Consider the following 121,896-nt stretch of genomic DNA (forward strand, 5'->3'; position numbering starts at 1 on the left):
AACCTAAACCTACACCTAATCCTAATCTTAACTCCCTAACCTAAACCTAAACCTAAACTTGAAAACTCAAATCTAAACCCGATCCCGAACCCGAACCCGATTTCCTCAACCTAAACCTTAACCTATTCTCAATTCCCTAAACCCATTGCTTATAACCTAAACCAAAACCTAAACCTATACCTTAGCCTAAACCTATAACCTATAACCTAAACATAAACCTATAACCTAAATGTATTCTCAAATCCCTAAACCTTAACCTACACCTAATCCTAATCTCAACTCCCCAACCTAAACTTGAAAACTCAAACCTAAATCCGATCCCGAACCCGAACCCGATTTCCTAAACCTAAACCTTAATGTATTCTCAAATCCCTAAACCTAAACCTACACCTAATCCTAATCTCAACTCCCTAACCTAAACCTAAACCTAAACTTGAAAACCAAAACCTAAACCCGATCCCGAACCCGAACCCGATTTCCTAAACCTAAACCTTAACCTATTCTCAATTTCCTAAACCTAAACCTTAACCTAAACCTAAAACCTAAATGTATTCTCGAATCCCTAAACCTTAAACCTACACCTAATCCTAATCTCAACTCCCTAACCTAAACCTAAACCTAAACTTGAAACCAAACCTAAACCCGATCTTGAACCCGAACCCGATTTTCTAAACCTAAACCTTAACCTATTCTCAATTCCCTAAACTTTTATCTTGTAACCTAAACCAAGCCTAAAGCTATACCTAAACCTGTAACCTATAACTTAAACCTAAACCTAAAACCTATTGCTTATAAGCTAAACCTAAACCTAAACCTAAACCTTAACCTAAACCTAAATGTATTCTCAAATCCCTAAACCTAAACCTACACCTAATCCTAATCTCAACTCCCTGATTCAAACCTAAACCCGATCCCGAACCTGAACTCGATTTCCTAAACCTAAACGTTAACCTATAACCTAACATAAACCTAAACCTATTACCTGCACTTATAACCTAAACATAAGCCTAAAACCTAAACCTAAACCTAAAATCGAAATGTATTTTCAAATCCTTGAATCTAAACCTACACCTAATCCTAATCTCAACTCCCTAACCTAAACTTAAACTTAAACTTGATAACCCAAACCTAAACCCGATCCCGAACTCGGACCCAATTTCCTAAACCTAAACCTTAACCTTAACCTATTCTTAATTCCCTAAAGCTATAACCTATATACTATAACCTATAACTAAAACCTAAACCTTAACCTAAACCTATAACCTAAGCCTAAACCTTAACCTAAACCTATAACCTATAACCTAAACCTATAACCTATAACCTAAAACCTAATCCTGAACCTAAACCTAAAACCTAACACCTAAAACCTAAAACCTAAACCTGAACCTATTTTAATGATCGGTTTTATTTTTAAAAAGTGCTCACTTTTTTGGAAGAAGTTTATGCAATTCTTCATGATTCTGAATTATAATGTTTTGTTGGTTTAATATATTTTTTTCAGGTGAAAGACACAAAAAGAAAATTGTTGCTGATTTTTTTTTCTTTTTTTAGTTATGATGTTAAACTTATATGTATTTATGTGTGGATGAATGTAATGTGGATAAGATTGCTTGTGTTTGGATGAATGTAATTTATGTTGGATTTACGTAGTTTGGGTTTAGATGGATGTAGTTTATGTTTGGATGAATGTAGTTTATGTTGGATTTACGTAGTTTAGGTTTAGATGAATATGAATGTGAATATGATGAAATATATTATATAACAGGTGTATATCAGGAAGAATATGATGATGTAACAGGTGTATATTGACCCTCTTATAAGGGACGGTCCATGACAGTCCTTTTAAAGGACGGTCTATGACCGTCCTTTTAAAGGACGGTCTGTGGCCGTCCTTTGAAGGCCCATAAGAGACGGACCATGACAGTCCTTTTTAAGGACGGTCCATGACCGTCCTTAAAAAGGACAGTCAATGGCCGTCCTTTTAAGGCTCATCAGAGACGGTCTACAACAGTCTTTTTTAAGGACGGTCCATGCCGTCCTTTAAAGGCTCATAAGAGACTGTCCGAGACCGTCCTTTTTAAGGACGGTTCACGACTGTCCTTTTTTAGGACGGTCCTTGACCGTCCTTTTTTCGTCAATAAAAATGACGGTTTTCGGTAATACGACACGTCAAAATTTGACGGCCCTTACGACGGTCCATGACCGTCCTTTTTGGTCATTTGAGACGGTTTTGGACCGTCCTTTTTTTACAGTTTTGGCGTAGTGCTCCTTGATAGGAAAACATTTAGAGAGTAGGATTCCAAACCCTGACCCAACCCGTCGCCATGTATTGGTACATCATTTGAGTTGCAAATCAAGGGAGCAGAAGACTCAATAAGGAGGAGATCTTTGTCAACATGATGAATGGGACTCATCCACTTATTTGTAAGTATCTAGAGTCCAGAGGACCCTTTAATCATTCCTTTGTATGATTGGGTCTAAAGTGTTTCTCACCCTTTGCAAGTCCTCAAGGAGGCCTCCGGCGAGAGTGTACATAGTGGGTGCGTTGTGTGGACCCTTACTCTGTGGAGAGTATAAACATCTGGTTAGAGGTGAACCAGTTAAAACCTTGGGTTTGAGGTAAACTGTGTAAAATCTCTGATAGGGTCTTATGGAAGATCCTTGGCCAGTGGGCCTAAAAGTGGGTGCGTTGTGCTGACCCTTGCTCGTGAGAGCATAAATAGTTAGCCTTAGTGTAGGTTGTAAAGGTTGAAGGTGAACTTGATTTAAAACCTTAGGTTTGAGGTGAATTGCTGTGAAACCTCCTTAGTGAAATCCGGTACACTCAAGGGTTGAGTGTGGTTACCGAGAGTGGAGTAGACAGGTAGTCGAACCACTATAAAAATGACTGTGTTTGTGATTGTTTTTCTTTTATGTGTGTGATTTTCTTCAATACTTTCATATCTATATATCTGAGATCACACCTCACACACATACACAGTCATATCCATCATAAACTAGGTTACATATTGTTCATTTCTTGAATAGTTTGTGATTGGATCCTCTACCGGGCTTGGAAGCTAGTTGAGTTACTTTTGAGTAATCCTGATAAATGCATATTGATAGGATTAGTAAAATAGGATTTTTAAATAAACTATAAAAACTTTAAAAAGTCCTATTCACCCCCCCTCTATGACATATTGACATATTCCTACTTCAACAAAAGTGGTCTTCATCGCTATTTCAAACAACTCTACTACCAATTGAATCATAATCATTAACATCACAAGGCAACCCGGTCCTCCAAAGTAACAGGCGAGGAAGCTTCAACCAATAATTCAACAGCTAAAAATAGAACGATGCTCCGATCCAAGAAGCACTTAAGGCCCACTGCCTGAGTTATGATATCACGCCCAATTGATGCACCATTTAGCTACATGTCAAGGAACAACTAGCTAGAAAGGACTGTAGCCTGGCCCAGGCTGGTTAATGTTAACATACCTACCATGATATAGTTGTGAAAGTCGAACCGGTCCTAAAATCAGCCAAATCCAAAACTCAAGTGGTTCAGTACAAGAACAATGCCAAATCATGCCTTATTTTCGAGTCACCCTGATTTTTCCTGTTCATTAATGGAAGAGGGATGAACTTAATGAATGGGTTCACTACAAGAAATCTCACCTTTACTAATGAAAATTTTCGTTGCCAAAAGCTAAATTTTCGTAGTTAAAATGTTTTAGCGATGAAAATTTTCGTCGCTAAATTCGTCGCCAAAAGACCGACGCAACAGGTTTTTATCGATGAAAAATTTGAATTGTCGACAAAGACAAGCTTTTTAGCGACAAATTTTATCGTCGCTAAAAAAACTTTTACCGACGAATTGTTTCATCACTAAAAACTTGTACCGATGAAAATTTATTCGTTGGTAAAAATATTTACACAACTTTTAACGACAAATATTTTTGTCGCTAAAAAATAAATGTTAAACTTTTAGCGATGATAGTTATTGTCGCTAAAAATAATTACAAAACTTTTAGCGACGAATATTTTCATCGCTAAAAAATAAATGTTAAACTTTTAGCGATGATAATTGTTGTCGCTAAAAATAATTACAAAACTTTTGGCGACGAATATTTTTCTCGGTAAAAAATAAATTTTGAACTTTTAGCTATGAAAGTTTTCGTCACTAAAAATTATTACAAAACTTTTAGCAACGAATATTTTCGTCGCTAAAAAATAAATATTAAACTTTTAGCAATAATAGTTGTCGTCACTAAAAATAGTTACAAAAATTTTCGCGACGAACATTTTCGTCGCTAAAAAATATGTAACGAACTTTTACTAACAAAAATTTTCGTAGGTGAAAATATTTACAAAAGTTTTACCTACAAAAATTTTCATAGGTAAAAGTCTCTCTCTTTTTTTAAAAAAATATGTATTTCATCATAGTCATCATGATATACACTTGTTATATAATATATTTTATCATATTCACATTCACATCCATCTAAACCCAATCTACGTAAATCCATCCAAACATAAACTATATTCATCCAAACACTAAAAATCTTATCCACATCACATTCATTCAAGCATAAATACATATAAGCTTAACATTATAAATAAAAATACAAAAAATCACAAAGATGAAGGTGGAGGTGGTGGGGCGTTGGTGGGTAAGCGTGCAGCGAGAGCCTGAAACATCTCCGTCATCCATCGCTCATGCTCCACTCGCATATCCTCCATCCTCCTCTCCTGCTCCTCCCTCTGCCTCACTAGCTGCTCCCTTTGCCTCTCCAGCTGCTCTCTGATGTCATGGATGACGACCCGTAACGATTGAACCTCTCTATCTGCGATATCAGCTCGGCGTACGGTGCTCTCGCCAACAATGATGGATCGAGTTGTAGGTTTAGGTTAGGTTATAAGTTTATAGGTTAAGTTTATAAGTTCATATAACCTTAACTTATAAGTGTAGGTTATAGGTTTAGGTTACAGGTTAAGGTTTAGGTTTAGATTTAGGTTATAGGTTTTGGGATTTGAGAATAGGTTTAGGTTAAGGTTATAAGTTTAGGTTTAGGAAATCGGGTTCGGGTTCGGGATCGGGTAAGGGTTTGGGTTTTCAAGTTTAGGTTTAGGTTTAGGTTTTATGTTTAGGTTATATGTTATAGGTTTAGGTTATAAGTTTAGGTTTAGGTTATAGGTTTTGGGATTTGAGAATAGGTTTAGGTTATAAGTATAGGTTTAGGTTTAGGTTTTATGTTTAGGTTAAGGTTATAGGTTTAGGTTTAGGTTATAGGTGTAGGTTATAGGTTTAGGTTTAGGTTAGGTTATAGGTTAAGGTTTAGGGAATTGAGTTTAGGTTATAGGTTTAGGTTATAAGCTAAGGTTATAGGTTAAGGTTATAGGTTTAGGTTTAGGTTTAGGTTTAGGTTATAGGTTTTGGGATTTGAGAATAAGTTTAGGTTAAGGTTATAAGTTTAGGTTTAGGAAATCAGGTTCAGGTTCGGGATCGGGTTTAGGTTTGGGTTTTCAATTTTAGGTTTAGGTTTAGGTTAGGGAGTTGAGATTAGGATTAGGTGTAGGTTTAGGTTTAGGGATTTGAGGATACGTTAAGGTTTAGGTTTAGAAATCGGGTTCGGGTTCAAGATCGGGTTTACGTTTGGGTTTTAGGTTTAGGTTTAGGATATAGGTTATAAGTGTAGGTTTAGGTTTAGGTTTTAGGTTTAGGTTATAGGTTATAGGTTTAGGTTTATGTTAAGGTTTAGGTTTAAGTTATAGGTTTTGGGATTTGAGAATAGGTTTAGGTTATAAGTATAGGTTTAGGTTTAGGTTAATGTTATAAGTTTAGGTTTAGGTTATAAGTGCAGGTTATAAGTTTAGGTTTAAGTTAGGTTATAAGTTAAGGTTTAGCGAATTGAGTTTAGGTTATATGTTTAGGTTATAGGGTAAGGTTTAGGTTTTGAGATTTGAGAATAGGTTTAGGTTAAGGTTATAAGTTTAGGTTTAGGAAATCGGGTTCGGGTTCGGGATCGGGTTTAGGTTTGGGTTTTCAAGTTTAAGTTTAGGTTTAGGTTAGGGAGTTGAGATTAGGATTAGGTGTAGGTTTAGGTTTAGGGATTTGAGAATACATTTAGGTTTTAGGTTTAAGTTAGGGAGTTGAGATTAGGATTAGGTGTAGGTTTAGATTTAGGGATTTGAGAATATGTTAAGGTTTAGGTTTAGAAATCGGGTTCGGGTTTGAGATCGGGTTTCCGTTTGGGTTTTAGGTTTAGGTTTAGGCCATGGGTTTAGGTTATAAGTTATAAGTGTAGGTTTAGGTTTAGGTTTTAGGTTTAGGTTATAGGTTATAGGTTTAGGTTTAGGCTATAGGTTTTGGGATTTGAGAAAAGGTTTAGGTTATAAGTTTAGGTTTAGGTTTAGGTTTTATGTTTAGGTTAAGGTTATAGGTTTAGGTTATAAATGTAGGTTATAGGTTTAGGTTTAGGTTAGGTTATAGGTTAAGGTTTAGGGAATTGAGTTTAGGTTATAGGTTAAGGTTTAGGTTATAGGTTAGGTTTAGGTTTAGTTTTAGGATAAGGTTTAAGTTTAGGTTTTGGGATTTGAGAATACGTTTAGGTTAAGGTTATAAGTTTAGGTTTAGAAAATCGGGTTCGGGTTTGGGATCGGGTTTAAGTTTGGGTTAGGGAGTTGAGATTAGGATTAGGTATAGGTTTAGGTTTAGGAATTTGAGAATACATTTAGGTTTTAGGTTTACGTTAGGGAGTTGAGATTACGATTAGGTGTAGGTTTAGGTTTAGGGATTTGAGAATACATTTAGGCTTTAGGTTTAGGTTTAGGTTTTAGGTTTATGTTTAGGTTTTAGGTAGGTTAACATTTAGGGAATTGAGTTTAGGTTATAGGTTATAAGTTTAGGTTATAGGTTATACGTTATTGGTTAAGGTTTAGGTTTAGGTTATAGGTTTTGGGATTTGAGAATAGGTTTAGGTTATAAGTATAGGTTTAGGTTAATGTTGTATATTATAGGTTTAGGTTATAAGTTTATGTTAATGTTGTAGGTTATAAGTTTATGTTTAGGTTATAGGTTTAGGTTTAGGTTAGGTTATAGGTTAAGGTTTAGGGAATTGAGTTTAGGTTATAGGTTTAGATTATAAGTTAAGGTTATAGGTTAAGGTTTAGGTTTAGGTTTAGGTTATGTTTAGGTTTAGGTTATAGGTTTTGGGATTTGAGAATAGGTTTAGGTTAAGGTTATAAGTTTAGGTTTAAGAATCAGGTTCGTGTTCGGGATCGGGTTTAGGTTTGAGTTTTCAAGTTTAGGTTTAGGTTTAGGTTAGGAAGTTGAGATTAGGATTATGTGTAGGTTTAGGTTTAAGGATTTGAGAATACGTTAAGGTTTAAGAAATCGGGTTCGGGTTCGAGATCAGGTTTACATTTGGGTTTTAGGTTTAGGTTTAGGTTATTGGTTATAAGTGAAGGTTTAGGTTTAGGTTTTAGGTTGTAGGTTTAGATTATAGGTTTAGGTTTAGGTTAAGGTTTAGGTTTAGGTTATAGGTTTTGGGGTTATAAGAATAGGTTTAGGTTATAAGTATAGGTTTAGGTTTAGGTTTTATGTTTAGGTTAAGGTTATAGGTTTAGGTTATAAGTGTAGGTTATAGGTTTAGGTTTAGGTTTAGGTTAGGTTATAGGTTGAGGTTCAGGGAATTGAGTTTAGGTTATAGGTTTAGGTTTAGGTTTAGGTTTTGAGATTTGAGAATAGGTTTAGGTTAAGGTTATAAGTTTAGGTTTAGGAAATTGGGTTCGGGTTCGGGATCGGGTTTAGGTTTCAGTTTTCAAGTTTAGGTTTAGGTTTAGGTTTAGGTTTAGGTTAGGGAGTTGAGATTAGGATTAGGTGTAGGTTTAGGTTTAGGGATTTAAGAATACATTTAGGTTTTAGGTTTAGGTTAGGGAGTTGAGATTAGGATTAGGTATAAGTTTAGGTTTAGGGATTTGAGAATGCATTAAGGTTTAGGTTTAAGAAATCGGGTTCGGGTTCGAGATCAGGTTTATGTTTGGGTTTTAGGTTATGGTTTAGATTATAGGTTTAGGTTATAGGTTATAAGTGTAGGTTTAGGTTTTAGGTTATAGGTTTAGGTTTAGGTTAAGGTTTAGGTTTAGGTAGTAGGTTTTGGGATTTGAGAATAGGTTTAGGTTATAAGTATAGGTTTAGGTTTAGGTTTTATGTTTAGGTTAATGTTATAGGTTTAGGTTTAGGTTATAAGTGTAGGTTATAGGTTTAGGTTTAAGTTAGGTTATGAGTTAAGGTTTAGGGAATTGAGTTTAGGTTATAGGTTTAGGTTATAGGTTATACGTTATAGGTTAAGGTTTAAGTTATAGGTTAAGGTTTAGGTTATATATTTAGGTTTATGTTAAGGTTTAGGTTTAGGTTATAGGTTTTGGGATTTGAGAATAGGTTTAGGTTATAAGTATAGGTTTAAGTTAATATTGTAGGTTGTAAGTTTACGTTAATGTTGTAGGTTATAGGTTTAGGTTTAGGTTTAGGGATTTGAGAATACATTTATGTTTTAGGTTTAGGTTTAGGTTTTACGTTTAGGTTAAGGCTACAGGTTTAGGTTTAGGTTTAGGTTATAAGTGTAAGTTATAGGTTTAGGTTTAGGTTAGGTTATAGGTTAAGGTTTAGGGAATTGAGTTTAGGTTATAGGTTATAGGTTATGGGTTATAGGTTAAGGTTTAAGTTTAGGTTATAGGTTTAGGTTAAGGTTAAGGTTTAGGTTTAGATTATAGGTTTTGGGATTTGAGAATACGTTTAGGTTATAAGTATAGGTTTAGGTTAATGTTTTAAGTTATAGGTTTAGGTTATAAGTTTATATTAATGTTGTAGGTTATAGGTTTAGGTTATAGGTTTAGGTTTAGGTTTAGGTTTAGGGATTTGAGAATACATTTAGGTTTTAGGTTTAGGTTTAGGTTTTACGTTTAGGTTAAGGTTACAGGTTTAGGTTATAGGTTTAGGTTTAGGTTATAAGTGTAGGTTATAGGTTTAGGTTTAGGTTAGGTTATAGGTTAAGGTTTAGGGAATTGAGAATAGGTTAAGGTTTAGGTTTAGGAAATCGGGTTCGGGTTTAGGTTTGGGTTTTCAAGTTTAAGTTTAGGTTAAGGAGTTGAGATTAGGATTAGGTATAGGTTTAGGTTTAGGGATTTAAGAATACATTTAGGTTTTAGGTTTAGGTTTAGGTTTTAGGTTTTAGGTTTAGGTTATAGGTTATAGCTGTAGGGAATTGAGAATAGGTTAAGGTTTAGGTTTAGAAAATCGGGTTCAGGTTCGGGATCGGGTTTAGGTTTGGGTTTTCAAGTTTAGGTTAAGGAGTTGAGATTAGGATTAGGTGTAGGTTTAGGTTTAAGGATTTGTGAGTACATTTAGGTTTTAGGTTTAGGTTAAGGTTATATGTTTAGGTTAAGGTTTAGGTTATAGGTTATAGGTTATAAGTTATAGCTTTAGGGAATTGAGAATAGGTTAAGGTTTAGGTTTAGGAAATCAGGTTCGGGTTCGGGATTGGGTTTAGGTTTGGGTTTTCAAGTTTAGGTTTAGGTTTAGGTTAAGGAGTTGAGATTAGGATTAGGTGTAGGTTTAGGTTCAGGGATTTGAGAATACATTTAGGTTTTAGGTTTAAGTTTAGGTTTTAGGTTTTAGGTTTATGTTATAGGTTTAGGTTTAGGTTATAAGTGTAGGTTATAGGTTTAGTTTATAAGTGTAGGTTATACAAAGGAATTTACTTGCAGGAAGTGGGACAGAATCTGCGTAGAGTAGTTGAGATAAAAATTTTAGCCACATACAAAAAATATTGAACCTAGTATTATCTACTACATACTAGTAACATACAACTAATATTGGGGTACCATACCATAAGCTACAAGAAATTCATGTCCCCCTAATCAAGGTATCCTCCATTGATAACACACACACACACATATATATTATAAGTTGTTTATTTTCATTCACATTTGCAAATACAATACACTGAGAATGCTTGTGCAAATTGATGAACTCTCGAAACTTTACCTACAAAGGATTGACAATATGAGTGCCAGAATAGTCAAAACCATTGCATTCGATTTCGCCTGCAAATTGATGTATTAGTCATAACAAGAAATAGAAAGTGTACTAGTAATGCAATTGAAACATTATAACATGGATTAATTGATGACAAATTTGTCAAACTATACAATGACATCAAGAAGCTCATTTCACAAAGTCATCTACAAACATTGAGAGAAAGCAATCACTTGGCTTGGTCAGGTTTGTCAAACTGCATATAAACAGAAGAAATTTGGTGAAAAATGGAAATGATAGATGAATTTGTAGGATTCAAGTTTTAAAGCTCCTTTGTCAAAGACAAACTTCCACTAATGTTGCAATAAAGTGCACCATCACCATCCATTTTTGTTCTTTTTTTTTTTCCCTAATTCATGCAAAACAAGTCTATGATTAACAAAATGGTCATATTATAGTGGCCAGTTTCATTTCATGATGAATCATAACCCATGCCCCTTTCTGTGATGCAATTTTACATATTGTAAATAGAAACACAAAGTAATGTAAAAAAATAAAATAATGACTAACAACAATGCTCAACAAGAGAGGGACCTGATTTCATAAAATATCATTTAGTAATTTTCCATTACTTTCAACAAATTCTGCTGTTATTAAATGGAAACTAATGATTTTGTAACAATGGCATAACAAAGTAAAGACCCAAAGTAAGAACATGGAAGATGAGAAATACTTGGAGACTCTGGCAGTGTTATGGGTGAAACACAAGAACTTATAAATTACTTAGATATTGCACATGTGGCATATGTAAGGCCCGTATCATAGACTGTACTGTTCTGTAGGCTTCCGCGGTCCTCTCGGTTAAATTCCGGCGACCCTCGACCTGTATCTGATGTTTGCGCGTGAGTCTAAGTCGAGTTCTACATACCAGAGTCGGCTCGACTCGAAACTTGTATCATTGCGACCGCGCCGTCGCCGCGGTTCCAATGCCGCATCTTGCGCGCCGAGGTGAGACCCAAGCCAGGAGATATGGGCCCGCGTTCAGTTCGAGGAAAATGCCGTGCATTACGAATTTTGAGAGAATCTCTACGACATGTCACATCAATCAATCAATGTACAAATCAAGTACATTCCATCATAAGCCATCACTCACCCATACCCCTTTCTTCACCAAGTCAACAATACCCATGCCTAACCATCCCCTTTTACCAAAAGTCAAAAGAAACCATACCCTCCATCCCATCTCCCTTACAACAACCCATTTTTTCTCTCTCTTTTTTTCTCACTCATTCCCAAGCACCAAGGGAGCATCCAACGTCCAAGCAAGAGAGCTCCATGAGAGAAGCTTTGTGTAGCCCACTCCCTACCACTCAATCCGACCCTTCAAAGCCGATCTCAACCGTTAAAATCCACCCCTTGGAGCTCTAGATTGCATCGGTGGAAGGAGGAGTCTAAGAAGATCAAAGGTGGGTGATTTTATTCATTTAATTTATGATTTGAGGGCCCACATATGTGGGACCCATCTTGATGTATGTGTCGTATCAAAGAGGGGCCCATAGTGGCGAGGTCCCTCCATCTCACTGATCTCTCTCTCTCTCTCTCTGGATGTGTGGCCTACCTAATGATACACGCAGGATGATCCGGACCGTAAGATTCACCTTGCTGCCCGTTTCTGGGCTGATCTAGACAAAAGGGAAATCACTAACATCAGCTTGAATTTTTATTTTTATTTATGAGAGTGGGGTGGCCCACTGACGTGTGGACCCTACCTTGATGCATGATTGAATCCACACCATCTAGCCAGGGGAGGACATCCCTGGACTGAGCCTAGCAAGTCTGGACAGCCCAAATGCTAGTACTGTCCAGCAGCATGAATGAAGGAAAATACTGACAATAGCCTTATCCTGGTGGGTCCTACACGTGTGGACCCACATTGATGATGTGTTGGATCCACAACGTCTAAGCAGAGGATGGTGGGTCCCAAGCAGCATGCTGTTGTTGCGGTAGTGACGTCATTAAGTCCTGGGACCACCATGGTATGTGTTTAATCCATGCCATCCATCTGATGTGGGGCCCTGACGTAAGTGTCTTGACCACCCGTATGGGACTTGGGCCCCCACTCAAGACATACGTGTGGTGCATCCACACCGTTCATTGATGGTGGGACCCACCTCTCTGTATCATGCATCCAGGCCGCTCGTCCAGGGCCTGGACGCTGTATGCATTAAATAACAACAATAATTATTATTAATATAATAATATTATATTATATCGTGTGGGGCCGTCACTTAGGACCCACCCCTTTTAAAATTCAAGGGTTGCCATGCGCTGAATAGTAGGCATGCCCAACCATGCATTTGATGCCGTCCATCCATTTTCTTTTAAGCTGGGCCGTCCATGGGTTGGACGGCCAGTAGCAGGGCACTCCCCCTCTTGGCGTTAACACATCCAAGCCGTTCACTTGGTGGGACCCACTGCCAGTCCAACGTCAGCAAGTTCTAGGTCCCATGTGTGGATAAGCCCCATCCCAACCGTCCATCCATTTGATCTAAGGGGGGGCCGCCTGCTACAGCGGACTGGTTGGGTACCAGCATCAGCTTTTGGCTGGTGTAGTGACACCACCAAGCCATGTGGGCCCCACTGCTATGGATGCCAGCAGATCGTCCGAACCCACCATAATGTATGTTTTGTATTCCACCGTCCATTGCTTAGACGGTGGGCCACACGAAATATGTAGTTTATCCAGCGTCCATCCATTTGGATGCTGGTGTTTCTTTTCAAAAAAAAATAAAATAAAATAATAATAATAATAAAGTATATCATATACATGTATACGTAGGTGGTGGGTCTCATGTGGGACCCTGTATGAGATATGTGTTAGATTCGCTAGACGGTGAGGACCATCGTGATGTATTTTTTTTGTAGCCACATCGTCCAGGTGTTGATGTATGTAGTAAATCCAAGCCGTCCATAACGTGGGGCCCACCATGCTGATTGACGTTAACGAGTTCTGTGGGTCCCACGCGATGTATGTGATTCATCTGTATCGTTCAAATGGTAGGACCCATCTGTTGCGATGATGTCAGCAAGTTCTATGGGTCCTACAGGATGTAGGTGTTACATCCCAACCATCCATCCAAGGGTGAGCTCGCCTTAAGGCTTGAGACAAAATTGAGACAGATTCGTATATCAGGTGGACCCCACCGCAGGAATAGTGGAGGTTTGAACGTCTACAATTGACACCCTTTTTGGGTCACAAAAGTTTTGGATCTATATGAAATTTGTTTACTCTCTTAATCCAGGTCTTTGTGACCTTATGACCAGATTGGATGGAGAATATGGTGGGCCCACCCGGATGCATTTATAGCCCTTCTATGGGGCCCACCTGGATGTATTTGTGGCCCATGTGATGCGACCCTTAGTGATGTGTATTAGGCTCATGTGATGTGGCCCATTGTGATGTATTCGAGGCCCATTGTGATGTACTCAAGGCCCATGGGCGAGGCCCATGGTGATGTATTCGAAGCCCATGGGTGTGGCCCGTTGTGATGTATTTATGGCCCAGATAGCGAGGCCCGATATATTATATATGAGGCACATTGATGGGGCCTACTCGATGTGTTTAAGGCCGGCCCATGTGATGTGGTCCACTTGAGGTAATGCGGCCCGTTACGATGTAGCTCATGTGATGTGACCCCATGGAGATGCGTTTTCAGCCCTGAGATGTGGCCTATTGTGATGTATATGCGACCCATGAGTGTAGCCCATGGTGATGTGTATTGAGCCATTGTGTGAGGCCATGGGCCCACGATACGTTAGGCTTTATGTGGGTAACTCCTTAGAAGCAACGATGGTTAAATGTCCATATTGATGGGCAATGATGGTTGGATGTCCACATTGTGACCTTCCCTTAGGCCTTGTTAGGCCCATTCTCATAATTCTCTTGTGGGTTAACCCAAATAAGTGGGCCCCATTCGTCATAAACGGATGGTTTCGTGCTATCGGATTTGATATAACTACGGCTGAGGACCGATCTTTATATTATGGTTGATCGGCTATTTATCTATGGATCCCGCCTTGTTTATATATTGATTGTCGTGACCGATTACTGACTCCGATTGCCGTGACCGATTTACCGATTCTAATTATCGATCGATCCGATTATCGTGACCGATTTGCCGACTCTGATTATTGATCGATCCCGATTGTCGTGACTGATTATCGACTCCGATTGCCTTGACCGATTTGCCGATTCTGATTATCATCGATCCGATTGTCGTGACCAATTTGCCGATTCTGATTATCGATCGATCCGATTGTCGTGACCAATTTGCCGACTCTGATTATCGATCGATCCTGATTGTCGTGACCGATTGCCGATCCCGATTGTCGATCCCGATTGACGTGACTAATTTGCTGATTTTGATTATCAATCGATCCGATTGTCGTGACCAATTTGTCAACTCTGATTATTGATCGATCCCGATTGTCGTGACCGATTGTCGATTCCGATTGAGCGAGGCCAATTCCGATTGTCAAGGCCGATTGTCGAGATCTATACGGTGTATATGCGACTCGTAGTTGAGGCCCATTGTGATGTATATTCGGCACGTGTTTTAAGCCTAATGTGATGAATATGAGTTCTATGTGATGAGGCCCATTGTGATGCATTTAAGGGTTAGACGATGGAGCCCATTGTGATGTATGTTAGGCCCACGTGAAAGGCCCATCGTGATGTGTATTAAGCTCTTGAGTGAGGCCCATGATGTTGTATATTAGGTCCTTGTGTGAGGTCATGAGTCCATTATATGATATGCTAGGCTCTATATGGGTCATTCCTTGGGGGTAATGTTGGTTAAATGTCCACATTGTCGAGGTTAATTGTCGATGCCAGTTATTGATACTGATTATGAGTATATGACAGCATAACATCATGATACATGCCCATACGCATCATCTGCATGTTTGTTATGGGATGTAATTGACCATTGCATATGTCGTTGGGCAGATTATTATGAGACTCCCTGATAGGCGGAGGTTATCTCACATGATTGCATGGTATGCGTAGGATTGATGCATGACTGTATTGTATGACTCATGCATCTTGCATTTGTGCCCTAGCGACATCAGGGCCGTAACCTCCACAGGCATATCGTGGATGGCCAGATGGGACACCGAAAATGTTTGGTTCTAGAATACGGGCGCCATAGATGTCCCTGGGTGAAAATCTTTAAATCTCCGAGGCCAGGAGACGCCCTAACATCGAGACCGAGTGGAAACATGAGCGCCCGAGTGCCGAATACCAGGAGGCCGCGTCTCTCACTGTATCGTGGTCGGTTGGGAGGGGGTGTGGCCTTACCCGCCTGAGGTTAGGGGGCATTACTAGGCTGAGTTTGACCAGCTCATGAATGGGTCTGCTATCGATGTGCCGGATAGGTATTGGCAGACTATTGGCCAGGCGGATAGTGAGGTTTCTTACGCTCACTTGGACTGTGTTGCTGGGAGAGAGACAGTGCCATTTGGAGTGTACTAAACCCCGGTGATGATCCCAGAGATGAACTATACTGATATGTGGATTTAGTGAGCAGGAGTTGCATACTCATTCATGCATTCATTCATTCACTGTCCACTCGGGTTGGTGGTGCGCAACTAGTTGTTACGTGTGCCTTCGCAATGGCCAGGATTTCGGTTGGGGCGCGCGACTAACCTGAGATCAGGAGTTTACCACATTGAGTCTGACTATTCAAATTTTGGTATGGGACTGGTTTGGATAGAAGTCCCTTATGATGGAACCCATAGCCTGCGATACTACGTACTATCATCCCAACTTCACACTCCAGTATGGTCATTCCCTTCGCACCGCATGTTGCATGACATTCGCGGCATATGACATCTTGGTTATTGTGTCTCTGCATTTATATGGTCTAGGTACAGCTGACACTATTTATGTTACTCATCAGGAATGTATATTCCATTGCACCCTTTGCATTTGATATTTGGCTCTCTTGAACTCCTCATTTGCATAGTTGATTTGTATTGCGTATTCTAATGTTGAATGACTCATGGACTTGTCAGTATTTCCGCTTACTCTGTTATCTGTTAATTCCTAATCTTGTCAGTATTTCTATTTATTCTGTTAATTCCTAATCTTGTCAGTATTTCTGCTTACTCTGATAATTCATGATCTTGTTAGTATTTCTACTTATTCCGACATTATACGATTTACGGATTACCAATATTTCCAGTTTTTATGATAATGACATTGTATCGAATACTTGGCACTTACCTTGTGCACACACTTACACCACCCTCTAAGCTTTCTATAAGCTTATGCACAATATATGCGTGCAGGTGATGTTAGGTTGCAGCAGAGTTGAGCTTGGAGCATGTAGCGATCCTCTGGAGCTTGATTTTCAATTTATGTATTTCCTTTTTCAGCATTGTACTCAAATCGTTATATTAGTGGATATGTAATGATGATGTTGCCTTGTGAATTGGGTAATCTTATGGTTATGCTTATTGCGAGTTAAATGTAACAAAAAATAAAAATAAAAAATTTCCTCCTTATAGAATCCTAGAATCGAAATCTGGCGTATGGACACTAGGAGCCGAGAATGGGGTACTATGGAGGCTGTCAGCACCGGATTCGGCGATCGGGATTCCTGTGAATCCGATTTTTGGGTTTGGGGCGTGACAACATAGGCACAACTTATGGTATCTAGTGTAGATGTGTCATGAACCAAAAATTAAGCTTGACTGATCATCTGGTGAAAGAAAAAAATGAAGAAAGAAGCATGTAGAATTCCAACTCACCTGAAGCTTTGAAGCATTATACATTGATATGGTGAAAGTCATGCTTACATGTCCAACTTCCTTTGTACATTGATATGGATACTCGTCCTCCTTCTAGATGATGGTGAGGAGATGAGTCGTTGGTTTTAGCCTTTCTTTTCTCCTGATGAAGTTGGTGATAAAGGCTTTGTTGAGCTGCATGAACTAACTGATGGATTGTAGTTTCAGCTGCTAAAATCACTTCTGAGCTACTCCTGTCAGGGTCAAGGAGAATGCTCGACACATTAACGTTGTTGATGCACCATGAAGCACCATCTATGCCCTGACGGATTCCAGATGCTCATTCGAGTCAGTGGCCCTGGAATAAGGTGTGATGTGGCATTTAGAATATGGGTGGGAGCTGAGTGTGCATGATGTTGGGAGTGAATGGCTGTAAGGCCCATATCCTAGTTTGTACCGTTCCTTAGACTCCCGCGATCCTCTCCGTCGAATCTCGGTGACCTGCGACCTATAGTCGGCATTTGCACGTGACCCTAGGTCGTATTATGCAGTTATCAAAAGGAAACTAATGATTTTGTAACAATGGCATAACAAAGTAAAGACCCAAAGTAAGAACATGGAAGATAAGAAAAACTTGGATACTCTAGCAGTGTTATGGGTGTTGAGGGTCAAATATTGCATATTAAACCCCATTTATTACATAGATTTACAAACATGGTACAGTTTAGTGGCTCAATTTAATCGTGTTTGTGATGCAAGGTGTATTTACGAGCTTGGACTGAAAAAGGGTGCTAAATGCATGGATTTAACCCTCCAGAATCACTAAGGCAAGGGATGGACCCTAGCGGAGCAAGATCAACGGATTTACATGCCAGAGATCCGAGAAAGTCGAGAAATTGAAGCTGAATAGGCCCGAGATTGGTCCAGAATGCAAGAATAATTCATCATTATTCCCTCAAATTCATTTGATTTAGATTTTATCTTAATCTAGTTCTAGTTCTAGTGAGTATCAGATTACGCACAGGTTTCAGTCCCTTGGGATTCAACCTTGGTCTTACCGAGTTTATTACTACATCACAACCCTATACTTGGGGAGTGAACAATGGGTGAAACACAAGAACTTATAAATTACTTAGATATTGCACATGTGGCATAGGCACAACTTATGGTATCTAGTGTAGATGTGTCATGAACCAAAAATTAGGCTTGACTGATTATCTGGTGAAAGAAAAAAATGAAGAAAGAAGCATGTAGAATTCTCCTTTATAGTCAAAAGACCAACTCACCTGAAGCTTTGAAGCATTGTACATTGATATGGTGAAAGTCATGCTTACACGTCCAACTTCCTTTGTGATGTTTCTTGATAAAGGAAAGGAAAAAAAAAAAAGGGTGCAACAAAAGCATTAATACAAATGCATAGCATGTGCATGTGCAAGTGTATGAGCCCGTGCAAGCAAACAAAAAAGAAAACATGTAGGATTCTAGATGTCTATTCTCGGCAACCAACTATTCTTGTTGTGGCAATTCTAATGTGCTACTACTGATGCAATGAACATGCTACCATAGAAGGCAATATTGTGTGGCAGTGCATTTGGTCCACTTTTATCCCTTTAAGGATGTCTTTTGTGCATGTTTGTATGCCGGGGCTTTAGTCTTTGAAACTAGGTTATCCCCCAGTGATCCTAACCATCTAGACAATGAGTCTTGTTTTGTATCATGGATAGAAAATAATAAAAATCTTTTAGTTGGATTATCTCGACATTCTATCAACTATTTTGGACTGCTTAGGTTCAACTGTGTATTAGACCCAACTCCTTAAATCCCCAAATCCCTAAATCCCTAAATCCCAAATCCCTAAATCCCCAAATCTTTTCAATCGGTATTGAGATTGAGAGAAATTGAGAGAGAGAGAGAGAGAGAGAGAGAGAGAGAGAGATACCTCACGGTCAACCGAGCTTTAGAGGAAGAGAACAACTTCCTGTTTGAGTTGGAGCCCCGATCACGAGTCCACGCCGAAAATAGGGTTCCCAAGCTCTGACGAGAGAGAGAGAGAGAGGGTGCGTGAGAGAGAGGACCGAGAGAGAGAGAGGGGGGGTGCGGTTGAGAGAGAGAGGGCGCGGTTGAGAGAGGACCGAGAGAGAGAGAGAGAGAGAGAGAGAGAGAGAGAGAGAGGGTGCGCGAGAGTGAGAGAGTGAGAGAGAGACAGAGAAAGAGAGACTTGAAGTCTCTCTCAGGAAACAGATTGGTTACTCGGCTGACACCAGCGCCAAGGGCTAGTGGTCGGTGCTCTGTGGGCCCCACCATGATGTATGTGTTTCATCCCTGCTGTCCATCTATTTTTCCATATCATTTTATGGTATGAGATAAAAAATGAGGTATATCCCAATCTCAACTGGACCACATTATAGGAAACAGTGTTGAATGAGCGTCGACCATTAAAAACCTTTTGGGGGGCATATAAAGTTTTGGATCAATCTGATATTTTTTTTCCCTTCATCTGGGCCTGTATGACCTAATCAACAGATTGGTTGTCAAATAAAAAGTACAATGGGCCTTAGGAGGGTCTTAATGGTGGATATCCAATCACTATTGTTTTCATGTGGTGTGGTCAACTTGAGATTTATATCCCTCTCATTTTTGGTATCAAGCCCTAATATGATATGTAAAAATGGATGGACGACATGGATGAAACACATATGGGACCCATAGAGCACCGACCACCAGCCACGGGTCTGGTGTAAGGGGAGTAGCCAATCCGTTTCCCTCTTGGATGTCATGACTCATACGGTGAGGACACCAGTATTGTGGGCCCCACTATGATGTATTTGTTATATCCACACTGTCCATCCGTTTTGAGATATCATTTTAAGTCATGAGCCAAAGAATGAGGCAGATAATATGATCGGATGAACTAATCTATCTTTGATTAGGCCTTAATTTCGCAGCTATACATTTTCAAAGTCATAAATGTGATGGTTATGATTGTCCAAAAATAAAAATGATTATAAATTCATAACTCAAAAAATGGCAAACCCAGATAAATGGAAGGATCAAATTGTTAATTGGACATGCTTTTGTGTAACTTGGCTGGACCGCTCATATTAAAGACCATTGATTAAATGATTGTTATTTGTTGGATTGATGTGATGTTTGCATGATAGCCCATTAAATGTAGGCTGAATCCCATGAACAACTTTGATCAATGGTTGGACTGTCTAAGTATCCAATGCAAGTAGGATTATAACTTATAACACCTGGAGAGCACCAGAGCATCTCTCTTACTTTAATATATGACATGTCAGCCTAATATGGGATGACATGTGTACTGGTCGGAGAAGATTTCATATGCAAACAATGATCGGCCCTTTCAAAAATTATGGGTTGACATTGGAGATTAGCATTAAGTCGGGTCAGACTAAGTTAGGACTGATTCGAACATGCCTGACCCGACCTGAGTCTGGGTCTGGCCTAGACTAATCCGATCACAGGTACTGAGTTAAGGCGAGTTGGCATCAAGTCAAGTTAGGTGTAGCGGGTATCCACGGGTTGAAATCACAACTCAAAACCTACGTGCGCCTGCTGGAATTGCAGCCTTTCCATCAACTATATGGCATCTCATGTTTGAAACATTAAATCTGAGTTTTTTTTAAAAAATCTTATATATATATATATATATATATATATATATATATATATATATATATATATATATATATATATATTGTAACAGATTAAAAGCTCAATTCGGGGTCTACATTCAAATCTGTAAGCCCTAAAATCCCTAATTTGTAAAATCATAAAAATGGATGGACGGCATGGATAAACCATATATATTCACGGTGGACCCAATTGATTTTACTCAGTATGATAAGAGCGTACTGAGTAACTCGGTACGTAATCCGATTTCTTCATGGATATACAATACATATATCAAGGTGGGCCCCACAGTCAGGCCATAGCTAATCCTCTCCCTCACCAACAACCTTCAATGGAAAAATGTGGGATAAAAAAGAAAGCTGATATGACATTTTCTTATATCCAAAATATGCGTGGCGGGGATCCACCGAGGTGAGTGGATCCCTGTGGGCCCATTTTGATATATATTTTTTAAAATTAAATCCACTCCATACATACGTTTTGAAATCTCATTTTAGGACACAATCTAAAAAATTTCAGTGAAATTTGATTTAAATATTTGAAGTTCTTCTAAATCATTTTAGTGAATTATCCAAAAAATGAATAATATCTAAAGATTAAATGGACCACACCACAAAACTCAAGTGTACCATGCCACGCGAAACAGTGTGGAATAATGATTTCCACCGTTGATACCTTCGTTGGGCCCATAGTAATGTTTATTTGTCATCCAACATGTTCATAATATCAAAAAGATATGAATGAAGGGAAAACACAAACATCAGCTTGATCCAAAACTTCTGTGAATGTTATTTTTAATGGTGGATGTTCAATCCCCACTTTATAGTCCATTAAGCCTTGGACCTGCTCCATTTTTTAGTTAATATCTTAAAATGATCCAAGAAAAGCGTTGAATGGTATAAAGAATGTCAATCCGTGACTTGGGTGGGCCGCATCACATAATATAGTGGAGAGGGGTTTCCTTAAAACTTTCATAATCATATATTGCTGCCTAAATGTGATTCACATATCTAACCCACTCATTATGTGTGTCCCACTTGGATGAGGGGTCAGACCCAGTTTCAACCGCATTCAAAACTCATGTGGGCCCCACCAAGTGCTTTTATATTTTTTTAGATGTCTTCACATAGTTTTAGATGGTATGGCCCACCTGAGTTTCGTATATGGATGATTTTTGAGATATCTCATAAGCTAAAGGGGACAATTCAAATGCACGGTGTTGATGTTTGACACACATCATGATGGGCCCCACAAAACTTACTAACATTAATTCTTAGGTTCTTAGGGTGTCAATAAGTTGGGTCACAATTTTGACCAGAATATTTGACCCATTTTACATGTCTGGTCCTTTCACTCTATTTTACTGATCATTACCCTCAATTTGACTAGTCACTCACCCCGATCATGCTACATATGAGAAAGATGTCACGCCCCAAACTTGGAAACCGGGTTCACAAAATTTCCGATCGCCGAATCCAGCGCCAACAGCCTCCGTAGAACCCCCTTCTCGGCTCTTAGCACCCATTCACCAGGTTTCGATCCTAGGATACTACAAGGAGGATTTATAATCATCAATCTGATTCAAAATGAGCATAACCAAAAGCATAACCCGTGAACAATAACCACAAGAACACCACCACAAAATCCACTATGATCAAAAACTTTTGAGTACAATGCGTCTGAAAGGGAAAATACAAGATAGAGCGAATAACAAAACTCCAAAGGCTCGACCGCACACTCCTGCTGCTGCTATGCTACGGCTGCGACCTGGCGTCACCTACACGCATCAATCATGCATAAGCTTATAGAAAGCTTAGGGGTGGTGTAAGTGTGTACACAATATAAGCGTGCTCAGGATGTAAGGTCAGAGAAATGCGGGCATGCTGATGAACATATGTATGCAATCAGCCATACCAAGGCCATGCGTTGCAAAACATGATGCGATCGGCCACATCAAGGCCATGCGATGCAGAATGCAAGTCAAGCATGTCAATTCTTATCCACATATCAATGCAGCTCCTCACTAAAGCATCAAATCAGTGCGGTTCTCAGTACGGATAATCACCGGGGTCAAGTACACTCCACACCAGCTTGCCGCCCCTATCCGGAAGCACAACTGGGAGGGTGGAAGAGACCTCACTATTCGCTTGCCAATATCGGGCCCGGCTCGTCGATAGCGGACCGATTCCTCAAGCTAGTCAAACTCAACCTAGAAATTGCCCCCTCACTTAGGCGGGTAAGGTCACACTCCTTTCCAACCGACCACGACACAGTGGGAGATGCGGTCTATTAGTATACGGCCCTCGCGCGCTCGTGTATCCACTCGGTCTCGACGTTGGAGTCATCTTCTGGTACCATCGGGTTTAGGAATTTTCACCCAGGGACATCTATGACACCCGTATACTAGAACCAAATATTTTCGGTATCCAATCCTGCCATCTACGATGTGTTTGTGGAGGCTATGGCCCTGATGTCGCTAGGGCATACAGTAACTACAATCACACAAATGCAAGTGCATGAGTCACACTATCAGTCATGTAACAGTCCTGCATGTACCATGCACTTATATGGGACAACTCTGCCTATCAGGGAGCCCATAAACAGTCCGCCCAAAGGCATATGCTATGATCGGTCACTCCTCACATCAGGCATACGTATGATGCGAATGATCATGAATCATGGATCTATACTAAATATGTATAAAGAGGTGGGCTCTGTGTATAACGGAGATGGGCCTAGACGGCCTACTTACCGCAAATATGGACGTGTCAGTGGGCCTTAGGGAGAGTTATAATGCGGACATTTAACCAACATTATCCATTCAATGTGGACATCAAACCATCATTGCTCCCAAGGTATAGCCCACTATAAAACCAACCCATATACCATGGTGGAATTACACTACAATGGGCCTTATGTTTGTCCTATTGGGCCTTGACCCATGGGCCTCTGGTACATCAAATGGGCCTCATACATGGGTCTCGTATGTACATATCAAGGTGGGCCTCAATGATGGGCCATAAATGCATCAACATGGGCCTAGTCACATGGGCCTTGCATATATCACAGTGGGCCTCATAATATGGGCCCTATACAAATCAAGGTGGGCCTCAACAAGGACCACCAATACATCAAGATGGGCCTCAACAATGGGCCTTAAATTATCTTCAAAATGGTTGGACAGTTGGATAAAACACATGCATCATGACGGAGCCCACTCTAATGGAGGGTATGGTTTACAATACATACATAAGTGGGTCCCATGTGGGGTCTACCATAATGTTTATTTCCCATCCAACCCATTGATAAGGTCATTCAGATTGGGGCCCACAGTAATGTTTATTTTCCAAGCAACCTAGGGCCCAACATAATGTTTATTTTCCAACCAACTGTTCATAAGGTCAAGTGGACCAGGATAGGACCAATTGTAATATTTATTTTCCACCCACCTGGGCCAACTTGTAATATTTATTTACATCCAACCTGTACATAAGGTCATGTGGGCTAGGGCCCACCATAACGTTTATTTACATCCAACCTGTACTTAAGGTCATGTGGACCTGGGTGGGACTGGGGCCCACTGGAGTATATATTTGCCATCCAACGGTTCATAAGGTCACGTGGACCAGGGGGTAGGACCCACTGAAATGTTTATTTGCCACCAAACTATTGGCTGGTCATGTGGGCAGGAGCCCTCCGTGATATTCATATGCCATCCAACCTGTTTATAAGGTCACTTGGACCTGACGGTGGATGTGGGGCCCACCGAAACGTGGTTCACAAATCCAGCCCACCCATTATGTGGGTCCCAGCTGGCTGACAGTCCAGACCAAGTTTCAGCAACATCCAAAACTCAGGTAGGCCCCACCAAATGTTTTTATATGTTTAGTCATGTCTTCACATGGTTTTAAATGGTGTGGCCTGGAGCAGCCCCTTGGCCAGAGGAGACCCATCAAATGCATGGTGTTGATGGCCAAAATGCATCAAGGTGGGGCCCACAGTTGGGCTGTGAGGGCCCTGCTCGGTCCGTCTGTCAGGCAGCCACCGCAGGCGCTGCCTGCGCCTTCTGTCAGTGGCAGCAGTTGCTGCTGCTGCTTTGTTTTTTTTTTTTTTTTGAAAATGTTGTTTTTCTACAATTTTTCCTAGGCGGAGCCCGCTTCAGCAAGATCCACACCAACCATTGGTCCCTGTGGCTCGATACAAACCTATCGAGACCAATATTGAATGGTTTTGTGATGTACAGCAACATCAGAGTATATTTCAATGGTAGAAAACTTGTTTGCTATGCTATGGCCCACCGTAAATTCGGATTGAGATCATTTCTCAGTTCAACGCCTAAAACGATCTGGGAAATAAGATGGTCGGCTTGGATTGCATAAAAACATCAAGGTGGGGCCTACATGAGTGGCCCACCTCTCCCTTCTCTTTGGCTAGCTTGGTAGTACACTCCCATAATATATATCTTATATTATATATATATAATACAAATTATATTATATATATTATATAAAATATAACATATAAAAGGAAGGATGTATTGGGCCCATCCAAACAGTGGATGGTGTGGATCATCACCTGCAATAGGGTGGGCCACACCATCTGATGTAGATGGATGGGTAGATATAACACATATTGGTGGGATCCACACCATCACAAAGAAAGAGAGAGAGAGAGAGAGAGAGAGAGAGAGAGAGAAATATACGGTGAGATAGAGGGACCCCACCACTATGGGCCCCTCTTGATTAAATCACATACATCCAAATGGGTCCCACCTACATGTGGGCCCTAAAATTGAAAGTAACGGTAAATCACCCACCTTATCTTCTTTCCTCTTGGTCCCTTAGGCTCCAATGCTCCTTACCTTTGCCTTGGACGGTGGATAATGGGAGATTATTGGTGTGGATGAAAGATGAGAGGGTGTAGATGGAAGATGAGAAGGTGGACCACACTTATGGTTTGGGAGAGAGGGGTTGGACGTGTGAATTTTTTTGCTTGGAAGAAATGAGGGAGAGGGAGAAGTGATGGGTGATATGAGGTGATGGAGTGATGGGTGATGTAAGGAGAGGTGATGGAAGGTATGGTTTGGGTTGAAATTTTGGGACAAGAGGAATGGGTAAAGAGAGAGAGAGTTGACTTTGTGGAGAAAGAGGGATGGGTTGTTGTACTTGGGTAAGGTGAGACTTGACTTGTACTTGACATTGATTGATTGATTAATTGATTGGACATATCGTAGAGATTCCCTCGATATTTGCAACGTGCGGCATTTCTTTGAAATAAACGCAGATCGACATCTTCTAGTCTGGGTATCGATTCGGTGCGCAAATCACGGTGTTGGAACCGCGGCGACGACGCGGTCGCTATGATACAAGTTTCGGATCGAGCCGACGTCAGTGTGTGGGACCTGGCTTAGGATCACGTGCAAACATTGGATACGGTGCGAAGGTTGCCGAAATTTAACCGGAAGGACCGTGGAAGCCAACGGAACAGTACGGACTAGGACACGGGTCTTACAAAAGATATTAGGCAAACAAGATTGATCAACAATTTGAGTGAATTTTAATTTAAACATCTGAAGTTATTTACTCTTCAATCTAGACTGATCAAATTATCTAAAAGCAGTTAAAGGTTGTTCATAATATCAAAAATATATGAATGAATAGAAAACACAAACATCAGCTTGATCCAAAACTTCTATGGGCTCCAAGAAATTTTAAATGGTAGAGGTTCAATCACACTATTTCCTGTGGTGTGGTCCACTTGAGCTTTGGGATATGCTTCATTTTTGTTCTTTAGACCTCAAATTATCTGTTAACATGGATGAATGGAGTGGATAAAATAAATAAATAACAGTGGACCCCACAGAGTTTACTCTGGTAAGGGTATAACTCACTTAAATGTAGTGGAGAAGGGTTTCCTTAAAACATTGATAATCATATATTGGGCTTGCCGAAATGTGATTCACATATCCAACCCACTCATTATGTGTGTCCCACTTGGATGAGGGGTCAGACCAAGTTTCAACCGCATCCAAAACTCATGTGGGCCCCACCAAGTGCTTTTATATTTTTTAGGATGTCTTCACATAGTTTTGGATGGTATGGCCCACTTGAGTTTCGTATACAGATGATTTTTAAGATATCTCATAACCTAAAGGGGACACATCAAATCCACAGTGTTGATGTTTGATCCACATCATGATGGGGCCCACAAAACTTACTAACATCAATTCTTAGGTTCTCACGAGATCAGTAAGTTGGGTCATGATTTTGACCAGAATATTTGGCCCATTTTACATGTCTGGTCCATTCACTCTATTTTACTGATCAATACTCTCAATTTAACAAGTTACTCGTCTCAATCAAGCTACATATGAGAAAGATATTAGGCATACAAGATTGATCAACAATTTCAGTGAAATTTGATTTAAACATTTGAAGTTATTTACTCTTCAATATGAACTGGTTAGATTGTCCAAAAACGATTAAAGGTTCAATTAGTGGATGTGCCTAGTAATTTCAAAAAAAAATTTAAAAACAAATTCTAAATTTTTATTTTTAAATTCTCAAAAAATTTCTCATATTTTAATTTTTTCTCAAAAATTTCAAATTGCCATTTTTTTTCTTCAAAAGCATCATTTTGTTCTAAATTTTTTTCTCAAACATTGTTAAAATTTCTAAACTTCTCAATATTCTTTTTCATGTGATATTACAAATCATTTAAATATTACCTTTTAATTATATATATAAAAAATTTCCACTCATATGAAATAAAAACTATATATATATATATATATATATATATATATATATATATACATTTTTACCGACAAAAATTTTTTAAAATTAAAACATTTTTACATTATTATCGACTGTTTTCAGCCGTCGAGAAAAAGATTTAGGAGAAACACTTTTACCGACAAACATTTTAATCGATAAAAGTCTTATCGCAAACGTTTCCAAGATAGAGCGAAAATTTTTTATGTTAAAAATTAAAATATTTTTTACTGACAAAATATTTTGTCGGTAAAAGTCAAACCACCAAATTTTTTAACACAGTGCGAAAATCTTCTATCTTAAAAATTCAAAACACCCTTTAGCGACGCAAATTTTCGTCGTTAAAGGTGGCTTTTAGCGACAAAATTATTTTCATCGGTAAAAGGAAACTTGTTGATTTTTTTTTTGTTTTTTACAAAAATTCAAAACAGACTTTAGTGACGAACATTTTCGTCGCTAAAGGTGGCTTTTAGCTACGAAATTACTTTCGTCGGTAAAAGGAAACTTCTTGACTTTTTTGTCTTTTCAAAAGTTTAAAATACCCTTTAGCGATGAAAATTTTCGTTGGTAAAGGTGACTTTTAGCTACGAAGGTAATTTCGTCGGTAAAAGGAAAATTTTCGAGTTTTTATCTTTTTAAAAATTCAAAACACCCTTTAGCGACGAAAATTATCGTCGCTAAAGGCGGCTTTTAACTGCGAAATTAATTTCGTCGGTAACAGAAAACTTTTCGATTTTTTTATCTTTTAAAAATTAAAAAAAAATTTAAAACCCCCTTTAGCGACGAAAATTTTTGTCGCTAAAGGTGGCTTTTAGCTACGAAATTAATTTCATCGGTAAAAGGAAACTTTTCGATTTTTTTGTCTTTTCAAAAATTCAAAACACCCTTTAGCGATGAAAATTATCGTCGCTAAAGGTGGCTTTTAACTTCGAAATTAATTTCATCGGTAAAAGGAAACTTTTTGATTTTTTTGTCTTTTCAAAAATTCAAAACACCCTTTAGTGACGAAAATTTTTATTGCTAAAGGTGGCTTTTAGCTATGAAATTAATTTCGTCGGTAAAAGAAAACTTTTTGATTTTTTTTGTCTTGTCAAAAATTCAAAACACCCTTTAGTGGCAAAAATTTTCATCGCTAAAGGTGACTTTTAGCTACGAAATTAATTTCATTGGTAAAAGGAAACTTTTCAATTTTTTTGTCTTTTCAAAAATTCAAAACATCCTTTAGCGACGAAAATTTTCGTTGCTAAAGGTGGCTTTTGATTACTTGCCTCCAAGTACAGAGGTTCGTAAGTAATATCTTGTGAATACAGGGTCGATCCCACAGGGAGATGAATTGCGAGAAGAAAAAAAATAAATGCAAAACAAACTAAGTAATAAAAATTAATCTGATGATTTGATTTTGAAATTTTTGAATGGATGTAATTCAACTGAATAAAATAACACCCAACCTTCAAAGTTCCACACATAAGTTAATATTCCAAAATCATGATGACTTGGATAACACAACTAGGATCTGAGCACTATGGTCAGCCTAATCGGAAAATAAAATAGTTTAAATATTTTAATAAGTGATATAAAATATTAAAAAATCATGGATTTGCACCATTGACCTATATTCTCAAGCACCCATGATTTTAATTATTCAATATCTATAGGATAATGAATATCAAAGAAATATAATAGGTTGAGAACATCTCCTATCTAGAAAATCTTATTGATCTAGGGTAAGCCTATCCATCAATGTGGATCTCATATGGTGGAGACATATGGATCTCATAAGAGGATAAAAAACAAAATCTAAATAATAAATGACATGCATATACCATTCTTCTCATCATTAATTAAAACAATCAATCATCATAATCTTAAAAAATTATTAAACCCATGTGCTTCCCTTCTAGCTTGGGCTAGAAGGAACTTAGAAAAACATAACTAGAATAGAGAAAGAAAGAAATAAGAAAGAATAAATGCAAATAGAAAAAATTTAAAAGAAAAAAAAATAATTTATAAAACTTAAATAAAATTAAAAACCTTTTAAAAACCCTAAATCTTGCTCTTGAATGCTTTGAATGATGCTTAGGAATACCCTAGGAAGCCCTATTTATAAGTAGGGAATTCTAATTTTTGTACAAAGTTGAAAAACCCTAGAAATCGCCTCAAATATACATATTTTTCTAAAATAGACTTCTCGCTGCATAGTTCGTTTAAAACAGACTTTCTGCTGCGCAGTTTACCAAAATAAACTTCACAGCTTTAGAGTACACTTTTTCAAGACGATTTCAAGATTCTTCACTTCAAATTTTCGATTCTCGTCATTCCTCACTTAGTTTTCTTGGATCTTTGGCATGTGAATTCTTCAATCTTGGTCTCCTAAGATCCATCCCTTGCCTTGGTGATTTTTGAGCATCAAATTCTTACTTTGTAGCACCATTTTTCAATCCAAGCTCTTAAATTCACCTTGCAACACATACATGAGTAAAATAAAATATTAAGATGATTTATGTTCATAAAATCAAGATATAAATGGGAAAAATTATGCAATATTTGAGTCTCAACACACACCCCAACCAGCATTTTGCTAGTCCCGAGCAAAATAAGCGAAGAAAAATAAAAATAAGAATAAAAAATAATTCTAGAAACAAAATTAAAATGAAAATAAATTTCTAACTACACCACTTTCGCAGGTAATCTCGATTGCATTTAACATATGCAACAAGCTTTTAAACCCCTAGGTTTCGCCTAGTGGGCGAGTTATAGTCTCGTGAGGGTTTCCAGAAATGTTACCCACAAACATTGAAAACATGAAAAATAGTTTAACACTCAGAAATTTATACAATTATGCCTTCATTCATCATATGAATTCCAAAGCAAAATAATACTTACCCCAAGTCTGAAGTTAGTTAGAATCTCAATTTCCTAATCTATTACATCCTTGAGTTCAGAGACCTAATCCAAAATTTAGAATAGTTATGATCTAATATCCTTAGGTGCTCCGTGACACTAGTTTAACTTTGAGAAATATGAATGTTCTTTATCCTAACTCCTTTCAATCATTCTAAGAATATGAAATCTCTAGTTATCTCATTTTCTTCATGTCATTTCTTCTTTTATCATCATATCCTCATTATTATAGACCACTCTTAGATGACGATTCTCATCGGATTTGCTTCATAACTTAAGGTATCGTACTTGTAATGGTAATAGTAATGGATACTTAGGTATCCTTACTCCGGATTACTGACATGATTGTTATGGTCATTACATTCATGCTAATAAAATTTTCTTTTTCCATCATTTTTTTTTTCAATGTTCTCTCTTTTAAGCATATATCAATGGTACTAGTTCATTCAACCTTGTTTGAATCAAAATTTATTATTCTAATTCACATATTATATTCCTCACTTAGTTAGCTAGGGTGTATTGTGAATTCAATACATCAAATTACAACTCACTTTAAATTAGTGATTAGATAATTGAACTCAAGTTTATAATTTTCAGTTATCAGAATTCTGACTACTATCAACCTAGACTAAGTATTAACTTTGCTTTTGGAATTCGCAAAATATCATGTTCACATTCTTGTATATAAAAATATTATTTTGAACAAAAAAAACCTTCCTATGGATGACTATCCACACCCCCAACCTAAAATCTACATTGTCCCCAATGTAATGATAATGTAATGCAGAGAACAATAAAAATAAAAGAAAGGGTGGATAGTACCTGCCATGAAAAACTCACCTGCTATGTGACACTAAAAAAATTGAATATGATACAAATCCTACACAAATGCTCCGTTAGACTAGGAGCATCAATCTGAATATTCTGGCTCATGAAGAGGGACAGATTGCTCTCTCAAATGAAAGTTTTCCACATAGGGCTTCAATCTCTGACCATTAACCTTGTACACATTGCCATTACGTGGATTCTCAATTTCAACAGCCCCATGAGTATAAACATTCTTCACAATGAAGGGGTCTGTCCATCTTAATCTTAACTTTCTCAGAAAGAACTGGAAACAGGAATTGTATAATAGGACATTTTGCTGAGGTTCAAAATTCTTCCTCAGGATATTTTTGTCATGAAAAGCTTTGGTCTTCTCTTTGTATATTTTAAAATTTTTATAGGAATCTCTCCTCAGCTCCTCTAATTCATTCAACTTTAATTTCCTTTGTCCACTTGTTTGATCTATATCAAAGTTTAATTTCTTTATTGCCCAGTAGGCTCTATGTTCTAATTCCACAGGCAAGTGGCAAGCCTTCCCATATACCAATCTGTATGGAGACATTCCAATCGGGGTCTTATAAGCAATCCTATAAGCCCATAAAGTGTCGGATAGTCTGAGGGACCAATCCTTCCTATCTAGCCTTATAGTTTTCTCTAAAATGTGTTTGATTCCCGATTAGAAATCTCAGCTTGTCCACTCGTTTGTGGGTGTTATGGGGTGCTCACTTTATGCTTGATGCCATATTTCTTCATCAAAGCCTCAAATGTCCTATTGCAAAAGTGAGACCCGCCATCACTAATGATGGCCTTTGGAGTTCCAAATCTAGAAAAAATATTTTCCTTGAAGAATTGTATGGCCACTTTATTGTCGTTGGTCCTACTTGGAACTACTTCAATCCACTTTAAAACATAGTCTACACCAACTAATATATAAAGAAATCCAAAAGAAGATGGAAATGGGCCCATAAAATCAATACCCCAATAATAAAAAATCTCCAATGGTAAAATTGGGGATAAAGGCATCATGTTACGCCGGGAAACTCTTCCCAACCTTTGACATCTATCACAAGTAACACAGAAAGCATGGGTGTCTTTAAACATGATGGGCTAGTAAAAATCACACTGCATGAATTTTGCAGTGGTTTTTTTAGTAGAAAAATGGCCACCACATGCTTCCATGTGACAAAAGGAAATAACACTTTGAACTTCATCCTATGGGACACAATGTCTAAAAATCTGATCAGTCCCATATTTATATAAATACGGGTCATCCCAGAAGAAGTTCCTAACCTCAGTTTCAAAACGCTTCCTATCTTGTGACTTCCAATGATATGACATTTTTTCCGTTACAAGATAGTTCACTATATCCACATACCAAGGCAATTTGGAGATTGCAAATAATTGTTTATTAGGGAAAGTATCCTGGATATGCATTTTCTCAGTGAAATCATCTAACACCAATCTAGAAAGGTGATTGGCCACTACGTTTTCTACTCATTTCTTATCTTTTATCTCTAAGTCAAATTCTTGGAGTAGGAGGATCCATCTCAAAAGTCTCGGCTTTGTATCCTTCTTAGATAGCAAATATTTCAAAGCTGAGTGGTCCGTGAAAATGACCACTTTGGATCCAGCAAGTAGGACCTAAACTTATCCAAAGTAAAAACTACTGCAAGTAACTCTTTTTCAGTTGTTGAGTAGTTCACTTGGGCCGAGTTTAGAGTTCTACTTGCATAGTGAATAACGTAGGGCCGTTTATCTTTCCTTTGGCCCAAAACAGCCCCTATGGCATAATCACTTGCATCGCACATTAGTTCAAAAGGATGTGTCCAATCTGGTGGACGCATGATAGGTGTAGTGGTAAGGGATGATTTAATTTTATTAAAGGTACTTGCACACTAATCTTCTTTAAAAGGATGTTCCATTTAAGTGGATAGATGAGTGTGGAAGTGCCTTTAATAAAATTAAATCATCCCTTACCACTGCACTTATCATGCGTCCACCAGATTGGACACTTCCTTTTGAACTAATGTGCGATGTAAGTGATTATGCCATAGGGGATGTTTTGGGCCAAAAGAAAGATAAACGGCTTTACGTTATTCACTATGCTAGTAGAACTCTAAACTCGGCCCAAGTGAACTACTCAACAACTGAAAAAGAGTTACTTGCAGTAGTTTTTGCTTTGGATAAGTTTAGGTCCTACTTACTGGGATCCAAAGTGGTCATTTTCATGGACCACTCAGCTTTGAAATATTTGCTATTTAAGAAGGATGTAAAGCCGACACTTTTGAGATGGATCCTCCTACTCCAAGAATTTGATTAGAGATAAAAGATAAGAAAGAAGTAGAAAACGTAGTAGCCAATCACCTTTCTAGATTGGTGTTAGATGATTACATTGAGAAGATGCATATCCAGGACACTTTCCCTGATAAACAATTATTTGCGATCTCCAAATTGCCTTGGTATGTGGATATAGTGAACTATCTTGTAACGGAAAAAATGTCATATCATTGGAAGTCACAAGATAGGAAGTGTTTTGAAACCAAGGTTAGGAACTTCTTTTGGGATGACCCGTATTTATATAAATTTAGGACTGATCAGATTTTTAGACGTTGTGTCCTAGAGGATGAAGTTTAGAGTGTTATTTCCTTTTGTCACATGGAAGCATGTGGTGACCATTTTTCTGTTAAGAAAACCACTGCAAAAATCCTGCAGTGTGATTTTTACTGGCCCACCATGTTTAAAGACACCCATACTTTTTATGTTGCTTGTGATAAATGTTAAAGGTTGGGAAGAGTGTCTCGGTGTAATATGATGCTTTTATCCTCAATTTTACCATTGGAGATTTTTAATTGCTGGGGTATTGATTTTATGGACCTATTTCTATCTTCTTTTGGATTTCTTTATATATTGGTTGGTGTGGACTATATTTCAAAGTGGATTAAGGTAGTTCTAAGTAGGACTAATGACAATAAAGTGGTCATACAATTCCTCAAAGAAAATATTTTTTCTAGATTTGGAACTCCAAAGGCCATCATTAGTGATGACGGGTCTCACTTTTGCAATAGGACATTTGAGGCTTTGATGAAGAAATATGACATCAAGCATAAATTGAGCACCCCATACCACCCACAAACGAGTGGAGAAGCTAAGATTTCTAATCGAAAAATCAAACACATTTTAGAGAAAACTATAAGGCCAGATATGAAGGATTGGTCCCTAGGACTATCCAACACTTTATGGGCTTATAGGACTGCTTATAAGACCCCGATTGGAATGTCTCCATACAGATTGGTATATGGGAAGGCTTGCCACTTGCCTGTGGAATTAGAACATAGAGCTTACTAGGCAATAAAGAAATTAAACTTTGATATAGATCAAATAAGTGGACAAAGGAAATTAGAGTTGAATGAATTAGAGGAGCTGAGGAGAGATTCCTATGAAAATTCTAAAATATACAAAGAGAAGACCAAAGCTTTTCATGACAAAAATATCCTGAGGAAGAATTTTGAACCTCAGCAAAATGTCCTATTATACAATTCCCGTCTCCAGTTCTTTCCGAAAAAGTTAAGATTAAGATGGACAGACCCCTCATTGTGAAGAATGTTTATACTCATGGGGCGGTTGAAATTGAGAATCCACGTAATGACAATGTGTACAAGGTTAATGGTCAGAGATTGAAGCCTTATGTGGAAAACTTTCATTTGAGAGATGAGTCTGTCTCTCTTCATGAGCCAGAATATTCAAATTGATGCTCCTAGTCCGACGGAGCATTTGTGTAGGATTTGTATCATATTCAATTTTTTAGCGTCACATAGCAGGTGAGATTTTCATGGTAGGTACTATCCATCCTTTTTTTATTTTTATTGTTCTCTGCATTACATTGGGGACAATGTAGATTTTAGGTTGGGGGGTGTAGATATCCATGTGAAGGTTTTTTTTATTATTTATTTATTTTTTTGGGTTTCAGTTTATTTTATTATTATTTTTATTATTTTTAGGTTTCAGTTAGGTTTAAGTTTTTTTTTTTTTTTAGGTTTATGGGAAAAAAATTTCAACATTTTCAAAATAATATTTTTATATACAAGAATGTGAACATGATATTTTGCGAATTCCAAAAGCAAAGTTAATACTTAGTCTAGGTTGATAGTAGTCAGAATTCTGATAACTGAAAATTATAAACTTAAGTTCAATTATCTAATCACTAATTTAAAGTGAGTTGTAATTTGATGTACTGAATTCACAATACACCCTAGCTAACTAAGTGAGGAATATAATATGTGAATTAGAATAATAAATTTTGATTCAAACAAGGTTGAATGAACTAGTACCATTGATATATGCTTAAAAGAGAGAACATTGAAAAAAAATGATGGAAAAAGAAAATTTTATTAGCATGAATGTAATAACCATAACAATCGTGTCAGTAATCCGGAGTAAGGATACCTAAGTATCCATTACTATTACCATTACAAGTATGATACCTTAAGTTATGAAGCAAATCCGGTGAGAATCTTCATCTAAGAGTGGTCTATAATAATGAGGATATGATGATAAAAGAAGAAATGACATGAAGAAAATGAGATAACTAGAGATTTCATATTCTTGGAATGATTGAAAGGAGTTAGGATAAAGAACATTCATATTTCTCAAAGTTAAACTAGTGTCACGGAGCACCTAAGGATATTAGATCATAACTATTCTAAATTTTGATTAGGTCTCTGAACTCAAGGATGTAATAGATTAGGAAATTGAGATTCTAACTAACTTCAGACTTGGGGTAAGTATTATTTTGCTTTGGAATTCATATGATGAATGAAGGCATAATTGTATAAATTTCTGAGTGTTAAACTATTTTTCATGTTTTCAATGTTTGTGGGTAACATTTCTGGAAACCCTCACGAGACTATAACTCGCCCACTAGGCGAAACCTAGGGGTTTAAAAGCTTGTTGCATATGTTAAATGCAATCGAGATTACCTGCGAAAGTGGTGTAGTTAGAAATTTATTTTCATTTTAATTTTGTTTCTAGAATTATTTTTTATTCTTATTTTAATTTTTCTTCGCTTATTTTGCTCGGGACTAGCAAAATGCTGGTTGGGGTGTGTGTTAAGACTCAAATATTGCATAATTTTCTCCATTTATATCTTGATTTTATGAACATAAATCATCTTAATATTTTATTTTACTCATGTATGTGTTGCAAGGTGAATTTAAGAGCTTGGATTGAAAAATGGTGCTACAAAGTAAGAATTTGATGCTCAAAAATCACTAAGGCAAGGGATGGATCTTAGGAGACCAAGATTGAAGAATTCACATGCCAAAGATCCAAGAAAACTAAGTGAGGAATGACGAGAATCGAAAATTTGAAGTGAAGAATCTTGAAATTGTCCTAAAAAAGTGTACTCTAAAGCTGTGAAGTTTATTTTGGTAAACTGCGCAGCAGGAAGTCTGTTTTAAACGAACTATGCAGCAAGAAGTCTATTTTGAAAAAATACGTATATTTGAGGCAGTTTCTAGGGTTGTTCAACTTTGTATGAAAATTGGAGTTCCCTACTTATAAATAGGGCTTCCTAGGGCATTCCTAAGCATCATTCAAAGCATTCAAGAGCAAGATTTAGGGTTTTTAATTTTATTTAAGTTTTATAAATTGTTTTTCTTTTTTTTCTTTTAGATCTTTTCTATTTGCATTTATTCTTTCTTGTTTTTCTTTCTCTATTCTAGTTATGTTTTTCTAAGTTCCTTCTAGCTCAAGCTAGAAGGGAAGCACATGGGTTTAATAATTTTTTAAAATTATGATGATTGATTGTTTTAATGATAAGAAGAATGGTATATGCATGTTATTTATTATTTAGGTTTTGTTTTTTATTCTCTTGTGAGATCCATATGTAACATCCTTGATTTTCACCGTTTTGGATTTTTAAAAGTCCATCAATTTTTATTTTATTTAATTAACCTAAATATTACTTAATGACCATTAGCACTCAATGTCAGTTTATACAGGGTGTACCAGTGAAGAACCGCACAAGTCCGGTTAATCATGTAACGTCCCGTCCAACCAGAACAGTGTACTGAGGCGTCCTCATAGGATTTACCGCAGGACCAATCGTTTAAGCCACTCATAGTGAGGTATCACAAATAGATTAGACCAAGATTAACTCAATTGAATAGACCAGACGAGCCTTGATAGAACCTAGTGCGGGCCGTCAAGCCAAATGGCCATTTACACTTGGCAGCAGCCCGTGCGGGCTATACCGCGACATGGAAAGGTCAGAAAATTATAAAAAATTGAGGAGAGCATAGATCTCATTGGGCTTGGGGACCATCGTGGACCACGGACCCAGTGGACACCCAGAAGTGTAATCTGGCACTTGCCAGATGCGCCCCACCAATGCCAGAATTGGAATCTGGCACGTGTAAATAAAACTGAAATGTAAGACATTTCAGCCATCAGATTTCTTCATAATTTATGATGAGGGTCTAATGTATTTTTCTACACCCACCCACAAAATCTGGGTCCCGATCGTGGCACGGTGACCGTTGATCGCGAATCAGACCCGTGCGACCAAACTCCATATCTGATCATTCTCAAATTTTCCATGGCCCTTCATCGGGCCAAGGAACACCTATCCTATAAATTTCATGGTCAGACGGCCACCAGAACTGCCTCGATTCTCCAAACGAGATCTAGACCGCTCGTTGGTGGACCACTAGATCCAAAACTATAGAATAATGTCCATCCCATTGGGCTTGACGTCCATCACGGGAATCGGACCTGGGTACGGTCCAGAACCGGTCAACTTGAGTTGAAGGACGAGTGCATGAGAAGTACAAATACCCTAAAGGAAGGAATTGGAACTTAAGTGAATTGAGTCGTCCATTCTTATGCAAAGTTGAGGATTTCGGACCGTCGGTTTGCGACCAAACTTTACCCATGGAGTAAGAATATTTCTCTTCTCATATCCGTATAGCCGTGGCCCTGATCGACTATCGGTGACCGTTGAACAGACTTCTTATCATATCTGTCGATCGGCGCATTCAAATGGCGGGCCGATCATATTCATACGTAGATCATCATTAGGGCTAGCTATCCTACGGTGTATATTGACTTGTACACCCCATAGTGGGCCCTAGAGGCTAGAAAGACCCTCTCATAGGTCTAGTATAGTGAAAACCCATCCCTTAGGGCCAATTACACCAAACCTGAGACTATATAAAGGCCTCATTTGGGGCACCCCTCTCCCCATACGAATTTGCCCTAGAGCAAGGAAAGAGAGAAGAGAGAAAGGGAGAAGAGGAAGAGGAGAAAGGAGGAGAAAGAGAGAGGAAGAAGAAAGGAAAAGAGTATGTGGTAGGAGGTGGGGTCCAAGGAAGCTCAAACTTGCAAACTCTCTACCCATTCTCCAAGGAAACCTCCACCAAACCCACCCATGCCAAGAAGAGGAGGTAAGAATGGTATATTTTCCTTCAATAGAGCAACTTAGTGTAGATTTATAGGCATTAATGTTGTCTTCTTGATTTTGATTTAGGAAATGGTGGTTTTACCCAAATCCCGAAACCCTAAGATCTCAAAGAATGGAAATCTCCTCTTAAGGTGCGGACTATTATCCTTAGGTGGCCTAACACTAATTATAGTTGGAGTTTAATGATTTTGTTTGCTTGGTATGTTGTATGGAAGAGTCTAGAGGAACCTAGGGATGACATATTGTTGAACTTGTATGAATGACATGTTTATTCCTCTTTGATGTTAATCTTACCTCTCTCATGATTAGTGTATGGATGATTACATGCTCATGTTTGGTTGATTTCGTTTCTCATAGTGTTGCTTCATATTGTGTATGAATCATTTGCTCTATGTATTTGATTCCTTGAGGTGTAGGAAGTGCTTAACTTCCTCACCAACCCACATCACACACATACACCTTATTCATGATATTAATAGTTTGCTTGCTAGAGAAATTTGAGTTGTATGTTGAACAACATGAGAGCATGGTGTTGAATATGTTTAATGTTACATTAGTAGTTAGCATGCTATGAATCACTAATACTACCCCTGGGTTGGTCAAGAACATGAGGAGAGCGAAGGTGGTTCCGTTGGTAGGACCACATTGAGGCTAAACCCATGGGTTTGGATGAGTACGTGTGAGCGGCAGTAGTTAGGCTACATGGGTCGCTTGTACCCGATGTCATTCCGCCACATACTTGCCTGAGCTCGTGCGGTTCAGTCCACTGACTGACCCACCAGTTGTTAACCTTGTTTGCTCACATATGTATGGAAACTGAAACACCCCACCACCGTTGTAGCCCATCAATACCGGATGGAATATTGATCCACAGTCTCGTGAGCTGGGCATGGTGGAATGGGACACTATGTCCGAGCTGTCGGCCTACGCTGGGGTGACGCGCCTCCCCGTAGTGACCGCGAGCGACCCCATATTCAGTACCCCCCATGTGCTTGAAGTCGGGGATGGGGGAAACAAGGATCGTGGGGTCTCGGCCTCACACATTGGGGGGTCTTGGCCTCGCAACTAGTTCAGGGCATTTGATACGTGGGGTGTATCAGATTCTCAAACCTGCTGGATGAATGGACTTAACTAAGAACCCGGTTAACATCATCATTGCATGACATTAGCTAGGTTGGCGACTCGGCAGTCGAGGTCGCACTGAGGGAGTGTTGGCATTGGCAATCGTTAGATGTTGTCGCACGAGGGAGCGTTGTGGTGAGGGCATACATCATATCATCCTGCATGCATGCACATTAACAAGACTAGATAGATGTTTATGATTGATTGCTTTTCATTAAATTCTTATTATAATTGATGCTTATTGCAACTTAAGGCTAATAGCACCCACTGAGTTGATCACTCACTCCCACTCTGGGACGGTGTTTTAAAACACCAACCAGACTCGTTCATAGATGCAGGTGATACAGATTTCATGGAGCCTGGCGATGCGAGCCTTGAGGAGGAGGACCGGTTCTCTTCTTCCAGCTGATGAACGGGTCCTCATCGGACCTGTAGATGGCACGTTGGATCGCCTCACTGAGGGCTCAGCTTTATTCTTTTTGACTTGTTATTCTTTTTATGAATTTGTTGGGCGTCACCTTGTGCGCCCGTTTGTATTCTTTTAGGTATGTATATATAAGTATAATTGATTTTCTTCTATTTCAGTAGACTTGTGTGGTTGTGCTTCATATTCCAGGAAGTTCCAGAATGCGCATTTAGACTGGATTAATCGCATATTAATGAAAATTGGATATAAGTGACCCCGGGAACTCGGGAGTTGAGCGTATGCACGACCCCTGATTTTCAGGGTGTTACACCATATGTCTCCATCATATGAGATCTACATTGATGGATATGCTTACCCTAGATCAATCAGATTTCTTAAATAGGAGATGTTCTCAACCTATTATATTTCTTTGATATTCATTATCCTATAGATATTGAATACTTAAAATCACTGGCGCTTGAGAATATATGTCAATGGTGCAAATCCATGATTTTCTAATATTCTATATCACTTATTAAAATATTTAGACTATTTTATTTTCCGATTAGGCTGACCATAGTGCTCAGATCCTAGTTGTGTTATCCAAGTCATCATGATTTTGGAACATTAACCTATGTGTGGAACTTTGAAGCTTGGATGTTATTTTATTCAGTTGAATTACATCCATTCAAAAATTCCAAAATCAAATCATCAGATTAATTTTTATTACTTAGTTTATATTGCATTTGATTTTTTTTTCTTCTCACAATTCATCTCCCTGTGGGATGGACCCTGTATTTATAGGATATTACTTACGAATCTCTGCACTTGGAGGTGCAAAAACTTGATTGCTTACCTCTAAGTGCAGAGGTTCGTAAGTAATATCCTGTGAATACAGGGTCAATCCTACAGGGAGATGAATTGCGAGAAGAAAAAAAAATCAAATGCAAAATAAACTAAATAATAAAAATTAATCTAATGATTTGATTTTGAGATTTTTGAATGGATGTAATTCAACTGAATAAAATAACACCCAAGCTTCAAAGTTCCACACATAGGTTAATGTTCCAAAATCATGATGACTTGGATAACACAACTAGGATCTGAGCACTATGGTCAGCCTAATCGGAAAATAAAACAGTTTAAATATTTTAATAAGTGATATAAAATATTAGAAAATTATGGATTTGCACCATTGACATATATTTTCAAGTACCAATGATTTTAAGTATTCAATATTTATAGGATAATGAATATCAAAGAAATATAACAGGTTGAGAACATCTCCTATCTAGGAAATCTGATAGATTTAGGGTAAGCCTATCTATCAATGTGGATCTCATATGATGGAGATATATGAATCTCACAAGAGGATAAAAAACAAAACCTAAATAATAAATAACATGCATACACTATTCTTCTCATCATTAAAACAATCAATCATCATAATCTTAAAAAATTATTGAACCCATGTGCTTCCCTTCTAGCTTGAGCTAGAAGGAACTTAAAAAAACATAACTAGAATAGAGAAAGAAAGAAACAAGAAAGAATAAATGCAAATAGAAAAGAAAAAAAATAATTTATAAAACTTAAATAAAATTAAAAACTCTAAATCTTGCTCTTGAATGATGCTTAGGAATGCCCTAGGAAGCCCTATTTATAAGTAGGGAACTCCAATTTTCATACAAAGTTGAAAATTCCTTAGTAACTGCCGCAAATATACATTAATTTCTCAAAATAGACTTCTCGCTGCATAGTTTGTTTAAAACAGACTTCCTGCTGCACAGTTTACCAAAATAAACTTCACAGCTTTATAGTACACTTTTTTAGGATGATTTCAAGATTCTTCACTTTAAATCTTCGATTCTCTTCATTCTTCACTTGGTTTTCTTGGATCTTTGTCATGTAAATTCTTCAATCTTGGTCTCCTAAGATCCATCTCTTGCCTTGGTGATTTTTGAGCATCAACCTTGGTGATTTTTGAGCATCAAATTCTTACTTTGTAACACCATTTTTCAATCCAAGCTCTTAAATTCACCTTGCAACAAATACATGAGTAAAATAAAATATTAAGATGATTTATGTTCCTAAAATCAAGATATAAATTGAGAAAATTATGCAATATTTGAGTCTCAACAGCTTTTAGCTATAAAATTAATTTCGTCGGTAAAAGGAAACTTTTCGAGTTTTTTGTATTTTTAAAAATTCAAAACATCCTTTAGCGATGAAAATTTTCGTCGCTAAAAGGGTTCTCTGCTTTTTACCGATGAAAATATTCGTCGGTAAAACTCTTAGCTGGAAAATTTTCAAAATAGCAGGAAAATTACTTTTACCGACGAAGTCAGTACAAATTTATTTCCGACAAAAAAAAATTTCTTTGGTAAAAGTGATGCTTTACCGATGAAAAAAAATTTCATCGGTAAAACATTACTTTTACTGACAAAATTTTTTTCGTCGCCAAAAACCCTATTTCTTGTAGTGGTTAGATGGCATATAAACATCTCAATGGGTCCCACACAGATATCTATTATGAGTGTCCCCATTCCAATGTTCCCTTTGGTGTGGCATATATACCGTGATGTATCTATTTATCCATGCCGTTCATCCCTTTTCTCAAATCATTTTAAGGTATAAGAACAAAAATGAGGCAGATCCAACACTCAAGTGGACCGTACCACATTTGACTCTTGCATTAATGCAACTTGCATTCAACGCTTTGTGCATTTAATACAACCCAAGCTTATTATTTGGTGTGGTCCACTTGAGCATTGGATTTGCCTCATTTTTGTGCATTAACCTTAAAATGATCTAAGAGAAGGGATGGACGGCATAAATAAACAGATACATCACGGTGGGCCTGCCCACGGAACCGCTTGTTCGTGGCTTGAGACTGGTGGGGGTAGGACGCAATCCGCGTCCGTTCTAATGACCCCCTACGATTAAAGTTTAATCCGTGGTACTCTACCACTTGGGCTGAGAGTGTGGATGATATATCCAAGCTTTTGTTCAAGTGGTACACAACCATTTGTTCTTCTATCTGAATAATCAACCAGTTTGACTCCTCGTGTGACTGCATTCTACTTAAACAATGGACAGCTAATTAAAATGATCTATCATTGCCATACCTGTCATTTGTACATTGTAGCCTATCTGAGGAGTAATATGGCCTGATTTTTTTATTATTATTATTTTTTTTTCAGGAGATTGAAACAGCGTACACCAGTTGGAAAGCTCGGATGTCACACGTGTGTGATATATTGGAATGTGGCATTGCATCTAATGGGCTATACACGCATTTATGCTTACAAAACAGCTCAAGAGTTCCCTTCTCCGTACTCAGAAACATGTCGAACCGTGGAAGTGTATTAACCACGGATTCAGAAACGTCAAGACCGCAACTCCAATGATTGAACCTAACTAGACTTCCATTTTACCTACTCTCGAAGTTGCGTTTGATGCCATATCTCTGGAGATAGCAATCTTTGTTAGATTTTCTAATCTGCTTCTCTTATCCGGAAGAGGGCGGGGCCCACCTTGATGTATTTATTCTGCATCCACGCTGTCCATCCATTTTCCAAGATAATTTTCATTACATACAAGTGGGCTATTGGGTTGGTGATCTGAACCGGTGACATGATGGACCCACGAAACATACTTCATGCACCAAAGATTTCCCATGTATCATAGAAGATCCTAGTGCTTTAATCTCTGGCCTATATCCAGTTAAATGTGACTGTTTGTCTAGAGGAGCTGTATGATACTCTGGCTGCCTATGAGGCTTCATAATCTGGATCCTCTGAAGATCCGTGATTTCTTCATAATCAAATTGATTAACGAAATGATTTGTAATATATAGACATTTCCGTTAGATGCCCACCAATTGACTAATTGGGATCATACTCAAGAGTCTATTTTTTGGGTTATAGTCAATAATAGTGAGCTTTACTACTTCGGTTGTTTAGATTTGAGGTACATGCCATCTAGGGGTAGCCCTAGTTTTATGGCCTAGTGCTCAACGACACATCTACTTGGTCTTAAACAGATGATATGATATATGGGCAACACATGGAGAGTGTGTGGGAGGGTTTGAGAGTGGTGAAGAGGATGTAAATGAAGGTGCATGCCATATGGAGTGAACATGATTTTAAGACTCAGATGATTGCTGCAAGACTTGTTCAAGTCGACTCAAACTCAGTTGGACCCAATATGGTTTGACACACTAGGTTACCACTGAGAGAGAGAGAGAGAGAGAGAGAGAGAGAGAGAGAGAGAGAGGAGGAGGAGGAGGAGGAGGAGGAAGGCCGGAGGGTTGCTGTCGCATGCTGGATGGGACGGTATATGTAGAGAGAATGTGCAGGGCTAAGGTGAAGACAGAGATATTAAAATTTTCTAAATACCCTTTCTTTTGTTAGACATTCCTACTAATGTCCTTGTAAAAATTGATGTTTCTCGAATGTGAATTCCAAAGACTGACTATGTGAGTAAAAGCACCCACAACTACCATCATTATATGTACTAGTAGTGTTGCATGCATGGATGACGACTATTGAAAAAACAACCAGGCTAAAAGTTTAATTCAAGGGCTTCTAAGTGCACCATAACTTGCAATCATCGGAACTTTATGATGGGTTATTCATTGTGTACATATAAAATGTTGTTAGAGAGATAATGATGAGCTATACAAATTAGCCAATTCCATAGGCAATTGAGCCCCAAACGATTTTTCTAGGCAAGATTGTTTTAAGGATTAATTTTGAATTTAAACAACCAACCAAGAGAACCCATCTAGTACCATGAGGACCTAAGATCTGGCAATGTCAAATTTTAATTTTGAACAACCAGCCAGAGGGCACACAAGCACTCTTTGTGGATTTTGTGCATCTGAAGCCAAGGTTAAGTGTGCTTTTAATTTCATTTGAATGTAAATGAGTGTGCGCGTTAAAGAATAGTGGAAAGTATGATGTATGTAAGATTATGTGGTACATTAAATGTTTCTATAAGATGTTGAATGTCTCTTTAATTTAATGAATAGCTTATTTGTTTTGTTTTGATATGGCTTGAATTGAAAGATAATAATGCTTGTTTTGTTTCAGGAATATAATTCTAAGGCCTATCATACTATTTATTTGACATCCAATCTATTAATTAGGTCATACAAGCCCAAATGAAAGGAAAAAACAAATATCAGTTTGATGCGAAACTTTATGGCCCTCAAAAGGTTTTTATTAGTCAACGCTCATTCAACACTGTTTCTTGTAATATGGTGCATTTGATTGGGATATATCTCATTTTCTGTCTCATACCATAAAATGATCTGGAAAAATAAATGGACATTATGAGCACCAACCACCGGCCAGAGTAGCCAATCCGTTTCCCACACTGCATACGGTCGAGAGTCAGGTTCACCTACTGAAACATTCCTAATGTTATATATTGTCAGTGAGATATGGTTTACAACTTTGGTGGTGTGTCAGCGTCAGTTCTGTGGCCTCCATCGTATATGTGTTATATCCAAACTGACTGTACATTTGGCAATATTGTTTTATGCTTGAGCATAAAAGTAAGACAGTGCCAAAGTTCAAGTGCGCCGCATTGCATCAATTAATAAGGATTGAATGTCTACTATTAAAACCTTCATTTTTACAATCTCATATTTATTTTTTTCGTCCATTCAGCTACCGCTCAAGGAATGTTTCAACAACATGAATCATTGTCGTTACTACCTTTTTTGATGTGGCTCACTTGATATTTGGATATGACTCATTTTGGGAAAAATGGTTTAAAACGATCTCACCAAACGGATGATTGGTGTGGATATAATCAATACATAATGCTGGGACCCATAGAACTTGGTGACGTCAACACACAAAAAGATGTAGCACACCACGCAATAGGAAACGGATTGGCTACTGCCCTTGCCAGCAGCATGGTGGCTGGTGGTCGGTGCTCTGTGGGCCCTACCATGATGTATATGTTTCATCCATTCCGTTCATCCATTTTTACATATTGTTTTAGCATTCTATATTAAAAATGAGATGGATATAATTCTCAGGTGGATCACACCATAGGAAAACAATAGTGAATGGATATCGAACATTAAAATCCTCCTAAGGACTATTGTACTGTTTATTTGACATCCAATCTGTTGATTACGTCATACAGGCCCAGATGAAGGGAAAAAAACAAAAATAAGCTTAATCCAAAATCTTTATGGCCTCCAAGAGGTTTTTAATGGTTGATGCTCATTCAAAACTGTTTCCTGTAATGTGATCCACTTGAGATTGGGATATACCTCATTTTTGGTATCATACCAAAAAATGATTAGTAAAAGTGGATGAAACATATGCATCATGGTGGGGCCCAAGGAGCACCGACCACCAGCCATTGGCTGGTGGCAGGGGGAGTAGCCCATCCGTTTCTCACGCAATCCGCTTGCTAAAATTTGCACCGTACACCTAAGGCCTGTCTGACGGGATAAGCCAAGAGTGCGGATCCTCTGCCTACTGGAGGCAGGAACTCCCTGCCTCCAGCGTTTTCATTGGTCAACGTTCGTATAAGTGCCATGTTATCAGATTTTTTAAATATATTAAAAATATACATTTAATTAGAAGTATAACGGACGTTAAACAGAAGCCGTTTGCGTGCTTAGTAACTCAGCAGGGTAAGCGTACTGAGTAAAGTCTGTGGAGCCCACCGTCATCATTCGTGCATTGTATCAACTCCATCCATCTCTTTTATCATCTAATGTTAGGGTTTTACAACAAAAATTAATCATATCCAAAGATCAAGTGGACCACACCACCTGAAACAGTGTGAATTGAATTTTACCGTTGAAAAGTTGTTGGGGGCCCACAGAAGTTTTATATCAAGATGATATTTGTTTTTTCCATTCATCCATGCCTTTGTGATCTTATGAACAGTTTCGATGAAAAATAAACATCATTGGGGGCTTAGAAATATTTCAATGGTGAAAATCAATACTTCCACTGTTTCCTTTGGTATGGTCTACTTATACTTCAGTTTTGGGCTCAATCACTAGAATGATTTGAAAAAATGGATGGACGGCATGGATAAACCACAAGAATTCACAGTGGGCCCAACAAAGTTTAATCAGTACGATAAGACCCGTACCAATCCGATTTCACGTTAGGGATGTGGATTTCCAGCCAAAGCCTTTTGCAATAAGATCCTGCGCAAGGATTTCAGATGGGCTCATTGCGATGTTTGTGATAAATCCAACCCGTTCATCTATTTTTAGATATCATTTTAGGACATAATACCAAAATTAAGGTGCATACAAAACTCAAATGGGCTACACGAGAGGAAACAATGGGGATTTAGTATCATATGAGAGGGATATAAATCTCATATGGACCACACCACAGGAAAACAATGGTGATTGGATATCCATCATTAAAGTCCTCCTAAGAGGCCCACCGTACTGTTTATTTGACATCCAATCCGTTGGTTTGGTCATAAAGACCCAGATGAAGGGAAAAGCTTGATCCAAAACTTTTATGGCCCCCAAAAAGTTGTTAATGGTCAATGTTCATTCAACACTATTTCATGTAATGCGGTCCACTTGAGATTGGGTTATACCTCATTTTTGGTCTTAGACCATAAAATGATCTAGAAAAATAAATGGACGGCATGGATGAAACACATACATCATGGTGGGCTCACATAGTACCATGTGGCAGGGGAGTAGCTAGTTCGTTTCCAATAGAAACCATAGACGCGGATTCACCGGGGAAAGCCTTTTGCATGAAGTTCCAGCATCGGGATGTATAGTGGGGTCCACCATGATGTTTGTAAGAATTTCAATCCACTCATCCATTTTTAGAGCTCATTTTAAGACATGTAACTAAAAAATAGGATGATCAAAAACTCAACTAGCTAAACAAGATGAAACAGTGGAGAAAGAAATTCCTACAGTTGAAACCTTCCTATGCGTCTTGATGTTTATATGCCATCCAAATTGTTTATAAGGTCATTTTTACTAAGATGAAGTGAAAATACCAAAATATTAGACCGATGCAAAACTTTTGTGGCCATATAAATATTTCAACGGTGGACACTAAATCCCCACTGTTTCCTCTCGTGTGGCCCATTTGAGTTTTGTATACACCTTAGTTTTGGTATTATGTTCTAAAATGATATCTAAAAATGAATGAACGGGTTGGATTTATCGTGAATGTCGCAGTGGGCCCATTTGGAATCCTTGCGCAAGATCTTACTGCAAAAGGCTTTGGCTGGAAATCCGCATCCCCCCGTTAGACACGTGAAATTGGATTGCGTACGAGTCATATCGCACTGAGTAAACTCTGTTAGGCCCACTGTGAATTCATGTGGTTTATCCACGCCGTTCATCTATTTTTTCAAATCATTCTGGGGGTTGAGCCCAAAACTGAAGTATATCAAAAGCCCAAGTAGACCATACCAAAGGAAACAGTGGAAGTATTGATTTTCACCATTGAAATGTTTCTAAGCCCCCAATGATATTTATTTTTCATCTAAACTGTTCGTAAGATCACAAAGACATGGATGAATGAAAAAAAACAAATATTGTCTTGAAATAAAACTTCTGTGGGTCCCCAACAACTTTTCAACGGTAGAATTCAATTCACACTGTTTCAGGTGGTGTGGTCCACTTGATCTTTGGATATGATTAATTTTTGTTGTAAAACCCTAAAATTAGATGATAAAAGAGATGGATGGAGTTAATGCAATACACGAATGAATGACTACAGTAGGCTCCACAGACTTTACTCAGTACGCTTACCCTGCTGAGTTACGCAGCACGCAAACCGCTTCCGTTTAACGTCCGTTATACTTCTTATTAAATGTATTTTTTTAATATATTTAAAAAATCTGATGACGTGGCGCTTATAGTGACGTTGACCAATGAAAACGCTGGAGGCAGGGAGTTCCTGCCTCCGGGAGGCAGAGGATCCGCACTCATAAGGCAATCATTACGCTAGCATGACTTCTGTAGGCCAGTGCGACGAAAATACATCAGATCGGATGAAACTTCCAAGGGCAATATGTTGCCACGTTAGTAAGCTTCTGAAAATCACAAACGCTCATTTTAAATATCGCCGGTTGGGGTCTGCCAGAAGGAGGGAAAAAAAAACACAGAATGGGGCGAGAATTCAAGGGCCGGTTAGGAGTTCGAAAGGGTTCATGGACTCGAGAAGAAGATTTTCTGCTAAGGAAATGCATTGAGAAGTATGGAGAAGGGAAGTGGAATCTAGTTCCTCAGAGGGCAGGTATAACTGATTCTTACCCACCCATTCTATTCTTTTAAGTGATAGAAAATTGCTAGTTTGTTTCATTACTAAGGCAGAGATTTAAATATAGCGGACCTTTGGTTTCCACATATCCCCCACCATTCGGAGATGATTAATGGGAATCTACCAGAATGGTTACCAAAGCTTTTTGGGGCATACCATGTTGTTTTGTAGTTTTAAAATCTACTCCATTTTCCATTCATCAGGTCGAAATATTTTGAACCGGACATAGAATTGTTAGCCCCTAAAAGAAACTCTTATGTGAACATTAATGGGAAAAAAGGAGAGTAAAGTTTCTATAAAACAATCCTCAAAGAGCGTTTTACATGATTTCTTAAAACAGGTTTTGTAGAGGATTCCAGTCCACTTTGAATGGGTATTTTGAAAATCTCATTTGAAATGAAATCAAAGTTCTGCCACCATCTTTGCATATATAGGTTAGGTGACTATGTACATATTTTACTTTCTTGATTATGTAGAGTAACATAGTAACTTGATTCCTCTTCTGTTGAATTTTAAGGCCTCAATCGATGTCGCAAGAGCTGCAGATTGAGATGGTTTAACTATCTCACTCCAAACATTAAGCGTGGAGAGTTTGGTGCAGATGAAATTGATCTCATCATCAGGCTTCATAAGCTTTTGGGTAATAGGTAAGTTAAAATTCATATTCTTTAAGTTGGTAAGTAATAAAAACCATCTTCCTTTTATCTTAGATATAAAAAAGATAAGTAAAAAATATTTATGAAAAGGACTGGGCTAGCCTGACATGGGTGGGAGAGTGCCTGCTGCCATGGAACTTTCATGAAATCCAAACCGTTGATCAGGTACGCTGACTCAAACTGCAACCTAGAAATCATGAATATCCATGACGCAAGTAGGCTACACCATAGCAAACATTTGGGAAGGAATGCCTGCAGATTAGTTTTGTGTGGGGTCCAAAGGTGGTGTGTTTATTTCATCCGATCATAACTATTCCAAAACTGAGGTAAGCCATAACACATGAATTTAGAGGTTTTAGGTCTAATTCCTTATGATGTGGCCCATCTGATTTTTGAATGAGCCTGATTGGGATCAACATCAAACAAGTGGTGTTGTACCTGATGGACGGAGTATATCTCATACACGTGAAGTTATTCAACTATAATATCTGCCATCTTCCACAAGTTTCCATTGCACAAAACCTACTTTTCACCTTGAAAGACAGTTAACTAAAATATGCCATCTTCCTTTTTTTTTTTTTTTCCTCAGATGGACGCTGATTGCAGGTAGAATTCCAGGAAGGACAGCCAATGACATAAAGAACTATTGGAACTCACATTTGAGTAAAAAGGTTAAAAAGGTTACTTTCCATGATAACCAGGAGACTGCAAAAGATTCCGAAGTCCTAAAGCCAAAGCCTAGTAGACTCTCCAAGAGTTTGATTAGTTCTGGGAATCTTGAAGCCTCTAGAAAACAAGAAGAGGGTGGCGAGCCACTGTTGGATCCAGACAATGATGCAATATGGTGGAAAGGTTTGTTCCAAAAGGGAGGAGAGAATTGGCTCTTAGGAAATGGAGATGCAATGGGAGAGCCAATATTTCTTCCTACCATTGACGATGGAGTCGCTGAAGGAATAAAAGATGAAGATGGTGCTTTTGTGGTGGACCGTCAAGAATGGGACGACCCGATGTTGGATCCAAGCCTTTGGTTGCAATTGGAAGGCCACTGTTTGGTTGACACTTAAAAGTCATTTAATCTCAATTATTATTAGCGTGTGAGCATGTGTGATATATCTAATCTCTGTCATTTAATCTCAATTATTATTAGCATGTGAGCATGTGTGATATATATAATCTCTGTCATTTAATCTCAATTATTATTAGCGTGTGAGTATGTGTGATATACCTAATCTCTGGACTACTTTATATATATATATATATATATATATATATATATATATATATATATATATATATATATATATATATATATATATATACACACACACACACACACAGAGTCATGCTCTCCTGCGCACCTACGCACGTGCGCACCTTTGCACACGTGCCATGGGTGTCTAACCTGAACGGTCCATGTGATGCGGAATCCTATAAAACCCCATGTGGAAAATTTTCACCCCGATTTAATATTCTGATGGGCCATAGCAAAGAGAAATGCAAATCAAGGGAGGAAACTGTTTTCATTTTTCATGGCCCTCCAAAGTTTCATATCAAAGTAAAACTTGGGCTTGGAAGGTTTCAGGAGGTGCTGATTCACATGAACGGTTCAGATTTTGGATCCACATCACGTGTGATGGGTTCTCAAAAAAGTTCGTACGTAGTACGTACGAACTGGTTCCCAGGTGAGCGTTTCCGTGTATATATATATATATATATATATATATATGTGTGTGTGTGTGTGTGTGTGTGTGTGTGTGTGTGTGATCCACTGAGGTCGGTGGATCCTAACTATGTGGTCCACTATGATGTATGTCGTTTATATTCACACCATCGATTTTGGCAGCTCATTTTAGGACGTGATTCCAAACTTTAAGCAGATCCAAATCTTAGGTGGACCATACCACATGAAACAATCGTGATTGAATCCTCAGCATTGAAAACTTCATGGGGGCCACCAGAATATTTATTTGACATCCAACCCGTTGATAAGGTCAAAAAGACCTAGATGAAGAGACCACACAAATATCATCTTGATCCAAAAATTTTGTGGCTAACAAGAAGTTTTTAATGGTTGATTAACACTATTTTATGTATTATGGTCCAACTGAGATTTGGATCTACTTCATTTTTGGAGCCATGATGTAAAATGAGTTTTAAAGACAAATGGACTATGTAGACATAAGACACATACATTATGGTGGCTCCCACCCACTTGATAGACTCCTAGGAATTTCAATACGAGGTCATGGGTTTGAGTACCTATTGTGGTCCAAATCCACTATGGTGTGAGTGTGAGTGTGTGTGTGTAAAACTAAAATTATCTTTTTGGCATGGAACCATAGCATTAATCAAGATAATTGCTCATCCGACCTTTGTGGCCCCAATGTGATGTATGTATTTTATCCACATCATCTATTCATTTTTCCAGATTATTTTAAGGTATTAGCTAAGGTAGATCCAAAGTTCAAGTGGACCACACCATAGGAATGGGTGATGATAATGACACCTGTTATCGTAAAGATCTGGATGAATGGATGTTATTAGCTACAAAAGCGAGTCCACCAATGAACCTGTAAAGATAAGATGAAGCAAACAATGAGGGTGCCGATAATGACTATGGACCCTCCGATGCCTAAGTCAAACAGGTAGACTTGGGTTGAAAGGGCTTGAGCATGGGGGTTTTGTCGCTTACCTCCCTTGAATCGCAACACGGGTACTTATAGGGTCATTATATGGGGTGTTGAGATCTACGTATCTTATGGGATTCCTAGGATACATTGGAAAGTCTTATCTAGTTATAGATCTTCCACCAGATTTATTGCCGAGCCTGCCTCTGTCGGCATGATCTTTGGGTAAAATCATATCGGATCTGATCTCTTGGTTGGAGGTGAGATATTCTTTGAGATCCTTCCCCCGACCTGATGGCGGTCGACCTGCTCAACTTAGGAAATGATTCTTACAACCGAGTTTTCCTTCAAGGAGCTAAGCTTGGGGTCGATCTCTCCATCGAGAGGATTATTAGTCATATCCTCCGAGAGCTCCATGCCTTATTAATTTGGAAGCTCATCCTAGTATTCTTCCTATTGTTGGTTACACTTTTCGAGTGGTAGACCAATCCGATTTTTCCCACAACAACACCCATGGTAAAAACCTTCTTAGGACTAAATGTGGGGTTTATTTTCCATCCAACCTGTTCATAAGGTCATGTAGACCTGAATGAAAGGGAAGCATAAATATCTGGTTGACCCAAAACTTAGCAACTCGTGAGAAGTTTTTAATGGTGCACATTCAATCTCCACTGTGTGGTCCACTTGAGCCTTAGATACACGTCATTTTAGGTTCGTAGCCTTAAATGTTAAGAAAAATGAATGGACAGCGTGCGTGGACGCAATTCGCTTTCTAATCTCTCTTTCCTCTTTCCGCTTCTACCAGATCTTTACTGTAAAACCGTGTAAAATATAAATCGGATTGTCGTACTGAGTTACTCAGTAAGCTTTTAAGGTAGTGAATTAACTCAGTTGGGCCTACCATAAACGTACGCGGTTTATCCACTCCGTCCATCTTGTTTTCAGCTCATTTTAAGCATTTGACCCAATTGAAGCATATCCAAACCTCAAATTGACCATATCACAGGAAATAGCGGGAATAACGATTTTAACCGTTGAAACCTTTCTAGGGCATTTTTATTTGTCATCCAACCTGTTCATAAGATCACGAAATCCTGGATGAAGTGAAAATAAAATAAAATATCAGCTTGAAACAAATCTTTTGTTGCCCCTGAGAATTTTTCAACGGTAAAAACTCAATTCACTCGATTTCCAATGGTGTGGTCCACTTGAGCTTTGGATATGCTTCATTTTTGAAATCATGACCTAAAATTAACTATTAAAATGGATGGACTGGATGGATAAAATATATAAATCATGGTGGATTCCACGGGGTTTACTCAGTACTCAGTAGGCAACCCTTTACACCAAAAACATGGGCAACCGGCTATGAAATCAAAAAACCCAGAGGTACTTTTCAGTAGGGGAATTACCATAAATGCCCATTTTTAAATTTTTTTCTTAAAAAGGTAATGAAGTCCAGAAAGTGGAGAGCCCACGCGGCCTGTGCATAAAATCATTGGATGGTGACACCTAATGATTGGAACCACAGACATTCATGCGTATGGTTGTCCTGTCAATGGGCCCACAGTTCTCGATTTCATCCTTTCTGGCATATTCCGAATGGATGTATTATTTCATAAAATCATCTCACTTTATCACCTTCCAGTGATTATAAGTTATAACTGGGCCGACATCTAGATTGTCAAATCATATATTTATGGGTATCTATCCCCCCATGGGTCCTACACTATAGTGCATGTCTGTGTGGACTTATCTCCCACCCCAAATGGAATGAATGGACGTGGATTTCCTGCTAAAGCCTTCTGCAGAAAGTTTTTGCGCTCCAAACCTAGGTGGGGCCCACTGTGATATTTGTAAGAAATCTACCGCATCATTCTTATTGGGATGAACTGATAATACATATATTAGCCTCACTCAAAACTTCCTTGGCCCTACTAATATTTCAAATGTGAACATTCAGTCCTCACGGCTTTGGCACAGTTGAGTATTAGATCCATCTCATTTTCGAACCATGCCTTAAAATGGTTATCTCACAAAATGGATGGACGGGCTAGATTCCTCACAAACATTACAGTGTACCGTACCTAGGTTTCGAGTGCAGGAACTTCATGCAGAATGCTTTCTTAGGAAATCTGCATCGGTTGTGGGCCCATATGATGCAAAAGCGGATTGGCTGATGTACCACACACCAGTGATACGCTGGTGTAATGACGTTAGCATCTATTTGAGGAGCTTATCATAAGGCTTGAGCCAACTGTACGTCCATTTGATGAGCTCGTCATAAGGCTTGAGCAGAAAAAAAGACATATTTAAAGATTAAGTGGACCATACTGCAAAATTTAGTGGGGATTGAATGTCTACTATTGATATCCTTTTGGAGTCATAGAAGTTTTGGATCAATATGATATTTGTTTTTTCTCTTGTTTAGGTCTTTGTAACCTTATGAACAGAGTGGATAAAAAATAAATGTTATGGTGGGCCTTAAAAATATTTTAAGGGTGAAAATCATTAATCCCTTTGCTATTTGTGGTGTGCTCCAGTTGAGCTTTGGGTATGAATCATTTTTTGTCTCATAATATGATCCAAATATTTGGATGAACGGTATGGATATAATAAATACATCATTTTGAGGGCCATGTAACTTTGATCTCCTTTGAACCGTTCGCACAACTTGGAGCTCGAGGAGCGTCAGCGTTCGTCTTCGCATGACACGCGTACCCACACTAGCCGATCCGCTCCCATATGATGCATGCTTGAGGACATCTTGCACACCAGTGGTTTTTCTCCGTATGGATTTGGTGCACTGTTCCTCCTGGTACATGCTTCAAAGTGCCATTCGATGCTCGTGGACCCCTCTCTGGCATATGCTATTGGAAACGGATTGGCTACGCCTCCTGCCACCTGCCAATGGCCGTTGGTCAGTGCTCTGTGGGCCTCACCATGACGTATGTGTTTCATCCATGCTGTCCATCTATTTTTACAGATCATTTTAAAGTATGAGACCAAATATCATGTATATCCCAATCTCAAGTGGACCACATTAAAGGAAACAGTGTTGAATGAGTGTAGACCATTAAAAACCTTTTGGGGGCCATAAAAGTTTTGGATCAAGCTGATTTTTGTTTTTTCCCTGCATCTGAGTCTGTATGACCTAATCAATAGATTGGATGTCAAATAAATAGTACAGTGGGCCTTAGGAGGATTTTAATGGTGGATATCCAATCGCTATTATTTTCCTGTAGTATGGTCCACCTGAGATTTTTGTTTTCCAACATCACGCTTGGTCCACATCATCACTAATAATGTCTACACTACTGCATTAAATGCAGAGTGTGATAATGTGACCCAATTAAATTACAACAAACATGATTTTTCTCCGTGGCTAGTAAAAGATCAGATCCGTGTCTCTTTTTTGTTTCCAAACGTGTTAAAAGGTGGGCCCTGCCTGTCGGGTCTCCCCGTGTTGGGCCCCGTTAATAGTTTGGGTCAGGCCTAAACTATCAGGCCTGTTGGATTGAATCCAACGGTTCAGACCCGGTTTGTGTGGAGTCATTGAAGTGAGTTACTCTGATAAAATTTGTTATCTTCCAAAATAAATAAATAAATAAATAAATAAATAAATAAATAAATAAATAAATAAATAAATAAATAAATAAAATAAAATAAAATAAGGCAGTCTCAAGCACTTACGAATAACTTTGATGATTTATACTCTGAAGTATTCACCAGTTCAGCTGATCTTCGTGTACCATGTTTGACAGGAATTCCAACAATCATTGAGTACCACAAACTCATCCTTGATACGGAGGTACGGAAATTCTAATCTTGAATAATCTTGCAGTCTTGGCTAATCCTAACGTTAGTGGATTAGCTGGTGTACCGCACACACTACCAAAAAATCGAGCAAAGGCTATGGACTTTGAAAGCTTTTAGCTACGGATTTAATCTGTAGCTAAAGCCTGATTGATCTGTAGCTAAAGCGTACCTCCTCACCTAAACTTTATTAAACATAGCTGGTGCTTAAGGGGCTCCATGGGGTCCATTGAAATATATGTGTTCGATCTAAGTTGTCCATCAATTCTGATATATAATTTCAGTGGATAAGCTCAAAAATTATGTAGATTGAAGGTTTAAGTGGACCACACCATAAGAAATAATTAAAAATAATTTTCTATCGTTTATATGTTATGTGGTCCGCTTACAACTTTGATCTAAATTCTTTTTTGAATCTACTGTTAAAATGAATGGATGGAGTGGATAAATAACATACATCACGGTGGGCCCCACGAGTGCTAAAAGCAAGCACTGAAGGTGTCGTCCGTCACCGCCAAAACCCAAATGTCCATGCTTATCCTCCCGCGTGCGCCCATCTCCCACAACCCAAACCCTCTCTCTCTCTCTCTCACTCTCTCTCTCTCACACACTCAGCCTTTCCCTTTCCCTGCCATCTCTCCATCTCTCATGCACTCAGCCTCTCCCTTTCCCTCGCCCTCTCTCGATCTCTCTGTCTCTTGGCCCCATTCCCCTCTCTTTGTTTCCCAACCTCTCTCCCTCTCTCTCTCTCTAGGGTTTTCAAAATCCCCTTTCGCCGCAAACCCACCATTGATTTGTGAGCAGACTCTGTGCCAGGGTTTTCGAAACCCTTTTCTCCAACCCTCGTCATCGTCTCGTCTCATCCACCAGCTGCAGCCTTCGTCTGATTGCAATTTCTTCTTTGCTCAGGTGCGTTGATAGATCTGGACTTTATCCAACTCCATGAATCAACCCTTAAAGCCACGCAAGGAAAAATGGTCCGTATTTTTAGGGATTTTTCAATTTTTATGGTATTTTTTAGGATTGAAAGTTGTTTTTGGAACTGGATTTAGGGGTTTTGGTGCCAAAATGGTATGAAGAGGGGTTTAGGGACTTGGAGATTTGATTCTCATCCGTTGATTTGATTCCATTTCTTAGGTTTTCGGGAGGAAAAGGAAACATCCCTTCTCTGAGGAATGAAAACCAATTTCATCACTGCTTTGGGCTTCCACAAATGAGGGGAACCATTACATAAGAGGAAATCAATTTCTTTTTTCTGGTGAATCTTGTTCTCCACCAATCTGAACAAGCCCCGAAGTGATGCCTATGGATCTATTGTTTGAGAATCGCTTATGAGACTTGTTTGATTTTGTTTCAGAAAGATATTGTTGTTTATCTTTAGTGGCAACTCTTATTTTGTCCTCTTTGGTGGTAGTTTGTAGATTTCTCATTGTTTTATTTCTAAATAGTCCTTGTAGACCTCAATTAGCATTTAATTTACATTAATAATATAAGGAGTTATTTGATACTCCAACAATCTATGACTCTAGATGATTGGAATTTTAGAGTGTTTCTCGGATTGGAATAGAAAAAATTGTGGATCACATTGTTTGTCTTTCAAATTCTAATTTTATCTTTGGAATTTCTGTTTCTATGGTTGGTTGACCTAGTAAGCTCTTTATTTTGTAGCTCTATACCATGTCTCTCTTTTGGAAAAGCATTCAATGTAGAATCCTTGGCCCTCATTCGGCAGTGGAGTCTAGTGCTAATTTAGTTATAGTTTCAAATTGGTATTTACGTAAAGAGTATAAATGCTAAATGCCATGACTTCCTATACATTTTTCTGCACACAAATTCCCATGGGAAATGTGCCAATTTTTTTACATGATCGGGACCATCCATTCTGCAATCCACACTGTAATAGGCCATGACCAAAGATCAGTCCAATTGGATAGTCCTAGCTGCTTAATTTGAGGAAAAAAGGCAGGTCCGTGGGCCCTGTACTGATTGAGCATTTAGGATGGTCTGATAGGCCTGATTTTTTAAACCATGCTCATGTATGGTGATATTGTAGAAGTCTGCCATACATTCTTGTGGCAACTTGTGTGTAAAAATGTTTACAGGTCTGATAGGCCTGATTTTTAATTCATCAATATCTATTTTGGGTTTTCTTTTCATTTTCTATTGATTTGTATTTTGGGTTTCCTTTCAATTTCCATCTAATGGTATTTTGGGTTTTGATTAATATCAGTTTCTTGGGTCTTCATCAATACCTGCTTTGGGTGTTCTTTTGATTCCCTCAATCATCAATAGAAATCAAGCAACAATTAGTTGTAATCTTATTTTCTCAATGCAGAAATCCAATGAGAATGCTGCTCAAATGCAGAGATCTAATGAGAAAATCATCATTGTCATATGTGAACAGCTTGTGAATTTCTTTATTTTAAACTTAGTTTTATAAGTTTATGATTTGTGATTTGAATTCTGCATTTGGATGTCTTTAAATGGTTGTTTCATGAAATGGAGAGCCACTAGTGGTGTTTATGATAATTGCATATTGGGCTCTGTTATGGATCATATATGGTCATCTAAATTCTTTATTTTTTCTTTTTGATTAACAGTTTTTCTGCTTAGCATCCATTGGTGTCGCAGCTTCCTTTCTATGATATGCAGGCACTTAGAAATTGCATACGTGGCATACAAATATCCATTTTCAAAGGTCAGGATTATTCGACCAATCTGATTGTAGGATGTGACTTATTGACTGTCAGTTCCACAATTTAGTCAATTTAATTTGACTTCATAATTAATATATGCCACAGACAAGGTGATGGGGGTGTTGCCTTTTAAAGAAGCATGTTTTCTGGTAATGTTAGTTGCTTCTCCTATTAAATGAGAGTCTAAGATGTTGGGGGGATCCATAAAAAATTATATTTTTGGAAACTGAGTTCTTGACTTTTGTTTTATGCTAGAAATCCAGACAATGTAGCCTACCTGGTGGAAAAATCTGATCAAGCATACAATTGTGGCTGTGTATGGACGGACAGGGACAACACTCCATGTGTGAAATTAACAAACCTCCTGAATGCATATTGTTGCATTTATAGTTCTGTAAATTTTTTAATTAATTTTTATATAGAAATCTACACGATAATTGTTTGAAAAAATGCTTTAATTCCTTCCATGAGAGGTGATCTTCAACTTGGTAGGCTAGAATAGTGTATTAAGCTGATATGCCTATTCCATCCAAGCAGGAGTAATGCCTTGGTGATCCAAACTGTTGATCTGATGGGCTCTAGACCATAGGAAACTGTGGAGATTAAGGGCTTACCATCGATCTGTAATGTGGTCCACTTGAGCCTTCGATGTGTCTCCTTTTTGGGATCAAACACTAAAACTAAATGCCAAAATAAATGAACATAGTGGATGAACCACACACATCACAATGTCTCCTTTTTGGGTCACTTTTCCTATTTATACATTTATAAGGTTGTGGGGAAATTTTCAGAATTATTTTCAAACGCTATTATAGACCCCTTCTACTTGCATTTCCACTGATTGAGAATGATTGAATGATTCTTCTTTTCTGTTTCTTTTAAAATTTTGTTTTATTGTTAGTCTCAAGCCATTTATATGAAACTAATGCAATGTTTGCCATGTTCAAGAGGACTATCATGCTAGCATTCATGATGCAACATCATTGGAATCAACTTATAGACCTATCATCTTTACCATTTCTTTATTGTTTCAATTGTCTTATATTCCATTTAGATGTTAGTTATCTATAATAATAATAATTTGTTCATTATAGTGCATTTACAATAGTTATCATTCTGGTTACAGTTATTCATTATGTGACAGGTTTTCACGTGAGATGATCGAGTTGCAAAACAAAGCAATCTATGGTTTTGAGAAGCAATTCCCAGGATGTATGTGTGTTTCAGGGGCCATCTGCAACTTGAAAGCATACAATGGAAGGTAAGGTGAACACTCGAGTTCCCTTCTTTGAATCATGAAAAGGTATTTGTGCTGAATCCCATGCATTGGCAATATTAGGCATGCTCATGAGCAGGACATGAATAATTCCGTTCATGAGCAGGACATGTATAATTCTGTAAAAATTGATGGAGCAAACCCGGATGTGCGTCGGAGCTATCCAGATATTGAGCAAGGGTCCCTGGAAGGTGGGAACCGCTATTATGACCATGATGAAGTTGTCCATTTCCTATGGATAGCATTGGAGTGACCTGGCCATTTAGACAGACCGTGTTTATGTATTTGGTCGCCATTAATGGATCAGACAGAGCGGGGGTCCCTGGAAGATGGGAACTGCTGTTATGACCACAGGACTCAACGTTCATCAATTGCCCATTAGAATGCTGAAATACTATTTTCATCAAATGCCCATTTGGGATCCATTTGGGATCCATTTGGGAACTAGATAACAGGTGGTGAACTAGATTAAGTAGAGTTTCTTTCATCGTGGCAGCTTAAGGCCTGTAGCTTACACACCATGGACTAGTAGAAACATTGCTTTTGAAATTAAAATTGTGTTATCTTGTTGAGATGACCAATATTAGCCTGTTAAGGCTTGGAACTTTTGAGTTGGGCAATTGATACTCTATATCCCAACTCCTAACACCAAGACAAATGAGTGGGGTATAAGGTTGCTAATTGGATACTTTGGCTTGCAATTGGCAGGTGGTAAATGGTTTTTTTTTTAAGGCAGGGAAACCCATCCTGGCCGCTGAAGCAGGAGGCTACACATGCAACTGCACTTGGTGTAAGTGGCTACAGGTTCTGCTTGATAACCATGCTACTTTCATTTTTTTTTTGAAATGTTTTCTTGAGCACAAAATCCAAAGGTATGTTGTAGGAAATTCATTGAAGTTATGGTGGCTAGGCACCCCACAATTTCTGCATGCTCATTTCAGTTATGCCCAAAACATGTGGGCTACATTTCTAGGCAAATTCAACATTAAATGGGTTTCTCAGGTGGACCACACCATGAGAAATAGTGATGATGGAGAATTTTGTTATGAACCACACCATAAGAAATTTCTTAGATACTTAATGTCAAAATGTTGTGTTTGATGGAGAAGTGTTTTTACATGTAGTGAACTTAGAGTAGTGAACTTATTTTAACTAGATTGGGACTTTGATTTCCAACTGCTCTATGCTTCTCAGTTCTTCAGTTTGTTTGCCACTTATGAGACATCTAACACTACAAGAAAAACGAGCAAAAGCTACGGCAAAAAACCGTAGCAAAATCTATTTTGCAATGGATATGATTCGTAGCACATTCGTCGCTATTGGTGGGTAGCTAAAGGTAAAGCTACGGATTATATCTGTAGCAATAGATACCAATAGCTACGGATATTATCCGTAGCAATAGATACCAATAGCTACGGATTATATCCGTAGCAATATATACAATAGCTACGGATATTATCCGTAGCAATAGATACCAATAGCTACGGATTATATCTGTAGCAATAGATACCAATAGCTATGGATTATATCCGTAGCAATACCTTTAGCTACCCCACCAATAGTGACGGAGGTGCTACGGATTATATCCGTAGCAAAATGAAATTTATCCGTAGCAGTAGATACCAATAACACCAAAAATATCTATAGCAATAGATACCAATAGCTACGGACAAAAGCCGTAGCGATAGCTACGGATTATATTTGTAGCTATTTTTTTAAAAATTGTAATAATACGACTTGTTCCCATTGCAAGAACCTGCTGTGATTGATAACTCATCTAAGCTTAATGCTGATAGAAATAGTACATAAAATGCAATCAGAAAAAAAAATGATGCATTTATTACAAATAACAATCAAATCATACAATGCATCCTACATTTACATTTATAAATAAACAATACTTCACTTTGCTCAACCTATCATAAGAATTACAACTAAGGCGTGCCCTCATGTGCAAGAAACAAATACACTCCAACACAGTAAACACCCTCCATATGCATTCAATAATGCTCACATTTTTACAGAATTTTCTTCCTTCAGACGGTTAATTTCAACAGATGCAGAAGATAGAGCTTCTTCATTCCTTGAAACTGCAGATGTAACTTCTGTAGACTTCGACACAAGATCACATTCAAGTTCTGAAACCCTTCCCTTGAGAAAATGAATTTCATCCTCCACTGACTTCTTTAGCTTGTCAGCCTGTATAAAACAGCATTTGTAGACACAATCAAACAAGCATGCCTTTGTACACATCTTAAAAGGAAGAAAGATTTAAAAAAAAAACACTTATATATGAAGAAATAAAAAATGTACCTACAAATCTTCTAAACTACGGCAATATCCAATATGAGTATTGTGTTCAAACCTAGGATGGACTTTTAAACTCAAAACCTAGGTTTAGGTTAAGGTTATAGGTTTAGGTTTAGGTTTAGGTTTTAGGTTTAGGTTAAGGTTATAGGTTTAAGTTAGGTTTAAGTTATAGGTCATAGGTTATGACTTTAGGGAATTGAGAATAGGTTAAGGTTTAGGTTTAAGAAATCGGGTTCGAGATCGGGTTTAGATTTGGGTTTTCAAGTTTAGGTTTAGGTTTAGGTTAGGGAGTTGAGATTAGGATTAGGTGTAGGTTTAGGTTTAGGTTAGGAAGTTGAGATTAGGATTATGTATAGGTTTAGGTTTAGGGATTTGAGAATACATTTAGGTTTTAGGTTTAGGTTTAGGTTTTAGGTTATAGGTTTAGGTTTAGGTTTAGGTTTTAGGTTTATGTTAAGGTTAGGTTATAGGTTATAAGTTTAGGTTATAGGTTATAGGTCAAGGTTTAGGTTATAGGTTTTGGTTAAGGTTAAGGTTATAGGTTTAGGTTGAGGTTAATGTTTAAGTTTAGGTTATAGGTTAAAGCTTTAGGGAATTGAGAATAGGTTAGGATTTAGGTTTAGGAAATTGGGTTCGAGTTTGAGATCGGGTTTAGTTTGGGTTTTCAAGTTTAGGTTTAGGTTAAGGAGTTGAGATTAGGATTAGGTGTAAGTTTAGGTTTAAGGATTTGAGAATACATTTAGGTTTTAGGTTTAGGTTTAGGTTAAGGTTATAGGTTTAGGTTAGGTTTTTTTGTAGGTTATAGGTTATAGCTTTAGGGAATTGAGAATAAGTTAAGGTTTAGGTTTAGGAAATCAGGTTCGGGTTCGGGATTGGGTTTAGGTTTAGGTTAGGGAGTTGAGATTAGGATTAGGTGTAGGTTAAGGTTTAGGGATTTGAGAATATATTTAGGTTTTAGGTTTAGGTTTAGGTTTTAGGTTATAGGTTTAGGTTTAGGTTTTAGGTTTAGGTTAAGGTTAGGTTATGGGTTATAAGTTTAGGTTATAGGTTATAGGTTATGGGTTAAGGTTTAGTTTATAGGTTTTGGTTTAGGTTAAGGTTATAGGTTTAGGTTTAGGTTAAGGTTTAGGTTTAGGTTATAGGTTTAGGTTAAGGTTATATATTATATGTTATAGGTTATAGCTTTAAGGAATTGAGAATAGGTTAAGGTTTAGGTTTAGGAAATCGGGTTCAGGTTCGGGATCGGGTTTAGGTTTGGGTTTTCAAGTTTAGGTTTAGGTTTTGGTTAGGGAGTTGAGATTAGGATTAGGTCACTACAAGAAAAGGAAGCTTTAACCTCGGTTCAAAACCGTAGCTAAAAAGGCTAAAAACTGAGGCTAAAACCTTTAGCCTTAGTTTTGGCTCAGTTATCCAAACCGAAGTTGAAACCCCCGTGGCTAAAGGCTTTAGCCTTAGTTTTAGCAACCAAGGCTAAAATGACTTTTATAGCCTCGGTTCTTCAAGTGAGACTAAAAGAATCTTTTTAGCTTCAGTTTTCTTGAAATGAGGCTAAATCAAAATTTTAGCCTCCATTGTTTCCAACTGAGACTAAATCTAAATTTGGCCTTAGTTGCCTCCAACCGAAGCTAAAACTATTTTTAACCTCAATTCTCAACAACTGAGGCTAAGCTTTTAGCCACGAGAGTTGTAGTCTTAGTTTATGTAACCGAGGCAAAACCGAGACTAAAGATGGATTTAGCCTCTTTTGGCATCAACTGAGGCTAAATTCGGTTTTTAACCTCATTTCTCTATCAACCAAACCTAACAATATCATAATCAACAAATGATTGAACCTGTGCATATTTCACCCATTTAACATTCATCAAGACAATAATCAGCACAATATCAACAAAACAATTAATGGTCTATTTAAAGTTTTCAAAACAAAATACAAATGCACATGAACTGCCACATAGCCTTCCACATGAACTGTTTCAGTAGGGTCCCCTTCTAGCTCCTCTCTCTACAACCGTTGCCTTTCAGCCTCTCCTTTGACAAGCTCCCCCTAAAAGAAATGGAAAGTAAAAGCTACTTAAGAAAACTATTAAGTGAATTAAAGCTAATGTAGGAAACGTTCTGAATATATCCCAGTAACCATTGATGAGCTGACCTTGTTTTCCAATACATTTACGGTATATTCTAGCTCTTCCACATACTTCTCTAACAGCTTCGCCTCCTCCTCCTCTTCGGCATAGTTCTTCATTGCCTCAGCCATTTGAGATTGAAAGGGAAAACATTGAGAATCAAACATGACACAAGTAGGGGAAAAAAATCAGAAATAAGGTAATGATAAAAAGAATCAACAAGCAACTGTCGAGCTTCTATAGCAATTGCTTCATTTTCTTCAGCAACAACTTGTGCCATTTCTAGCTGCTCTTTCAAGACAAGTACCTCATAATCAAGGCAATCCCTTCCCTTAGTAACTTCATTCAGATCACTCTTTAAACCGTCAAGGTTATGATTCATTTGCCCAAGTGAATCACTCATTTCAATAAGTTCTCAAATAGGATTCCTTCCAAATGTCAAATTGATTAAGCATTTTATCAAATTCCAAAAGGAATTCTGATGTAATTGAGCTCATAGCAAGAGTCTTCTGCCAATTGCAAAGCAGAGACGATGGCAGCGATTCTCTGACCCTTTTTGCTACATAGTGTCCCCAAGGGCCATGGTCATCAAACACACCACAGATCATCATGTCTTCTTAGCATCCGAATTCCTACAACCCATATAGAACCCCCATTTTAAAAACAAATACAGAAGAATTGAGCTCTCAGCAATTGAAAAATTGATTCGTACTCATCAAACAACTGAAATCGCTCTCATTTCTTCCTATACAGATCTCCATTCTGAAACTAAAACTTAAAACATTTAAACCTGCGTGGAATTAAAATAGCTTTGAAAGTAAGGAGAATGAAATAAATGTAAAATATTTAAACAATGCATGGAATTAAACATTTAAACCTGTGTAGAATTAAAATAGCTTTGAAAGTAAGGAGACAATTGAAAAGCTTAAAATATTTAAACAATCCATGGAATTAACTAGCTTTCATCAGAAAAACATCTTGGCAAGGAACTACATGATTCACGACCTGAGGATGGGCCCTGACATTTGGTGATCCACACTATTGATTTGATGATTCCAATGCTGGATGGCCCACACCCAAAAATCACCCCAATGGGACAATCCTAACGGATTAGTTTGCTTCTGTGTGTGTGTGTGTGTGTGTGTGTGAGAGAGAGAGAGAGAGAGAGAGAGAGAGAGTAGAAAACTACTGCTCCCAAAGTAATATAATGAAACTTGCAAATTCTTTATGTACTCATGCGCTTTCTTAAGAGTTGGACCAAATTCCTCAAGAAGGCTAGTTGAGATTATTGCCTGAACAGTGAAAGCAGTGTCCCATAATTGACTGCCATTATAACCTTGCAGTTAACCACAATTAATAAGTGAGTTTTGAATCAAATGTCCTCCGGAAAAAAAAAAAAGTTATGTCGATGACCACTTATGCACTGAACTATAAATGGTTTTAGATTTTGAACACCTGTGAGAAACCCAGATTCAATTGACACTGGACAAAAACAAAGACAAAATGCCACTACATAAAAGTAAAGGTGGTTTATTTTAATTTATTTCCAGACCTGCATTTTCATGCCATCTTTTGCAAGCCACAAATAGTAAAAAATCCTTGGCAGGTGCAACTTGAATGCCTCAGAATTTGGATCTTCGACCCAGCAACAAAGCATATTTAAGACCTGCTTATCATGAGATAGACAAAACCAATGGACAGAAAAATAGATGATAAGTTCCGCTAATGCCTGTTCTTATTCATCAAAGGAATAAATTTTGGAACATTACAAGAAGATCCAACCAATATGTTGGCAATGGCAAGATTCCTACAATATGCTTGAATAAATTACTTTCTAGTAGGGGAAATTTTTTTTTGCTGATGTTACAAATATAAAAATTTCAGAAGCCATATGAAATTATCAAGTCTACTGTTGAATTGGTGAAAGTTCACCAAAGTTGATTTAATAAATAATAATAATAAAGCCACCATACCCACCAAAATGAAGAAATAAACAAAATCTCTTCAAGGAGGTTAAAGGAGTCTTATTCAACTCCAGGTTGGTTAAAGAAGTGAAACAACCAACAAATATTATTTTTTCTTGTAACTGATAATTTATTTAAAAAGGCGGCAAAGCCACAAAAGAATACAACAAGAAAACAAAATCACAAAGAAGATCAATCAAAGCCTGAGAGATTGCAATCTCTAAAGCTTTGAGGGCACAGCCGCCCAACCAAAAACAAGAGATCTCGCATTTCAGAAAACTGGCTTTGCATTACTGGAAGCATCTTTCTAACTTCTAACGCCAATTACTAATTACTGATGTAGTTCGTAGATCTCCAAGGTCTATGAGTGGAAGAAATGCAGGGATTTTGGTAGCCTCTGACAAAGGAACTTGCTCACTCGTGCTGTCAATACTAACCAAGGTATTACTCCAATCTACATGTGTGTTAATAGAAAAGTAATTAATGTCAATCTAAGATAAACATGGGAAGAATATGTATGCTTTTACCATGACATAGCCTGGTGTAGATTCTCCAGCTCTCCATGACAATGCCTTCCTTGCAAAAGAATATTTGAGAACTTTTTTTTTTCAGCTAATACATTTTGGCAGGCAATCAATGCAAAACCAGTAAGCTTCTAAATAAGGGTTTTATTGTGAGCCACAACTGCTAGCACAAACAGATATAGCTACTGGGCTGATGATTTTTTGTCCTTGTCTTTTTGTTTGGAGGGGGAGGGGTGATCAAATCTTTATGATCCATTGATCAAAATCACAATTTGAACCATTAAGATGTGTTCAGAACATCGATGTTAGACTACAAATTAAGTTTTAGCCAATTTTGAATTTTGACAACTTAATAGTTCAGACCAATTCTTTCCAGATTGAACGTTCAGCAAGTTGCTCTGCTTCAACTAAAGTGTTTATCATATAATTTTATTTCACTCTATCTTCTGGTTCGACTTAGGACCTTCATCTAGAACTCTATCTTCTGCTCAATTAAAATCCATCACCTATTTAACCAGAGAACGACAAACTGATTGATAGAACTAAATTCCAAACTGATGCAGGACAATTAACCACTTGCCCCTGCATTACAAACTCCCTTTCTTTCAAGTAGAAAAAATCTCATGAGTAGAAAATTCACATAGATTTTTAAGAAAACAAATAGAAGCGAATTTCCTACCATCTAATTCTTATCCTATGCCAGAACCCCCTGCTTCAGCTTACATCAACTATGCCAGAACCCCCTGCATTAGCCTGCATCAGTTTTTCCCATCGTTATTGAAAATCCCTACTTTGCCATGTTGAGGACACATATCCCTACACTAAACAGTAAATAAAAGCATTAGAGGATGCAAAGCAAGGTCGCAATTAAAATTTCCAATACCACTAAAAAATAACATGCTAATTGTTCTTTCCTTGGTATGGAGTTGGAATCATATGGAGCACAAACAATAAGAAAATACCAAGGTTCTATGAGTTATCATATCAAACATTTGGCATGTCTCCCTTTGGCATTTCATTGAACAGCCACTATATGAAAAATGAAAAAAAGGGACGAATTTCGAGAAGGTTCTGGACTGTCTCTAAAATTGCTTGGTTTAAAGACACTTTAGAGACGGCCGTAAACCGTCTCTAAAATTTTAGACTGCCCCTGACCGTCCTTAATATTGTCTTAAAAATTTGAACGTCTAAAAATCATTTAAGACGGTCGTTGACCGTCTTATATGTGGTCATCGAGACGGTCATTGGCCGTCCGCATTAGAGACGGTCCTTGACCGTCTTATATGCAGTCATCTGAGACGGTCATTGGCCGTCTTTTACTTGTAATTTGAGACTGTCAAAGACCGTCTCTATTAGAGACGGTCCTTAATCGTCTTATAGCCTTGTTAAAGACCATCTCTATTAGAGACAGCCCTAAATCGACTGTCTCTATTCGAGACTATCAAAGACCGTCCCTATTGGAGACGGTCCGAGACCGTCTCTATTAGAGATTGTCAAAGACCGTCTTTATTAGAGACGGTCCTAAACCGTCTCTAATGCTCATTATGAATTTAAAAAAAGAAAGCTCAGAAAAATAATTAACAATGTTTAAGAAAAATTTAAATTTTGAAAAAAAAACAGTAATTTTATAAAAATCTAGATTTTGAAAAAAAAAATTAAGAACTTTGAATAATGTTGATAATTTTGAAAAAAAAAAATTTCAATAAAAAAAATAATATTTTGAAAAAGAAAATTTGAAAAATTAAACAAAATTGTGAAAAAATTGACAAATTGAAAAAAATATATATTTTTTAAAAAAGAAAACTAGATTTTGCATTTTGACAAGAAAAATTGAAAAGTTATATAACAAAAGTGAGATTAAAAAAATGATATTTTGAAAAAGAAAATTTAAGAAATTAAACAAAATTGTGAAAAAATTGACAAATTGTAAAAAAATATATATTTTAAAAAAGAAAACTAGATTTTTTATTTTGACAAGAAAAATTGAAAAGTTAGATAACAAAAGTGAAATTTTGATGATGTGTTGTATATCCTTACCGCTCCTATGTTTCTCCAACCCATTTTTGGGCCGGGTATAAAAAATTGTGTAGATTTAAATCTTAAGTGGACCACACCACTGGAAAGAATGATAATATAGTACCTCGCCATTAAAAACTATAAAGAGCCCATTGTAAGGTTTTATTAATGTTTATTTGCAATCCAACTTGTTGATAATGTAAAGAAGATCTATATGAAGGTAAACTACAAAGATCAAATTGATCCAAAACTTTTGTGGCCTTCAAAAGATTTTTAATAGTTATTCATCATTGTTTTGATTGGTATGGCCCACTTGAGATTATCGAGTTCTTGTTATTTGAAATCACATCCTAAAATATGATGGAAAAATATATGGACAGTGTTGATATACATAAAATATATCAATGTGGGCCCTACACGGTTAGAGTAATACCCATGAAGGAGTTACCTAAATAGTGAAATGGTACTATAAAGTCACCTCATGGGAACTTCCCATGAGGTTAATCTGTGTGCGCCCCACCATGATGTGTGTAGAACATCAACACCATGCATTTGATGTGTCCCCTTTAAGTCCAAAAATCAGTCGTATACGAAACTCAGGTGGGCCATAGCTTCTAAAACTATGCGAAGACATCCCTAAAACATATAAAAGCATTTGGTGGGGCCCACATGAGTTTTGGATGTGTATGAAACTTGGTCTGACTCCTCATCCAAGTGGGACACACATAATGAATGGGCTGGATCTATGAACCACATCTAGGTGGGCCCAATAAATGATTATGAATGTTTTAATGGGAGGATAACCCTCTCAACTATAGTATGTGGTGTGGCCCACCCAAGTCATGGATTGACTTTATTTTTAAGCTCGTGGCCCACCATGGAATGGTGCATCTGATTGATGGGGCAGATCCAAAGTTCAAGTGGACCCACCATAGAAAAGAGTGGGATAGTGACACCCACTATTGAAACCTTCTTAGGACTCGTCACGATGTTTATTTGAGATCCAATCTGTTTATAAGTTAATACAGACATGGATGTGGTTGAAACTTGGTCTGATTCCTCATCCAAGTGGGACACATATAATGAGTGGGTTGGATATGTGAATCACATTTAGGCAGGCCTAATATATGATTATGAATGTTTTAAGGAAACCCTTCTCTACTACATTTAGGTGAGTTACTCATTACCCTTACCAAAGTAAACTCTATGGGGTCCACTGTTATTTATTTATTTTATCCACTCCATTCATCCATGTTAATAGATAATTTGAGGTCTAAAGAATAAAAAGGAAGCATATCCAAAGCTTAAGTGGACCACACCACAGGAAATAGTGTGATTGAACCTCTACCATTTAAAATTTCTTGGAGGTCATAGAGGTTTTGGATCAAGATGATATTTGTGTTTTTTATTCATTTATATATTTTTGATATTATGAAACCTTTAACCATTTTTGGACAATCTGATCAATCCAGATTGAAGAATAATAACTTCAGATATTTAAATCAAAATTCACTCAAATTGTTGATTAATCTTGTTTGCCCAATATCTTTCTCATATGTAGCATGATCGGGGCGAGTAACTAGTCAAGTTGAGAGTAATGATCAGTAAAATAGAGTGAATGGACCAGACATGTAAAATGGGTTAAATATTCTAGTCAAAATTGTGACCCAACTTATTGACACCCTGAGACTTTAAGAATTAATGTTAGTAAGTTTTGTAGGGCCCATCATGATGTGTGTCGAACATCAACACCGTGCATTTGATAGAAGTTTTGGATCAAGCTAATGCTTGTGTTTTCCCTTCATTCATATCCTTTTGATATTATGAACATGTTGGATGGCCAATAAACATTACTGTGGGCCCAAGGAAGGTATCAACGGTGGAAATCATTATTCCACACTGTTTTGTGTGGCATGGTCCACTTGAGTTTTAGATTTACCGAAAATTTGGGATCAACACACATCGTTCATCCATTTTTCGAGATCATTTTACAGAATTATCTAAAAAATGAATCATATTCAAAGATTAAATGGACCACACCACAAATAAGGGGAATAGATTGGCTACTCCCCCTACACCATCCATTTGCTTGTGGTTAGTGCTGTGTGGGCCCCACCATGATGTATGGCCCCACGACCATTTTTTCTTTTTTATTACTTTTGAACCAGTTGGATTTCAAATAAACATTACGATGGGCCTTGGGATAGTTCCAACGGTGGGAATCACCCTCCCATTGTTTTCTGTGGTGGGGTCCACTACAGATTTTTATCTGTCTCATTCTTTGGCTCGTGACTTAAAATGATATCTCAAAATGGACGGACGGTGTGGATATAACAAATACATCATAAGTTTTTATATTTTTAAAATATTATATATATATATATGGAAAAGGTTCTATGCATCGAGCTCATGGGAACATCCCATGAGGTTGAGCTGTGTGGGCCCCACCATGATGTGTGTTGTAAATCAACACCGTGCATTTGATGGGTCCCCTTTAAATTATGGGATATCCCAAAAATCAGCCGTATACAGAACTTTAGAGGGCCATACCATCTAAAATTATGTGAAGACATGCCTAAAACATATAAAAGCACTTGGTGGGGCCCCACCTGAAAGTTGGATGCGTCTGAAACTTGGTATGACCCCTCATCCAAGTGGCACACACATAATGGATGGGCTAGATTTGTGAACCACATCTCTGTGAGTCCAAAAAATAATTATGGATGTTTTAATGGAGGGTAACCCCTCTCAACTTTTGTGTTCGGTGGTCTGTGGGCCCCACCATGATGTATGTGTTTCATCCATCCGTCCATCTATTTTTATAGATCATTTTATGATATTACAAAAAAAATGAGTTATATCCCAATCTTGAGTGGACCACATTACAGGAAAAAGTGTTGAATGAATGTTGACCATTAAAAACATTTTGGGAGCCATAAAAGTATTGGATCAAGCTGATCTTTGTTTTTTTTCCTTCATCTGGGCCTTTATGACCAAATCAACAGATTGGATGTCGGATAAACAGTACAAGGGCCTTAGGAGGATGTAAATGATGGATATCCAATCACTATTGTTTTCCTGTAATGTGGTCCACCTAAGATTTATATCCTCTTATTTTTAGGACGAAGGCCTGAAATGATCTTTAAAAATGGATGAACAGATTGGATGAAACACATACATCATGGTGGGGCCCACAGACCACCGAACACTAGCCACAGGGCTAGTTTTAGGGGGAGTAGCCAATCCGTTCCACCCCAAAAGCCATCCCGCTCGTGCCCGACCCCAAATCCCTAAATCTCTCCCCCTCTCCCCCTCTGCAATCCGTTCTCCCTCTCTCTCTCTCTCTCTCTCTCTCTCTCTCTCTCTCTCTCCTCAGTAGCTAATCCACGTCCCCCTCACCTCTCTCTCCCTCGCCCTCCTCTTCTCCCTCTCCCTCTCCCTCTCTCTCTCTCTCTCTCTCTCTCTCTCTCTCTCTCTCACAACCTGTTAATAGCTAATCCGCGTCCCCCTCTCTCAACCTGTCAGTAGCTTATCCGCGTCCCCCTCTCCTCTCCTCTCTCTCTCTCTCTCTCGCCCTCCTCTTTCTACTCCAAACCCTAACCCATCATCCACCGACGATGTCCGTAGTCTTCCCCATCAGCAGTAGCAGTGGATCAAGTCCCAATGCATGGCCGCCCAACCTCCATCAACAACAGCTACCGTCAAATCGAAGGTACTTCTCTCGATCTCTCTTCCTTCATCTCTGTCTATCTCACTTCCCCTTTCGATTTGGGGATTTTAGGTCTCACAGATTTGGGGATTTTAGGGCTTACAGATTTAGAGATTTTAGGGCTTACAAATTTTAGGAATTTTAGGGCTTACAGATTTGGGGATTTTAGGGCTTACAGATTTGGGGATTTGAGAATCAGAGTCATTGGCCTGATGGAAAGCTTGGATCGAATCATAGTCGTTGGCTTGATGGACAGCTTGGATCTTGCACAAGTGTGCCAAATCGGCATGTGGGGTGTTGGGGTGGTGGAAATGGGTGGCCTGATCTAGCTATCTACACACCAGGTTCAAACTTTCAATGAAAAGAGGGAAAGAAGAACACTTCTGTTTTGGAAAAGGACTTCTATTTTCTTTCTTTCTTTTTCTTTGTTGATTTTAATTTGGGTTTTAGAGATCTAATATATAAAAAATGTGAGTGATCATAGATATATGAATTTGAATGATTTTCGGCTGTTCTTGGATTTTGATTTTGTTTTTATAGCATGATGATATTCTGTTGAGGTTGAATCATTAAGAGTCTAATGCATTAGATGTGAATATGTCCTGATTTAGCCATACTCCACAAGTGTTGTCCATGGTTCATTGACCCGGACTGTTGTTCCAGAGGCATCTCCTGCTTACTTGGAAATCACATCATCAACCTCTGGAGAGGTGAAAATTTTTTTGACTTGCAACTCTGCCATTGATCAATCAGATTTCCGTATGCCAAATCTAGATGCAGTTTAAAAACTGGTCAAGGATAAATGTCTCAGACCCCACTTTTTCAGTTGTGAAAGTGATGAAAGAATTGTGCCAATGCTTTTTGGAATTGGGTACTGATTCTACTAATGATAAACATGAAAAACATGTAAATATCACTGCAACCATTGATTTCTTGAAAACATCTAATGTGCAAAATGTTTTGGGTGCTAAATGCGATCCCCTATAAGGAAATTTCAACATTCCATCGGGTTCCTCAAATGGTTTTGCCCAATCTCATGGCTTTGCTGAGTTGTTACACTAAGTTCCAAGGCTTCTTCTACCTTCGAACGGTTTGGATAGTTTTTGCCGCTGCAAGCAACCTAACCGGAATGCTTCTGGGAGTTCTGATAATGAAGGGTGAAGGAGAAAAAGGATTCGAAAGGTACAAAACCTCCCAAGCCAAACTCAAACAGCTTGATGGCTATTCAGCAATGCCAAGTCCCCTTGGATGATGCAAGGCCATTGCATGATGTCTACCCAAATGCTTATGTTAATTTCTCATAGCATCATATTTTCAAATGTTGAAAGAACAAAAGTAGAATTTTGAGTTCTAACAGTTTCCCTTTAAATTTTGAAAATACATTTATAAATTATCTTCTTCTGTTCCTAAAGCCCAGTTTTCTCCTTTTGGTTTATTGGTTCTTAGCATATGATATGTATTGCGTATGACATGTGTTTTTGACATCATCCCCAACAACTTCCTCATCTCAAACCTAGTGTGTATGTATTGTAAATTCGGTCATATTCATCACACCCGCAAGGTGTTTGACAAAACTCCCCACAGAAATATCTTCTCCTTCGATGCATGACCATTGCCTATTCTCCACATGCTAATATCAGGAGATGTAGTGGGGTTAATTTAGAAACTTATATTCTCTTGATATTGCCTATTATCCATTGATTTCCGTTTGGACTATGTCATCAAAACATTATTCCTTTTTATCATGCAAGCTTCTATATATTATCTATCTGCTAAATCTGTCTTGATGAATACTTCCCCGTATTCGAACTATGTTGTTTTAGTTTTTACTTGTTGATACTCCAACATCACTAATTACTATAATGCTTATTTTTCCATTCAGGTTGCTGCCATGTTCTGTAAATCCCTGAGGCTTACACATGAGGGTCGCAGAAAGTTTGCATCTGGGAAAATAACCAACTTGATGTCATAAAAAGCATCTTCCCTAGTGACTATCATCTTCTATTCGGTATGCATTTTCTTCCTTTTCTTCTTTTAGCTGTTGTATAATGAATTCAATGCCATCATCTTCTATTCTTCTCTGTTTCTTTTTTCTTTTTTACTTTTTGGTTGGAGATACTATATACACACAATGCTCTGAGTGCATGGTTAGAGGGTTCAACTGATTGGGATTACAGTTTGTACAAGTGGGGTCATGGTTCAATGATCCAAAGCCCAAACCACTGAAACCATAGACATGATGAACCTTACCCTGAATGGTTGATGCACTAAAATTCGTCAGATTGGAAAATCGTAGCAATAAGTTTTTTGACCTTTTTTACCAGTTGAATATGAACCATAACTGTATTTTTTTCTTAACCATTATTTTTTCCTAAACTACAGCTCTTGTTCTCCATTTAACAGTTTGGGTTTTCAGTTCATACAAGTGTAATTGACAGGATGGGTTCTTACCTTAGATGGCCCATGCACTGAAAATCTTTCATATTCAGTTGATCGAGAATTGTTGTATTTTTTAATGTCTTTTTTTTTTCCTTTCTTGAGCCACATTGTTTATGATCTATAGTAGTGATGTCAGTTTCTTTTGTTCATTTAGTTGAAGTGTCCATTTTAGTTGATTGCAGGGTATAGGTAGGATTTTGAAGGGTCTTATTTTTTCATGGTATCCCTTTAAATATGTTCTAAACTTAATAGACAGTTTAGATCTATCTCTTAAATTGTCTAAGTTACCCAATGCAACTAAAATTGTGTAATTCACAGTGCTCCAAAAGAGCATTGAATCATTTCTCAAACTTAGAAACTCCACCTATTTAGTAGCCTTTTAAATCTATCATCCAAGAAAAACTAACCACCCCATCTATTTTTAAGTACTTTAAATGAAAAAACAACCATTCATTTCTAAATTAGTGGACCTCTTATCTTTATAAATAGCCATTTCTTCCTTTATTTCATCGTTCAGCTGTCCAAACATACATACAAGAAAGAGAGAGATGGGATGTTTATAATAATATTAAAAAAATCAGTTTATATATATAAAAAAATCCATTTGATTTTTTTTTTTTGTATGGATGCATCATGCATCGTTTTATGATAAAACACGTATGTATAAAACAAATTATTTGTTCCGAACAGGACATTTATGATAAAACAAATTATTTGTTCCAAACTTGACATTTATGATAAAATAAATTATTTGTTCCAAACAGGACATTTATCAAAGGAGCACTATCAGGTGATATTTAAGATTTTCATTATAAATAGATTAAGAGCCAATAATAATTATAAGTAGACTTGCAGCCAAAAATAAAGAATTTGATTTTTTTCAAAACATGGAAAGACTAATCAGTCCTACTTCTTGTAACTTCAGCCACTGCATCAAATGGAGGGACTACACAAAGATTTGGTTAGGGAGACTACTGATGGTGAACTAGCAGCTGCAACAAATATGAGAGTTACAAAGGTGAAAAGAAACATAAGGCGGTCGGTAAGATAAGATGCATGATTTTCTTTTTCAACTGTTAGTCATAGATTGACAGTACTTGTTTCAATTTTCTTGGATGGATGATGAATGTACTTGGGAATGTAAATGAAAATAAAAAACTTATAATATATATATATATATATATATATATATATATATATATATATATATATATATATATATATATATATGTTATCAATGGAGGATACCTTGTTTAGGGGGACATGAAATTCTCGTAGCTTATGGTATGGTGCCCCAATATTGGTTGTATGTTACTAGTATATAGTAGATAATACTAGGTTCAATAGTAGATAATACTAGAGAATCCCTAAACCTAAACCTAAACCTAAACTTGAAAACCCAAACCCAAACCTAAACCCGATCCCGAACCCAAACCCGATTTCCTAAACCTAAACCTAAACCTAAACCTATTCTCAATTCCCTAAACCTATAGCTTATAACCTAAACCTAAACCTAAACATAAACCTTAACCTAAACCTAAACCTAAACCCACAACCTATAACCTAAACCTAAGCCTAAAACCTAAATGTATTATCAAATCTCTAAACCTAAACCTACACCTAATCCTAATCTCAACTCCCTAACCTAAACCTAAACCTAAACTTGAAAACCCAAACCTAAATCCGATCTCGAACCCGAACCCAATTTCCTAAACCTAAACCTTAACCTATTTTCAATTCCCTAAACCTATAGCTTATAACATAAACCTAAACCTAAACCTAAAACCTAAATATATTCTCAAATCCCTAAACCTAAACCTACACCTAATTTTAATCTCAACTCCCTAACCTAAACCTAAACCTAAACTTGAAAACCCAAACCTAAACCCGATCCCGAACCCGAACCCGATTTCCTAAACCTAAACCTTAACCTATTCTCAATTCCCTAAACCTATAGCTTATAATCTAAACCTAAACCTAAACCTAAACTTAAAACCTAAATGTATTCTCAAATCCCTAAACCTAAACCTACACCTAATCTTAATCTCAACTCCCTAACCTAAACCTAAACCTAAACTTGAAAACCCAAACCTAAACCCGAACCTGATTTCCTACACCTAAACCTTAAACTATTCTCAATTCCCTAAACCTAAACCTGAACCTTAACCTAAACCTAAACCTAAACCTATAACTTATAACCTAAACCTAAACCTAAAACCTAAATATATTCTCAAATCCCTAAACCTAAACCTACACCTAAGCCTAATCTTAACTCGCTAACCTAAACCTAAACCTAAACTTGAAAACCTAAACCTAAACCAGATCCTGAACCCAAACCCGATTTCCTAAACCTAAACTTTAACATATTCTCAATTCCCTAAACCTTAACCTATAACCTAACCTAAACCTAAACCTAAACCTATTGCCTGCACTTATAACCTAAACCTATAACCTAAACCTAAGCCTAAAACCTAAACCTAAACTTAAAACCGAAATGTATTTTCAAATCCTTAAACCTAAACCTACACCTAATCCTAATCTCAACTCCCTAACCTAAACTTAAACCTAAACTTGAAAACCCAAACCTAAACCCGATCCCGAACCTGGACCCGATTTCCTAAACTTAAACCTTAATCTTAACCTATTCTCAATTTCCTAAAACTATAACCTATATACTATAACCTATAACTAAAACCTGAACCTTAACCTAAACCTATAACCTAAACCTAAACCTTAACCTAAACCTAAACCAAAACCTATAACCTAAACCTTAACCTATAACATATAACCTATAACTTAAACTTATAACCTATAACCTAAAACCAAAAACCTAAACCTAAACCTAAACCTAAAACCTAAAACTTAAAACCTAAATGTATTATCAAATCCTTAAACCTAGACCTAATCCTGATCTCAACTCCTTAACCTAGACCTAAATCTAAACTAGAAAACCCAAACCTAAACCCGAACCCAATTGCTGTAATAATGTAGCCCAATCACATGGCAAGAAACAAGAATGTATCCCTTTTAACACATGCCCCTTTTTACAAAGCTTTAATTTTTGTTGTTGTTTCTATTAACTTGAATTGTAGCCCAATCACATGGCAAGAAACAAGAATGTATCCCTTTTAACACATGCCCCTTTTTACAAAGCTTTAATTTTTGTTGTTGTTTCTATTAACTTGAATTGAAACACTTTTTTACATTATTTGCTTGCATTAGTTTTATTTTAATGATCAGTTTTATTTTAAAAAAGTGCCCACTTTTTTGGAAGAAGTTTATGCTTCTTCATGATTCTGAATTATAATGTTTTGTTGGTTTAATTTTTTTTAGATGAAAGACAAAAAGAATTGTTGCTAATTTTTTTTTCCTTTTTTATTTAATTAACTCATATGTATTTATATGTGGATAAATGTAATGTGGATAAGATTGTTTGTGTTTGGATGGATGTAGTTTAAGTTTGGATGAATGTAGTTTATGTTGGATTTATGTAGTTAGGGTTTAGATGGATGTGAATGTGATGAAATATATCATATAACATGTGTATATCAGGAAGAATAAGATGAAATATATTATAACATGTGTATATTGAAGGCTCATAAGGGACGGTTCATGACAATTCTTTTTAAGGACGGTCTATGGCCGTCCTTTGAAGGCTCATAAGAGACGATCCATGACAGTCCTTTTTAAGGACGGTCTATGACCGTCCTTTTAAAGGACGGTCCACAGCCGTCTTTTGAAGGCCCATAAGAGACGGTCCATGATAGTCCTTTTAAAGGACGGTCCATGGCCATCCTTTGAAAGCTCATCGAGACGGTTTATGACAGTCCTTTTTAAAAACGGTCCATGACCGTCCTTTTAAAGGACGGTTGATGGCCGTCCTTTGAAGCCTCATAAGAGACGGTCCATGATCGTCCTTTTTAAGGACGGTCCACGACCGTCCTTTTTTCGTCAATAAGAAAGACGGTTTTCGACCGTCCTTTAAGTAATATGACATGTCAAAATTTGATGGCCCATGCGACGGTCAATGACTGTCCTTTTTGGTCATTTGAGATGGTTTTGGACCGTCCTTTTTTCGCTGTTTTGGCATAGTGATTGGGTACACATCACATTTCAAAAGCCTCAAATTCCATTACGTTGAACATCTAGTACACATCCCATGCATGTCTCCCTTTGGAATTTCATTGAGCATCTGGTACGCATCACAATTCGAAAGCCTCGAATCCCATTTCGTTGAACATCCAATACACATCCCATGTATGTCTCCCTTTGGCATTTCATTGAACATCTGGTACGCATCATAATTCAAAAACCTCAAATCCCATTTCGTCGAACATCCAGTACACAATCGCTCCAAATCAATAATAGATCAAACAAGATTAGTGCTTTAAATGTCTGCTTCTCAAACTGATTCGATCAAAAACCTTCAAAAAGGAGGAATCTGCCACGATCTGACGAAGATGAAGCCTCTGATGAGAAAATCATAGCCTTTCAGGATCCAAATTCCACAACCCGATGAAGACAAGGGCACTAAATGAGAAATCAAATCCTATATGATGTCGAGCATCGGCAGATTGCTTAGCGAATCGATATGGACCGAGCTTGCAGATTGGATTTCTCCGGGACGAAATCTGATGTATCGAACGATCGTAGAGCTTTGAAACGATCTGAGATGAGGAAGGATGTCACGCCCCAAACCGAAAATCGGATTCACAGGAATCCCGATCGCCGAATCTGGTGCCGACAGCCTCCGTAGTACCCCATTATCGGCTCCTAGCATCCATGCACCAGATTTCGATCCTGGGATCCTACAAGGAGGATTTTTTTTTGTACATTTAACTCATAATAAGCACAACCACAAGATTACCCAATTCACAAAGACAAAATCATCATCACGTATCCACTAATATAATCGTTTGAGTACAATGCTAAAGGAAAAAAATACATCAATCGAAAATCAAGCTCCAGAAGACCGCTGCTCACTCCAAGCTCAACACTACTGCAACCTAACATCACTTGCACGCATCTATCGTCACTTCAAGAAAAGGGGGCTTTAGCCTCAGTTCAAAACTGTGACTAAAAAGGTTAAAAACTGAGGCTAAGGCCTTTAGCCTCAGTTTTGCCTCAATTATCCAAACCGAGGTTGAAACCCCCGTGGCTAAAGGCTTTAGCCTCAGTTTTAGCAACCGAGGCTAAAATGACTTTTATAGCCTCAGTTCTTCAAGTGAGGCTAAAAGAACCTTTCTAGCTTCAGTTTTCTCAAAATGAGGCTAAATCAAAATTTTAGCCTCCATTGTTTCCAACTGAGACTAAATCCAAATTTTAGCCTCAATTGCTTCCAACCGAAGCTAAATCTATTTTTAACCTCGGTTCTCAACAAGCGAGGCTAAAGGCTTTAGCCACAGAAGTTGTAGTCTCAGTTTAGATAACTAAGGCAAAATTGAGACTAAAGATAGATTTAGCCTTTGTTGGCATCAACTGAGGCTAAAATCAATTTTTAACATCATTTATCAATAATCGAGGCTAAATCTAGTTTCTATCAACAAAAGCTAACAATATTATAATCAACCAATGATTGAACTTGTGCATGTTTCACCCATTTGACATCCATCAAGACAACAATCAACAAAACAATTAATGTTAAAGTTTTCAAAATAAACAAACTGCCACATAACCTTCCACATGAACTGTTTCAGTATGGTCCCCTTCCACATGACTATTTTCTCTCGAATTGGAGCATCACAGCCAAAGGAGCATCATTTCCATGAGTTACCATCAATCCTGTAAAAAGGAAAACAGAAAACATTTACATATGTAACTAGTTTCCTAATAAAATACTTTACCATGGAAAGCATTTACATATGTTAATGGTTTGCACAAATGTATACCCTAAATGCTGCATGCTTCCACATATCATATTTACATTTAGTTTTTACTGTACAATAATTGGTTATGCAAAAGATGTAAATATCTCAAATTTCTTGCAAATGATATTAGAATACCTGGGGATCTGATCTCAGAATTGTTTGCAGAAATAAAAGATAATCAGGCGTATATCCAACCTGTATTAAGGTAGAAAGCATTGCTATCATGTGAATACATAAAGACATGAAGGTGTATAATTAAAATGAGTAAGATTGTGCAGGATATAGTCTTAAAGAAAAAGAAAGCAACAGTGACGACAAGATACAATAAACAATTGTGATAATGGCAAATAACAAAATTCAGGTTGTGTGCAAGACTAGATGGAGAGTAGAGATAAACACAACAGAAAATTGATAATTATACCTGAAATTTAGCAACAGTGTCAGGAGTACAAAGGATGCCTTGTGGAGATTCAACTGCAAGCTCTGCTACACATAATGTTACAGGCTCCAATCTTCCAATAGCATTCACAAATGATGCTTTCATCAGTATAGTCATTCATAACACTGACCTCATGGCTTTGGGACTCTCATGAGAATTCGACTTCTGCATAGTTGGAAATTGAGGCAATGTTTGTGCTTAAGACCAATTGCTCTTGCAACTCATTAGTCCCATACCTGCATTCATACGATGATTACTAACAGAAACTGGACTGAGAATACATATAAGAACAGGTACCCTAATAAAGAAAGAAATTGCACATCAGATCCAAAGTACCTTTGATTTTGTTCCGAGCGGTCATAGGACCAGAGAAGCAGGAAGAGCATTCCCATTTCAAGTACACAACTAGAAGCAAGCTTTCTGATACTCAAAAGCTATCATGGTCTGGTTTCCACGTGGAAAGTGCATAAATGATCCGCCCCTTCCACCCCTAAAGCATCCACTGGCTATCTACATCGATGACGAAATCCTTATGGTAGCAGCTCCTCACCCTATCCCTCGCTTTCCCCACTCCATCCACAAAAAGTATAGGGTATTTCGAAGTACCATAGAGCAATGTATGCTAGAATATGCCGGGATGGAGCTCTGCACATATAAGAAAGCACCATGTACTCTAACACTCCCTCTCAAGCTGATGCATGGATATCATATATGCCAGGCTTGCCGATAATGTGCTTGAAGTGGTGAGATGATGACGCCTTGGTGAAAATGTCCACATACTGATCTTTGGAACAAACAAATGTAGTATGTAGAACTTTAGCTGTCAACTTCTCTCAAACAAAGTGACAATGAAGTTCTGTATGTTTGGTTCATTCATGGAAAATGAGAATAGAGGCAATATTTATGGCTGCTTAATTTTCACAATGAAGTTGAATTTATCTTTGTTGAAAAGAGAAAAAGAACACTATCTTCATCAAATGGAGAAGTTGGCAGTGAAGAGCAATTAAAGTCACCAAGGTTTGGCTTTGTACATATGGCATTGTTATTAATTAACATCACAGATTGCAGAAAAAGCTAACTCATGCATGTCTCTTTGGACAGTCGACACTTTAAAAATAGTAATAATCAGCTTTATATCTAAAAAACCAAGCATATAAAAAGACATTACAAGCAGAGAAGCATACTTTGAAAACAGAACCTGTTGATGCAGCTATCGTTGTTTTCTGCAAGGGATGCTTGTACGAACTCAAGCCCAGGGATAAAGCTTCCTTATATCTTGGCAATATGTCAACTTCATAATTCTGAGCAGGAATGCCTGCATGAACTGAATTTTTTATGTCATCATTCATACTATCGGTTATCTTTTCTTCGGATATTTTCTGCATCCAAGGGAGATGGTGCTTCTCAAACAAGAGAATATCAAAGCAGATAACATAGTACATGAAGTGCAATAAATGCAAATGTCAACTGATACTGGCAGTATAACTAATAAAACCACCAGAGCACATGGAAAAAAGGATCATGGCATCCAGCCAAGACATGGCCTGGTTGTCACGACTCAGCCAAGTTGACTCAGTGTCAAAGGTCACCAATATGAATCGCCTATGTAACCAGCAACTTGTATATAAGATGGCTGAGATTATGTGATGGGGGAGAAGTTTGCCAATCCTAATCCCAAATGAAAAACCCCAATTCCAATCCCAATCCCAAAAGAAATACCCTAATTCCAATCCAAATCCCAATCACAAACGAAAAACCAAATTCCAATCCTAAAAGGAAAAACCCTGATTCCAATCCCAAATTGAAAACACTAAGTCCAATCCCCACTACAAGCATATAAACAAGATGAAGAAAAAAAAAAATTACCTTCCAGGGTAGAAACCCTATTTGTTAGATGTTGAGGTATGGTTGGATCTCCGTCACGATGCGGCTGATGCGCCGCTGGGTTGCGGTAGAACGTCGCTGGCCAATGTAAGAGGGAGAGGAAGAGGGAGAGAGATTGATCAAAGAGAGAAGCGGAGAGTCGATCAAGAGAGAGGGTTTGGGGGGTTTTCGAAGGGTCGAAGTACAAACGCTAGCTAATGCTGGTATAAAAGAATTTGGTCAGCTCCCAGCTGAGCATGATAGAGAAAATACTCATCAATGTATTAACAGTAAGGTTCTAAAAGGTGATTATACGAGTGAAGCACTCAGCTGCTGCAAGGGAATGGAAACGAACCTGTTATTTGGGAGATTCTTCAAGGGAAGCACTCAGCCTAACCAGTCAGTTCTAACCTACAAAACAAATCTTAGCCATTAGCCACTGTTCCAGGTTCCATGAAATCAGATACGGCATTAAGTAACAATTTTTGAATTGCAAACATCCAATTTAATCAAGATGAAATAACAAAGAGAAATAATGTAATGAGGACGTGCAGTATCATGTTTGGACCAGATATCTGTGCAGATGATCATGATAAGCACAAACAAATACTTGTGTAGAAATAAACAAAAGAACTACAACATGAATAAAAGACAATTATGGCTATTGTTGCTCCATCTAATAGAAGTCAGATGATCATAATAAGCACGAACGATATGGCATGACCACATGCAGACAACTCTGGTTTAATCTGGCTACTACCAAAATAAAGACAAAAGCTCTCATCTCTCTTTGTTTGAAGTAGGTCTAAAAGAAACTCCTTATATTAAAAATTGGCAGCAACAATAATTAAATGATATAGTACAGGAACACTGAAATAATGAATAAAGTCACAGAAAGGAACGCTGTGATGAGAAGAAAATTTTAACAAGAGAACTATATTTTCATTTATTCAATAAACAACTTCTTCATTGTTAAGTATATGAATTACAAGGTAATGGGTACCCCCAAAAAAAGGGGCATTAATTGCAAATGCAATGAACGCATGGTATTTTGGATTAAATAGTGGTTTTGGAGTGTGACTTGCAAGGGGGCTGGAACAATTTGCCCCAAATTGTTTGTATTAGTTCCCTATTGGTTGGTTCCGGTCTTTATTAGCCTGGTGACTCGTTTCATAACAAAACAGGACTTGTCCAAATTAGTTCCCTATTGGTCGCTCTCAGTTTGTATCAGCCTAGTGATTTGCTTCAGTCTGGGATGAAACTAGAATGACTCGGATGACTCATCCACTACAAAATTAAATTTTCAAAAAAAAATGGAATCACCACAACAAAAATAAATTGCCATCATCTTTCCTTAAAATAATAATAATAATAATAAATAAATAAATAAGCTGATCGACACTGCTTTAGGTTTTGTTTGAATGCACAAGAGAATTAAATTGCAAACATTCTTTTGAAAAGATTTTTGTTATTTAAAAAATCAATGTTTCCAATATTCACCGTGGAAAAGTAGTTATAAAGTTGCAGCTATGTTTCTATCAAGTCCAACTTCAAAGTAACATATTTGCATTTTGGAGCACAAATCATGAACTTGAATGTTAAGTAGATTACAACTTGACTTTTTCCACTTTATTATCAAATTAAGAACTGCATCCAAACACACCCCGGCCCTAAGGATTAACAAGCTGACCTTAACAGTCTATACCATATAACACAACTAATTTGGGCAGTCTCAAATCAATTGGAAGTTCATGACAAGTGATCGCTAGACAATTAACTGAATTATCAGGCAATCTGAACCCCAGGAAACATGTCAATCATTCGGACCAAGTAGATAACGGACACTTCAAAATGTTCCTCAACATCTCTTTAAACAACAAACCAATCAATTTCACTATTTTTTTCTTAGTTTTCAGCTCATTCCTACATTGTCTACCGAATTTAACTCCTAATGTGGTAAGCAATGCGTACTAAGATATCTATTGAAGGAATAACCAGAACAGATTCTATACTTACTGTGTAACAAGAAGCACATCGATGGTGGACGGATCAATCTCATCAAAGTAAGGCAAAGCAGACATTCCCAAGTAAGTTGGATGTATTCCACAATCAAACTACAAACCAAGAAAACACAAACTGTGTCAAAATCTAATGCATGTAAGTAGAGAGAGAGAGAGAGGCAGAATTATCTATTTAACAACAAATCCAGAACCTCCATGTCATGGGGCCCATGGTTCAGTGATCCATACCATTGATTTGCCACAAGGAATGACAAGGGCACCTGTGGAAATAAGATGTAGAGGAAAAGAAAGGCCATCCCCAATATGAAAGTGGTGAAATTGGCTACAGCATAAGCAATGGAGAGGATTTCATGGTGAGGGAGGCCAACAGGGAGATCTGAAACAATCCCAATGGCAGCAGCCATAATAAGAAGGAACGACACCCACCAACAAGATTTTTGGGCTCTTAGCACAAACACAGTGCGACCAATAGGGCATGGCCATACCAATGATCCAAATCACCGTAATGTGGACCCCAGATGCTAACTATACACTAAAAAATATAAAATTAGAAAAAGAAAAACCCTAAGTAGATGTTGATGCACTCGATATGGAGATCGGAGTTGCCGCTGTACATGTCGATGGGGTACATGCCATGCTCGTCGCAGATAATCTCCCATAAGGCCCCGATCTGATTACCACATTGCCCTCCCTGGATGTGGAGGATCTCTCTCATCTTCTCGAGATAACGGAGACAGAAGGAAAACAGGGGCTGACAACCGAGAAGAGAGAGAGAGAGAGAGAGAGAGAGAGAGAGAGAGAGAGAGATCAGGATTTTGTGTGGGGGGAGGGATGTTAGGGTTTTTCTGGTTATAAGAGAGATAGGGAGAGAGAGAGAGAGAGAGAGAGAGAGAGAGAGAGAGAGAGCGCGCGTGAGGGAGTGCGAGCAGAGAGGGAGAGGCAGAGAGAGTCCGGGGCAGGGAGAGGCATACAACGGAGAGGGAGAGCTTTTGCAGCTGGGCCTTACAGGAAATAACGAAAACGCAAGGTCGAAAGTACCCTTGCTACTTTCTCAGTGTAACAGCACGTGCCTGGGGCGATATTGGCCTCAGTTTCCCATAACCGAGGCAAAAAAAAAAAAAAGCTCCAACGAGCTCTTTAGGGCCCACCATGACATGGCATCCACTCCCTCCTATCTCTTATGACAGATTATTTTAAAATGGGATCCAAAATAGTAGGCTGATTCAACACTCCAATGGGCCATAATGCATGGATAAGTGATAATGAGACCATTTACCTTTGAAATCTTACTATGGCCCACCGTGATGAGTTCGGTAGCCTCAAGAAGGCTTCAATAATAGACGTCTTCAAGAAATAATTTTTCGGTCCACTTCCATAAATGAGTTTCCAAAAATGATGGATAGACTTTTAGTCTCGATTACTAACCAACTGAGGCAAAAAGACAGACTTTTGGCCTCAGTTACTTAACAACCGAGGCAAAAGGGCAAACTTTTAGCCTTGGTTGCTCACCAACCGAGGCAAAAGGGAAGAATTTTAGCCTCGGTTGCTCACCAACCGAGTCAAAAGGGCAAACTTTTGGCCTCAGTTTTCAATAACCAAGACAAAAGGGTAGACTTTTGGCCTCAGTTTTCAATAACCATGGCAAAAAGGTAGGCTTTTGGCCTCAGTTTTCAATAACCAAGGCAAAAAGGTAGGCTTTTAGCCTCAGTTTTCAATAACCGAGGTAAAATGACAAACTTTTGGCCTCAGTTGCTCACCAATCGAGGCAAATGGGTAGACTTTTGACCTCAGTTTCTCACCAACCAAGGCAAAAGGGCAGACTTTTAGCCTTAGTTTCTCAACAACCGAGGCAAAAAGGCAGACTTTTAGACTCAGTTACTCACCAACTGAGGTAAAATGGTAGACTTTTGGCCTCAGTTTCTCACCAACTGAGGCAAAAGGGCAGACTTTTGGCCTCAATTTCTCACCAACCGAGACAAAAGGGCAGACTTTTGGCCTCAGTTCTCAACAACCGAGGTAAAAGGGTAGACTTTTGGCCTCAGTTTTCAACAACCGAGGCAAAAGGGTAAACTTTTAGTCTCAGTTGCTCACCAACCGAGGCAAAAGGGCAGACTTTTGGCCTCAGTTGCTCACCAACCGAGGTAAAAGGGTAGACTTTTGGCCTCAGTTCTCAACAACCGAGGCAAAAGGCAGACTTTTAGCCTCAGTTGCTCACCAACCGAGGCAAAAGGGCAGACTTTTGGCCTCAATTGCTCACCAAAACCGAGGTAAAAGGCAGACTTTTGGCCTCAGTTTTAAACAACCGAGGCAAAAGGGCAGACTTTTAGCCTTAGTTTCTCACCAACTGAGGCAATAAGGCAGAGTTTTGGCCTTAGTTTCTCATCAACCGAGGCAACAAGTGAATTTTTAACCTCAGTTCCTTTACAACCGAGGCTAAAAACCACATTTAACCTCCTTTTTTTGAATTGAGGCTAAAAAGTTGAGACTAAAGGCCTACTTTCTTGTAGTGCGTGCATAAGCTTATATAAAGCTTAGAGGGTGGTGTAAGTGTGTGCACAAGGTTAGTGCCAAGTATTCAATACAATGCCATCATCATGCAATACCAAAAATACTAGTAACCCATAAACCGTACAATATCAGAATAAGCAGACATACTGACAAAATCATGAATTATCAAAGTAAGCAGAAATACTGACAAGAGCAGGAATTATCAGAGTAAACAGAAATACTGACAAGATCATAAATCGTATGATAACAGAGTAAGCGAAAATATGGATAAGTTCATGAGTCAATCAATATCAGAATACACAATATAAAATAACTATGCAAATGAGGAGTCATAAAGAGCTAAATATCAGATGCCGAGGATCTAATGCAATATGTAAATCCTGCTAAATCTGTCTAAGTCATATAAGTATAGAAAACATAACCCAAAATGCCATATGCATGTGGATGCAATATGCGATGCAATGAAATGACCAAGCTGGATTGTGAAGTTGGGATGATAGTACGTAGTATCGCAGGCTACGGGGTCCATCATAAGGGACTTCTATCCAAACCAGTCCCATACCTAAATTTGGATAGTCAGACTCAATGTGGTAAACTCCTGGCCTCAGGTTAGTCGCGCCCAACCGAAATCCTGGCCATGCAAAGGTACATGTAACAAATAGTTACGCACCACTAGCCCGAGTGGATAGTGAATGAATAAATGAATGAATATGTAATTTCTACTCAATAAGTCCACATATCAGTATGGTTCCTCTCTGAAAAATCACCGAGGTCTATTACACTCCAAACCAAATTGCTGCCCCATCGCGCGCAATAAGGTGAGTGGAAGAGACCTCACTATCTGCCTACCAATATCGGGCCCGACTCGTCGATAGTGGACCCATTCTTCGAGCTGGTAAGACTCAGCCTAGCATTGCCCCCTCTTCTCGGGCAGGTAAGGCCGTACCCCCTTCTAACCAACCACGACACAATGGGAGACGCGGCCTAACGGTATACGGCCCTTATGCGCTCATGCATCCACTCGGTCTAGACGTTGGAGTAACCTCTGGAACTAAGAGGGTTTAAGGACTTTCACCCAAGGATATCTATAGCACTCCATGTAGAATAGATTTTCGGTGTTCCATCTGGCCATCCATGAAATACCTGTAGAGGCTATGGCCCTGATGTCGCTAGGGCATACAGTGGTCATGTCACACAAATGCGAGATGCATGAGTCACACAGTCCAATCATGCATCAATCCTACACATGTCATGCTCTCATGTGGGGCAACTCTGTCTATCAGGAAGCCCCATGAACAACCTGCCCTATGGCATATGCAATGGTCAATCACATCTCATAACAAACATGCAGATGATGCGTATGGGCATTTATTATGATGTTATGCTGTCACATACTTATAATCGGTATCAATAACCGGCATCAACAATCGGCCTCGACAATGTGGACATTTAACCAACATTGCCCCCAAGGAATGGCCACATAGTGCCAAACATATAATGGGCCCACGGCCTCACACAAGGGCCTAATATACAACACAGTGGGTCTTACTCAAGGGCCACATATACACAACAGGTGGACCCTGCTCATGGGCCTAATACATATCACAATGGGCCTTGCCCATAGGCCATGAATACATCACAATGAGCCTCAACTACGGGTTACATATACATCATATAGGTTTCAACAATCGGCCTTGACAATCGAATTCGATACTCAGAATCGACCTCGATACTCGGCCTCGACAATCGGAACCGACTAATACAATCGGCCTCGAAAAATCGACACCAATAATCTACATCGATAATCGGCACCGATAATCAACACCGACGACCGGTCACATAAACAAGACTGGGTCCATAGATGAATATCTGATCAACCATAATATAAAGATTAACACTCAGCCGTGGTTATATCAAATCTGGTAGCATGGAGCCATCCGTCGGTGGTAAATGAGGCCCACTTATTTGGGTTAACCCACTAAGAGAATGATGAGAATGGGCCTGATAAGGCCTAAGGAAGGGTCACAATGTGGACATCTAACCATCACTGCCCAGCAATGTGGACATTTAACCAACATTGCTCCCAAGGAGTGGTCCACATAGAGTCAAACATAAGGTGGGCCCAAATATCCAACAAGTGGGCCTCAAATAGTCATCACAGGTGGGCCTTACACATGCAGCACGTGGGCCTACACATCACGGTGGGTCGATACATTGGGCCGCACCATTGGGCCTAATATACACATCACGGTGGGTCGCATCATTGGGCCGCACCAATGGGCCTCATGTACAGCAAGTGGGCCGCATCAATGGGCCGCACTAATGGGCCTTATACACATCAAGTCGAGACTCAATAAATGGATCGGAAACATATCATAATGGGCCACGACATACGGGCCGAAAATACGTCACAATGGGCCTTGACCCATGGGCCTAAAATACATCTCAGTGGGCCTTACCGAATGGGCCACAAACACATCATAATGGGCCATAACCATGGGCCTCAAATACATATCATAACAGCCATAACCATGAGCCTCAACATATCATAATGGCCATAACCATGGGTCTTAACATATCATAATGGGCCGCAACCCATGGGCCTCACATACATCATATGGGCCGCACTAATGGGCCTCATAGGTGGGCTACAAATATATCAAGGTGGGCCTTACAAATGGGCCACAAGTATATCAAAGTGGCCTCACAAGTAGGAGCTTGAATTTCATCTGAAATCATCTCAATAGTAGCAGGTGCATCATGTGTATCACTGTACACATCATTCTATGGGGCATATGGCCCACTAATGATGATCAACACTACCCAAACAATCTCCAGGTAGATCAGCATTATCCAAACATTGTCCAGCACTGTCCAACACTATTTGGATGGTGTGGATGAAACAAACACATCACGGTATGGCAGTACAGCACCGTCAAAATAGGTGGACGACGTGGGTGGAATACATACAACATGGTGTGGTCTATAGCACCGCCCACACATGGTCTAGCACTGTCCAAACATTCTAGACAGTATTGATTAAACAAATATCTCATGGTGGTGTCCCATCATCCAAATGATGGAAGGCTAGGATAAAACAGATACATCACACGTGAGCTCCACATGCTGGACAACATGTATGTACAACACATACATCATGGGAATCCCACCATCTAAGGGTCCGGGCGGTGGATGGGATTGGTGAAACATATACATTAAGTGGGGCCACGTGGTGTGACCCACCAGATATAATATTATATATATTATACATATACATCATCTAGGACCACGTGGTGTGGACCACCAGATATAATGTTTATATTAATATATACACCACACATATTTATTTATACATATATACATATATATTACCATTCATGCAAACGTCCAACCCTGGACGTCATTTAACAAATGATTAGGATGAAATATATATGCCAGGTGGGTCCACATGTGTGGGACCCACCACACATATACCTTGTGATTAGGGCCCACAGAACTGAGGTCTTATAGCAGCTTCAGCTGCTGATGGACGGTTAGATCTCATACAGCAGCAATTGGGGTCCACGGCTGGACAGAATGGATATAACACGTGCCTCATGTTCAGACCCACCGAACTTGCAGGCGTTAATACAACAGCTGTACATGGTACTTCAGCCAATCCACTTCATAGAAGTGGATCCCATGTGGGGCCCACCATGATGTTTATCTGCAATCCAAACCATTGCTAAGGTTACACAGACCCTGGGTGAGGAGGAAAACAAATTTCATAATGGTCCAAGGCTCCTGAGACACCCAAAAAGGATTTCAATGGCAGACGTCAATCACCACTGTTTCCTACCGTGTGGGCCACTTGAGTTCCGGATGAAGCTGATTTTTGGGGTGGCCCACTGCCATAAGTGGGCCTACCAAATGCACGGTGTAGATGTCCAAACCACCTCATGGTGGGGCCCCGTCTTGTAGTCCGTCCATCCATCCGTCCGCCAGCAGCGCCTGCGCACGCTGCTGACAGCAGCAGCGTGCCTTATTTTTATTTTTATTTTTTATTTTCTCGAGGTTTTTCATATGTGGGGCTCGTGTCTTGAGAATCCACTCCATCCATTGGATTCCATGGCCCAAGACGGATCAAACGAGTCCACTATACAGTATGTTTTTGGTGGGTAGAGACATTAAGGTGGGTCCTAATGGATCTTAAAGGTAAACAAATGTTGTTTCTCATGCCGGGGCTCGCCAGAAAATCGGATTGGGTTCATTCTTTGGCTCAACGCCTAAAATGGGCTTGGAAATGAAATGGATGGTGTGGATTTGATTTTTACATCAAGGTAGGGCCTACATGAGTAGGCTATCCCAAAAGCTCTCCCCTCCCCGCTTTTTTTTGGCAGAGAGTGCATTTCACTATCTGTTCACACTCGTGAAAGACGTCTGGACGCTGGACGGACCATGTACACATATTGCTCAAGGTGGGTCCCACGTGTGGGGTCCACCTGGACATGGCCCACTTGATTTGGGTCAACCTTATATTTATGTTTTTCAATTACTGTTAAGTGGGGCCCACATGGCTTGGACGGCCGTGGGGTCCATTTGATGGACGGCTTAGACATCACATACATCAAGGTGGGGTACATCTGGATGGGCCACACAGCCACATTATCGCACCAAAATAATGAGAGTGAGAGAGAGAGAGAGAAGCACCCACCTCTCATTCTTCTTCCTCCTTAGCCTTCCAATACTCCAAAAGTGTTCCTTTAACGGTGGAGATCATGATCCAAGGGTGGAGATGGGAGATAGGGTGGTAGGGAGTGGGCCACACATAGCTCTTCTCATGGAGATCTTGGACGTTTCCTCCCCTTAGGAGTTGCTTGGGAGAGTGAGAAATGAGAGAGAGAGAGGAGTGGTGATGGAGTGGAAAGGGATGAGTTCTTTTGACTTTTGTAAGAAAAGAATGGGCTAAGCATGGGTTGAATTGACTTTGGGTAAGGAGAGGTAAGGGTGAGTGATGGCTTATGATGGGATGTACTTGACTAATGATTGATGGGATTGATTTGAAATGTTGTAGAGATTCTCTTGGGATTTTATAAATGCGCGACATTTTCTTGAACTGAACGCGGGCCCACATCTCTTGGCCCGGGTATTGCCTCGGTGGGTGAGACGCGGCATCAGAACCGCGGGGACAGCACGGTCGCTAGGGTACAAGTTTTGGATCGAGCTGACTCTAAAATACGGGATACCACTCGGGGTCGCGCGCAATTGCCGATAAAAGATCGCAGGTCACCGAAATTCTACCGGGAGGACCATGGAAGCCTACGGGACGCTACGAGTTAGAATATGGGTCTTACAAAGGATTTCTCGTAAATTCAGGCACCCAATCGAATACAAAAATCCTCTTGAAGGAGAGATTTCAGCGCGGCTAATAAAGATTTCTAGCCCTAGATGGATATATAGCTAGGGTTAGGGTTTCTAGAGGGTATCCCTGGCTTGGATTTTCCCCCATTCTTTCTCTCTCTTTTGAGAAAGGAAAGTGAATTCATAGCAGCTAATGGGAATGGGGTGGGCTTCGTGGAGGAATCAGTGTTTTTAGTTGCCATTAGATGGGGGTTGAAAACACTATCTGATCCTCGATCTATAGATTATACTCGCGTTTCCATATCTGACAAGTGGGGCCCACTTTAATAAAATCCAAACCATTGGTCCAGTGCATGCTACGGTGGATTGACTAATTCCCAAAAAGATCTAAGATGGTGTGATTTATAACTATAGTTTAGATGGTAGACTTTTAGCCTCGGTTGCTCACCAACCGAGACAAAAGGGTAGACTTTTGGCCTCAATTGCTTACTAACTGAGGCAAAAAAAGGCATACTTTTGGCCTCAGTTGCTCACCAACTGAGGCAAAATAGCAGACTTTTGGCCTCAGTTGCTCACCAACCGTGGTAAAAGGGCAGACTTTTAGCCTAAGTTTTCAACAACCGAGGCAAAAGGGCAGACTTTTGGGCTCAGTTGCTAACTAACCGAGGCAAAAGGGCAGACTTTTGGCCTCAGTTCTCAACAACCAAGGCAAAAGGGCAGACTTTTGGCCTCAGTTTTCAACGACCGAGGCAAAAGGGCAGACTTTTGGCCTCAATTGCTTAGCAACCGAGGCAAAAGGGTAGACTTTTGGCCTCAATTTTCAACAACTGAGGCAAAAGGGCAGACCTTTGGCCTCAGTTCTCAACAACCGGGACAAAAGGACGGACTTTTGGCCTCAATTTCTCACCAACTGAGGCAAAAAGGGCAAATTTTTAGTCTCAGTTGCTCACCAACCGAGGCAAAAGGGCAGACTTTTGGCCTCAATTTCTCACCAACCGAGGCAAAAGGGCAGACTTTTGGCCTCAATTCTCAATAACGGAGGCAAAAAGGCAGACTTTTGGCCTCGGTTCTCAATAACCGAGGCAAAAGGGCAGACTTTTTGCCTCAGTTCTCAACAACCGAGGTAAAAGGGCAGACTTTTGGCCTCAGTTTCTCACCAACTGAGGCAAAAGTGCAGACTTTTGGCCTCAGTTTTCAACAACTGAGGCAAAAGGGTAAACTTTTAGCCTCAATTGCTCACCAACCGAGGCAAAAGGGTAGACTTTTGGACTCAGTTTCTCACCAACCGAGGCAAAAAATGAATTTTTAACCTCAGTTCCTTCACAATCGAGGCTAAAAACCGCATTTAACCTCCTTTTTTTTTTGAACCGAGGCTAAAAAATTGAGGCTAAAGGTCTACTTTATTGTAGTGGGTGTAGGTTTAGGTTTAGGGATTTGAGAATACATTTAGGTTTTATGTTTAGGTTTAAGTTTTAGTTTATAGGTTTAGGTTTTAGGTTTAGGTTTAGGTTTTAGGTTTAGGTTAAGGTTAGGTTATATAGGTTATAAGTTTAGGTTAAAGGTTATAGGTTATAGGTTATAGGTTAAGGTTTAGGTTATAGGTTTTGGTTTAAGTTAAGGTTATAGGTTTAGGTTTACGTTTAGGTTTCGGTTTTAGGTTTAGGTTGGGTTTAGGTTTAGGTTATAGGTTATAGCTTTAGGAAATTGAGAATAGGTTATAGGTTTAGGAAATTGGTTTCGGGTTCGGGCTCGAGTTTAGGATCGGGTTTAGGTTATATGTTTAGGTTCAGGTTATAGGTTATAGGTTTAGGTTACAGGTTTAGGTTTAGGTTTAGGTTAGGTTATAGGTTATAGGTTTAGGTTTAGGTTTTAGGTTATAGGTTATAGGTTAAAGTTTAGGTCATAGGTTAAGGTTTAGGTTTAGGTTATAGGTTTTGGGTGTGGTTTAGGTTAAGGGTGTGGTCCCTGCAAATACAGATATAAACACGACCTATCCAAATAGCTAGGCCCCTCCAATATTGTTCATAGGAAATGGACAGTTTCATCATAGTCATAACAGTGGTTCCCACCTTCCAGGGACCCCCACTCAACATCCGGATAGCTCCGACGCATATCCAGATTTGCTTCATAAATTTCAAGATAATATATAAACATGGGCCTGTCCAAATGGCCAGGCCACCCATATTGCTGTCCATAGGAAATGGACAGCTTCATCATGGTAATAACAGCGGTTCTCACCTTCCAGGGACCCTCGCTCAACATCCGGATAGCTCCAACGCACATCCGGATCTACTTCATCAATGAATCATATAGTATAAAGGAAAGAAGACTCACCAATTTAGCTAGCAAGGAGAGAAAGTATAAGTGCTTGGAATGTCGCTCTTTCTTTGAATAATAGATGCATATTCCACAATGCAATCTCAGAATAAGTAAGTTTTTTAGTTTCTCAAATAATGCATATGGGCACAAATTTACAAATAAAGATTTTAAGCTAAACCAGAATAGAGATGACAGTGCTTGGCACTTCCTCCCAATCTTGGTCCTCAAGATAAGTGGGGCTCAAATTCAACAGACCTAGAAACCCAATCCTCGACGCCATTAAACCTAGAAAGAGCTCTGATGCAGATGAGTAGGGTAGCTAGACATGTGTAACACCCTGGTTCCCAAAACCTGAGGATAGTCGCTCCTCATTGAGAACCCGAGTATTACGTTGTAAAATGGACCAACATACATCTAAATAGCAGCACTTTCATAATATGAAGTAAAGTAATCTCTATATAAGCCAGGGATATCAAGAGTAACAATAAGGAAGTTTAATACATGTACATGGGAGCAAATGAAATCCCACAACAGGGGAAATTTTTTTACAATTCAAACAAAACACATAGTTTGGAATATGAAAGCAAGTAAATCCTAAAGTATCAGTTGAGCTCTAACGGCTCAACAACATTCACATAAAGTTCTTCCTCGCCAAACTCCACCTCAGTCGTCCCTGAAATCCCGTCATAGGGGTCTCTACCTGTTCATCATACCTGTGTCTATTTGGTGCAACCGCACGAATGGGTGAGTGAAAACTCAGTAGGAACTTCTCGCAAGGATTCATGCATATCACGTCATTCCAAAACAGTTTAAATCAACATATTCAAATTACAAAAAGACTAATCATAAAATTATAAATGAATGTATGAGTGTATAAATGTATGTACAAGTCACAGATCTGGGGATGCACATCCAGCTGTCAAAACAAAGGGGTCGCCCAAGGCAAACTAGTCACCCGAAAAAATACTCAAAGGTACGCCCAAGGAGAACTAGTTGCCCGGAAAAGACCATGCAGACCGCCCCCGGTAGGTCATTTACCTGGAAAAAGCCATTTAGGAGAGTGCACCCAAGGATATCTCCTGAAAAAATATACGGGGTACGCCCAAGAAGTGTCTAATCCCGAAAAAGCCTCATGAAAAGAAAGAGCGCCCAAGGTGACCCAAATGCACAGGTTTTATGAGTTAAACTAAAGTGTTGGAACTTTTAGTCAATCGAACAGAATGTGGCTTACATTGAGCAACCGGAAAAGCTCATATGTCATGCGTGAATGTCATGTATCATGATGCTCATGCACATTCCATAAGATTAACAAGATTACTCTCATAAGCATGATCAAGACTTGTAGTTCTTTAATAGGATATCCATCATTCAAATATGAACTTAATATAAATTCATTTACTTTCCCAAGGTCCAAAGGAGGGCCCAAATATGACATTTCAAACACATTTGGATAGCAACATGATTACTACACATCTTAAGAAGAGATATTCGTTTATATCAAACCATAACAATTCTAACCCATATAATGAGAAATGGAGCAAGCTTATTATTGTAGTGGAAGCAAGGACTCTTAGATTTAATACAACTAGAAGATGTATATATGTGATTTCAAATGTGGTATGATAATGTGCAACAAGTAGGAATGTGCGTGTACACAAGCAATTCCCAATATGGCATGGTGATCTTAAAGCAATTCTCATAAGATATGTTGGGGTAACATAAATTGAGGTAGTCCCACATGTTTATTCATGTCAATTCAAAGTTAAAGGAACACAACTACTATTTGCACAATTATAATATCATTCTACAATTATTTTAGAATTCCATGAAATGATGAAGCCATGTGGGATATCCCTCACCTTGATTGAGGGTTTCTCTTAATTTGAATCTTCCTATGAGGCGAGTCTATGAGCTTCTGATTTGGAATTGATTGAAGGAAGGTGTCTTTCAGGTGTATCAGTTGTAAACAGCCCCTAAATGAAATATTATAGAATCTCAGTGAGTCAGTACCGAGTTGACTCGGTTGGGTTTCCTACTAACAACCAGTTGGGTAGTTTTGGAGGTTTCGATTAGCCACAAGGTTCTGTTAATGATTACATAGAACCCAATTCTACCCAAATCATTCAAGGATGATTGGAGTTGGCTAGACTCGGTTGGGAAACTGATCGAGTCAGCCCACTACTGAGTATAGGGTCGACTCAGTCGAATACCCGCTGAGTTAACTCACTCACAAGTTGAGAGAGAGCTAATCAGATGACTGAGTTGGATTGCTATACCTGGCAGAGACTATCTCCTATTGTTGAGAAGATAACAGCCCGAACACGCTCTCACCAAGGCTGACTGAGTTTGTGAATCTGTTTGGTAAGTGGTCACCGAGTCAGCATGCAAACTAGCTGTTTGAATGGAGTTGTAGGGATTGGTCGGACGATAATACCTGAACTGATGGCGTGAAGGATGTTGGGGTGCGACTCTCGACGAGTCAGACTGAGCTAATCTCACGAGCGGACACCGGTTCATGAGCTTCACTTGACTAGAGTTTTTCAAAAACTCATGTTGAGATGGTTGGGTCAGGATGATTTGAATCGATCTGACTCGGGTCTGGTCTCCTGGTCAAACGTTGAAGCATCAATGGGAGATCCCTTTCTTTCTCTCTATCTTCTCCTCTCTCCCTCCTTCTTAGCACAGAAAATGAGTCGGATCTGAGGCTGAGTCGAGTTGCTACAGAGGCCTGCAACTCGCCCAGCGGCCGGCCCTCCTTCTCTCTCTCTCTCTCTCTCTCTCTCTCTCTCTCTCTCTCTCTCTCTCTCTCTCTCTTACTATTTTCTTTCTCTTTTCTACCTTGGAATTCGTCTTAACACACGGCTTTATATAGCCCTTCCATCTCCAGGCGCTTCCACGGCTAATCAGATGGGTAAAGGCACTTTTAAAGAAATAGGTTTTAAGAAACCCATCATCAGTCGTCTCTCTATTGACTGGATGAGTGCACGGGTTTATACGATCTCGCCTGATGGGTTTTAATTAGAGTGGGCCGCATCACGAACGTTCCGGATGAGTGAATGGGCCCGTTTTTGCAGAAGTTGGGTTTCACAGTCAGTTTGAGGAAGATGGAAGATGAAAATGGCATTTTTCAACTGGGCGGTTTATCCATAGATCAGGACCGTTTGGACGGTCCTGAAATGGCCTAATAGTGATTTGGGCCCACATAACGGCGCATGGAGGGCCATTGATTAAGACAATCTTGCGGTAAGAGAAAACTGAGGCGCCGCTTCAAGTTCTCGCCATTTTCTCGGCTGCTCCGAAAAATATCGGGTTTCCCTATTTCAGACGTCCCAGATCGTCCGAGCGAAGCTTCCAGAGAACGATCGATGGCTGGGACGGGCTTTGCTATAAGTGGAAAGGATTTCTCCACTTTCCGAGGGGTAGGGGAGCTCCTTATGGAAATAGTAGGGCTGACGGGGACTTCCTTGCGTGCGAGGGTGGCAATCAACCATTCCGAACGGTCGGATTTGCCAGCACAGCTGTGGACGTGGATCTCTTCTCCCCGTCAGCGCCATCCCCATACGTTGTTTGATCAGAGGTCGACAGGGCTGGCACGAGAGATTTTCAATAGCAGTTTTAAACGTAAATAGGGTCGGCGGGACCCCTTCTATCATATGGACGGTCTGGATTAGGTTTTGTATTCGGAAAAACGTCCGTTTGTGCAGCAAAACGGACCGCCCCGTTTGAAACAGCGTCGGTGGGAGTTTCATTTGAAATTCCAAAGATTTTGGTTTTCAACGGGTCAACTCCCGTTTGACCCGATGTGTAAGTCCTGTGCACGGCGTGCGTACATTATCCGTATACATGCACCTAATGGATGTGGATCCCACGTCCTGATCTAGGCCGATGAGCGCCGTCCGTTAGCCTTGGGGAGTCATTACACGCCTAAGGTTGCTGTTTTGGATAATTCCTTATTGTTAGTGAATGAGATCTAAGTCGTCTGACCCTCTTACGGGGCTTATAAATCACCCAGGACTGCAGGTCAGCCTGTTTCTATTCCTGTAAGGGTTCGTACTTGGCCTTGATGGGTGTTGTTTGCTTCTAGTTGGAAGGTTAGTTCTTCTTTTAGTTGTGTAAGTTAGTACTCACGGGGTGTGCCCGGGGGAGATAGAGTCTTTCTTATGGCTAGGATTTCGCTACCAGGTTTATGTGAGTTCATAGTGTTGAGAAGTGGATTATAAATCTTAGTCATGGTGACCTGATGAATGGCGGTTTGATGATTAGGGGTTTGTTATTGACGATGGATGGTTTATTCCACTTATCAAGAAGTTAGAGATCCTATATGACATGTTAGTCATATTTGAAATCCAATGGAGGGATGGTCAAATCTATGGGTGACGATTGACGGTTGGATCATCGTGTTGATGCACTCTTTGGTTGAAAGGTCAAGGGCCAGCTCGAAGTACCTTGTGGTTTTCATAATATGAATTTAATGGTCAAGACGGATAGATTGAGGATTGATTGAATGGAGGTTGCGGACTAAATTACATGTGTTCTTACACATGTATAAAGTTATTTAGATTTCTATAGTAACACCTGAGTATAGAAAATACGGGGTGTTACAACATGCATACAACCATTCAGCCTCAGCATTCAAACATGAGCTTCACATGTGATCTACATGACCTGCGTTAGGACATCTCAGCTGTATATAAAATTGGACTTATTATATAGATAATCAGGTCTAAAGCAATAGGCGGATCAACCCCTGATAACACCACACCTGATTAAAATGAGTAGGTGGTTTAAAATAGCAATTATTACCATAAATGCATCAAGAACTTGATTGTTAACAGTCCAATCTAGGGTCCAATTCATCTACACGGTAGATCCAAAATGATGCACAACTTTGATGTTTTTTTTTTCTTTTTTTTTTATAAAAAAAACCTTTTTCACCCTCCATGCAAACAACATCAAAACTAATACACATGGGAGGATTTGAGCTAGGACACAACTCAAATATCCTATATCTACATTTAAGAGTGCATGTAGAGAGAGCAATGGTTGGTCTAGCAAACAATTATATATGTACACACACACACACACACACACACACACACACATAGTTTACCAAATGCTGAGTGTTAGATGGTATCATTCTACAACACCAACCAAATGTAGACCTATGGAAATATAATCCAGAAATGGGCCTCTAAAAAAAACTTTTCCGAAAATAATAACAAGAACATACCGGAAAATGATTATCTAGTCAGGCTTCTTTTTCCCTGAACTCATATAGAAATCTAGTAGAAGTTCCCTAGAATCTTTCTTGAAAGTCATAATCTACTATTGCTGGGAGGTGAAGTTGAATTGAGATCAACAAAAGAAGTTACCTTTGCCAATCTGGCAATACTTCATCTTTTACGCTTTTTATTAGCCTCCATGGGGCTTTTGAAATTACCAACCGAGTTCTTTTCATCATTTTCTACCAGCAAAGAGGACTCCTGCACACATGGGTCCAAACCAAATTGTAATTCAAACCAACAAAACCCAAATATGGAAAAATTTGGGAAGCAAATTGTTAGTTTGAAAAGTTAGGAAAAAGCACACCTATGGCTCATGGATGAGAGTTTCTGAATCACCCATGTCATTTAAATGTGGCACAATGCCTTTCTTCTAAAAGTTTAGCATGTAAGGCTTGGATCATGCCTGAAAGGTTTCTGAAAATTCGACAGATTGCCTATAGGTTCTTCTTCACAAGCACCACAAGAGACTTTTAATTCATTAAAAAAATAAATAAAAGACAAGATTCTGAAACATTCAAAATTGAAATCTGCACGGCATGCTAGAGTGGGACAAATGGGTGTGGCATTTGTTGAGCCTCCAGGTGTCACTCCATTTCCATTCTGAGACCCACAGAACTTGATTATGTTGACTTCATTTGCATTAGTACATATAGGATTCCCTTGAAGCCTGATCATCATGTCAAACAAATCACTTAAATCACCATGGCAACCAAGTACAATATTTCATAATTGAAATACAATTCATTGGAAATAAATCACTTAAATCACCATGTAAAACAAACCATTTGCCTTGTGTTATTGGAAACTATCGTAGAAATAAGAGGGGCTGTAAAAATTTGGATCGAACTTTTCAGATGGCTGTAAAAATTCAATATGTTATGGATCTTTTATCTGCACTTACCAAGAAACGGTGAACGCCTAAACGATCATTTGGGAAAAAAATGGAAAAGTGATTACCCACTTGCAGAACTTCCTGAAACAGCATAAATTACTTCTTCAGGCTATTGCTTGAAAGGACTTTCTTCCCATAAGGGCTGCTTCAAAGTGCTAGAACATGGGGCCTGATGGCCTCCACAAAAGTTGCATTAATAGCACCCTACTCCGCAGTAGAACAGTGACAAGGTTACAATTAACAAAGAAAGAAAGGAAAGAAGAAGAAGAAGATTTTCTTCAGTAGAGATTTTCTTCCACCATTGCTTGTCCAACAATCAATTTGGTCCTACAACTAGATATGTGGCTAGCACGTAAGTTGATATCTATCAAAAAGGACAACATGCTAAAATAACTTCAAAACTGCCCAAGGATCCTATTTTTAAGCTTAATTTACTCAAATAAACTAAATAATGATAATATACCATGTTACTCAATTTTTTTTAAATACATATGAGCTTTGACTAGTCAAATGATTCTTCTATAACAAATGACGAAATTAATGCTGAAATTACCATTATGTTAGCTTCATTTATTATGGCAAGGATTCCAATCAACTAGAGATATTTAGTCTTTAGATGAATAGAAGATTGACAGCCCTTGCGTAACTTGCATCAGTATCAAAGAAATGAACATGTATATACACTAATGAGAAGTACATGTTAAAGATGTTGGTGGATTTTGAGTGGAGTTAGAGAAGGTCACCTCAGTCAAAGCTCAGAAAGAGATTTTCTAGAAGTTCACCTCAGTCAAAGCAAATCAACCATTGCTTTAAGAATCCCAAGGCCAAAAAATGCTTACCAATCTAGCAATCTTTTTTTTTCTTTTTTCTTTTTTTTTCTTTTTTTTTTAATCATTAGGCTGGATTAGAGTTTAGTCTCAACATGCATCTTTTATGAAAGTACAATGTATCGAACTAGAAAGGAAACACAAAGAAGTAATAGAGAAGTCTATGTTACATCTAGTAAAAAGATCCAGATTAACCATGCTTAAAAGAAGAGCACTCACACATTCTTCAAGCCTTGTTGTTGAACAAAATCTATACATTGCACTACAAGAAAAACGGGCAAAGGCTATGGCCAAAAACCATAGCAAAAGCATGTCCGTCGCTATTGGTGGGGTAGCTAAAGGTCTAGCTACAGATTATATCCGTATCCATAGATAGCAATAGCTATGGATATAATCCGTAGCAATAGATACCAGTAGCTACGGTTTATATCTGTAGCAATAGATACCAATAGCTACGGATCATATCCGTAGCAATACCTTTAGCTACCCCACCAATAACGACGGACGTCCTACGGATCGTATCCGTAGCAAAAGGGATTTTATCCGTAGCGATAGATACCAATAGCACCAATAATATCCGTAGTAATAGAAACAGATAGCTACGGATTATATCCGTAGCAATAGATACCAATAGCTACGGATAATATTCGTAGCAATAGATAACAATAGCTACAGACAAAAGCCGTAGCTATAGCTGTGGATTATATTTGTTGCTATTTTTTAAAAAAGTTGTAATAATACGACCTGTTTCCATTGCAAGAACTTGCTGTGATTAATAACTCATCTAAGCTTAATGCTGATAGAAATAGTACATAAAATGTAATTAGAAAAAAATGATGCATTTATTACAAATAGCAATCAAATCATACAATGTATCTTACATTCACATTTCTAAATAAACAATACTTCACTTTGCTCAACCTAATATAAGAATTACAACTAAGGCGTGCCCTCATGTGTAAGAAACAAATATACTCCAACACAGTAAACACCCTCCATATGCATTCAATAATGCTCACGTTTTTATAGAATTTTCTTCCTTCAGATGGTCAATCTCAGCGAATGCAAAAGATAAAGCTTCTTCTTTCCTTGAAACTGCAGATGTAACTTCTGTGTACTTCGACACAAGATCACTTTCAAGTTCTAAAACCCTTCCCTTGAGAAAATGAATTTCATCCTCCACTAACTTCTTTAGCTTGTCAGCTTGTATAAAACAACATTTGTATGCACAATCAAAGAAGCATACCTTTATACACATCTCAAAAGAAAGAAAGACAAAAAAAAAACACTTATATATGAAGAAATAAAAATGTACCTACAAATCTTCTAAACTATGGCAAAATCCAACATGAGTAATGTGTTCAAACCTAGGATGGACTTTTAAACTCAAAACCTAGGTTTAGGTTAAGGTTATAGGTTTAGTTTTAGGTTTAGGTTTAAGTTTTAGGTTTAGGTTAAGGTTATAGGTTGTAGGTTATAACTTTAGGGAATTGAGAATAGGTTTAGGAAATCGGGTTCGGGTTCGGGATCGGGTTTAGGTTTGGGTTTTCAAGTTTAGGTTTAGGTTTAGGTTGGGGAGTTGAGATTAGGACTAGGTGTAGGTTTAGGTTTAGGATTTGAGAATACATTTTGGTTTTAGGTTTTAGGTTTAGGTTTTAGGTTTGGGTTAAGGTTAAGTTATAGGTTATAAGTTTAGGTTATAGGTTATAGGTTATAGGTTTTGGTTTAGGTTAAGGTTATAGGTTTAGGTTTAGGTTTAGGTTATAGGTTTAGGTTAAGGTTTAGGTTTAGGTTATATGTTATAGGTTAAAGCTTTAGGGAATTGAGAATATGTCAAGGTTCAGGTTTAGGAAATCGGGTTCGGGTTTGATATCGGGTTTAGTTTGGGTTTTCAAGTTTAGGTTTAGGTTAAGGAGTTGAGATTAGGATTAGGTTTATGTTTAGGTTTAAGGATTTGAGAATACATTTAGGTTTTAGGTTTAGGTTAGGTTTAGGTGTAGGTTATAGGTTATAGCTTTACGGAATTGAGAATAGGTTAAGGTTTAGGTTTAGAAAATCAGGTTCAGGTTCGAGATCGGGTTTAGGTTTGGGTTTTTAAGTTTAGGTCTAGGTTTAGGTTAGGGAGTTGAGATTAGGATTAGGTGTAGGTTTAGGTTTAGGGATTTGAGAATACATTTAGGTTTAAAGTTTAGGTTTAGGTTTTAGGTAGGTTTAGGTAATATGTTTAGGTTTAGGTTCAAAGTTAGGTTATAGGTTATAAGTTTAGGTTATAGGTTATAGGTTAAGGTTTAGGTTATAGGTTTTGGTTTAGGTTTAGGTTAAGGTTTAGGTTTAGGTTATAGGTTTAAGTTAAGGCTTAGGTTTAGATTATAGGTTATAGGTTATAGGTTTAAGGAATTGAGAATAGGTTAAGGTTTAGGTTTAGGAAATTGGGTTCGGGTTTGAGATCAGGTTTAGTATAGGTTTTCAAGTTTAGGTTTAGGTTAAGCTGTTGAGATTAAGATTAGGTGTAGGTTTAGGTTTAAGGATATGAGAATACATTTAGGTTTTAGGTTTAGGTTTAGGTTTTAGGTTTAGGTTAGGTTTAGGTGTAGGTTATAGGTTGTAGCTTTAGGGAATTGAGAATAGGTTAAGGTTTAGGTTTAGGAAATCAGGTACGGTTTTGGGTTCGGGATCGGGTTTAGGCTTGGGTTTTCAAGTTTAGGTTTAAGTTTAGGTTTAGGTTAGGGAGTTAAGATTAGGATTAGGTGTAAGTTTAGGTTTAGGGATTTGAGAATACATTTAGGCTTTATGTTTAGGTTTAGGTTTAGGTTATAAGCTATAGGTTTAGGGAATTGAGAATAGGTTAAGGTTTAGGTTTAAGAAATCGGGTTTGGGTTCGGTATTAGGTTTAGGTTTGGGTTTTCAAGTTTAGGTTTAGGTTTAGGTTAGGGAGTTGAGATTAGGATTAGGGGTAGGTTTAGGTTTAGCGATTTGAGAATACATTTAGGTTTTAGGTTTAGGTTTAAGTTATAGGTTATAGGTTTAGGTTATAAGCTATAGGTTTAGGGAATTGAAAATAGGTTAAGGTTTAGGTTTAGGAAATCGGGTTTGGGTTCGAGATCGGGATCAGGTTTGGGTTTTCAAGTTTAGGTTTAGGTTTAGGTTAGGGAGTTGAGATTAGGATTAGGTGTAGGTTTAGGTTTAGGGATTTGAGAATACATTTAGGTTTTAGGTTTAGGTTTAGGTTATAGGTTATAGGTTTAGGTTTAGGTTTTAGGTTTATGTTAAGGTTAGGTTATAGGTAATAAGTTTAGATTTTAGGTTATAGGTTATAGGTCAAGGTTTAGGTTACAGGTTTTGGTTTAGGTTAATGTTATAGGTTTAGGTTTAGGTTAAGGTTTAGGTTTAGGTTATAGGTTAACGCTTTAGGGAATTGAGAATAGGTTAAGGTTTAGGTTTAGGTTATAGGTTAACGCTTTAGGGAATTGAGAATAGGTTAAGGTTTAGGTTTAGGAAATCGGGTTCGGGTTTGAGATCGGGTTTAGTTTAGGTTTTCAAGTTTAGGTTTAGGTTAAGGAGTTGAGATTAGGATTAGGTGTAGGTTTAGGTTTAAGGATTTAAGAATACATTTAGGTTTTAGGTTTAGGTTTAAGCTTTAAGTTTAGGTTAGGTTTAGGTGTAGGTTATAGGTTATAGCTTTAGGGAATTGAGAATAGGTTAAGGTTTAGGTTTAGGAAATCAAGTACGGGTTCGGGTTCGGGATCGGGTTTAGGCTTGGATTTTCAAGTTTAGGTTTAGGTTTAAGTTAGGTAGTTGAGATTAGGATTAGGTGTAGGTTTAGGTTTAGGGATTTGAGAATACATTTAGGTTTTAGGTTTAGGTTTAGGTTTTAGTTTATAGGTTTAGGTTAAGGTTTTAGGTTTAGGTTAAGGTTAGGTTATCAATTATAAGTTTAGGTTATAGGTTAAGGTTTAGGTTATAGGTTTTGGTTTTGGTTAAGGTTATAGGTTTAAGTTTAGGTTAAGGTTTATGTTTAGGTTATAGGTTTAGGTTAAGGCTTAGGGTTAGGTTATAGGTTATAGGTTATAGGTTTAGGGAATTGAGAATAGGTTAAGGTTTAGGTTTAGGAAATCGGGTTCGGGTTTGAGATCGGGTTTAGTTTAGGTTTTTAAGTTTAGATTTAGGTTAAGGAGTTGAAATTAGGATTAGGTGTAGGTTTAGGTTTAAGGATTTGAGAATACATTTAGGTTATAGGTTTAGATTTAAGTTTTAGGTTTAGGTTAAGGTTATATAGGCTTAGGTTAGGTTTAGGTGTAGGTTATAGGTTATAGGTTATAGCTTTAGGGAATTGAGAATAGGTTAAGGTTTAAGTTTAGGAAATCAGGTACGGGTTCGGGATCGGGTTTAGGTTTGGGTTTTCAAGTTTAGGTTTAGCTTTAGGTTAGGGAGTTGAGATTAGGATTAGGTGTAGGTTTAGGTTTAGGGATTTGAGAATACATTTAGGTTTTAGGTTTAGGTTTAGGTTTTCAAGTTTAGGTTTAGGTTTAGGTTAGGGAGCTGAGATTAGGATTAGGTGAAGGTTTAGGTTTAGGGATTTGAGAATACATTTAGGTTTAGGTTTTCAAGTTTAGGTTTAGGTTTAGGTTAGGGAGTTGAGATTAGGATTAGGTGAAGGTTTAGGTTTAGGGATTTGAGAATACATTTAGGTTTTAGGTTTAGGTTTAGGTTTTCAAGTTTAGGTTTAGGTTTAGGTTAGGGAGTTGAGATTAGGATTAGGTGTAGGTTTAGGTTTAGGGATTTGAGAATACATTTAGGTTTTAGGTTTAGATTTAGGGTTTAAGTTATAGGTTTAGATTTAGGTTATAGGTTTAGGTTAAGATTAGGTTATCAGTTACAAGTTTAGGTTATAGGTTATAGGTTTAGTTTATAGGTTTTGGTTTAGGTTAAGGTTATAGGTTTAGGTTAAGGTTTAGGTTATAGATTTAGGTTAAGGTTTAAGTTATAGATTTAGGTTATAGGTTTAGGTTAAGGTTTAGGTTTAGGTTATAAGTTTAGGTTAAGGTTTAGGTTATAGGTTAAGGTTAAGATTTAGGTTTAGGTTATATGTTATAGGTTATAGGTTATAGCTTTAAGGAATTGAGAATAGGTTAAGGTTTAGGTTTAGGAAATCGAGTTCGGGGGATCGGGTTTAGGTTTGGGTTTTCAAGTTTAGGTTTAGGTTTAGGTGAGGGAGTTGAGATTAGGATTAGGTGTAGGTTTAGGTTTAGGGATTTGAGAATACATGTAGGTTTTAGGTTTAGGTTTAGGTTTTAGTTTATAGGTTTAGGTTATAGGTTTAGGTTTAGGTTAAGGTTAGGTTATAGGTTATAAGTTTAGGTTATAGGTTATAGGTTAAGGTTTAGGTTATAGGTTTTGGTTTAGATTAAGGTTATAGGTTTTGGTTTAGGTTTAGGTTTAGGTTTTAGGTTTAGGTTATAGGTTTAGGTTAGGTTTAGGTTATAGGTTATAGGTTGTAGCTTTAGGGAATTGAGAATAGGTTATATATAGGTTTAGGAAATCGGGTTCGGGTTTGGGATCGGGTTTAGGATCGGGTTTATGTTATAGGTTTAGTTTTAGGTTATAGGTTATAGGTTTAGGTTACAGGTTTAGGTTTAGGTTAATTTAGGCTAGGTTATAGGTTATAGGTTTAGGTTTAGGTTATAGGTTATAGGTTAAAGTTTTGGTTATAGGTTAAGGTTTATGTTTAGGTTATAGGTTAAGGGTGTGGTTTAGGTTAAGGGTGTGGTCCTTGCAAATACAGATATAAACACGGTCTGTCCATATGGCCAGACCCCTCCAATGTTGTCCATGGAAAATGGACAGCTCCATCATGGTCATAACAGCGGTTCCCACCTTTCAGGGACCCCCGCTCAACATTCGGATAGCTCCGACGCACATCCGGATCTACTTCATCAATTTAGAGATAATATATAAACATGGGCCTGTCCAAATGGCCAGGCCACCCATATTATTGTCCATAGAAAATGGACAGCTTCATCATGGTTATAACAGCGGTTTCTACCTTTCAGGGACCCCCGTTTAACATCCGGATAGCTCTAACGCACATCCGGATCTACTTCATCAATTTCGAGATAATATATAAACATAGGCTTGTCCAAATGGCCAGGCCACTTCTTCAATGAATCATATAGTATGAAGGAAAGAAGACTCACCAATTTAGCTAGCAAGAAGAGAGTGTGAGTACTTGGAATGTCGCCCTTTCTTTGAATAATGGATGCATATTCCACAATGCAATCTGAGAATGAGTAAGTTTTTTAGTTTCTCCGACAATGCATATGGGCACAAATTTACAAATAATGATTTTAAAGATTGTAAAACAAAGTAAATGATTATATTAACTTCCAAGTATCGATAATGCATATGGGCATAAATATTTTAGTGTGATACTAGCATTGCTATCCTTAAGAGATATATACAGTGTAGACTAACATCGATTTTATGCATATGAGAATGCTCATAGAAAGCGAAATAAGTAGCGAAATAAGTAAAAGCATGTAGTATGTGAGTAATTGTGGCCTTTTCAATTTGAAAGTTGGAGTAAACAAGTCCCTCTCAATGTCGAAAGGAGTCGGTTCCAAATGAACTGATTTTAACAGCTCAAACCCTCTAAGCTGTGACAATGCCTTTCGGGTCAGTCAAGAACATAACATGTATAGAATTAATTGACAATAGAACAACAAAAGCAATGACATACATTGTGTTTACGACCAGCTTTATTGAGCTCATCAAGAATGTACTTCCTCGCCCTTGGATTTCTACACAATGATTCGAAATCATAACATTGAAAAGTCCATGTTTGAGAGGTCAGTCTACAAATATTTTAAATAGACTTTGAAGTGGTTCTCTTGAACAGTTGAACTTAATGAAAATCACATCAGGGCAATAAAACTTGCTCTGTTCCAGTAGTTCTGTCAACCATCAGATCAGAATCCTTGGCATCAGCAATATCAAACCATCAAGTTGGTTAATTGTAAGAAATAAGGATGTATTTGGAAGTGCCTCATTCTCAAGGTCAACAATTGAGCAGCATCAGGAAGCAATAGTTCCATGACCATCCTGTATGTATCCCATTTCCATTTGGGGAAGAAAAAGCTAGAGAAACAGAAGCCTGCTTGATGTCGGTTCAATGTTATGCATCACCCTGCAATTCATGTTCATGCATGGTTGGCTAGAAAATCCTACCAACTGCAGTTTGATGCTATGACCAAAGTTGCCTCATTAATTAAGTGATTCATAAATACTTTTACTGTTAAGAAATAAAATCTCCCATTTGCATGCCAATCTATAGATTTGTGTACAAGCATCTACATATGAGTTTTATGAGTGCATGTTTGTTGCAAGTTTCTGATCAGTTTTTATATTAAAACATTTCCAAATTATTTAGTAGACTTTAGTCATTTATACAACTCTCAAACTAACAGTAATTAACTATTTTGCAATATTTATGATCATTTATGTGCATTCTCAATAGAATTGATCATGTGGCAACCAAAATAAGCACTAGTTCTTCATGAATGAATATAAAGGATTGCATTAGGCAGCAGACAAAAAACCTTCTCAATCAGATCCAGCACATCTTGGTTATCAACAAACTCTATGTAGCTCCAATTGATTTCCTCTTTTGTGTACTCTTCCTGTTCCATTTTGAAGACATGCTGCCAGTACACAACCCAAGAAAAAATCAAGATATTAGAGGTTTCCAATATAGAGGCAACAACTTGTCATGGAGTAAGCTAACCTGGTTAAAATGCTGTTGCAGCTTCTCATTTGTGAAATTAATGCAGAACTGCTCAAAACTATTTACCATGAAATATAAGGAAATATCAACAAGGAAATCGAGATTGATCAATGATGTTATGCAGCAACAAAGTTGCAGGTGCTTTAGTTAATTAATGGCTTACCTATTACACTTAAAACTTTCAAAACCATATATATCAAGAACTCCAATTAATGATTTTGAGTTCGAGTCCTGGCTAATTGAAACATTGATTTTATCCACAAGCCTGTAAGATAGAAAAAGAATAAAACAAATTACTTTGATAGCAAAATTAATACACCATGAAAACAGCCCTTTCCAACTAAATGTATAAAATTCCAGAAACAACTCCACTAAAAAATGGCATATAGTCTTATGATACAAAGAAAGTAAATGAGACGACAACTGTTTATCTCAGATAGATAAGGAAGTAAGTAAGGTGAAAGAAGAGAATAACTACCTCAGGTGGTGCTGAACAAAGAAGGTAAAAGCAATGGTAGTTTCTCTCAGGATTTAAAATTTGGCAAACATGCGATCTTTCAAGTAAGTAAGTTCTAATAACTGCTCCTGATATCCTTCCATTCTTGTCAAATTGGATCTCCACAAATTTACCAAAATGACTTCATTGTAATGCCATGAAGAGAATAAAAAGGTAGAGCACAATAAGTTTTCTGAACATTAAAACTGGACCGCAAACATGATGGAACGATAACTTCAGACTGATTAGAGATGTAAAGAAAAGCCACAAGGAAATAGATATTTACCTTGAGTTGTTGTTTCTAATAGTTTTGGCATTGCCAAATGCTTCTAGAACTGGATTGGACCGTAATTTAAATCATCAACCAGAAGGCATGATTTAGTCACAATGCCAATTCCTTTCCATTTGCACAGAAAGGTGAGAAGCAAATAATATGGTTTGCAGAAGATAATTAACAATTTTCAAGACAAGCAAGATTAATTATCTTACTTCTAGAACTTGTTCAACTGTCCTTCCTTCTATTCCAGACCGTCCCCCCAAATATGCAAGATATCTGATGAGCATCTTTGTCGTTTTAATTTTACCAGCCCCACTTTCTCCACTGACTAGAATGGAGTTGCTCTTCCCTTCATTTATCATCGCCCTATATATGGATAGGCACATATCAATACAAACCATACTTGGAAGATTGTGACTTCTGAAAAAAAGACAGGAAATCACCTGTATGCAACATCTGCAACTGCGAAAACATGAGGACTTAGCTCCCCAAATGCTGCCCCTTTGTATTGTTCCATCATGTGGGTATCATATAGATGAGGCAATCTTTGAAATGGGTTTAGTGCAATCAAAATATTACTAGTATATGTCTGGAAGATAGGCATAAAATGTTAGTTTAGAACTGTTTTTTCCCCTTTACTAGAACTCACCTTGATGCCCATTCTCCCTCCTCCTTTACCCAGGCTTAAGACCGGCAATGCAAGGAGTTGCATTGGCGAAGTTAAAAAGGGGCTTTGGCTCCATTTGGTTTGTGACGACCAAATGGAGTCTAATATGTTTAAATATAGAGTATAAAATTCATTCAAAATTACAAAAACCAAACCAAACAACATATAGAGTAACAAAAAAAAAAAAAAAAACAAGCGAAACATCAATATAAAGTAACTAAAAACAAAGTTCTGAGTTCATCAATATAAAGTTACTAAAGTGCTAAATTAGTTCAAAATTAACCAAAAAATTAAGTGAAACATCATATAAAGTAACTAAAAAAAGCATCCACACCAAGTTCAATTATAGAGTACCAAATTTGTTCAAATTATCGAAATCTCAAAGATTCCTTCCCCCATTACACAAGTGATCTTGGACCGACCTCTCCAAGTGTAGATGCGAACCTATCTTCTTTCCACAAAGGAGTGTCAGGATGTATAATCTCAATCAGGGTAATAACAAAAGCTCCCTCCTCCAACGGTTCGCAATGGACAACTGCATTTGGATTAACTTCGTGTACTTGACCACGAGCAACTACATCACGATTTCCCCAACCAAGCAAGTCGCATCTCTTACCGATATATATAACATCCGGCTACATGTACACATATAAAATGGCATTAGTATTGTTATTGTTTATAAAATAATTGCAAGTTCAATACAGTAGCAAATTTATACTTGCATACCGATGATGCCTGAGCAGATTTAGTAATTGTTGGTGATGAGAGGTTTTGAGTAGATTGTGCGTGTTGCTGCATCTCCATCCAGGCCTCCATCTTGGTCAATGATTTCTTTATATCAAATATCTCCTACACTAGGCTATCTCTTTATTTTATCAAATTCTCTACCTTTGAACGGGCAGGGGCTGACAACTTCAGTCCTGTCTTGGTTATTGAGCAACCTATACCCCGCATTCGCCCTCTACTGTCAGAACCAACCAATGTAAAACATTGCAAATCAAGTTATTAGAAAATTCAATTGTTATATTGAAATCGCATAAATTAAAGAAGATATATACAAATGAGCTAATTGTGCATACCCTTCCCACACATCATAACTGGGATGACTCTTCAGTACCCATGTACGAGCCTGTTTGTATTTGATACCCGCTAGGGTAACACTTTGACCCGAACCTATTGGACTAACATTGTCATCATTGTTATCGTCATCAACGACATCTTGCAACTTTTGTAGTCCTAAAATGACTTCATCAAACCGTTTTTTCAATTTTTCCAAGAGGCTTGTTTTTTGTTTTCCTCTGTATTGGTTGCAATACATAATTGTCTCCTCTTGGATATATTGTTCTGCAATGCAACCCTCAGGTCACATCTTGTTATGGACATAGGCCTTGAATATCTTCATGAACCTGACAAAGATAATGATACATTACAAATACATACAACAGTAGATGTTAAGCCGGATTATTCTTACTAAACTTATAGCATACCTTTCGAATGGATACATCCATTGATAGTATACAGGACTACAGATGCAAGCCTCGTAAGCCAAGTGGATCGACAGATGCATCATCACGACAAATATAGATGGAGGGCATATAATCTTAAGCTGACATAACGTCCTAGCCATACCCCTCTTAAGAGTGAGGAGCATTTGAACGTCTACTGTTGTCGAGCACAAGGCATTAAAGAAGGTGCAAAAGCTTGTAATTATAGGACGAATGACCTTCCTATCCCTGAATGCATGCTGGATGAGAACTGGGAGCAAATGTTACATCAACACATGGTAAGAATGAGACTTCATTCCCTTTAAATCCACGTAATCTCCCTTTATGATGGTCTTCCAATTCGCACTAAAACCGTTTAGAACACACAGGTCATGTAAAGCCTGGATGAAAAGCTTTTTCTCTTCTTTTCTTAAACAAAAAGGACCTTGTTTTTGAATCATCTTTCCATTGCCCTTTTTTAGCCATAGACGCTTCTTAATTCCCAACCGTTTCAGGTCCCTGCGCACATTAGCATCATCTTTAGTCTTGCCAGGTGTGTTCAACAATAATGTGATAAGGATTTCACATATATTTTTCTCGACATGCATAACATCAAGGTTGTGACGCATTGGAATATCTTTTCAATACTCCAGATCAAATAATATAGACCATTTGAAGAACTACGGTGATTTACAATCACTCATTAGCTCTTGTCGGCCTCCATCAATACCCCTCATATTCCTCTTCTCAGTCTTCCCCCATTGCATATGTAGGTTCGTAGTCCGTCTTTCGACCTCAATCCTGTCTAGACAAATGGGTTGGCATCGTATCTCCACCTTCTTATTGAATGTGCCAGCACTTATGTCCTTCCTTGCCTGGTCTGACATTGGCAACCATCGTCTGTGACCCTTATAAATATGTTTCTTTCCATATTGGAGTCGTAAGAAATCTATGTTGGGACCACATATAGGACAACCATACTTACCTTTGGTCCTACAACCAAAAATATTATCATATGCTGGAAAGTCGTGGATTATCTAGAGCAAAACGGCACACATCTTGAATTTATTTTTATGATATGCGCCAAGCGTCCTGACCCCTTTATGCCATAAGTCTTGCAATTCATCAATTAATGGTCATAAATAAACATCAATATCCTTTCCTGGTTGTTGTGGTCCCTCAATGAGAAGGTCAACATAGTAAACTGAGGTTTCATGTAAAGCTTTGGTGGAAGGTTGTACGTCACACACATAACGGGGCATGAACTATGAGCTGTAGTCAAAGCACCAAATGGGTTAAACCCATCTGAAGCCAGGCCCAATCAAACATTACAAGGCTCAGCTGAAAAATCCATATACTTCTCATCGAGATTCTTCTATGCAATAGAATCAGCCGGATGCTCCATCTTTTCAGGTTGCAATTTTCTGGTTGAGTGCCAGGACATTTCTTTCACTGACCATGGCACACTGAACATTCTTTGTAGCCTTGGTGTTAATGAAAAATACCTTAACACCTTAACATGTACTTTAGATTATTTTTTCTCAACATTTATTTCTATCTTGAACCTAGGAGCTTTACAAGTTGGACAACTGGTTTTCATCTCGTTCTCTTTCCAGTACAAGATACAGTCATTTGGACAAGCATGGATCTTCACATAATCAAGACCCAACTTTGTAATGATCTTCTTCACTTGGTGGGTATTAATAGGGGCCTTGTTACCGAAAGGTGACACCTTCTTTAGTAGTTGAAGGAGCTTTGTAAAGCTTTTTTCGCTCCATCCATGGTTCACCTTTAATTTGAAAAGTTGTACAATAAAAGTCAGCACGATGAAATCTTGGGTCCCTGGGTATAGCTCAGTCATTGCGTCTTGAAAATTTTCTTCAAACTCATCGGTTTCATTTTCCCCAAAGACGCCTTCGACTACAGGGGTCATATTCCGCTCATCCTGAATAACTTCATCTAGGTTATTACCACCGAGTTCTTGAACAATCACGTTGTGAACCTTATTTAAGTTCAGGATATTGTGGTACTGTTGGGAACTTGATGCATATTTAGTATGCTTAGGTGATACATGCTCACCATGCATGTCCCAAAACCTATAGCTTGAGTCAAATCCATTTTTCATTAGATGTATTTCTAAATCATCATAAGAAACCGGTAATCATAAACATCTGCAAGTGGCGCATGGACAAAGAATGTTTTCTCTACCAGGAAGGTGTTCTCGTGCAAACTTCATAAAGCTTCTGATTCCATATATAAAACGAGGGTTCAAAAAACTTAGTGCCATCCACTCCCTATCTGTTATAGCCGGATCCTGATTAACCACGGGGTTCATTTTGAACCTGCACCTTACAAAAAAAATTATTATTATTATTATTATTTTTCACCCATTCACAGATCTAATTCTAAACACATGCATCTATGACTATCTTTGGAGTTTAGTCTTTGAATAACTTTAACTTTTCATGGGCATATCACCAGGGACCTGGATTGCCTACGACGGTGCTGTGCGGGTCACCACATGATGTATGTGTTTCATCCATGCCATTCATCCATTTTTCTACATCATGTTAGGGCATGAGACCAAAAAGAGGAAGATCCAAATCTTATGTGGATTACATAAGATGAAACAATGATTATTGAACGCCCATTCATTTTTGGGCTCATGACCCGCGATGATATGGAAAAATGAATGGACAATCAAGCTCAGGACTCACATCATGGAAAGTCTAGATTAATAGACTGTTTGCAGTATGGACAATATAAACCATCAATTTCCTTAGCCATTGATTGGATAGTTAAGATCATCTAGTCAAAAGTGATTTTTTTGAGAGAGAGGGGCAATCAAGGATGGACCCATTTGATGGTTTGCCCATATTGAGGGTTGGGACCAACCTGGATTTAGGTACAAGGCATGTTCCATCAGTATCGGGCAAGTGCTTGCCATCAATGAGATTTTTGAGAGGAATCCCACCATTGTTGAGAACTACGGAATTTGGTTGCGGTACTAGAGCAGAACTGGTTACCACAATATGTATAAGGAATACCGGGACACCACTCTTAATGGTGCTGTTGAGCAGATGTATGATGAGATGGTTTCTCATCATAAGGTAAGGTCTCCTTGCATTCAGATCATCAAGACAGCTACCATACCTGACTCACTTTGCAAGAGAGAATACCAAGCAATTTCATGATTCCAAAATCAAGTTCCCGTTGGTGTTCAAGAAGGTTAGGCCACCAACTAGGAAGCTTAAGACAACATTCAAGGCATCGAGAATTTTATATTTTAGAAATTTTAAGTGTAGTTTAAGACATGATGGTGAAGGATATTAACTTATTTTTTATTTCTTAAAAAAAAAATGTACAAGGCATGTTCATGTATATGTAGTGCCAAACCTGGCACCAGGCTCATATGTTGGACACATGCCATTTTGACACATGTGGGGCAGTTCACCTGTTCAATAGTGGAGATTTAAAGGAGTATTTAAAAAAAAAAAAAAAAAAAAAACTTTTGAAAGACTTGAAGGAGATAATTGTAGAATAATCCACAACAATCCAGAACTAAACATACAGAAGTTTATTAAGGCAACAAGAAATGTATGAAGATAAAGTGAACTGCAGCTTCAGATCTAGAACTCATTAGTTGTCATTTTCCAAGCCACCCATTTCTTTAGACATCCATTGCCACCTGATAAATGGACCAGCTTGATTCTTGGGGATCAAAGGGGCGTTCGTCCATAGGGGCTACCTTATGAATGTCCAGGGTTATACATAAATGTGTGTTGGAGACACATCTAACTGATGAGCAATGAACTTCATTTGAAATTTTGTCTAATTGGCTGATTAAACTATGAGATCTCTACATCAAACGATTACTAAAAGTAGAAAAAATGGATGACTCATTCTGGTCCAGGCAAGAAGTTAGAAAACAAAATGATCTATTATAACATAATTCATTATGCTCAGAACAGTAGATCATTGGTTTGTAACCTCACAATGTATTTGTAGTAGAATTTTCCAGCACACTAGAGATCTCCAAGCTTAGTATAAGAGTCCTTTAGAGGGGTGAGTATTTGGCTAGTAAGCCTACCAAAGCTCAATTCCATAGCTCACTAGTTAGGATTGAAAATTGTGCATGTACTGGGACCCAATTTCCAGACCTACTGCAACTCGGCAACCCAAACATTTATCTAACAGTGCCTGTTTATCTGGATTGGATAAACATGATTAAGAGTGTTGATAAACAATTAAAGATCCCCACCATGGAACAATTGGGTTAGACCAGTTGGGATTGGGATGAGCCTGGCCCAAGTTTCATCCTAATCCATGGGTTGAGCAGAGACCATCTATAATTTCATTGATATAATTGAAAATTACATCTAGGGGACCACAAATGAAACTAGGAAAACCCAACAAATTCATACAAAATAGCAAGGAACCATAATAAAAATCATCCAAGACGAAAGACAGGTGAACGTAGTCTAACAAGAAAATTAAAGATAAAATAAAAAAATTGAATCCTGCTTACTGTTGTAAACATGATTTGTCAAACAAATATGGTACTTGTTTACCTTTCTGAAATACATGCAAAAGAGCAACACATCCAATTTCTTAGTGAAATTCATAATCCGAAGCCAATAAGACTAAATCATTTAAGTTTAGTGGAACACCCAATTCTTTCTACCACATTGGAATAGAAATAAAAGAGAAATTATTTTCGAAGAATTAATCTGAAACAGCCACAAAAATACACAAAAAAGGAATCCAAAAATTAAGCCGATATAAAACTTAGGTGGGCCACACCACAAGAAACAAAAGGGATTTAATGCCTACCATTGGAAACTTTTTGGGTGCCATGAAAGTTTTATATCAGAATGATATTTGTACCTATACTTTATTTTAGTGGTAATAAGCCTATGAACGGTTTAGATGGTTGGCTCCACGAAGATTTCAATGGCGGATGTTTTTGTTCTAACTGTTTCTTGTGGTGAGGCCCACTTGAATTTTGTATCCACCTGAGTGATTGTGTCCTACTAGGGGTGAACACCGAGTCGAGCTGACCTCAGCTCAGCCACTAGTTGATCCCAGCTTGAACTCAGCTCGGCTCAGTTTGGTTAGTAGGTCGGGCCAGTAAAGTCGAGTTTCAGCCAAAATTGAGCCTATGTAGCGTTTTCACAAACACATACAGGGCACTTTCAGTTTCTCACTATTTGTAAAACACCAGCAAGTATTCCTTAAACACCTTATATGCAACATCAAAATCAAGGAAAATTGGTATTTGTTTGGTGTGCATACCTTCCTTGCCACTAGCCGACACTTCGTTGAGTCATTTCATCAAACACTTGGTGAGCAACATCAATATCAAAATAACCGAGTCATCAAACTTCAAAGAAGAAATCCCGAAAATAAAAAAGAAAGAGAATTTTGTTTCATGAATTTAGCACTATCAAACAATCATGGATATATTAAAGCTGAGAGGATCAAAAGAATGTCACCTTCCGGAAGTGGAAACCCTGATTCGTTGGATTTGTATGCCGATGAGGTGTGGTCGGAGCACCGTTACAATGCTGTCGTAGGGCAGCTGGGTTGCAATAGAACAGAGCTACGACATGTCTATAAGGCAAATAATAGAGAGAGAGAGAGAGGGAGAGAGAGTGTGCGAGAGAGAGAGAGAGAGAGAGAGAGAGAGCGCGAGAGAGAGTGTTTAGGCGTGGCTCTGTTTTGAGCGCTCGCCCAAATTTGGGGCTCTTCTGACGGACGGACCGATTAGGGACTTCGTGGGGCCCACCATGATGTATTTCATTAATCCATTCCTATCCATAATTTTAAAAAATTATTTTACTTTGGGAAACCAAATTTCAGTTATATTTAAGGCCCAAATGGACCACACCATAAGAAGCAACTGTAATTTAATATCAATGTTTCCTACCATGTGGTCCACTTGAGCCTTTGATGTAGCTGATTTTTTTTTCAACCTCTAAAGTAATATTTACAAATATATAGACGGCTTAGATAGAACATATTATTTTTTTTAGGCCTCATAGAGCCCCTTACAACACTATTAATTATTAATAGTGTATCAACTTTTTAGCTACGGATTAAAACTATAGCAAGTATAGCTAAGGTTTATATCCGTAGCAAAAAATTAACGTGGTCTGAATCCTTTGCCCCTTTTTTTGGTAGTGATCATTTCACAAAATCCACTTTAAACCACATATGGGAGTTCTAAACTAGCAATTGGGCAGAACTGATTGCTGTAAAAAGACCACATAAAACTAAATGGTAGCTTGATTTGAGCGGAATCTATATCTCATGCCGGTTTGATAGAAAACAAGCAACCCATTCAATGAGGAATTTTTTCCATCACTTCCAAACAAGGCCTTTTTTCACTTGTGGGTAACCACAAAATGTGAAGGGGAAAAAACTAATAACTAAAGACAAGTTCTCTAATGCTTGATTTAGTTAACTAATTTACTTATTTTCCATTAGAATGTTTTTGGGATAACCAAGAGATCAAAGCGAGGAGGATTTCACTTAAAAATAAACACCTTCATTGAAACATCAACAATAGAAACAAATCCAGGAAGGATTGATAAAAACATGAATGCAGATTGTATAGCTTATCTGTTGATTACCTAGTCACAGTAGTTTAGAGTAGAAAATATAGCATATTTGTTGATTATAAAAGCTGGTTGGTTAATTATTTTATTTTATTTTTTTTAGTGAAAAAAAAAAAAAAAACAGCATGTTCCTCTTTGAGGTGAACTCTCATCAGTTGAAGCATCAACAAGCATTATCCTCTAAAATCTCTAAAAACTTCTTAACCTGAAACAAAGGGTAAAAAGCAAGGGAAAAAAAAAAGACAAATAAAAGAAACCAGATTCTGATCCGAACCTAATTCAAAGCTCTATCAGACACCGTACATATCAGTTTGAAAATCATTCATGAAGAACTTAGATTCAAACAAAATGAAAATGCATAGTAGGGTACAATGGATGAACAGTTTGGATCTCATACATATGTGACATGTTCAAAATGCCAAGTTATTGGGACAGATAGCAGATAAACGCTTACTTAGGATTAAAAGCACCCACAACAGGGGCTTCTTGAAAGTTCAACAAAGCTAGCTGCTTTTGAATAGCAGCCACTTTCTAGTTGCTGACTGTTTGGATGTAGAACTTGCCATCTCCAAGTACTTCAGCTACCACCACCTGAAAGCAAAGGCCAGGAAGATACGTAAATTATATGATTTAAGAAAACAAACAAGAAAGATGACAGACAAAGCAAATGTGACAAAGCACCTGAAGTACTTCCTTTTGTTTGCTTTCAACAACAGATGAACCATTTGCAACTTCCTGTCCTTCAACATAGTTCTCCCAAATCTGCAAAAAATATCTGTAAGCAGACCCTTCAGAAGAAAAACCAGTCCTGCACCATTTGAATTAACATTTCTTTCATCAGAACAAATGCAGTTGCATGTTTTTCATCCATTGGCAATGCAACCACAGTGATATTTGTGTCAGTTTCTTTATGTGCTTAAATGAACCTCTCATAATCCATACGATATAAATGATCTCCAGCAAGAACTAGGAACTCCATGACATTGTGTTCCTTAAATTGCCATAAATACTACATCAAAGCATCAACAATTCCTTGTAAAATACATCACATATATTCATTGAACAAAGTCCATTAGCATATATAAGACAGTTTGCATAGAAGGAAAGGAGCTCAATACCATCACACAATCGCACACATGCACCTTAAAGCACCCGAGTACATGATTGTTGAAAATTCTACCAAGAGTAGAAATCCCAAAAATCATGAATATGTCTCTCATTGACCAATCCAAATGCACCTTAAAGCAAAGGACCAACTGCATCCACATATCAAACTATCATTGTGCACTTACAAAATAAATTATGAACAACTAAATAACATATGCATACAAGCTTAATTATAAGTGCATGAGAAATCATATGGTGCTTAGGCTAAAATGTTGAACCTTAACATTCCACTTTTCAGTTTGTACAGGTGAGGCTCATAATTTAGTAGTTGAAACCATTGATGCAATGCTCTTCACATCAATCTCTCATCTAACAAAAAACATTTGAATTCGATTGAATGTGAACCAATGTTTTATCTCATCTAACACCCTTTTATTGTTAGAATTATCGAAGACGAAATGATTAGCCACCAAGTTCCTGTACACAGAGCACAATGTCATTATCATGGAAAATGTTGAAAGAGAAGTGCTCTTATGACATGCATGAGAATAACGATGATGTTCTATATATTTTACATATTGTCAAGGAGAAATCCTCATATCTATTAAAAAGTTATTTTGGTTAGCAAATCTTCCCAAGCCAGACAACTCAGAAACAAAGAAATAGAAAAAGACCTAGTTCTCCAAAATTCCACAAAAA

The 121,896-nt window shown here is 38.1% G+C and overlaps 4 protein-coding genes and 6 long non-coding RNA genes across 11 annotated transcripts; 3 read left to right on the plus strand and 7 right to left on the minus strand.

Annotated features, from left to right (window-relative positions):
- Positions 1-6,722: 6,722 nt before the first annotated feature.
- LOC131221465 (uncharacterized) lies at positions 6,723-105,706 on the plus strand. The gene is made up of 3 exons (XR_009159289.1): positions 6,723-6,815; positions 9,212-9,264; positions 105,630-105,706. It is a non-coding gene; the product is annotated as an uncharacterized LOC131221465 (long non-coding RNA).
- Positions 48,939-50,969, plus strand: LOC131221460 (transcription factor MYB1-like). Its single transcript, XM_058216722.1, has 3 exons — positions 48,939-49,225; positions 49,767-49,896; positions 50,495-50,969. The coding sequence occupies exons 1-3, from the start codon at positions 49,096-49,098 to the stop codon at positions 50,967-50,969; spliced, it is 735 nt and encodes a 244-aa protein (XP_058072705.1). The 5' UTR covers positions 48,939-49,095.
- LOC131221463 (uncharacterized) lies at positions 62,142-95,866 on the minus strand. The gene is made up of 2 exons (XR_009159287.1): positions 95,778-95,866; positions 62,142-62,519 (listed from the first exon to the last, which is right to left on the minus strand). It is a non-coding gene; the product is annotated as an uncharacterized LOC131221463 (long non-coding RNA).
- On the minus strand, positions 64,454-65,507 carry LOC131221461 (uncharacterized). The gene is made up of 2 exons (XR_009159285.1): positions 64,780-65,507; positions 64,454-64,674 (listed from the first exon to the last, which is right to left on the minus strand). It is a non-coding gene; the product is annotated as an uncharacterized LOC131221461 (long non-coding RNA).
- LOC131221462 (uncharacterized) lies at positions 65,923-68,225 on the minus strand. Its single transcript, XR_009159286.1, has 3 exons — positions 67,245-68,225; positions 66,306-67,171; positions 65,923-66,089 (listed from the first exon to the last, which is right to left on the minus strand). It is a non-coding gene; the product is annotated as an uncharacterized LOC131221462 (long non-coding RNA).
- Positions 76,134-76,525, plus strand: LOC131221466 (uncharacterized). The gene is made up of 2 exons (XR_009159290.1): positions 76,134-76,195; positions 76,331-76,525. It is a non-coding gene; the product is annotated as an uncharacterized LOC131221466 (long non-coding RNA).
- Positions 80,472-82,275, minus strand: LOC131221464 (uncharacterized). The gene is made up of 4 exons (XR_009159288.1): positions 82,048-82,275; positions 81,694-81,947; positions 81,408-81,467; positions 80,472-81,186 (listed from the first exon to the last, which is right to left on the minus strand). It is a non-coding gene; the product is annotated as an uncharacterized LOC131221464 (long non-coding RNA).
- A 4,221-nt stretch (positions 105,707-109,927) lies between the features above and the next one.
- LOC131220111 (myosin-16-like) lies at positions 109,928-111,146 on the minus strand. Its single transcript, XM_058215082.1, has 4 exons — positions 111,094-111,146; positions 110,710-110,811; positions 110,547-110,604; positions 109,928-110,463 (listed from the first exon to the last, which is right to left on the minus strand). Exons 1-4 carry the CDS (start codon positions 111,144-111,146, stop codon positions 110,317-110,319), a joined length of 360 nt encoding a protein of 119 aa, XP_058071065.1. The 3' UTR covers positions 109,928-110,316.
- A 1,075-nt stretch (positions 111,147-112,221) lies between these two features.
- On the minus strand, positions 112,222-112,958 carry LOC131220559 (uncharacterized). The gene is made up of 2 exons (XM_058215404.1): positions 112,713-112,958; positions 112,222-112,621 (listed from the first exon to the last, which is right to left on the minus strand). The coding sequence occupies exons 1-2, from the start codon at positions 112,800-112,802 to the stop codon at positions 112,385-112,387; spliced, it is 327 nt and encodes a 108-aa protein (XP_058071387.1). The 5' UTR covers positions 112,803-112,958; the 3' UTR covers positions 112,222-112,384.
- Positions 112,959-120,400: 7,442 nt separating this feature from the next.
- LOC131220560 (ribonuclease TUDOR 2-like) lies at positions 120,401-121,609 on the minus strand. Of its 2 annotated transcripts, none has more exons than XM_058215406.1 (3): positions 121,233-121,609; positions 120,772-120,852; positions 120,401-120,681 (listed from the first exon to the last, which is right to left on the minus strand). In XM_058215406.1, the coding sequence occupies exons 1-3, from the start codon at positions 121,356-121,358 to the stop codon at positions 120,622-120,624; spliced, it is 267 nt and encodes an 88-aa protein (XP_058071389.1). In that variant the 5' UTR covers positions 121,359-121,609; the 3' UTR covers positions 120,401-120,621. The 2 variants fall into 2 exon arrangements, with proteins under 2 accessions (XP_058071389.1, XP_058071388.1); XM_058215405.1 differs by having other exon boundaries at positions 121,209-121,609.
- Positions 121,610-121,896: the final 287 nt, after the last annotated feature.

The sequence above is a fragment of the Magnolia sinica genome, chromosome 12, assembly GCF_029962835.1.
Source record: "Magnolia sinica isolate HGM2019 chromosome 12, MsV1, whole genome shotgun sequence".
NCBI lineage: Eukaryota > Viridiplantae > Streptophyta > Magnoliopsida > Magnoliales > Magnoliaceae > Magnolia > Magnolia sinica.

Bases quoted from the DNA above. Each gene is read 5' to 3' on its own strand.
- LOC131220111 (XM_058215082.1), bottom strand. From the start codon at position 111,146: ATGGAAGGATATCAGGAGCAGTTATTAGAACTTACTTACTTGAAAGAT. The intron at 110,605-110,709 runs GTAAGCCATTAA...CATGGTAAATAG, and splicing joins GAAAGTTTTAAGTGTAATAG to TTTTGAGCAGTTCTGCATTA. The intron at 110,464-110,546 runs GTTAGCTTACTC...GTGTACTGGCAG, and splicing joins TGCAACAGCATTTTAACCAG to CATGTCTTCAAAATGGAACA.
- LOC131220559 (XM_058215404.1), bottom strand. From the start codon at position 112,802: ATGGAGGCCTGGATGGAGATGCAGCAACACGCACAATCTACTCAAAAC. The intron at 112,622-112,712 runs GTATGCAAGTAT...GTGTACATGTAG, and splicing joins AATCTGCTCAGGCATCATCG to CCGGATGTTATATATATCGG.
- LOC131220560 (XM_058215405.1), bottom strand. From the start codon at position 121,358: ATGTGGATGCAGTTGGTCCTTTGCTTTAAGGTGCATTTGGATTGGTCA. The intron at 120,853-121,208 runs GTATTGAGCTCC...TATTTTTTGCAG, and splicing joins ATGTGTGCGATTGTGTGATG to ATTTGGGAGAACTATGTTGA. The intron at 120,682-120,771 runs GTGCTTTGTCAC...CTTTGCTTTCAG, and splicing joins AACAAAAGGAAGTACTTCAG to GTGGTGGTAGCTGAAGTACT.
- LOC131221460 (XM_058216722.1), top strand. From the start codon at position 49,096: ATGGGGCGAGAATTCAAGGGCCGGTTAGGAGTTCGAAAGGGTTCATGG. The intron at 49,226-49,766 runs GTATAACTGATT...TTGAATTTTAAG, and splicing joins TCTAGTTCCTCAGAGGGCAG to GCCTCAATCGATGTCGCAAG. The intron at 49,897-50,494 runs GTAAGTTAAAAT...TTTTTTCCTCAG, and splicing joins CATAAGCTTTTGGGTAATAG to ATGGACGCTGATTGCAGGTA.